A 143,059-nucleotide genomic window follows, 5' to 3' on the forward strand; every position below is an offset into this window, starting at 1 on the left:
AACCTTAGTCCATAGGACACTTAAGCTATGGCAGAAATTTGTTTATTAGAATTGAGATAAAAGTTTGTTTTATAAATTAATAATGACATTTAGACAAAAATGATGCAGGGGGTTGGGAAGAATAGGCTCAGCTGCTTCCTTTTCTCTCTGTCACATACTTCAGGAATGTAGAGAATCTAGTACTGTATTATTTCAGTAATTCATGTTCTCAAAATGTTCATACTAGTTCTAACACTTTATTTAGTATGGACAGTATGGGTTTCTCCTTTATACTGTGCTATAAGCTCAACCATATGCTCTCTTCCATTTACTGCCACTGTAACACTACAGCTTAAACGAGGAAAAGAAGAGAATATTTTGTTTTCAATGCCTGGATATAGCATGTTTATAAAATGCTGTTACCTGCTTTTTTGTTTAGGTTTCTCCAGACCTTTACAAGGATAGATTGTTTTCTGCAAGCTGTGCCTCAAGTGTAAAACTCCAAAGTTCATGAAACCTGTTCTACAATGACAATGGATGTTCCTTAAAGCTTTTGTGAGGACATTCCTGCTGTGCCTACACTGGCAGGTGACACATAATATAATGTGCATTAGATTTCAAAGGCTGCTTCAGGTGATGGATCCTGCCATTCCCTCTGGAGGTCTTGTTCCTCACAGTGTGCTGATGCTTCACCAGAGAATTGGTCCAGTGTCAAGTCAGACTGAAATCCAACCCCTCCAACCAAGGAACCTCCTCTGCTCCCCTGGACCAGCCCTGGACCTCCAGCCTGAAGAACTGCTTCAAAAGAATGTAGATCATTTCAGCCTTCTCCAGCCACTAAAGACAAGGTGTTCAAAACTTTTGGCCTATTTATTGTTCTCTGAGATGTATTAAGGTGGCATTTGCCTAAATCAGGTGAGAGAAGAGAAAGGAAAGGTAGATGGTTTATCAAAATCAGATCCATTTCTTGCAGGGGCTGAGTGACTGTTAGAACAGCAGCACAGCTGAAATACCTGGATTTTGCTTTTATGCGTGTTGCAGCTTGACCCAAAGAGCCAGTCTACAGTTAAAAAGTAGGAGAGGATGCATTCAGTGCCTGTTGTTCGCACAACTACTGGGGATAAATGGCAGTATTTGCAGGTGTGGAGCTGCTCTTGTCCAGGCTGAGGGTTGTGATGGTGTTGGGATAGACTCTCCTTTTTCTATTCTGCTCACACTGTGTGCAGAAGTTTGAAGTGAGAGCTGTGGCTACGGTGGTTTGGACTAAAGCCACGTGCCAGTTACAAGAGTTCCACAGTCCTTGTGTAGCATGTACTGGGACACCAATGGCTGCTAGAGCTGGGGGTTGTTTCTCTGCAGGAGTTTGGGTTTGCTTTCCCTTGCTGTGGGGCTGGCAGTACCCAGGGCCAAGAGCCCATTGTGCTGCTGATTTGGAAGTAAGCTGCTTCCTCAGAAACTACTCTCACTCCCAAAATGTAATTTCCAGGCATGCTCAGGCATTTTTCCCAACACAAGGGTGTATCAGTCACACACCACAGAGCATGTGTGTATACAAGGGACACATCTGTACAGCACTTTTCTAAGAGGTAATGTTTAGAACCTTGTTGTTCCAGTGTGCATGTTTCCTTGTGATTTATGATGATTGTAAATAAGGGAATGTGTTACATTTTTGGCAATTTGCCTTTATGCAGAAGAATTAAAGACTTGAACTTCAAACATCGTTGTTAGTCTGCTTTTGCAGTTGTGTTGTCAGTTTGATTATAAAAGGAATATGTGGGTTCAGTAGTCCTTTCTTGTTTGTTCTAGGGTGTTTACTTGGTTTGGGCAGTGATTTTGGATTTTCAGTCCTTGCCGAAAGTGGAAAAGAGGAGTCTTCAGAGATTAAAATCAGACTCTTGAAGGCAGTTTACAATTCTGGTTTTGTCCAGCCCCTCAGTTTTAAGGCATTGTAACTTAGTGGGAGGGAGCAGCTGAAGTCCCAGCACCATTCTGCCATGGAAAGGGGTCCTGCTGGAGAAGATGGAACTGCTAGGTGAGAGTAATGGGCTGTTGAGAAATACCTTAACTCATCTGAAGTATTTTAGGAGTATTAACAGCCCTTAAGCTTTTGCCTGTGATGGACAGGGCCTGCAGTGGATTTAGGGACACATCCATAGGATTTTGCAATTCAGCAGTCCTTAAAAGATTTTTGTATTTCTTGGTTGAAGATATTAGACTAGACATAGCATAACCAGTTAACTGCCTATGGCACTTAAATTTTGGGCAGATTTATTCCCTCACCCAGATTCTGTGTGCTTGAACAAGCTGTGGTAGCACAAGAGAAGGAATGAAACAGCAGATGAAGTCTGAGGTCTGCTAAAGTAATTTCATGCAGTACTGCCAGTGGATGTAGAATCATTCTGTGTTCTAATTAGTAACCTCATTAGTCTAAATAGAGCACTCAGAACTGGAATGCAGCCTGGCCATGCACTTGTTTACCTACCCAACGCTGTCTGACACAGAGCTTGCAGCTGAGCTAAGTGAAGCAGAAGTCTGGCACTCCACCCCCAGTTTTTCCTTTAATTTTACCCAACTTAATTAAATCTCCCCTGCATAAATCTGTGCTCAGTTTATAATTAAAGCAAAATATACCCTGAACTTCAACAGACAGGTTTCAGTTTCTTCCTAGCAGTGACAAGTATCTTCTGTTGGCATGCTTCCAGTGGGAGAATCTCCTTATAGATGATACATTATCTGTGTTTGTGGAAACCATCCTTCACTGCCAGTTCTGAAATGCCACGGGTTGTGGGTACTTTGCTTTGTATCTAAAACTCCTTTGAGGTCACAGCTGAGGATATCTCCTGCTATCTCCTCCCCTTAAATTCCCACTGCTTTTCTGAAGGATTTTTGTTGCTCACAAGGACAGAAAGATGCAGTGCAGCTGTAATGCCTGAGCTGTGTCCCAGCAGATAGTTCTGCTGGATAAACTGAATTTAATTTGTAGATTGTGTTGTGCTAAAATACAGTGTGGCTTCCAGGCTGTAGCTGTCCTCTGTCTGCCTTGCTTGGGTGTGTTCAGGTAAACGTGCTGGTCTAGCTTTTGTCAGAGCCAGGCTGAAGGGAGGGGAGTTTGTTTGTGCATGTTTTGAACCTCTGCTGTGCTTCAAGCATGACCTTGGTGCAAGAACACCGTTCTGTTTTCCATTGTAGTGTGTGGGAAAGGAGGGGTGCCAGCAGAGCAGACTTTTCTGCAGGAACGTGGACGTTCAGTGAAGATGCCCCACAGATCTGTCAGTTTGTACAAAATTTACTATAGTAAGGCCAGGCAACAGGAATGGAATTTTCAAAGTAAATATCTTCATGCATAGCAAGGCTGAAGTTTATTTAAAAAAAATCAAAATCAAAACCAAACACCACCTGTTATTGTGTGCTCAGGAAGTTTCTCCAAAACCATTGCTGCACTTTGATAGTTGCTTTAGTGTTTTAAGCTGATTAGAAAACCCACCAAACTTTTGTTTGCTGCTTCTGCCATCTGTTTTACCAGATGTGGTACTTGGGGACTTGGTTTAGCAATGGACTTAGCAGTGCCTTGTTAATAATGGTTGTACTTGGTCATCTTAGAGGGCTCTTCCAGCCTTAATGAAACTGTTACTGTAAGGCTTTTTCAGCCTTCGTAATCCTGCCATTGTAAGGCCAGAAGAAAACCATCTCTCTGAAGTGTCCCACCAGTCTTCAGGCTGCAAATGTATTATTGTGTAAAGCTGCTTGTGTTCTGCTGGAGTCCTCCAGGTTGTTTCTAAATTACTGTTCTAAAATGTGAGTGTATGCCCAAAAGCAGGACCAATGGGATCTCACTGTGCAAGTAAAAACCCCTGAAAGGTCCACGAACCAACCACCTCATGTTGTTACCCAACCTTCTTCACTATTGATAACTGAATTTGGACAATAAGGATTTAGGACAATACGAGACAGTAAAAACAAAGAGTTACAAATGGCCCAGGTACCTGTTTCTGGGCAAAATAAGCCCGAAAAAGGACCCACGTTAACAGAGGATTAACCCTTAAAAACAATAACCTGTTGCATATTCATACACCTCATACATGCTGCATAAATTTAATTCAAACAAAGGATTCTGTCTGGTCAGTGTCAGCTTCTTCCTCTTAATTAATTCCTCTTAATCCTGACGGCATCTTCAGCTGAGCGAGGCAGGAAGAAGTTTGTTTTTGCTGATTAGAGAGCAATAAATTCTTTTTCTCTGAAAGATTTAGGTGTCCTGTGGCTGCTATCTCTGTGTGACTCCTCTCTTTAAAAAAAGTATCATACATAGCATAGTTTCTATTTTAACATTATGTTATAACCTAAAACTATACTTAACACAATACTTAAGAAAATTAATACAGTATAACTTTGTAGCATCCCACATATAATATTAATTTTTATATTTGCGAAAAGCCAGTCATAAAATACGCATTTTTCACACCGCGGACCGTCATCCCTCATATTTAAATCGCGGGAATTTCTATTTTCCTTTTTGTTTGGGCTGGGTTTTTCCCTGTTGTTTCACGGGAGTCCCGCCGCCCCAGCGCGCCAAAACCGCGCCCGCCGCGCTCGATTCTCCCGCCAACACGCCCCGGGGGCGGGGCCGGGCGGAGCGGGCTGAGCCATTACCCTGGCGGGGGGGTGGGGGATGTGTATGAGCGTCTGAGGGCGCGGGTCGGCCGCTGCGCCTTCCCGCTCTGCCCCCCCCTCCGCACCTGTCCCCGTGGAGGCGCCCCGCGGGGAGGCGGAGCGGGCCTGTCGCTCAGCGCCGGCGGGAGATGCGAAGGAGCTGAGCGGGAAGGCGGCAGCGCTCCCTCGGCTCTGCCTCACCGCCCGGCTCTCCTTCCTCCTCCGGCCTCCTCAGCTCCCCGCGCCGGCTCTACCTCCAGCCCTCCCTCCCGAGGATTCCCTGCGCCATGTCCTTCCGCCACAGGAGCCCGCACGGCAGCACCAAGAGCAGGTATGGCCGCCGGGCTGAGGGGGGTGTGGCGGCGCCGGGCCTCGCTCCTCGGGCCTCCTTCCCGCCGTGCTCCCCGGCCCTCGTTCCCCCGCGCTCCTCGGCCCTCGCTCCCCCCTATGCTCCCCGGCCCTCGCTCCCGCCGTCCCCTGGCGGAGCTCTCTGAGGGGGTGGGGGGGGCAGAGCCCCCTCAGAGGGCCCGCAGAGTCCCCTCAGGGTGCCCGCAGCGAGTGGCGTCGCCTCCCTGCGTTCGGTGGGAGTGGAACGGGTGAATAAGCGCGGTGTCCGAAGGCGGTTGAAGCCCTGACGCCCAGCCGGGCTCTCGTGTTCGCTGTGTCTGTCCCCAGCCCGCAGCACCCCCCGCGCTTGGCCCAGGCGCGGAAACGCGGCGCCGATGGGAAGCGGCGGAGGCAGAACGAGCCCGAGTCCTCCGTGTTTGAGGAAAACAAGGCCAGGCCTGAGGACAGCCGGCTGGACAGGTGAGCATGGCGACAATGGCAGCGGCTTCCTGCTCTTTTGTTCGACCGGAGCTGTTACACTGACCCTTCTGCTCAGCTTTCCTAGCCCTGCCTGCTCATCAGCCACAAATAGCTGGTCCTAAGGGAGGGAAAAGGATCGAGTGCAGTGCTCTTATCTTGGAGTCAGTTCTTAAGAGTCAGTGTTTTTCATTCTTACCTCTTGAAATAATATGTCCTTGATCATTTATCGAGGACTAATATTGTACAGGCTCATTATGTTTGTAAATACAGGCTGTAGAAACAGTTGAGGTAAAATTGAAGTAAATGACAAAAATTCAGTTTTAGAAATCATCTATTTTCTGTTTCTGAAGGGAGTACAGAAAAGTTGTGTTCTATTTCAGCACATTTGTGGGGGGGATCCAGTTTTGAGATCACCCCATAACTCTGCCTTCCATGTTTGTCAGACTTGAGTATCTTATTTTATACCACATTTTCAGTCTGAGCTATTCATGCCACGGTCTCTTTAATCACTGTGATCTGTGGATGGGAGTTGTCCCCTCATCCCAGTTGATTGAATCAAGGTTTCTTGAACAGGGGTAGGTTGTGCCCACCCATTTTCCTTTGCTGACAATAAGCAGGAACACGTTGGTCAGTGGCTCAAGTCACATTATCCAGAGTAGCGTAAACTAAATCCAGGAAGCATAGTTGAACAGCAGTACCAGGATGGAATTTTACAGATAGTTTCAAGGTAAATAAGCAACACTTCTGTGTGTCTCCCAGTATTGAATTGTGCACACAAACTTCCTGGTTTCACTTTGGATTGAGCTCTGAAAAACATGGCATGTATTCTCTGCAAATCTAGAAATTGGTGTAAGCAAAAGTTAACGATCCTTGGAGCTTGAACATATCTTTGCAGAGGGACCTGTACTGTTTTCTATGGATTTTTAATTTTGCCAAGTTGGTAACTGGGTTTCATCAAAAATTAACTTCTAGTTTGAATTTAACAAACTGCTCACAGTTGTGCAAACCAATTTAGGAGCAAGGAGGGAGTTGGAGCTGGTTTTAGTGCAGATGGATCTGATTCCCTGATTCCAGGGGACATTTGCACAAAATCCTGGAAAATCTCCAGAGCATTTCCAGATCTGCTGAAAAACCTCTCCTCTGTAGGATACAGTTTTGAGTTTTACTTGGGGAAAATTGGTCATCAGGAAGACAGGCAGGGAAACACTGAATAACCTGAATGCAGGCAGCAGTAGATGGTAGGGAAGGGATATGGGCTTATTCCCTACAAGAGTCTGAAACTGCTTGTGATGCTAATGGACTGCAATACAGTTGTTAAACCACTTTGCAAAGTCACAGCAAATCTCCTTTTCCTAGCTAAAATAGGATGCTTTTGTGCCTTTGCCTTCTCTACCAAGCATATACTTACATGGAGCAACTCCTGGTGCTATCATGTAATTTTAATTAATTAGCTTTGCAACTTAATTCTGTGCTCCAGCTTTTATCTCTTATAAAGCTAATGAGTCTGCAGTCATCAAAGTATAAATAATTGCTGAGTCATTTAGTGGAGTGAAGCCAAGTGAGTAAATGAATAAAGCTGGTATTTCATGTCCCGTTTTCTGAAGAGCAAAGCTGGAAGTTACTGAAAGCATGGGCTGGGTTATCAGGCTGCAGTGATACATTTCTATAGACACCCACATCAATTTGAAGAAAACCCAACACAAACCACACAACCTCAAGGTGGAAGTCAGAACTGATGCTTAATTTTACAGTGGTAAAATTTTAATAAAGCACCAGGTTTTCACAGCCATTTTGAGTATTGTAATTAATCATGTTTAAGGGATCAAGCTGTGAGTGGTAAATACAATAACCCAAACTTTTAACACGGGGCCTTAATTTTTATTTTTTTTTTTTCTTTCTAGTTTTACAACACCAGAAGGTCCTGGACCCCTTCCCAGGTGTTTAGACTGGGGAACTGCAGTGGAAGAAGATGAAATGAGGACCAATGTTCACAAAGAAATTGCAAGGTACCCCTGGGTGTTTAAGATAAAGTGGTAAAAGGAAGAGAAATGGAAGTTATCTTGTAGAATCTGTTTCAGCTTGTATTTTTAACTTCACCATTGTGGTAAAATCAGGCCAACTTTAGCCTCTTGTCTGCTGCTTTTAGATCAGCTTTGGGTTCAGTCCTGCAGGAATGTCATGGGATACTCTTGGAGATTGGATGTGTATCCCTAAATATCTGCCTTTTGGAAGAAGCTTTTCCTGAATCTCTTAGATTAAAATACTTAAAATACCCTCTCACTAATCACTGGTCTTTTTGTATCATTGCTATAAGAAGTTGCTTTAGGGAAAAATAGTCAGGAAAAGAAAGTCCTTGTATTGTTACTGGTTTTTAAGGGAAAACTGAAATATCCATTTCATAACAGAAAGGTCTTTGCAGTGCTGCTTTTCTGAAAAGTTAATTCAACTGTGAGCTGTGACAGTGCAGCCTTCATGTTCCTTTTTGTGTATATAATTTCTTTTAAATTATTTGAATTCTTACAGACACAGAAGAAAACTCCTGATAAATGAATTTTCAAGAGAAAGGAAGTCCTCCTCAGGAAGGTAGGTTAAACTTCTGGCTTCACTGAGGAAAATCTTGAAAATAGAATTTTGATTGTACAGTGTTGTTTCTTAAAACACAGTTTAAAATAGTTCATACCAAGTCTGTTCCAAGACCATGGTTTAGTAACACTCTGAGCATTTGTTTGGGAAGTTTTAACATGTTTATTTATAGCCTTTTACAAGTGGGTTTGTTTGAGCATCACAGGTTTTCTAGCAGTCCCAAACCTGCAATGTTTTTTCCTTCAGTTCTGATTCAAAGGAGTCCACGGTGGCAGTAGAACTCGAGACAGATGAGGTGGTTTTGATGAGAAGACAAAAACAGATAAACTATGGAAAAAACACAATTGCGTATGATAGATACATTAAAGAAGTTCCTAGGTAAGCTGCTTGACTTTCTAGAAACTAAATGTCCACCTGCAAGTCATACCTGTTCTTTATAAGCACATTAATGTACTAAACTTGGCATCCAATACACATTTAAATAGAAGGCATCTACAAATTAAACTTTTAAGACATTTTTGAACTGTTGTATCACTAACAGTTAACTGAGGTGTGGCTTAAGGGTTTATTTTAATGAGTCAGTATATAAGAAATACCTCATGCTGCTGAAATGGAAATGAAAGTTCTTTTGGATGTGCTTGTCAATGAGAGGAATTGAAACTGCTTTTTTTGCAGTCAGTTTCCTCATGAGTTAACTACAAGACAAAATGGGCTACAGTTGCTGTTGAGTTTGAAATTAATTTTTCTAACCTATGAATGATAATTCTTTATTATTATTATTTCATTTGACTTGGAGTCAGAAAAACTAAGAAGCTTGCATGGAGCTGGCAAACCTTTGCTTGAGTGCTGGAATTGCACATTGGTCTTTTCTCAAAAATAATAAATCAGCTAACATACATTTAAATGTTATGTATGTGTGAATAAAACACTGATAATTTTTCATGTCTGATATCTGAATAGATGCCATCGTATCCCAGGAGTTCATCCCAGAACTCCAAACAAATTTAAGAAGTACAGCCGTAGGTCGTGGGACCAGCAGATCAAACTGTGGAAGGTTGCACTGCATTCCTGGGATCCTCCAACTGAAGGAGGATGTGATCTGCAGGAAATGTATGTACACAGAGTATTCAGGATGCTGTTATAGAAATAATGACATGAAGTCTCATGTTTAAGAAGTAAACACCACCCCCAGCATAGTTCTTTTTGAGACAAGTCAGTGAGTGCTGAATGTTTTTCCTAATTACTTATCCACACTTAATGGTGTTCAGTTCCTTCTCAGTCAAAATATCCAGCAGCTTTCTGGTCCTTGCCCAGTGCATATATACATATCTCAATTTTTAATGGTGAAAGCAGAGCCAGTTCTGTGCTGCTCTGTAAAATAATCACCACACCATCAACAGGAGCCAATTCTTTCAGAGCAGTGTTCAGATTATCTGGTAGGAGCAGTGCTGGAGAGTTCTCACTGATGGCAGGTGTGAATATTGAGCTTGGAACAATCCCGTGTACGGGAACCTGCCTCACTCTTCTCACTTGCTAGCTCAAGAAGAGTGATATAAAATGTTTCTTCTCCAGAGGGGGAGAATTGTGAACTCATCCCAAGCTCAAAGCATGGCCACAAGTGTTCACAGCCCAAGCTCTAGAAGATGCAGAGTGATGCCATAGTTATTTTCCTCTGTAGAAAGCAATACAGCTGATCTGCATCATGACATAAAACTGGCAGTAGCGAATGAAAGGGGCAAAGATGGAACTTAATTCCTCAGCAGGCAGCTTTGTGTTAATAAAGTAGTGTTTTTCCTTAATGGAATGCTGATTTTAAAGCTACTGCAGAGCAACAGCATCTAGAAGAAAAGCTTCCTTTTAGCTTCCTTTTACTTTCTATCAGTGTGAGGGGCGTTGGTCCTTCAGCCAGAACCCTGCTGTGTGCTTTGGTGTTGAAATGCTACCTTCAGATGCTGTGTATAATGGATATTAAATCTTTACAAAACTGAAAAAAAAAAAATTCGTTCCTCTCCTGTAACATTTGCATTGAGGCATTTCTTGAGCACTGGGTTTTTGTCTTTGACAAGTTGCAGTATTCAGTCCTTGGCCACTTTGGCAGTACTGAGCTGTCCTGCAGTTCTGTTTGTCTCCCCAGGTTGCCACCACTGTCCCTGTGATCTCTGTAGGTCTCTTTGCTCTCCTCTGGTCATTTTTTTTTTCAGAACTGCACAACAAAGTTCATCTTAACACTAAAAAATCAATTATGCTGTATTCTTCTAAATGATTTTACAGTTGTCCTGTTGACCTTGGTGAGATGGAGACAGAATCTGTTGGAAGCAATTCTACTGAATCTCAAACGAGCTGTCAAGATAATGATGTAAGCATATCTGTCATTTGCCTAACTATTTTTTGATAATTAGTTCATTGCTTAGAATTAAATCCAGAGCAGCCTGATACCTCACAGATCCCATCATCTGGTTTGTTTAGGGACTGTTTATAAAGCTGAGCAATTTTGAAACTCAGGTATTTTCCAGCTATAGCCATTATCTGTCTGTAGTCTTGGGTTTAGAGAATTAGAACTTAAATTATCATCTCAAATTAAAAATATCTCATTTTTTCATAGCCTTCAAAAGAAAATTAATTTGTTGAAAGCAAATCAGTTATGAACTGTAATGTGCAATTGAAATACTACTTTAGATTGCAATACCTAGTATTAAAATAGGGTGGAATTTCCTTGTCACACAGAAGTAGGCTTCTTTTATGTCCAGAAAGCACTTGGTACAGCTGAGCATTAAAGATCTAGGAATGTTTTTCTTACTGGATTTATTTTTCAAATATTAAATCTCTATAATGTTTTAATGTTTGCATGTATAGGCCCTTGGAACACTTGCAAGGTATTTTCAAATGTGGTTGGATGGGCAGAAGCCTATCCATTTCTTTAATATTAAAGACTAGCATTGAGTTTTTGTGGCCTTTATAGCATCTCTAAGCCTTTATTTTAGAGTGGTCTAAATGAATTACAGAAGCTAATTGAATTACCTGTACTAATAACCTCTACTTAACTAGTAGTTATGAATTGCCTTTCCCTTGCAGGATACCTGTTCTGGCACTCCCACCAAAGTTAGACATGTTGACTATCAAGCAGAAGGAGAATTTGACTTGGAAGTGTGTTTGAGTGAGCCACTGAAAGAATTTGATACTGTGAGTTAAATAATCCTGTGCAACCTGTTTTAGGGAAAGTTTCTTTTAAATTTGAGAGGTTAGCTTGATCCATAACCTGTTCATAGTAAGAAAGCTTAAGCAAAGTTGAAGACTGTTCTCAAAGCTGTGATTGGTCTAGGTATTCTCCAGACCAAACATATGTAAAATTGCATTTAAGTTGTGTGACTCCTTGTTAACTTTTAATTTTTGTACATCAGATTTTTTTTATAAAACTTCTCAATAGTAAAATTAGCCAATGGCAGTGCTATCCTCTAGTAATCATAAATAGCACAGCAAGATCTTACCAATTTCCCCCACTCCCTCCCCCACTGTGAAAATGATTTCAGCTGTCCACCTGCAGATCAAGAGCCAAGTTGGGGGTTTTTTTTAATGTTTCCTTGTTTTTACAAATGGCTCTTGTAACACACCTGACCTGAAGTGAGGCACGTGGTGCTGTGCATGTGGCTGATTAGTACTAGTAAGCCCATCTACTCCAGTCACTGTAAGTTTACCTTACCTTAAAAAAACACTTTTTTTGCAAAAATTTTTCAGAAACAATTGGAAGTTTAATACCATCAAGAAATTGAAAGTCAACATGGCAAAGTCTATGCAATAATGTTGGGGTTTTTTTTAGAAGTAGTAGCCTTAACTTGAAATTTGTAAATAGTCATCAGTCATTTATTAATGCAGTCAAGAAAACAATGTCTAGGGAAAGTGCTTGATTCTTTCAGTTTTCTGGTTTTAAATGTAAAACTGTTGTAAATGTTACCAACTGTACAGATTTGCTGCTGAGAGCAGTTTGTGTTTCTATTGCTTTTGCGTGGGATGTTGCTGGAAAATAAACAGAACTGCCTTTACTTTTACATCTGACTCTTCATTTCCTGCTAGCAGTGCTCTGTGCATAATGAAATGCAGGGAAATGCTGAAAGCCAAGTGTCTGATATTGGTACTGAGCCAGGGTAAATCTGTGTTAGCACCATCCTCTGACTTTGAGGAGACTTTAAAATCTATTTACATGGCCACCAGAGTGACTTGAGACAATTTGGGACAATTTGGTTTAGTAGATGTTTAGTAGTTGCCAAGTTCTGTTCTCTAGGAAAAACTGCTAGAAGAGTTGTGTGAACACTTCAATGTTCTTCTCTTAGAGAACAGCTTTTTACAGTCACCTCACCTGGTTTTATCTCTTAAAATGGAATTCCTGAGTGTTGATGTTACACCCCGTAAACTCACCAGCTCAAGGGAGTATCTTAGCTAGTAATATTGCTTACTATTATTGTCTGATTGGTTAGGCACTTTTGAAATCAGCGAAACTTCAAGAGTTTCTACTCTTGGAAGTTTCTACTCTTGCCACTATAGTGGCATTGGGATAAGGTTGGTGCTCAGCTCTGATGCCTTCCTAACATGTATTTTTTCCAGAGAAGGCAACAAAATGGCAGTTGCCTTCTACCTGCACTCTGCACCCTCTGTCCTTGCCAATTTGCTTTTCCCATGTCACATTTTCTGGCCACGCTGTTCCTGGTTGTTCTTAACTATTTCCAGTGTGTCAGTCTGTAGCTGAGTGTCAGAACTGCCAGTAGAATTGGTTTATTTACAAGAAGTTTTTCTGTCCTACTGTAGCTACCGAAACGGGTTGGATCAGTGGGATATTCAGAGTGTGTTCAGAGGCTTCTGAGGGGTAGGGTTACTTACACCTGCTTTTGAAACAAGGAAGGACATGGGTTGGGACAGTCTCTGGAGCAGAAATGCAGGCTGGAGGATGAGCAGATGGGGAGCAGCCCTGAGGGGAAGGACCTGGGGATGTTGGTGGGTGGATGAGAAGCTTGAAGTGACTCAGCCATGGGCACTTAGAGCTCAGAAAGGCGGCTGTGTCCTGGGCTGTGCCAGGAGCAGCGTGGCCACCAGGGCAAGGGAGGGGACCCTGCCCCTCTGTGAGACCCCTCCTTGAGTGCTGCATCCAGCTCTGGGCTGGAATGTGGGGAAAACCTTGTGAAGAACACCAAACCCTGGGCTGGGCTCAGTTAAACACCTGGGATGCACGTCTGTGTTATAATGGAGCACACAACAAATAATTATCCTTTGGCAAATGGCTTGAGGTGCTTTTAAATTTCTGCAGAGTAACTTCTTAGTGGTTAGTCCATAGTGTGGTGTATAATTTGAGATTAATCCAGCTAACCTGCTACTGCTCAGACAAGGTTCCCAGCACAGGCCTTGGGCAATGACCTTCCTGCACTGCCTGTGCCCTCCTGCACCTGACCCTGCCCTGCTGAGGGGGGTGCTGCCCCTCACTGTGCCCACTGTTCCATCTGTGTTCTGTCACCTTGCAGTGTGCTCTGTCACTTCTGCTTCAGACTGTAGCATTCTGTGTCACTGCTATTGGGGAGTTTTTGGCTAGTTTATCCCTTATTTTCCTATGGTGTGTTCCAGCTTGCTTACAGATATCTTTATTCTGTTGATCTCATTAGAAGCAATCTGAGGTGCTGTTCAGCTCTCAGCTCTGTGCAGCACACTCACCCAGGAACCAGGTGGGTATGATCCACACTAGAAATGTAGCTGGTCTGTGTTCGGATTTGTTACTTTGTCCTGAAGGAGCTGGCCACCCACAGCAGTATCTTCACTACAATAATTCCCTTTTGTCTCAGTTACTTAGATCTCTTAGTTCTTATGGTTGGTATTTAAAGAGAGCACTCAGTTTGGATGTTTTTCCAAAGGTCCTGAGCACCAAATTGGAGAAAACCCCAGAGTTTTTGCAGTAGAATTAAGCCCTCTAGTGGTAAAATGTGGGCTAACCCATCCATTTAGGGCAGTATCAGTATTAGAGGAATCTTATGGAAAAACAATGTCCATATGTTCAGTTGTGCATGCTGTGGAGTTTGCTTCAGATGGAGAACGAGCAAGTACTGCTGTCAAATTTTAGCCTCGTTAGGTTAAATTCCTCTAAAAATAAAACTGAGCAGGTTGTTCTGTAGGCAGCAGAACCTGTCAACCCTGCTTTTTATAAAGCTGTGCCTTCTGGTTTGTGTTTCTCTTACTCCCTCCACACCAAGGCCTGTCCCCTCTCATGGCAGCCCTGGCTGTGGCCGATTCAAGCTCCATCTGTTTGGGCTGGGCCGTTGGTGCTCGAGCGTGGCGAGGGTGGCATTGCAGAGCTGAGCTGCCCCAGCCTGTCCTTCCTTGGGCATTGGCTGGGCCTTCCCTCATCACTCAGCTCTTGTCACTAAACCATAAGGGAACATATTTACCTTTCTGCTCAGTACCTGGACAAACAGTTCAAAAACTACAAGTGACAAGACAGAGATTTTGGAAAAGACTTCCCAGTACAACAATTTAATGCTCTAAGGAAGCCAAGCTAAAACCAGCTTTCTTCCATGTATCCATTTTTTTTAAGTCCAAAATACTATTCAAACAACTTCTGTTCGTGCAGGTATTTACTGGGGTTATTTTCAGGATATCTGTTTTATGGTGTTCCTAGTGTAAATAAGAGTAACTGCATATACCTGAGGATGGATCTGTATGGAAACCAGGGGGATCAGGCACTTCATCAAAACTGGGCTAGTAAAAGACCCCTTTTAAAAGAATTTTGACCTTACTAAAAGTTCTTGCTCTTCTATTTTCTTCTATATTGTTTCTCACAATGTGAGGTTGGTTGCTAGCTGTTGAATACTAAGTTTGAGTGCTTCCTGACAACTAGGGATAAATTTGCCAAAATATTATATAAATAGTTAAGAGATTGAAGTTACTTTGTGAAGCGTCAAAAATCCATTTCACTTTCAAGGAAAACGGTGTAGTTAGAATGTAATATCCACACTTTAGTTAGATGAAGTGATAACGCTGAGCAGAATTTACTCCAGTTGTGCACCATTTAGTTTTGTGGCATTGGGGTCATACCTAAATACAAAACATGCAAGGAACCAAGATTTAGCAATGGCCACTGCTGGCCCCCACTGTATTTTTTGATTACCAGTCCTGTTCACTCTGAGCTTGTCACTTACCTCTTGGATTCTGTTCAAGCATGAGAGGAAAGTAATTTATCCAAAAAATGCTGATTCATTTCCACTTTGTGTGGAAATTTAGAACTTGTTTTTTGGCTTAGAGTGGGGCCCAGCTGTCTGTGTTGGGACCTTTCTGTCTGTCCAAGTCTATTGAGAAAGTTTCTGGGAGGTACAGGAGTGCCTCTAATTATTAGCAAAAACAACGTTCCCTTTTGTGTTTCTTTAGAAAGGGGCTGTTCCATTTCTGCTGAGAAATACTTTGTTTTCAGAAATATGAGTGCCATATAGAGATAAAGATTTGGGCCTGCTCTTTCATTCCACTTTCATGTGCTGGAATCAAAGATACTTTGGAGCACTGTAGAGGGCAGTAAAAGTGCATGTTTAATTACAGGCACACAAAAGGGAGCTCTGAGTTGCTTTACATTTGTTGTAAATGCCAGGAATCTAATTATACTTACTGATTCTGACCTCAGGAGCAACCCACAGTCCCAATAAAGCCCCTTCAAGTCTGTCATCTTTCACTGTTCTTTCCATTTCCAGTTTCACTTGATCTTAAGCCCATTATTACAAAGAATGGAAGATAATAGTAACTTAACAGCAGACAGAGGAAAAATGGACTTCAGGGGGGGAGAAAAAGTTCTCCTGACAGACAGTACGAGCCTGCTTGCATTTAAAATCCTCCGTGATCTACATTGGAACTATCTGAAAATGCTTATTTAAGTTGTTTGAGCTTCACTTTTGTGAAGAACAGAAAACCATTTTTTCCTGAGGAGTTAAGATTTCCCAGGGAAAATTAATTTCAGGATTTTATCCACAGCTGACTAGTTTCAGAATATTCCTGGATGTTGAATCCATATTCCTTGACATGTGTTACAAAGAGTTTGTCTCACACACCTACCAAGCCATCACTGCTCTGAAACTGTGGCTGTCTGAGCTAAAATTCCCCCTTGTAGTTGGAGTGTTGGATGTGAAATCATAGCAGGGAATTAGCAACAATGAAAGGAGCTGTTGGTGAGGTTACCTCATGTGTGCACAGGAAAGAACATCAGAAAAAGGAACAGAGAGAGTCAGTCCCTCCTGGAGACTGCCCATAGCTGAGCAGCTGAATGCTGAATTGCAGGGATATGGTAAAGCTGGAATTGACAGGTGTATCAGGAATAGAAAGCTAGAATTGATAGGTGTATCAGGAATAGAAAGCTTGAATTGATAGGTGTATCAGGAATAAAATGTCGTTTTGGTGGGCCCCTGCACTACAGCACTTATCTTGAAATGAAAAAGACAAAAAATTAAGCCAGCCAGGCTTATCTGGAAGCAGACTCAGGCCTCAATATGCTGCAAAAATTTCTGGAACAATGTACTCCAATGATAAGACTAGTAAGAAATGTGCAGTATTGATTAACAAAAAATGGCCTGATAGTCTGATAGTGCCTAGAAGAATTTGATACTTAGTGACCTGTCAATTTACCAAAATAATAATTTTTTTTTTTTCTGACATTTGAGAATAAAACTCCTTCCTCTCATTCTTACTGGAGAAACTAAACTGGCAGCTACAACCTTAATGCTAGACCATGTGTAAGGCACAGGGTTGAGGCTTAACCTGATCCTTAATCTATTTTTAAGGGATTCTAACCACTCCTTAGAATACTGGTAAAGAAACATTCTCATCTGGTCGTGTTGTCCTCCCAATAGTAAATTTAGATACATCAATTATTGGAATTTTAAAATATATATTTTTAAATATATCTATATATATATAGATATAGAGATAGAGATAGAGATATATATATAGATATATATATATAGATATATAATATATATAGATATATTATATTTATTTAAAATCTTCTGAATTGTTGTCAGAAGTGTTTCCTGTATGAGTGGGTCCCATTATTTCTCTGAATTATAATAATGCCATGGACCAAGTGAGACCCAGTGCAGTTTTGCTCTTGGGAACTGAGGGGCTGGATGGATGGAATTGCAAGTTCTGCAATCATAATCCAGTCTTGAAGTAGTTATGTTCAAGCAGTGGGGAACTCCTCAGAAAGTGTCTACAACTGGGCAGGGACAACCATTTCTCATGATGTAAAAAATATCTACAGACAAAACTTCTGATTTTAATGAAAAAAGCAAAACTGTTCCCAAAAAATTGGGAAGCTGAATTCAGATCCTTGATGTGCCTGCTGAGGGAAATCAGATAAGTTCTTAGCTGGGGACCAGGGTCTCCTCATGGTCAGAAAACATTCCCAAAGCCTGTAAATTACCTGCCTGTAAAAACATCACAAAGTCTATGTTTATACATCAGTTAATAAATTATTTCTGCTAAGATATTCCCTCACAAGAACTCCATAGCAAATCTGAGATAAATTTTCAAGCTCCAATTTGAGGAGGTGAAGTAGATTCGAGTAGCATGGAAGAAGATGCACTTTGTCTGCCAGCACAAATCTGTTTTACTGGATCCACAGTTAGAATTTAGGCTGTTTGCTGGAATTCAGCATAAAGTTAAACAACTTTATTTGTTTGCTTTATATTAATGCAGTATTTTAAAAAGTTATGAAAACTCGTGTCTCTAAGAACACCAAGAAAATGGGAACTTCTTTCATTGAAGAATGTGGTTTCTCTTGCTTTCATAGCCTTTCTTGGTTTGGCTGTGATGCATTCATAAGGGAACAATACCAGCAGCTTTGGAAAAATGCGTTTTACAAATTAAAATGGGTATTGATGAGGGGGAAAAAAATCCACATTCTTGCTGGTCAACTAAGTCTGTCTGACTTAATAACAAAGTAGAGCCCCTGCGTGAACTTTGCTGTAAATCAACTTATAATATATTAAAGCTGAGAACAGTGTTTTGCTTTCAGATTCTTGCTGCTGTGAGTTCTGCTTTACATGAGGATGCAGATGAAAAAGGGATGATCCCTTTAAGAGTTTGATAGGCTAAGTCACAAAATTCATATCTCACACACCAGGCAAAAAAATATGCCAGCAACTGCTGGGAAAATGACAACTGCAGTGTCTGATCGCTTGTCAAATCAATGAGGCTTTTCTCTCCTTTTGGTGAGAATTTATTTGCAGGGGTTGGTGAGCTGAGAAAATAAGATTCCTGACCTAATGGTCACCCCCATTGGTATCTCATTGTGGAAAATACTCTCTGCTGCAGTCCATTCAAGTGATTGGCAATGACAGCTTGGATGGATATTGTCAGTTGACAGGGCTTTGCACTCTCTCTGTTTTAAAAATGATGCGAAAGATCCCTTCCCCAGCACGCCGTGCCACAAGTTGGGTTTATGAATGAATGGATGAATGCATGCTTCTCTCCTGTCATCTGCAACAACAACAAAAAAATATTCCAATCCCATCCCTGAAATGATATGCTAAGTAAATTCACACACATGCATTTAACACGCAAATGGTGCCCGAAGGCAAGCTGAGCAAGCCCTTCTGAACGCTGGGGCTGTATTTTTCTTGTAGTCATTAGGAATTTCATGGAAAATGTGAAACTGCCCATTTGATATGGAAAATCTCCATGAAAAATGTGAAATTCCAGTGTTTCCAGCGAGGTTTTGCTGACAGCTCATGCATGGAGAATAGCCTGAAAGACATGCATGCAATTAAGGGATCCACACAGGCAGTGGGGGATGTGGCCTTTGCTAGGGCCAGCTGGTGTCTGCTCCTGGCTCTGCGAGGGCACCAGACCATTGAGAGAAGTGGGGCGAGAGGGGAAAAAAGAGAACACAGAGGCTTCAGAGAGAATGAACCAAGGCTGGGAGAAAATCCTGGAGCTCCTCGGTAACACTGTCCCTCCCTGCCCCCGCCTCGGGATGCTCCCAGAGTTTCTGCTTTCCACAGACATGACAGTAACCAAATAACAAAGCAAATAACAGAGGTGCTGGGCAGCTCAGCCAGGAGCTGGGCTGGGAGGGTGAGGTTCAATGGTCTGGGAGGGAGAGCATCCAGCTTGTGCTCCGTAATCATGTCAGGCCTGTCAGGCCACTGCTTGTCTGCAGCCTCTCCTTTCTTTGCTCTTTCAGAAAGGTTTAGCCCTTCTGATGCCTTTTCCTGGTCTTAAAAATTGAGAGTTAAGGGATGAGGGGTTTTTACCTTGGTATTTTAATACAGATCCTTATTGGTGCACCACTTTGCCAAGGTGGGATGTGCCACTATGCACACACACCACAGATCGCCTATACAATTTATAGACCTTACAAATTAGCTTATCTAACAAGGATGCCCCAGTGGGAGGAGGATGAATGGCATGATATTCTCCATTCAAGGAATTCCCCCCCAGATGGGCCCAATCTCTAGTTTACAGGACGTGTTCCAGAGAGGACCTTGGTTTCCCAAGATAGTGTGGGGTTTTCCAGCCTCCTACTATGAGGCCCTTAGGATGTTTGGTCTCCTGGTGTAACAAAATACTAAGTCACCAGACTTAAGGAATTACAATATGCATGCTAAGAATACTGAGGATACATAAAAGTTATATAAAAGGTATATAAAAGAAAAGGAAAAAAAAGTCTTGGCGTCACTTCCACTCATTGTTCCTATCTGGGTGCTATTCTGCTGTTCTCTCACAAAGCAAATCGGGTTCATTTGTGCTGTTCTGTTTGCACTGGTCAGGAAATGTTCCTGGTGTGCCATGTTTGGGAAAGAAGGTGGGAGATAGGGTCATAAGAAAGGGGGAAATGAAGCATCAGTTGTTGTGTGGGAATTTAGAACTGAGTTCTGCTGTGCACGCAGGAGAGATTGGCTTGAGAAGAGCCTGACCATGGAAACTTGATTTCTAATTAATAAAGGACAGGGAAACTATGCAGCTTCTGAAATATAGCAAAATCATCTCAGTTACCCTCTCACAGCTGCTCTATCAAAGGAATTACATTTAAATGTCCTGTTTGGACTCTTCCCCCTTTCTCCCTCCCCTCCCAAATTCCTGAGCTCTCACTCCCACACACACAGAATATATAAACCATGCAGCAAGGGGATGGGGGTCCTGTGCATGAGCTTTGCAGTTGCAGAGAGGAAGGTAAGAAGCTCTTGCTGTACTCCAGGTCACTGTTCTTGGAATTGGAACAAGTTGTTAACTCACTGACTTGACCAACTTCTTCCAGAGAAACTTGGGCATCCTGGCAGCAGCAGGGCTTTGTTTGCAGGGTCTGTTTGCTTTGCCTGCAGCCCAGGGGAAATGGAAGCAAAGGGGGACTCCTTGTAAGGAGCTGGCTGAGGCTGCAGCACAGCTCATAGCCTTGCTCTGCTTTCTGGGGAGTCCCCTGCTTCCACCTCCTCTGGTTCTTTCTGCCTTCTTTTAAAGGGGGTGCCTTGTGTGGCCTGAGGACAGCGAGGGGAGAGCGCGCTGCAACACGAGGACGGGAATTACAACACCGTCAGGTGTTTCTGGTAAAAGAGAATTATGTGCAGTGGAGAAGATGCTGGCTGCAGGAAGGGTCCTTGGGGAAGAAAGTAAATCCAGACATGCCCTCGTCACAGCAGTGTCCCAGCGAACACTCCTGCCCTGGGGGATGTAATGTGGCAGGTCTGGAGGATCCTGCATTGCCTAGCAGGGAGCAACGTGCCTTTATTAACGTCACATTCCTCACAGTTTGGAAGGTGAGCATTTGTTTGATCACCATGGATGTGGTGGTTTGATCACCATGCAGGGCTGTGGTTAACTGGAATTGGCTCAAATTGTAGGTACTGTCAGGGTTTTGACATAGAAAAGCTGTGGAGTGAGGTGGTGGCTTAAATAGGAGTCAGCTGAGCCTTTACCCAGGGTTTGGCTGTGGATTAGTGCATCTCATCAGCTGAGTGTTTTATATTGATAAACAACTCAGAGCTGTTTTGTACTTTTTTCTCATTTTGCTTGCAGAAGACAAACTATCTTTAAAAGGCAAAGAAACCCAGCTCCATAGTTCTTAATAATATTACTTAAATACCTGACTTTTCCTCTTCCATGCAGAAAAGGCACACTTGTACCAAGCAGGGCCAAACAATGAAAAGAAGTGAATTTCCCTTCATCACTTAATGTGCACAACTGGAATAACCCCACTCAACACCAGCCTGGTGTAAAGGTTCTTCCACTCTGTAGATAAAAATAATTGTTCACAGAATAAGTCACTTATGTTCTGTGACAGAGCCTAGATTCTTCTATAAAAAATACACTTTTGCTGTTGCTGCAATAGCAACAGCCACAAATAGATCTATCCAGAACCAGTTGCACCAGCCAAGCCTCTTCCCCTTGATTAGTGGGCAGAATGTGGGTGAAATGATAAGGAGTGCATGGCAAATTGAAATAAAAATGATGCATTGTTCTGTATTTCTGAGAATTCACTTTCTGCATATGTGCTCTTCATGCCATCATCTTTTCGGGGGAAAAATATTCTGATCCCCTCAAAATGCTGGGGGTCCCTCAACCATGGTGAATGTACTTGAATCTTAAGATTTATGATCACAATCCTGTTATCTGCCGTGTCAGGATGATTATCCCAGCAGTCCTGCAGGATCAACCTAAAAATTGTTGGACAAGAAAATTATTTGTCAGAAATTACACCAAGAAGATGGTTGGTTCTGAATTTGAAACAGACATAGTTATTGCAGCTGCTCTGGCTGCCCCCTCCCATCTTTCCCCTGCTCTCCAAACAAGATGAGATGCAGGTTCTTGTTTTGTCAGCACGTGACTGGAAGAAACATTTATATTCTCACTTATTTTCTTTATTTTACAGCTGTGAGTATGCAATAACTTCACCATATATTAAATACAAATTAAATATATTTTATCTTCTGTGTCCAAGAATTTAATCAATTGTATTGGGGTGGGCATATTTAATACATGAATGAAATACAGAGGGGTCTCTTGTGACAGGAAATCTCAGATCTTGAAGGATTTCTCCAGTATGATGAAAAATTAATGTAAACAACACAAATGTTTTTTCTAGAATATGTGTATATATATATAAATAAAACAAATCCAAAAATATTCAAGTATTGCTAAAATCTATACACCTCTTGGAAAATCATTCCTCTGCTTTTCTCTTCAGGACAATGAGGATTTTGTTCTATTTATGCTGCCTATTTTGTTCTATTTATACGTGGCCTAAGGGGTTTTGCCCATATTAACAGTGACTCTGTCTCTCTTCCTGCTGTGAGCACTCGCAGATGTGATGGAAATTCAGGAGCTGTGGCTCCGCTAGGGGTGCAGGTGCCTTGGTGGGGTGCTACAGGTGCAGCTTTGAAGTGCCAGAAGCAGCCAGCAGCCACCTGCACCCCAAGGCAGGGAAAAGCCAAATTGTGTCATCACCACCAGCAAAACTTCCAGGAACTTCCCAAGGCTAGGACCCACCCAGCAAGGAGATGGATGCTGAGAATTTCTGTAGGATTCCAGTGTCCCAGTTGCACTTTCCTGATGGAAAATCCTCTGTGTGGCCCATTGCATTGTACTGCACCAACTGCACCATTTTGCACACACACAGGTCTCTTAATATTTTCTTTCTGCCTTCTCTCTTCAGGAAAAGTGAACAACTGGGTAATGGCCAGGTGAATTTACCAGCTGTGTGATTTTGGAACATCAGGAAAGCTGGCTTCAGAAAAGAAATTTCTGCTGTATTTTACTTGAATAAATCAGGATAAGTTGACAGGGACTTAAAGCCACCAGATCAAACCTTCACCCTAGTGAGAAGACAGATAGCTTCTACATTAGATCAGGCTGTTTGGTGTCTTGTATGGTTTAGTTTTGATTACGTCCATGGATGGAGAACCAGCATCTCTCTGGCCTCCTCTGGTTTAACTGCTCTCATCATTAATTAACTTCTTAATATTGATTGGAATTGGAATATTGATGGAGATGGGATCTGCTGCCTCTCATCCTCCCCCAGGCACACGTGAGAGGAATCTGCTCCATGTTCTTTGTAGTCCTCATCATGACTGACAACAGCTGATTTAGTCCTTTCCACTCACTGAAAAGAGGGCAGAGGCATGAAACAAAAATGTTTCAGTCCCATGCCTCCCCTCTCTTCTTTTTGGGCTTGTTTTCATAGAATACTGATTTTCTGTGTGATTTTGGGCTAGTGTTCCTTGCAATTCTTTCACTTTTTGGCTCCTGCTGACGTTGCAGTTTTTTCAGGTGAGCTACACTTTACCTGGCTCCTTACATAGCCCCTGTTAACCATGAAAGCATGGCATGAAAGCACTGCTGTGGCTTTATTACCATCTGCAGGGACACTGGCCAGAAAGTGCAGTGAGAGGTGTGGAACCCCAGAACCCAGCCCAGGTCATGGCCCTGGGTGCATGTTGGAGGCTCATGATGATTTTTGTTTTTGGTGGTTCCAATCTCTGCAGAATGTCTGAGCTTGTCCCTGCAGGGAGTGAGAGCAGAGCTCTCAGTGAGAACTGCCTGGCATCATTTGCATTGCTCTGTGAAACCAGAGCAAACCTGTCCATGGGCGCTCCTGCCTTTGCTTTAGTTTCTCACCAGATTAAAGCGAACCGATAGGAGCCCTGGGTTTAGCACGGGAGCATCCCTCCCTCTGCTCCGGGGTTTGTATTAGTGTAATGAATTGGTTTAAATTAACATCTACTTGAATGGGTGCAACTCTTTCATGTAGATGAGGCCTGAGGCTGCGAGATAAACAAGAGATGAGGTGAGAAGACCTTTAAATGATTCACAGCCCGGCAGAAACCCGTATGAATGGACTGAGAGCTATTTTTGTCTTTATTCTCCTACCTTTTAAAAGACATCACAAAATGGCCGGAACAGCTCTCAGCAGACAGCCAGGGCCAGGGAGTGCGCGGGGAATGCCAGAAGGTTGTGGGTGCAAGTTTTGGAGCTCGTACCTGTGAGCGCCTCATCCCAAACAAAGCCAAGGAGCTGCCAGAGAGCCACACATGTGCAGCACATGAATGGGGAAAAAGAGGAAACAGGGAAAGGCTGCAGGGCTAAATCCCAATCCCATTTAAAGTCAGTGGCAGAGCTCCACTGACTAAGATTGGCCCTCAGCCCTGATTTCTGAGGGTTTCTTGTGCAATTGCTGCTCTGTGCTGATGAGCAATAATTGCTACAGGAAGGGAAAAGTGAGGAGGAGGCAGCACGAAAGCCGTGGAATATGTCCTAACCCTGCCTGGACTCGACATTTCACGGCAGGGCTTCACTCTGCTCATGGCCGGAGGGTTTCAGCCTGCCTTTGCCAATGCCACATCAAAGGGCAGAGTGTGCTGCAGGATTCCAGCATCCCGGGCTGGCAGACAGGAACAGCCTGGGAAATGAGCTGGGAGATGGCACTCAGCAGGACAGAGGTTCCCTCTGGAGATGGGGAAATGTAAAACCCGATCAGTCCTACAGGGGGATTCAGGAAACCCTCGCTGTAAGGAAGGCGACAGTGTGACAGCCACACCGGGTTTTCAGTACCACTGCTTCCCTAGGAAAGCTGAGATCACCCAGAGGAGTGACAGGAGCCCAGATATCATTGGAGGGGTCAGGTGCAGTCTGGTGGTGTGACAGGAGCCCAGCAGTCACTGGCAGGGGTCAGACGTAGTCTGGTGGTCGGGGACAATTCTCCTGGATGAGATTGTCCTCCCTCCATTGTGCTCCAGCTCCACCATCCAGCTGGGTTCCTGCACGGGGCTCTGTGTCCATCCCTGGCTGTGCCACAAATCCATGGCCTGGGAGGCAGCACAGGACAGAGCAGCTGCTGCCCCTCTCCAACCTCCATCCCATGTGTGGAGGAGCTGGCAGGCTCCCATCTTTTATGAATGCCTGAGACTGCATAACTTCTAATCTTGGATATCTGGTGCATGCTCTTCTCCATATCTTCCCTTTCTCCCTCCAGCCAGCCAGCCTTAACATCTGGAGTGGAGTTGGGAGGATTACCAGTGTGCAAAGTCTTGAGATTGCTCCAAACCAGACCATGAGCAAGCTGTCCTGTACTGCTGCTTCCCCTTTTCTCACAAAAACATCCCATCCAGTGCTTGCTGAAAACAGGAGGTGCCTATTTTTGGTCTCTAATGGGACTCCTCATCCAGCCTTTATTTTCAAACTGGGATTAAAATACCAGTATTGCTTTAATTTGCATGAATAATCTCAGCAGCTGAAAGATTGGGCAGAACTTCTGCAAATGTTAGTTCAAAGTGTGTTTTCATACTTTTCGTTCTTCAGATAAACACCCAGACCAGGTTTTTCTCATGTCCTCTCTCACTCTCATTTCAAGCATTGAAAACACAATAAATATGTAACAAAGAAAATAGAAAATATAATTAAAAACTGACTCTTTATTAGATCTACAACCTTCTGATTTACTCAGAAGAGATCTGCCCACTAAACCAAATTAATGTTTGCATTTTGTATCACACAGTTTAACAGCTAATACTAAACAGCTGTACAGAAGTGTGCCAGAGTTTAAAAATTTTAGTTTTTACATTGGAATTACTTAAAATCTTTACAGTCTGGTATTTATTTTCTTTGTTTCTGTGGTATTACTGTCCTACAACACTTCAGACTCCCAGGCCTGGTGTTTCAGAGCTTCTGACAGTGAGGATGCTGCTCTTGGCTTATGTGGTTTACTTGGCAGTATTAAGGATGTAGAGCAGTGGAGAAAAGACCTGCTGATGATATTTCTGGGTAAATGAGAGGGCAAAAGGGACATTTAAGGGGGTAGAAAAATGAGACAGAATGGGCTTCTAACAGCCATGGAGGGCAGAGCAAGGAGGAAGATGTCAGTCATTTGGAAAACTGCAAGCTGGAGAAACAGCGAGGGACTGAGTTCAGCTCCTGGGCATCCTTGCAGAGGCTGGCAGCTTTTCCAAAATGGGAAACATGCTTTCCTCATTGCCTGTTCTTCACTTCCACCTCCTCCTGCTCTTGTGCAATAGGAGTTGTTTTTCACTGAATGCACTGACCAAAATTAAGGACTTTTCCTGGATGGATTGTTTTAAATCTTGTGATCTGGGCCCTTCTTACTCTTCTTACTCTGAAGGTGTACAACCTAGTAAGGTTGGCCCACTCAGTTAGTGAAATTGTCCTTTTGTTATATACAACAGAGCATTTTCAGAGAAACTTCAATAATTCCTAGTAATAAGAAAAACCCCCTAAAGCCCAGTTCAAGGTGTACTTCTCCTCCATTTGTTCTGCAATGTGTTGTTTCCCTCTTTGTGCACCTCTTTCAAACCTGAGCTAATCCTTCAAAGGCTCATCCATGTCTCTGTTGCAGTGGCCAGTGTTGGTCAGATGAGATCTCATTTCCCTCTGCAGTAGCTGGAAAATGCAAATCAAAATGGGAGGACCAGAGCTCCTGCTTTGATTGAAGTCTGAGTGGTTTTGCAGCTTTTATTCCTTTACACACTTTGTTTTTCCTTGCCTGGTTACAGCTGAGGGGCAAAGAAAATGCAGTGCCCAAGTGCATGCAAAGGAGCAGGTGTGAGAGGTAAAGGTTACAATCCATTTCCAGAGCAATCCAGCCCTGGATGGATGAGGAACATCCCTCACACAGTAATCACACAAGGCATTGGTAGGCTAATGGCTCTCTGTCATTTAGTAGCAGCATTATAAAATAGTTTTTTTTTTACTTTTCCGTTCATCTAAGACTACTTTTGTGCCATCAGCCATTCCTATCCATCTTCTAACCTCCTTGTTTTCTCTGCCTCAACCAACAGAAGAAACCAAGTCTTATACTGTGATTTTTTAGTGTTTCAGATTCAGACTTAGCTCCTTGGTAAGTCCTAGGAGGTGAAAATGTTCCTTTCCAGGTGAGAGCTCTGTTAAGCCCCAAAGAAAGCCAGTCATGTACAGCCAGTCATGTACAGAAGGTCTGTGGTGCTGTGGTTTCCCATGTGTGGCCTTAAGGCCTAAGACACAAAGAGTCCAAAAATGCCTGTCTGTGCCGTGCATCCCACGCAGATGGCATTTCACAGTGTGTGTTTGGTGAGCCCCGGTGTGCAGCATGGGGAGGGACCTGACGGCCCTGAGGCTGCAAAGGCTGCTCAGGCAGGAGGAGGAGCATGGAGGGAGCAGAGCTGGCCCTGTTCTGTCCATTCTGCCTTTCAGGAATTCCTGCTGTTCCCCTTGCCAGGCATTCTCTGGGAGGGGCACAGGGCACAGCTTTATGATGAAAGGCACTGCCAGATTAGCAGGGTGCACAGTTAATAGTCCAGAGCTGAAGTTTGATTTTGTTCTAGAATTAAACACACCTGATCTATCTCAGTAGAGGTGATAGTTATTTTCTGTGATGTGATTTTGGGTTGAATTCATCACATGTAATGTTTTGTTAGTGGTACAGACTGACCCAGAGCACACAGCTCATCACAGGTATTGTGACATTTCTGTGGTCAGCCTGCAATGGAAGAGAGGTTTCATGGAGGGATTTTTTTTCAGGCTTGCTCAACACCTCCAGTTGCTCCAAAAAACAGATGAAGTTGTAGGGAATGGCAATTCTGAGGACTGGGCCTGAAGAAATGATTGTTAAGCATTTTGCTGTGGAAGGGAAGAAAAAGGGAGGGGATGGGAAAAGTGAGATAAGGTTTGTCATTCAAAAGAAACACAGAATAGCCTCACCTTAAATCTTTAAATCTGCATCAATTATAATGCCTTGTTCACTTGCAAATTTCACTTTAAGATAAAGAATCACGGCTGGTTTGTTTGCTATTCCTATAGCCAGAGCCAAGCTTCACTTACTTCCCTTTTATTTTCAATGACTAAGACTGAAAGAGCTAAATTACATTTCCTCCCGCTATGGAAACCTGATGAACCAGTGTGAACCTGCACCTGAGGAGCCCCGGAACGCCAGGCTTTGGCCACACAGATCGGACACTCGGATGCTTAATTGCGCTCCGGGCACAAAGCCTGCCTCAATGTGCGTCTTTTATCAAGTGTGTGGGAGGCCAGCACAAAAAATGAGACCCCAAAAAGATGCCAGAAGGAGGGGAGTGGTGCAAAAGCCTTGCAGTGCCTGTCTCTGCTGTGCTGGGAGCAGCACCAAGCTGGCCGTGTCAGAAGCCCTCTGAAAATTGTACAGAGTGTCAGCTGGGAGCTCATGAGAATCACACAAGGATTTGCTGCAGGTGCTGGGAGAGACCTGAATGAACAGTTATTTATGGAGCTGATAAATAAGGCTGGTGCCAGGAGCAAAAGGAGAGCCAGACCTTAGGGAAAGAGAGCCAGAATGGATGAGAGGGGACAAGGAAAGCACAGGAGGAGCTGAAGTGTGCTGGGAGCACATACGCCCTACAATGGAGGTGATCCCCCAGTAAAAGGATTCACCCAGAGATGGAGGTGAAATTCATTCTTGTGACAGAGAAGTGAAGAACAAGGACTGGCATAATCAGATGAGTTCAGGAAGTGCAAATTTTGTCAGATAAAAGGGCCATGACTTTTCAGTTTGTTCAGTTTTTCATCTACTCCAGGTCTGTGTTTGCACTTTCCCAGGCTTTGCAAAAGTAGATGGTTGAGAGCCCTTTTCTGGATGGGAGCCTCCTTAATCTGTGTGTCCTTTCAGGAATCGCTGTGGATTCCCGTAGCTGGAGCAAGAGCTGTGCCTCGCAGACAAAACCGCCCCTGTGTGTGCCCCCTCCTACCACCTTGGTGAAGACACATTACAGTGCTGGCACACAGACGCTTGTTCTTGCTTCAGTCACCAACCAGCGTAGTGTGGTATAAACAGGCACGTTAATATTTTGAGTTTCAGGACCTTTTCAATCACCTCCTCATTATATTTTGTAGTCACAACCCAGCTGAAGCACAAAAAGCCGGTATAGTTGGTGTCCAATATATCTTACGGCGCTCACTCGGGATTTGTAACTCGGGGCCGTCCTTGGACTCTAAATCAGGACATGAGCGAAGCGCACTGAATGATCCCATTAATATAAATAGCGCCCAAGTTAAAAGCGGGGCTCGGTGAAAGCGCTTTTGACACAGTGTCTGCCGCCGGCCCCGGGCCAGCAGGTGGCATTGCGGAACAATCGCGGTGCCCAAAGCGCGGCCCGCGTGAAACGCGCCCGTGCGGCGCGGCTGAGGCGCACAATGAGCGCTCCCAATTAGCGCCGGGGCCATTGTCTGCCACAGGTCAAGGGCTGGCCTCGCTCAAATCCTTCAGCATCGGCACTCCGTGCGTTTCATACGGCAGAAAACTCGCTCGGCCCTGGGCTGGGCAGAGCCAGCCTTTCCTCTGCCCTTCCCCCGAATTCCCCAGGCTGGACATACGTGCTGGGAAAGCTCAGCGAGGGAGGAACCTGGCTTTTTAATCTGCTACCGCCTCCCTCCCTGTAGGTATTGTGGAAGAACTGAGTTGTTGGCAGGGCGGTAGAAAAGGAGGTGGTTTGGCAACGCGGGCCAGGGGAGGGTGTTTGGGACTGGGTTTGTTTTACCATCTCCCAAGAGATTTTCTTTATAGCTCTGGTGGTACATGTTTTTACAGCTTACTACTTTTAGTATCTGTCACTTGAAAAGAATAGATGGTCTAGATACATGGGGAAAAAAAACCATGTGCAAGCAGCAACACGTAACCAACAAAAAGGAAACTTTCCCATGAAATACCCAAGTGATACAGATGTTGCAGGGTGCTTAAGGAACCGCGGGTTAGGGAAAGACTCAGCGCTTCTGGCTGGCTCCTGCATCCACAGGCTGCAGACGAGAGCATTCCAGCTCCCTCGGGTCGGATGCCAGATGATCCATCAGCCCAATGGCCATGCCAAGACACGGCACCTTCCAGCAGCTGGCAAGGATCTCGTCCCAGACTCTGAACCAGAAACTGGAACTCCCCGTGTGCCTTTAGCCCCAGCGCTGTAATTCACGGCTGCATGGAGGAGCATTGCCGGGGGGGATCCGGGTGACACAGGGGTTTAGGTAGGCACGGAGGCAGAGCTGAATCCCCTCCCTCAGTTCCCAGTGGAGATGAACTCCTGGTGTCACCCCTTTTGCCCCTTCATTTGGGGACAGCCCTTACTAAAGCAGATGGTGGCTTTGGCTCCCAGGCCGCAGGGATCAGTGACTGCCGTGTCCCCGCGGGCTCTGGCCTGCAGTGTCCCCTTGGGGCTGCAAGTTCAGCCTTTAAACCCTTGCACAGGAGCTGCCCTTTGTTTCCACCACTGGCACAATTAGGGTGGACTCAGGGTGGTCCTGGGGAGACCTCAGCCTCCCTGTAATTGCTGGTGACAACAACCACAGGCCAGCGTGGACGTGGCCCACATTCTTGCGTTGTCACCACCGTGCTGTGTGACTTTGTGAGGACGTTTTCCAGTGGGCATTGGCCGGGAGCCAGACCACAGCCCAAGTTACTGGTTAAACCCATGGTTTTAATGTGCTAATCCCCGAGTTTGAGCTACACGTAGTGTGTGTCTGTGTGTGTGGTCTCCAAAACTCACCAGACTACTTGCAAATTTAAAAAAACACTGTAATATTTGCCCATTTGTTGCCATGGTGATGAAGGAGTGTGGGACAAAAGAAAGATATTCCGGTTGCCCCCGGGCCTGTGAACAAGCAGAATCAGAGAGAGTGGGTGAGAATGTGCTGTTAATTGTAACCAGAAATGCAGTAGGTCAGCCACCATCACTGCAAAGTGTTCTTCAAACCTCCTTTCATGTCCCAAAACGACATCCTGTAAAAGCCGGTGAAAGCACCGACAGCGGGACTCCCATTGTACCAGGCGAGACTTGGCCCATAAATTAGGCAAACTGAAACCCTGGCCTCGCTCCCTGCAGGTATTCGTTGTCGTGCCTGTATCGATAAGCGGGCAGGAGCAGCTCTCGGGCCGAACGCTATCGGGGCGCTGCCGGGGCTGGAGGGGGAAGGCAGACAGCAGGTGGGACGCGGCAGGCGCTGCTTTGTCTGCCGTGACTTGCGCTGCGAGCCCTCGGATGCTGCCGGGCCCTTGGCTGTCCCAGCCTGCGCACCTTCCTGCCAGCCTGGACAAACGCTGGGAAAGAAATCCCAGGCATTTCACAACTGCCAGCTTCTGACAGCGCTGAAAAAATCCATAACCGCCCATAAAACCCCTTCCCCCATGCAGTTGTTGTGCTAAGGAGGTCATTGCTGCTTCTTGGGTTCAGAACATGGGCTCAGAAATTTACTGTAAGCGTTGGTTCTCGTTCTGTACGTGCACAGCATTTGGCATGAAAAGCGTCTGCATCTTCTGTAAATCCCTCTGCAATTATGTGAAGTGTTGGGTTTAATTTAAACCATGTCTGCTCCCACCAAGCTTAAAAATAAAATAACACAAAAACAGAACCACCCAAATCAGTCATAGTATCTTGGTCATGTTTTGTTATATATATATTGTTAAATTTGCTCCTGTATAAATGGAAACCTGAAGCCCACTCTCAGAGCTACCTAGTTTGTAAAGTTTCAAGAGGCTATTGGATCCATGTGCAGTTGGTTCTTTTGAGAAATTATTTCCCTGTCTCAACCTACATTCTTCTATTTGCAAGAACCCAGAAGGTAATGCAACTACAGACCAATTCCACAACCACAAAAAAGCCAGCACCCTTGGTTCATGGCCATAAGGATGTCCAGGCACAGTATTTTTAGAGGCAGAATTACAGAGCTCTTGCTAGGTAAAATGGATTTTTCAGAAGTGAAAGTGCATTAAAAATGTGCCTAAATTAAATGCAGTCTTATTGATGTAGTTTTAAAACACAAAGCTGGTCAATATAAAGATCACAGGATCTGGCTTACAGTCATCAGAGATGGAAAAATACCTATCAGACAAAGCTCTACAAGGGCAGAATCTGGTCCCTCCTAAAAGAGCCCTGGCTCTCATCTTTCACTGTTCTTTCTTCCATTAACTTGATCTTTGATCTCAGTTCCTGTTGGAAATATCCGTAAACAGTGATGAAGTCCTAGGCCATTAACCAGATGTTTAATATAGTGAGAAGATCCCTGCACCAGACCATCTGATAAAGAAGGCAGAACTATACAAGAACTATTATTATTATTTTTTTTTAATTATTATTATTATTATTATTACTACTACTACTACTACTACTACAATTACTACTCTACTACTAGTACTATTATTTTCAGGAAAGAAGACACATCATTTTCAGTTCCTGAAGGATTTGTCTGTCACCTTTGGAGCAAATCAGGCTGCTGGAAGTGTGGTTCACATTGCAGAATCATCTTTTTCAGAATCATCAGGCTCAAGGATCCAAAGCCAAGCTAGTATTTTAGTTTAACAAATATAAGAGTTCAGTTCAACTCTATTAATTTGGCACTCAATCCACCGCCAAGTTCTTGACCTAAAAGGTACTTGAATACTGAATACAGATATTACAGAAACTGACCTTGTAACGGGGCGTTGCAATTATTTCGGTTTAGCCTCGATAAAGGGTTGAAATCCCTGAAGGTTCCAGCCCCACACAGGTGACAAGCTGGGAGCTCCTGGACCATGCTGTGCGAAGATGTGTTCCCAGGAGAGCAGCCTGGAAAGCCTTCCCAGAAACCATCCACCTTAGCCCAGGCTGATGGTGCTCAGGGAAAGCTGCAAAGTGCATTTTGAAATTCACAAAGACTTCCCCTGATCAAACTGATGCATAAACCCACACTGGCAGTGCTCCTCTCTGAGGAAGGAAACAAGGAAAAAAGCCAACAGTTTTCCTTTATGTTTCTATAGCCCAGTAATTTTGTACAGCATGTAGGAAATACACAAAGGAAAGGTGTGTGGAACCATCAGGTTAGAGAATTCAATTCTATGTATTACATAGCCATGATTTATAAGCTATGGCTAAGGCATTATTTAGTCCCATTCACAGTCCTGAGCATTTAAAGGTTAAAGCCTATCACTGCAAAAATGAGGCAGAGAAGGAGATCTGCTTTAAATGTACTCCTAATTACTGCTAGAGAGCTTTTATGAAGACCAGACTGCAGCACTTCCTATTGTTTTACATTTTGTCCTGTTTTAGAGCCTCAAGAGTGATGTCATAACAGGGGGAAACTTGTCATGGACACACATTAAACCCTGGACGCAAGGAGAAGACCTTTGATAACAGATATTCAGATACAGAAATGGGTAATTCAATAAGGGGAGAAAATGCTGAATTAAAGGCATTTTTAAAGTTACTTATATGCATGTCTCAGAAATTCTACCTCTGTTCAGAGGCACATGCTGAACTGCAATCAAATTACTATGTCCAGCTCTGCAATTTCAATCATTTATCCCATTTATAGGGGTCTTTTGGTCTTGAATTAGGCAAAATGTGAGCCCAACAGGAAATTAAGCAACTAAGCAAAATCAGGAAATTCACTCAAGTGGCTTAGTCAGTGGAATGTCACTGCTATCTTCAAACTAAAACTCCAAAGAGGTTGAACTGCAGTTGGATTTATTTTCAAAGTGGCTAATGTGTTTTTAATTTGCACAAGGTTGGTAACCAGGAAAAAAATACATTGCTCTCATGAAGCTTGCCTTTAATTTTTTTCACAGAAGGCCTCAGCACACAGACATACATAATGAGTTTAAAAATATAAAAAAATCAGAACAGCTATTTTAATGACAAAGTTTGAGATGCTTATTTTAAATAAGTACCCACTGTCTTTAGAACATTAAAAAAGAACTGAAACAGAAAAAATACACTCAAAGATGATTCTTCTTCTTCAAAACACATATTTGATGATAGTTCTTGGGGTGGGGAGAGAGGAATTCTTTTAGCTGCTTACAGTGCCTCCCTGCATTTGGGATCTACAGATCTGCATGCAGAGTATTTTAAGTGATTTTTCTGAGAGGACAAACCACAGTTTTTGCTTCATAGAAAGCACTCCACGGCCCTGAACCCTCAGAACAATTTCTTGTTTGCAGGTTACCATTATTATTTACCTACCCCAAGTACCTAGGAATTCCTGTGATGGTGCAGGTCACTGTTGTGCTGGGCAGTGCACCAACACTGAATAAGTGCAGAATCCTTGCCAAGGGACACACAGAAGCCAAGAGGTGCCTTTTTGTAGTTTAAAAAGAAGACAGAGGTACCACGGCTGATCTTTATTATAATTCTGGTGGTCCTCACTCTGTTGATCTATTGCAGTTTGACATCAGACATTTTCTGGTGATTTTAAATTCTTGCTGCTTACACAGCAATGCAGTGCACTTGCCTTTGATTTAAACTAAGCCATGGGATGCTTCATTAGCTTCAAGAGGAAACCATGGAGCCTCGCCCTGTGGGTAACAGGTTTGGAGCTGGAGGGTTTCAGTGCTGCTTTCTGAGCCCAGTGCCTGTGCCTCACTCCTCCCGCTCAGTTCCCTCCTTCTGAGAGTAAGTCTTTGTGGGCAGCCTTTGCTGGACTTGTAACAACTCCTGTTCAGTATTCAGATAAAAACTATAATTGAATCTTCTAACCAACAGTATTAGAGACGAGGGAGGAAAAAAGCATAGATGTGGGGGTATCAGTTGTGGGTTTCTCTGGGTCTGGATTGAAGGCACTTGAGACAGTAGTTCATGTTCAGACTCAGGTGTTCGTTATTTGTTATCAGTGAAACAGTCTCACTGCTGTGAGTTCTGCAGCCTTTCATTAGAAGGCACAAAGTGGCCAACAATCTCTTGTTATAAGGTCTTTTAAGACTAAACTATCCAATTAAGAACTGACACCTGGATTATTTTCCCTTTTAACCCAATAACTGATCCCTGGAAGCCCACAATGCAGACTTTTCTGCCCAATTACAAAATGCCACCCAAACCCACGAAGAAGAAGAAGAAGAAGCATGAAGAAATGAGACCCTGTGCCCTCCATCTTGCTGCCATCCACAACACACTAAAAATCCCAAAACATAAATTTCTTACCAAGCGATACACCCACACTGCTCTCTATAACCTATTTCACACTTTTGTGGATTCTAGTCTATCTTGAAGTCTGGGAAACTTTCTCCATGGATGAGGGTCAGAGTCAGTGCTGCCCTGGGGGTCAGGACATCCCACAGCAGACAGAGAAATATCCCTGGAGCCCTGGGTTTCCACAAGTAGATTTATACTAGATATAAATAAGAATTTTTTGTGATGAGGCTGCTGGAGCACAGGTTACCCAGAGGGGGATGGCCCATCCCTGGACACATTCAAGACCAGGTGGGCTGGAGCTCTGAGCAATCTGAGCCAGCTGAAGACATCCCTGATCATTGCAGGGGGGGTTGAACTAGATGGCCTTTCGGGGTCCCTTCCAAGCCAAGCCATCCTGTGCCTCTGTGATAACACACAGGCACTGTTGCGTGTCATCTGTGCCTGTCTGTGCATATCTGTACACGATGTAACAGATTTAAAACCAGTTGGGCAACTTCAACTGAATTTGGTAGAGGTTTAGAGACCTTCTGGAGATTGCACAAAATTCATGGAAATACCCAACTGAATGGAAAATATCTCACGAGTGTTTCCGCCGAAGACAAGGCCTCTTAATCAGCTCCTGTGGTCTCAGACAACAGAGAACACTGAAAAGAAAACCCCAAATGTGTGAGTCTTTCTCCTACCCCAAGTGCAGAAAAAGTTTCAGCCAGGACTTGCATCTTAGTCAGTCAGCCTTGAAACACATTCAAAAGACGCCAAGTTTCACTAAAACAGATTTTAAAATGTACTAGTTGCAGTATTATCTCCTCCCTTCTTCAGGAACATCCTAGATGTCCCATAGTTCAAAACACAGAACAGTTTATGTGGGTGCTTGGAGGGGATGAGGAAACCCCTCTTGCTGCAGGACTGATGGATGTCTCTTGCTCCCTTGCACAGGGTTGATTGGGGGTCAGGAAGACATTTCCCTCCCAGTCAGGGAAGGAGGGACATGAAGATTCATTTGTCTTTTTTTATCCCTTTCCTCTACAGCCAGCTGACTGGCTGACCTCCTGAATCACTCAGGTCATCATAAAACAGCCTCAGGTCATGGTGATCACTCTTGTTTTCTGCTTGTGAAACACAGGTTACTCTCCTGAGAATGAAAATGCTTTAGTTTAATTGAAACCTTTGGGCTTAATATATGAGTACCTTTGTTAAATGGAAAGGCCTGAGGTAAGCAGAGGTCACCCTGGTGCACTTCATTGTCTGGGGGCTCGGGAGGCAGAACAGTCTTGGCTTTAGTGAAACACAGTGAAACAGGCTGTGGAGGGCTTTGAACGAAAAGATGGGGAGTTTGTGGTTGATAAAACCAAAACAGAGCACAAAACCAGAGCCACCAGAGTCAGGAGGAGGAGGAGGCCCATGTGGCTGAAGGACATGGCCAGGCAGCCACTGCAGCAGCAGGGAGTGGGTCTGGGGGACATGAGATTGTGTTGGTTGAGGGGAAAACTGAGAGAAAATGGAAAGGTCTGTTTGAGACACAGTGGGATCAATCTCCCATGTGTCAGGGACAGGATTTCTCACAGGCTGGGATTTCAGCCAGAGCAGAGCAGGCAGGTCTGGGAAATGAGAAGAAATGTGGTGTTTGAACTGCTTTTTGCATGGGAAATTATCCAGAAATATAAGATGTAAGAGAAAACCCTTCAATATTTGAATATCCCCCATGATGAGTATGCACAAATCTATGTGAAGAATTCATGGTTAAAATCTTGGGTACATTTCACTCTCCTTGGCTGAAACACAAGGAAAATTCATCCCTATGCTCCTGTCTTGATTTGAGGATTAAAATAGTCCCTGCTTTATCTAAGCACAGACAGTTTAGGAATAAGATGAAATGACACACAGATATTATTGGCTTGCAATCACTTTGTTCTCCAGTGAAGTTTCACATTTAAAAATCTTTGTTTCTGAGAAATGGTAAAAGATATTAAGGCCTGACACTGTGACACTGTGACACTGCACATCTTCTACCACTTCACAGCCAAAGTTGAGGCAGAATAAAACAAAGTAATACCCGTGCAGGTATAAACAATTCTAACATTAACCAAATATTTATCCAGTGTGTTTCCACAGCAAAATTAATTTGCTAATTGCTCTCTCAGCTTCCTGGGTAAGTAAAAGCAAAAAACTATCAGAACAGTGCTAACTAGCATCTCCTTGAAACAAAAACCAAAATGAAACAAAACAAACAAACTGCCCAACAACAACAACAGAACAGAAAAAAATCCACAAAAAACCAAAACCAACAAAAACCCTAAAAACCCAAAATTAAACAAAAACAACCAAAACCAGCCCAAACCAAACAAAAAAAAAAAAACAAACCAATCTCAACTCATAAAAACGAGAAGCAGATGAAATGGCTCATACAGTAATTCTATATTAAGGATGGTGAACCATAACTAATGTGATACCTTGTGCAGAGTGGGCTTTAAGTAACAGGGCTGATTATCCAAATTTCTTTGTTAGTTATATGCCTTCCCTATGCCTGGTATTGGAAATCACTAGAGGAGTTTGCAGGAGCTCTGCAAGCCCTGTCCTAGAGGAAAAACTGAAAACCTGAGAACTCCAGCAGCAAGATGCAGGTACCTGATGTACCTGTGCTGCACCTGGTTTTTACAAGGAAACACAAACTGGGGAAAAGTTCTGGGCTGAGATAAAGTTCAGTCAAGAGATGAACAAGCCATTTGGAAAAGCAGACAACTGTTGGAAAGTGCTGTACACAGCAAAGAACTAGGCACTTGGAAATGTTTGTAGGAAGGACTAGAAACCTGAGGAGGCAGAAGAGGCTTTGGCTGAACTCGTAGTGGTTCAGAGTTCTCAGGAGTGGGGCTGTTCCTCAGGGACTGCAGTGGAAACTGAGCAATTCTGTATTGGCTCAGCACATGGAGCCTGCTCGGCCCTTTTGGAAAGCTGGTGGCTAATTCATACCCTGAAAAAGGAAGTATATCCTGACCAGCTGGCTCAATTTAAGAAACAGGCAAGTGTGTAGCTGGAATAACAGGTAATGGAGGTGAAAGGCTGGGTGTAAGAAAAGTGTGCAGGGGGCACGGGGTGGAGTCACCCATCCATGAAATCTAATAAAAACTGATCTGGTCATCATTAACTCAACATTTTCAAAATCCTTCTAAGAGTTCACAAGGAACATAATATCTAGCTAGCTCATAGTGGTATGTGAGAGACTCCTAACTCTAATGTCCCTGGATGTCAGCCCTCTGCTTGTTTCGGATTTTGATGCTGAACACTGCTCTGCTTCTCAGTTCCAGTTTATTTATTTAGCATTCTTATTGCTTTATCTGATTTATAGCAAGTTTGTGAACGTAATTAAGGAAAACTACCTTATACAAGAACTTCATCTGTTTGAGCAGTCTGAGCAAGGTCTGCATTAAACCCACCAACTGATACATACAAGTAGTGGCAGAACTTCCGCTTGTGCCCAGAATCTGTGAAACCACTCAACAGAGAGAATGGAGAAGTGTGAAAAGCAGCTTTGATGGGGCTCAGCCATGCTCAAACCTCCCCTCAAAACAGGAAGAACATCACAGTGAGCTCAACAGCCAGGCAGTGTCTCCTGTACTTGCTCTGCGTCAGACTCCAGAATCATCCAATGTCTTTCCCCACGTTCTGTGTGGGGACTCCCTGGGCTGGAAGATGGAATCCACATTGCCCTCTGGCTCCTCAGGGGAGTGCAAAGTGACCCTGAGGGAAACAGGATCAGTGAAGGATTTTATTGGATATGGACTCTTTCTGGCAAGCCTTCATAAATGTGTCTTTTAAAACAGAGGCCCCTTTGCCACTATATATATATTTTATGGGGAAGCAGATGAATGGCCAACAGTGATTGCTGCAAGAAGAGAAATAGCATGATTTGGGGGAAATTTACCTGAGACTTGCTATCCCAACCTGCTTGTCTTGCTTTTGTAATTCACTGTTAAAAGAACACTGTATGCAGTAAATACAGTGTCCACAGCAAACACTTTGCAATCAGTTTGAAACAGTGTTGGAAATGCTCATCTGACCTTTAAGAGCAGTTGTACACGTTACAGAGTGTCTCAGCTATTTTTGCACTTCATGACCTTACATCAAATAGCTGCTGGGCTCCTTGTCTTACAAACAGTATGAAAATAATAACAAAAAAAGAACTGAGTTGCACAGTCTCCTCTGGTTCCCTTCCTGATTTTAGATGGTAATTTGCCTAGATAGGCAGCAGCTTCCTTGTGACACACACCCAGAGCATTCAGGTCTGTGTGTTGTTTTTGCCCAAGAGGCAATGTCAAAGTGTCACTCATGTCCATGTGCCATGCTCTAAGGAGGGGAAAAGGAAAACATTCACTTTCTTGAATACTTGGATCCATGACCTGGATGTGGAGACAGGAGGTTAGAGGAGCTGTTAATTCTTTATGGAACATGGGGGTCAAGATGGACCAAACTCATCCTGTAGTGAAGACTTCCATATTTTTAATGCAGCAGTTTAGGTGAATAAAACAATGCTCAGAAGGACATCTTAAAGAAGCCATGCCACCCATTGGTTCCCTAGGTGAAAACTGCCTCCTGATTGCACCTATTTCAGCTTGTGCTTTATTGTAAAGACAGCTTTGTGTCTCTCTTTAGTTTGTTTTCTTCCCCCTCTCTATTTTTTTTTTTTAATTTTTAATTTAGAAACCTGCCTACATTTGTGTCTCACTGTTTTGCTGGAAACAGATGGCCCTCGCTGAAGACACACAGTTGAGTGAACAGACATGGACCACTTTACCATGTGGTAGCATGTTTGTAATTAGATATTTAAAGTGCTAGACAATTACTATCAAACCTTGTCATGAGGGAAATTTAGGTCTGTGTTTACCAAGATCTGAATTATAAACTGGATCTCTGCCAGGGCTTTACTCTTGGGTATAAAATGAAAGAAGGCTCTGGTGGAATACTGAGTGACATTGATTAGAGCTACCACCTGCCCTGTCTCAGACATGATCACTCACTCCTCTCTCCCACCTCATCCTGTAGTTTTTGTTGCCTATTGTAACTGGTTTCCCCATCTGATAGGTTTTGGGATCATAGGAGGTACCACTTCTTGTTAAAGGCTCATCTTCCCACGTGGTTTTGGACTACAGAGAGGTAAAAGCAGCTCCATCCCACAAGAAGCCAGTACAGAGCCATTGTCACATTGGGAAAGAAGCAGATAAAGTTGGAGAGGAGAATGGAAAGTGATAAATCAGGGGAGAAATCACAGTGCAGCATTACAGAAAGAAGTTCGGGGATTGATCTAATGCATAGGACAGTTTAATTCCTGCAAAGTTTTGTCCTAGAAGGGAATATCCAGCCTGTGGAAGCTGAGAGCAGCAGTCCTGGCTGCTGGGGAAGTGCAGCTGTGCCCCTTTCACCTGCCTCCCCCAAGCTGCAGCCACGGCTGTGACTCAACAGCTGCAATCAAGAAACTTCAATTTCAGATACACAGAGTTCACTCTGGTTTTGAAACAGAAACAGAATAGGAGTCTGGAGGAAAGTATCATGGAAACACAAATGTTTGCAGACTGTGGAAATGGTTAAAGTCATAGGAAAAGGAAAACCAGGGTTACGTCAAAATCTCACACTTGAGCTGCTCTGTTCCAGTGGAATACTTATCATGGTTGTGAAAGACAAATTAGATCATGACTTCATTTAAAAACAAACAAAAAAAATTGTTAATTCTAAATTTGGATATGGATTTAGCAACTAAATGCTTCAGGGATAACTTGTTTTCAATGGGGAATTCTGAGAACAAAACTGATTACAGGATGGAGCCAAATGCCCGCCAAGGATATGAACAGGATCATGGAAGCAGATGAGCTACAATTTCCCATGCACCAGAATCCACAATTGGGCCAGGAGCAAAATGAGCACAATCACAAAGCATTTCAAGAGCCAGGACTGAGCAATGGGAGAATGCCGTGTGCTTTCTTCTGTGTACCTGTAATCACTTGCAAGATCTTTCTGAAGAGAGGTATGTGTTGATCTTACAGAGAACTAGAACACTGATTTAAATATTCATTGTACAATCAGGGGAAAGAATCTTGGAGAACTGTGTGAAAAAAGTACTGTGGGGTTGTACAGAGTGTAAAAGACGGAAGGAGAGTGATGAAGACCAGCAGTAAAACCTGGTAATGTTGTTTAAAATAAAATTTGGTTTAATTTATTGGTCTCTTAAGGTTCAAATTTGAAAGCAAGCTAGCCAAAGTAAGCATTTCCCAGAAAGACAATTTTGGTTTGAACTCTTCATTGCGACATTAACTTGGGTATCTCTTGCAGCATTGCCCTGTAATTCACCAAAATCCCTCAGGGAAATAAATTCAGGTAAATTCAGCTGAAAAACTCGTGGGTCGAAGGAAAGGTGAGAGAAACACAACTCCATGTGCAAACTCAGGAGAACAGGTTGCAGAAGGCCAAAACAACAGATGGTTGTCACAGGCACAAGAAGAGCTAGATAACATTTACCGTGGGTAAGAAATACCTGCACCGCGGTAATGTCGGGCCTGTGGGCAGCAGTAAATCAGGGTTTGGTTTCTCATGACGTTAAGGATTATGCACCCACATAAAGCAGCCTCTGCCCCGACAAGCGCACGGCGTAATTGTTGTCCAAACACATCCCACTTCCTCGCTCCGCCTGACTCACGGAGAAGCTCCCATCGGAGCGGCTCTGTGGGGCGGGCGGCAGGTGTGGGGCAGCGTTCTGTCCAGGCTCTGGGGCGGCCTTTAGTGCCCTGCTCTCTCTGGGGCGGCGATCAGGCCCCCGTTCTCTGTGGGGCGGCCTTCAGCCCCCCACTCTCTCTGGGGTGGCGTTCTGCCCCCCACTCTCTCTGGAGCAGCGATCTGTCCCCGTTCTGGGGCGGCCTGTAGCCCCCATTCTGTCTGGGGCAGCGATCTGCCCCCGCTCTCTCTGGGGCGGCGATCTACCCCCCGCTCTGGGGCAGCGTTCAGCCCCCCGTTCTCTGTGGGGCTGCGTTCTGTTCCCCGCTCTCTCTGGGGCAGCGTTCACCCCCGCTCTGGGGCAGAATTCCCGGCGGTGAGGGCGGGAGCAGGGAGCGGGCAAGCAGAGGGCAGTGTAGGCACACGGACACAGCGCCGACAGCGCCGGCCACAGCGACAGCGGGAGCAGCTTGGGTCGGGGGCTCCGGGGCTCCCGCCGCACCTCGGCCTGCTTGTGACAGGCAAATACATCGTCACGACTTCACTATTATTAAAAAAAAAAAATCAATCTAAATTTGGATAGGATTTAGCAATGAAATGCTTCAGGGGGTGAGTTGTTTTCAGTGGGGAATTCTGCGAACAAATAAGTGATAACAAGGATGGAGCCAAATCCCTGCCAAGGATACGGACAAGGATCGGTGGAAGCAGAGGAGCTACAACTTCCCATGCACCAGAGCCCACAGCTGGGCCAGAGCTAAGTGAGCACGGGCAGAAAGGATGCCAAGAGCCACAAGGAGGGGGAAGAGCAATCGGAAGAGGAGGAAGAGGAAGAGAAGGAGGAAGAGGAAGAGGAAGAGAAGTAGGAAGAGGAAAAGGAGGACGAAGAGAAGGAAGATGAGGAAAAGGAAAAGGAGGAGGAGGAGGAGGGTGCGCATCCCCCTTGCGGCTCTATCCGGGCACGCAATGACGTTATCACCCCCGCGCGCGAAGCGCGTCTTCCCCTCCGCGCGCCCCTCGCCCTTCCGCACGCGCGCTGCCCAGCGAATGACAGCGGTGCGGCGCCGCAAGGCCTCCTGGGGGCTGTAGTCCAGCGCGCGTCGCCCACCCCACCCGGCACCACAGCTGCACGTCCCTGCCGCGAACGGGGCAGCGCCCGCCCTCCGCCCCTTTGTGGGCGGGGCCAGACAGCGCCGTCGGCCAATGGCAGAGAGGGTCAAAGTTCAGCGGGCGGGCGGCGCGGCCAATGGGCGCGGGCGGGCGGTGGAGGGGGCGTGGCCGGCGGTGTTTTGTTCGGTTGCCATTGAGCAGCCCGGTCCATACGCACGGGGGAGGCGGCGGGGCCGCTCAGGTACCGGCAGCTGCCGTGGTGGGGGGAGAGCGGGGCGGGGGGGCAGCGAGCGCGGCCGGCAGGTAACAACAGTCGTGCGGGTAACAGCCGTGTGGGCAGCAGCCGGGCAGGTAATAACAGCCCTGCAGGCAGCAGCCCCGCTGTCGGCCCGCAGGCAGTGCGGGGCACAGGGGAGGCGGCCCGGCCATCCTCGCAGCCCTTGGCGGAGCACGGGAGGCCGAGCGCACCGCGCAGATCCGGGCGGGCGGGGCGGCGAGCGCGGCCCGGGGGACCCTGCGGGGCGGGGGTGTCACCCCGAGGCTGCGCTTCCCGCAGCGGCACCTCCCGCTGCCGCAGGGCTGCGGGCTGCTCATCGCGCCGCTTATCTCGGCACACAGGTAGAGCGGTGCGCGCATCGGATCGTGTGCTGTGCTGTCATTGTCCGCGCTCGGCCCGGGCCGCGCTCCCCCCGCACTGCCGGGGCCGCCGTGTTGGCCCGCCGGGAGCTGGAGCGGCCGCCCCGCCGGGAGCAGCGAGCCCGGAGCCCCCGGTGAAGTTCTCGGCGTTGCCGGCGCTGCTGGGCGCCATCCGGGCCGGCTGCGCGGCCCTGCCGTGTCCCCCGGGCCTGGCCCGGCCCGGCCGTGCGGGAAGGGAAGGGACGGTGCCCGGCCGCAGCCGGTTCGGACATTCCTTTGTGCCGCTGCCCTGGAAACGCATGTCTGCGTGCACGTACCCCGGCGATTTTGAGGCGATTCCCCCCTGTGTGCTCAAGGATAGAGTTACCTCTGTGGAGGTGCCTGTTTTTCCACAATAGCTGCCTTCCATAATGATTCCAGGGTGGAAACGGTGGCTATTTTCTTCCTTCCCCTCCCCACAGCAATAGGAAAGTTGATGTATAGTTTCTGGCCCCGAAGTTTTAAGGACCAGTTGGGCTCAATGGGAGAGTGAATGGGCTCTTTGTATTATCTCACCTTTTCTAAAGGCAGTAACATGGCTTTGTTGTGGTTATTTGGCTTATTAAATGTCTTCTGGCCTGCTGGAAGGCTGGACAGAAATGTGTGGTTGAAATTTGGGTGCTGTTTCAGGAGGTCGCTTTAGGTCCTATGAAACAGAGCAGGCGCCCGCTGTGGAGGCTTCTCAGGATTGGTGTTCTGAACTCCTGGGGGTGGGATGGACAAGTTCAGGCCTTTTCCCCTTTAGGGAAAGACATCCCCATGCCAGGATTCAGAAGATTTGGAGCAGCACCCCAGCTTTGGGGTTGCAGGATTGAGAGGGACTGGGTGATTCTGTCCCTGGCTTTCACCAAGTCCTCTGCCTGGGAATGGGTTGAGCCAGCTGGTCAAATCTATTTTCTGGTTTGCTGTGCCTATCTTAAAATTAGCTCCTGAGAACAGTTATCAGAGCCAATGCTGTTGTATTGCCTCACTGACTGATAGCAAATATTTTTGTCAGAAAAATTTGCCATTTTTGGCGAGAGCCAGTAAGTTTGTATCTCTTGTGGCAAGCTGAAATGGTTCTGGGTGTGTTTTAATTGTGAATGGTCTGCTTGCTTCTAGTGGGGCTTATGAAATGTGGAGCACAATGCTTGCTGAATAGCAAAAATTTTCCTGGTGAAGCATGTTACTTGGTCTGGTTTTATTGGTGGTGCAGTGTACTTGTTCAAGCCCGAAGAGCTTGTATCCTTACAGTTACTGAGCTTCCAAAAATGTCTGGAAGAATTGCTCTCAGACAAAAAACCCCATACATTTTAAGTAGCTCTACATAAACGGGTGGAACTCTGAACTAGAAAATGGGTTCACTACTCACTCACTTTGAATTTCCTCGCAATGCTGTTTATATGAACGTGTCTGCTATTTTTAATGAGTCCTATTTTTTTGCATCAGTAGCAAGGTGCTACTCTTCATCCTGTGGAAGTAAATGCTCCCTGTTGGACACAAACTCCAAATAGTGATCTGCAAGATCAGCCCCCTAATGATATGGTACTTTTTTGGGATGTTGCTGTGGTAATCTGGCAGTCCTCTAGTGGCCTTTACCTGCCAGTGCCTAACCCGTAGTTTATTGTCTGTCTTACTGGGGAATTAAAGTTGGTTAAATGATTGTAAAGGGTTATTTTAAGTTCAGGCTGTTTGAACTTCCCTACTTCCTTTCAAAAAGCTCTTTTTCTGCAGGGTGCTATGATTCAGAAGAATGAGGAGGCTGAAAGAAGAAATATTTATATTTGCAACCATTGTGTTAAGCTTTGGAAGTTTAGTAGAGGTGTAAAAGTATATTTGTGAAAATATGGTGGGCAGATAGACTGAAAGCCTGACTGTGCTGAGAAAACTGCAATTTATTGCATGGATTGCTTTATTTAAAACAAAACCTTGAAGGATTTATTCTTTCCTTTAGGAATTCCTTGAGAGTCTGGTAGCCATTACTGTGGCTCCCTTTTTTTAGTTCCTTCTTTTCCCTTCTCTGTGCTTTCTCCCCCTTCCTCTGTAGCCTCCCCCCAATCTACATTCCTTTGTGTTAGCAGTGATGATGGCAGTTCTAGTCACCTCCTGTGGTTTGATAGATTATTCCCTTTGGAATCATGGTGTACTTAAACCTTTCCAAACACAATTCTTTCCTTGCTCCTCCACTTTTTTGATGCTGGCTTTGAGTTTTGTTCTAAAAATTTGTCCTCTGTGGTCCTGCTTTGAGTTGTCTTAAAAACTAGTGAGAAGTCTCCTTAAGCCTTTAGTGGAAAATATTAGTATTTGTGTTATGATTTACATTTCTTTTTGTGTATGTTGATAGTCAAAATATAAACAGGAATTTTGTATTTTGGCAACAGGGAGCTTCTCTCTCCCCTGCAAGCTCACAAGTTCTGTGCTTTCTTTTCAGACAAAACTTTGCTTGCTTTAAACTGTAATTTTTATTTTTGTTAAATAAACTTCTTGGACTTTTTTATTACTACATTCTTGAGATCTGGTAGTTACCAGATGCTGCAGGTACTCTGTTTTTAACTGTGAGAGATTTCTGTCCATTGTGGGATTATCTCCAACTTTTACTTTAGATATTGTAATGTAACCTTATAGGGGGTGGAACTATTCCCAAAAACATGTGGAGGGCTTTTGAGCACTCCTGAAGGAGGGGTTCATCAGCACAGGGAAGCCCTGTTCATGAGTAGAATTCATGAAATCCATAGAAATGCAGGTTCAGTGTCTGATACTTTCTTGGTAGGTAAATTTTAATCTCCTGACTCTGCACACCTGTGAGGGAGCCCTTTACATGGACAATCTGCTTTTTGGTTGTCACAAAGTTTGTGTCCTTAAAGAGATCTTAGCACTGAAGAGCTGCAATCCTGCGAGGAATCTTAAACCACCACCTTCGCTTTGATTTCTCTTAATTATAAACACTGTTAGGGGAATCGAGGCAGTCATATTTCCAGAAAATGGTTTTCTTTAAGGCTTTTCTTCACTCAAGAGAAGGCCTGTAAAAAAGAAAGAGAGGGGTGTGGCATATTTTTACTCCTTTCCTGGCTGCTCTGCAGTTTTTTTGTGATGATCCAGCTGGATATTTTGGTACTGTTAAGTGTAGAGAAACCTGAAATCAAGGTAACTGTCAACTCTTAACATAGCCCTTTGTACATTTGGTGCTGTCTTGTCTTTTTTGGTTGTTTTGGGGAATAATATCATTAGCAAGCTGGCAAGAAGCTGCTCAGCTAACTGCTAATGCTTTGCAGTGGGTGTAAATAACTTCTGAAGGCCGTCTTGCTGCTAATTTTTAGGTTGAGGGGAGGAAGTAGGCAGGGTTGTTACTAAATACATTATCTGGGTTATGGCTCTCAGTTTACTGACAGCACTTTTTAAAGCAAGCAGTTGAATATTATGCTTTAAGGTAATAGGAAATGTTTCAATTAGGATATTTACTGAGTTAGAAAAACAAAGTTAATATAATTGGATTTCTTCTGTTTGAGCTTGAGTGTATTCTGGTAAAATGCAGCTATGTTTTGCAAGTTGGGTGTTAATGGTAAAATCAAGGGTTCTGATGAGCTGGTGTTCACATCATTGCTCTGAACCTGGTATGACAGCATTGTTTAGAGTTCCTGTGACAATTAAACTGCAGGAAGGCTCTGGCAGAGTTGTCAGGGATGTCCCCAGAGCTTGGGACACCCAGTGCCAGTGATGGCAGCTGCCCTTCAGCGTGTGGGTCTGTCTGTGCACAGAGCCAAGGCTGTGAAATCAAACTGCAGCTTTTTGTTTGGCCTGGAGCTTTCATTGCAAGTGTCATTAGCAAAACTGACTCAGTGTACCAAGACCTACACGTCATTGTATTTGAGCTGCAAGAAAGCTGTTCCTGCATTTGCTGAGCTTCAGAATTGGAGCACCCAGCTGGTACAGGAAATAGTTGAAGAAACAACTGCAGCATCACTGTCTGTACCTTTACTTTTGTGCTTTAGCCTGAGGTCTGTGGTGCTGGAAGACAGGATCTGAATTCAGTTTTCTTAAAGGAATGCCTGTTTCTCCTTAATACTCCCTTCATCCAGCCACCCTTGTCAACCAACTTGGTGTTTATTTAATTCACTCCAGTTTTCTTGAGTTATGAAAGATCACATTTTTAACTTGCCCAGTTCTGCATTAAAGTGAAGGTATTGAAAATTAAGAAAAATGTGTGCTGTCCTAATAAGACTTCATGTAACAGGGCTGTGGCTTTTCTTGTACTGTCACCTCCACTTTAGCCATTAATAGGAATAATAGAAACTTCTGTTGGTGTTATATTAACTTTAGGTCCCTAATTTGCATCTCAAATAACATTGTGAACAGCATTAATGCCTTCGAGGGGTTTGGGAGGTTTTTTAATTTGTAGGGTAAATGTGTTTTTTAACCTAATTGGGCAGTTCAGATTATTATTGCAGTGTGTTTAATTTTTGCTCTGCACAGCTTGTGTTGATGTCAGCGGCTCTAAATCATTCCTTCAGTGCTGTGCACGTCATGCTTCACCTTCTTAATTGTGGCTTTAGATTTTGTCTTGGTAAAGTATTCATCCATCTCATGCACGTACTACTAGATACCCTATGACGTTCTTTATTCTGCCCTCAAAAGTTTGTTCAGAATGAAAATTCTTCTTTTAAATATTCTTTTTCCTTTAACTCCCCATTGAAAAATGCACTTCTGTCTTCCTTCAAGGTTTCTGTTGATCTGGCCTCCTTTGGTTTTAGAGGGGTGAAAGTTTATTGTGTTTAAGGAGGGGGAAGAGTGACAAAAGCTGTTTGTCAAACCCTGTGGCATTATCAGCTGCCACTTGCCAAAAGTAGTACACAGAATATGGAAGAGGTTAAAGTTTGGAGCCTCAGGTGTTGTGCAGGTTATGAAACAGAGTTGTGGGAACACAGCTGGGACAGGATGATGGGTCTGGAGCTGGGGTTCTGCCTTCTGCAGCTCAGCATTTCTTAATCAATATGTAAATGGCCATTGAGGTTGCAGGTGGTTTTTGTACCATGTTATGTTTTTATAACGTAGCAAACTTCTGGTCTGTGGATTGTTTGAGGGTGTGTTTTATGGATTTTTTTAAGTGCTGGTCTCCATTAGATACCTGAGACCTATTTGTATGTTTGTGCAATGTCTTTAATGAACTGACAGTTAACATTACAATCCCGGTTTAAAAAAAAACCAGGGAGCCTCTTTGCCTAATTATCCCAGTGTGACAGTAGTGGCAAGTGATTCATTGCTATCAGTCAGAATGGAGGGTACTGGTGTGTGAGCATGCCTCCAGACTGCTGGTGCTAGAGTGGCATCTGATGCAGTACGTAGTGAATGAGAGGGGCGATGGAAACAGCATTCAAGAACTACTCACATGAATTGACTAAAGTACAGCATGTATTTCTTGTAGTGGGAAGGGGGAAAGGAACAAGTACCCAGCACTTCATGTTTCATTTCTTAAAAATGAAACATGAAATGAAACAACAGAGCTGAACCGTGATGCATTTGAGGCTGTGAGTAACTGGGAGGCTGAGCTGAAGTGCTGCTGCCCGTTGTCAGAGGCTCCCAAAGGTGCAGAGACAGCAGCAGGGGTGGTGCTGGCACTGGGATGTGAGCCCGCATGTTCCTGTGCCAGCCTGGTGCTTGGCCTGTTCCCTTCTCAGGATGCAGCAGGCTGCTTGAGCTTGGCTGCAAATGTGCCTGCTGACTTCATCCTTCTCTGCCATTAGCACCCCATCCTCATCAGATTTTTCTGCTTCAATATTTGGGTAAGAAATTGCTGAACTGTGGGGGGACAAGGTATACTGCTGCTGCTCTTCTGCTTTCGTGCTTCACAAGTCAGAAGAATGTCCTTTAATAAAGCAGGAAAGTACCTGGAACTATTACAGAGGATGAAAAAGGATAGTGCTTTGTTTTGTTTCATGCTTTTTAGGTGGCCTATTTATTCTCAAACTCTTAAGAGTTAATTCCTCTGTGCTTTAGTGACTTTGGATTTTGCAGTTTAAATGTGACCTCTGGCTGTAACTAATGCTCTTTGCTCCAACTCCCCATCTGTAAAATGCTGCATATCTTAGTTTTTGTTTTGGGGTGTTTGGCTGCTGTGTGCAGCGTTTTCCATCCTCAGGAAGTCCTAAGGCAGCCTGAGGCAGTGCAGTAAAAGGTGCTCACACATGTTTGTGTGACAGTGCCTTGCCACCACATCAGTGAGAGCCATTGCATCACCCTGCTGGGCTGTTGGAAGGCAAAGCACGCCTGCCTTTCTGAAGAAATGGGCTTCTGGCTTCTCTTGGTCACAAGAAAGGTGCAGCAGGATACTGCAATATTGCTGAAACTGGCATGCTGCCACAGGATGGGGTTGATTTCTGTGTGGAGAAAGTCACGCCTGCCCCACGCTTTCTTTGGTAATAATACAATAACCTGATTGTGCAAATCCTGAAGTTTTAATTTGAAAAATCAGAAAAGTAACTTTTAGTTCATTGAGACTCAAAAAACATTGTGGGAGCATAAGCAAAAACATTATAGGGGCTTGAAACTGAGCTTGTCATTAAAAAATGAAGTAGGGCTGTGAAAGGTGTAGGCTGGTAGTGAGTCTCCTGCCCCATACTGGTATTGGACATTTAATGTGATTGATAACAGAAGCCTGAGCAGCCCTTCTTTCTCTTAAGTCCAGTGCTTTGCTGTCCTCAGTATTAAAACTTGTTCTGAATATGAAACCAGACATCTTCCTTACTGCAGGTCAAACTTATTGCCTAATTCCCTGGACCTAAGGGACAGCTATTCCTTGCCCTGTAGTAAGTCATCTTTAAAAATATTTGAACTGTTATTTGCAGTATTCCTGTTTCCTTCTGTCTTGCCCTCCACCCTCGTGATACTTTTGTCCTAAATAAAACTAATGTATTTTACTGAATAGACCTTCCTGAGACATCATGATTTTTCAGCTCAAGTTAGTTCACATTGGGCTTCAAGTGTGGTGCTCAAAACCCAAGTTTGTGCTGCAGCTGAGACTTTCTGTGCTGAGTGGAGTGAAAAAATGGCTCCATGTGCCCTGGAGCTGGTATTCCTGTTTATGCATCCCCATACACTGGAGTTTTTTACACCAGCTTAACGCTCCTTTCAAGGTCAGCCTGCTGATCCCACCTAGCTCACAGCCTTCTTCTGAAGAACTTGCCTTCCTGTTTGTTCATTTAATCCTGCCTGAGAGTGCCTCTCAGAACTGACTTGTATCCTATTATTACTTGAAGAACAGTTTTCAAACTTGTCAGAGTTGTGCAGGGTTTTAAGGCTGCCTTGCAGTCCTTGCTGCTGTTCTCCCATGTAGAGCAGGCTCCTGTGCCAGCAGCACAGCAATGGAGCTGAGCTGGGTTCCTGCTCTGGGCGCTCCCACACACCGCAGGCAGCTGCTCTCTGGCTGTGGCTGTTGCCCAAGGATGCCTTTGCACAAGGCTGTGCAATGGGGGTGTGTGGGCTTGCAGGTTCCTCCCTGCCCCTGACCCTGCTGCACTGCTGTCCCAGTGAGCCAGGTGGGTGCTGCACACCTGCAGTGCTCACAGGAGCTTCCCAGAGGTTCTGCTTAAATGTGGGACAATTAAAGACTCATTGCATCAATTTTGACCTTTTCCTTAATGCAGACATAGAATGAAGACAGGCCTAACCTCAAACTGATGTCCAAACCCTCGTTTGTTTTAAGAAAGCCCCAACCATGTCCTGTTTCTGTCTGTATTTAAATATATTACGGCCTGAATCTAGTACCTTGCAAATAATTCCAGGTGTTGCAGAGTGACTGAAGTCATCTGTAGTTAGAGTTCTTTGAAGCTGTCCATTCTTGAGATGAAATTGCTCTTTCATTGCAAGCTGTGTGTCAAAGGATAAGCTCCACTATTTGGAAGAGCTTTTCTTTAAAGTATTTTTCTTGGATTGTATTTGTAAGTATTTCTTGATGTCTCTATAGGTGCAATTTTCTCTGTTTGAAATCTTAGTTCTCATATTATCTCCCCTGTCAGACTTGATGCACATAATAAATCTTGTGCTGCATAGAAATGGATTTTTCTGAGCCCTGTCTCTGTTGGAGTTGTTTGACACAGTTCTCTAAGTGCTGTTTGTTGGTTTTTCTCCAGCACCTCCTTCTCTAAACTTTCTTTACATCACTGCCATTCAAGAATTGCTCTTATCATTGCCTTATTTATAGTCCCTGCATGTATAGCAGCTTATTCTCATCACACATGTATTTGAGTGTAGTTAGAGTTTTATTGTGCCTGGCTACAGGCTGGAATAATGAGTCTTCCACTCATCCTTTCCACTGGATGCTCTAAGGAGATGGACAGATGGACACTTTGAAACCATGCTGCAGTGTTAAATTGAGCAGGGGTTTAGGAAGTCTGATAGTCCTTTGTTAAGGATATTGAATGTTTGTTAGATGGGATTACCTCAGTGACCACTCTGAGCCTACCAAGTCTTACCAGAGCAGTAACCAGGCAGCATCAGCTGGTGTTGGGAAGTTAAAGGCAATGTGCATGGTGAAATTTGTGCAGAGGGTACTTTAGGTTAATAGTTGTTTGTAAGTGTTAGACCTTAAACAGGATTATGGGGAAGCTGTGTTCAGAAAAACTCTTTTTCAGGTGTGTTCATGGCTGTGGCAGGTTTTTCTGTATAAAGTGTGATACTCCCACTTTACTAACATAGCTGGCTGCAAAATTCCATGTGTTCTTGAGATTTAACTTTATAGTCCTGTTAAATATACAGTTTTAAACTTTGGAACTAGGCTGGGGGGACTTTCCCTATTTTTCTCACTGGAGCACAAGCTGATCAAATAATACCAAACCTGTTTCTGAGTTCTGACCTGGCTGTTGAGCTGAGCCAAACTGCCATGAAATGAATGAATGCCTGTTGCACCTGCAGAAAAGGCTGCAGCTGTCAGAGCCGTGTTTATCACTTCAGTTCTTCTTGAGCCCAGGTGCTCAGCCGGTGACTTCCCCTAACACAGTTGTTTGTTTCAGATCTTCAGCAGAAAAGATGTCACTGCTTTGTGCAGATGATAGTGTGCTTAACCTTTGCATGTGTGGAGATACCAGGAACCCAGGTGTCATTTCAGAGGTTTATTTTAAAGGAAGCTTAGATGGGTACCCTTTTTGCCAGCTTTGAAAGATCATTTGAAAGAAAGACCACATCTCTCTTACTGTTGACTCCATCAGCTAAGTCTTTACTGTTTTGTGCTTCAGCTTGGCTACCAGAGTCGATGTGGTCAGAATGCTGTCACCTGTAAAGGTACCTGCCCAAGTGGGGGTTCCATTTCTCCTCCAGCCCTCTTGGTCCTGTCCTGCTTTGCTCAGTTGCTGTCTGTGGATGTTGAGTGCTGGACTTGGCAGGTGACCTAACTTCTGCCCTTCAAAGCTGCTACATTTGTGTCCCACTCAGGAAAGATTAAAAGTGAAGGCCTTCCTCAACTCTCATTTTTCTGCTGGCATTTTTGTGCTCAAATGAAATAGCTATTTTGGTTTATACTGACCGAAGTGTGGTCTATAGTATTTGTGTACTAATTGGCACTTTGTGCCTGTTTGCTTCCTGTACCAGGGACGTGGTTTTACATTTAGGCTTTGTAGCCCATCCTCTGTGAGTGAACTTTGTAATTTGGAGTTTTGGTGACTTCTGTGAACCTCCTTTGACAAGTAATTTTTTCCATTGGATTTGCTGCTAGAAGTAATGAGCTATTCATTGAACATCAGGTAGTGTTGAGGTAGCACACAGAAAATACTGAGCTGTTCCATCAAGCAAAGGTGTTTAAAGAAAAAACAATCATAATAATGTAGCTAAAATAGTTCACTTTCTTTTCCTTCTCTGACATGGTGTAACTTTGTCTCATGAAATTTCACTAGTTGATGTAATTGTTACAAATGCTTTTTCTAAATACCTACTGCAGTGTGTAGCCCTTGGTTTGTGTCTTGACCTCTACTGTAGCATTTCCTGGGTCCTGCTGTTCAGAGTGCTGCTCAAGGCTGACTGCATTGAGACAAAGTAGTTATCTGCTTTTCAAATATTCTAGTGAGCTAGTAAGAGTTGCACAGCTCAACTGAACTAATTTTTACTGAGGTACCTTTAATAGGTCTGGCAAGAGGGATGTCCCTGGTGACCCTTGAAGTAATGTCTGAATTGAATGCTGAAAGCACACACAGTATTGATGTGTACTCCCTTTGTGTTCATATTTCATTCCATTATTTTAATGAGCTTTAATTTGTGGTCTGCTCATACTTGGGTCATTTGTGGACTGAGAGGTCACATGTAGAGCATATTGCATGTAGTGCAGATCCCTTCAGAGACTTCCCCATTCAGAAGCTTGTGGTATGTGCAAAACACAAGTTGGAAACCAGCTACTAAGTTGATAGGACTTATAGTTTAGCAAAGGAACAAGAAATTCTTTAAACTACCACGCAGTTTGTCTCTTTGTAGTGTGATACCAATACCTCTTTATTTAAAAGAAAATTTTTGCTATTTGAAAGCTGTGTGGTACTTGGGTTCTATTTTCTGAATTCTAATGGACCTGGTGAGTAGATGGGTGTTGTAGAGCTTGGATCTTTGTGTGCCACCTCTTGAGGTGGTATCTCCTGCCACATGACCTGGGGTTTCTTCAGTGACAGATTGCAGATGGTGAGCCCTGATAAGAGAGCAAATTTGGGCCATGAGGTAGAACTTGGTTGTCAGCTGCACACCATATTTCATATCTGTTCAATGCATTTCCCTGCTCTTTCCACACAGATAATGTAGCAGCAAGCTTTAATTATTTGTATGCAAGCCTCCATAGACTTTACTGTTGTGCAAACCCTTCCTGTAATTTGCTTTCTTTAGGCTTTTATATGAAAATATGTAAACAGCGAACTGCTAAAATAAGGGTACACACATCCATATGCTCATTCAGTATAGTTGCACAGTGATCTTCTGGAGAGTTCCAATTTTGAGACAAAGACACGCTTTTCTTAAGCTGCTAAATTGGGCACGATCCTTTGTCATGAGAAGGAAATATTACTTATAGTATGAAAAATAAGTACAGTGAGGCTTGGAGAAATGTGCTTCACGTTGCTGTAAGCATTGAGATGTATGGATATTTACAGAATACTGCTCAGAACTTGAGTTCTAAATTTAGTGCTATCTGCAGTTCACCAGCTGTACTACTTACTGAAGAATATTTGGACTACCATAGGTTCTTCATTTTGAAATTCCATAGTTGTATGCTAGCTAATGAAGGGAGACTTCCCTGTGTGCAGATTATATAGCTCATTAGATCCCTGAAATGCCATGAAGTAGCATCTTAACGTAAGTGTTTTTCACCTGGCCTGAGGCCTCCAGCAAGAACATTTCACGCTTGGGATCATAAAAACAAACTTACTAGTTGGGCTTTTTATTTTAAACAAGCCAACCAGATGTCTGAAACTCCTCAGAATGAACCTGAAGGCAAACAGGAGGAGGTTTATTAGCTGTGTGTGTTTTGGGAGCAGGATGTATGGAAGAGATTTGTGTAATCCCTCAGCTCCAAACCCATAGGCTTTGGTAATAGAGCTGTACTTCAGTGCTGTTGTTATTCCATATTGTCACAGGGAAGCAGGGTGTGTGTGGGGTAAGCATTGTCACTGCCATACAAGTGAAGGGTCAGTGCTTTGTTTTATTCAGCCCTGGGTATCTTTGAAGTATGCATATGTGTCTGTTTTACTTCTCAGTTTTAAGGGCAAACACTAAGCAAAAGTAGGTGATACTACTCATTATTTTTTTTTTCCTCTCTGGCTTTCTAACTGGTGAAGTGAAGCAACTGTCTTGCTTCACTTGTCTTGGTAGTAGGGCCAGTTGATCTATTTTTTCATTCTTGAAGCCTTAGAAAAAAAATCTTACGGGTCTTGTACAGTCTGGATCACTTGCTTTAGTGAATGTCTGGTAGATTTCTCCAAACACTAATATTATCAGTATAAATTACTCTTTGAGTCTGAATTTTGTATCTTATTGGAGGCTTAATATATGAAGTAAATACTTCCATTGGTTTTAAACAGCATATTTGTAGAAGCAGGATGTGGAGGTGAAAGTAATTTGTGTAGGACTTGAGCTTTTAGTAGTATTCACTGAACATTACAGTAAAAAGGTGGAGATTGCCCACTAGGTTCTGTTCTGAATTGCTTAAACAGGCAGCTCTTGGTTTGAGTAGTGCAGTCTTGAAATAATGACTGTTGGCTTTTGCGGTAATTATGAACTAAATGAGCTAAGGGCTTGGTGCTCATGTGTTCAAGCCCCAGTAGATCAGATTCTGTTCCTCAACATTGCATTGTAGCCTTGGGCTTTCTGCAGTAGGGGAGAGGAGAGAGTCCAAATCTCACATTGCAGGGAGGTGACTGGTCATGGGCCACAGCTGATGGCTCATTCAGATGGAACTCCAAACAGAGTAGATGTAAATACTCTTCAGCAAAACTAATGAAATCCTTGCCTTGTCATTGTGGTGGATTATTTTAGGAAAGAGCGTAAGTAACATAAGCATCTTGGAACAGCATCTTTGTACAGCATCAGGCACAAGACACAGCTCATCTGTTGTCCTGTCTGACAAAGATACTTTAAAAGATGCAGGATGACTTGACTGTGATAGGAGTATTTGGTCTTCATCAGGTCTGAAAGATAGGTTTAAACCTGAGAGACTGACTTCTTACTGATTTGAGTTTGCAGTGAGAAATGCTTTCACCTCTGGCTGAGTTGAGTTCTTAGGCCTAGTTTTCTGTAGTGATATATTCCCTGCTTTAATTAGGTATGACCTGGAAAAAGTCTCTTGAGCTTCCTTCACCACTTCTGTTGCTTTGAGAAGTGTACTTTTAAAACTGTGACAAAGGTTTAACTTTGCCCATCTCCACTCTTTTTTTTCCTTTCTGGAAGGTGACTCTCATCTTGCTTTAAAGCCAAACCCAAACTACTGACAGTAACTTGAGAAGTAAAAGGGGTGTATTTATTACAGACAACAGTTCATCATGTAAAATATTTTGGTTCTAATTCAAAATGTAATAAATTATTTTAGGTCTTTGTTTTGTACGTGTTTCTCAGCCAAGCTGGGTGAATTGTACAGCTAAGGATGGCAAACCAGACCATCAAAGGTAATACCAAAGTAAGGTAATGCCTTTAACTTCTTTCCAGCATATCACCTGTCTTTTTGAAGTAAAGTGGAATCCAGAGACTGTGGGTGATGGTTGAGGCTTCCCTTCCTTCTCATTGGAGCTCTTGGATCTGAAGTGTGGGAGATGGAGTAGAAGTGAGTGTGTAGGATGCAGCTTTATTTTAGTAGCAGTTTATATTTTGTCTCAACTGCCTCAGTGTCCAGTTGGTCTTAGTGATGCTTTAAAAACAATGAAATTCTGGGCTCAGCAGTGATTTTTCTGCATTTGAGGTAAGTGGACCCTAATATTTAGTCTCATCTGTCTCTGGAGGCATTAACAGCCCAAACCCTAATTTTAACCTCAGAGTGTTGGTCTGTAGTCCTGCCTTGCACATTAATGGTGTACATTCTTCAGCAGACAGTTTTGAGCTCTTGATATTCCTTGTGTTTCTAGAGCCTGTGGAATATCTGAAATTTGTCTCCAGTGGCCGTAAGTTGATGTAAAGGATGTCTTCTATCCTATTTTTCTTGTCCCTTCTTGGTGTTCTGTGCTGGAGTTGTGTCAACCTGAATCCAGGCTTGAACACTTCAATATTGTGAAGTTTCCTTCTAGTAAAAACTGGTTTATTAAAGTACTGCATGGAGAAAGAGAAGAGGTTCTGTAACTCATGAAATCTGTCTTCAGTCCTTTTAGAGAAACTCTAAATTGCAAACTGGTTCTTTGGTTTGTTTGTTCAGAGTTCTAGAATGTGTAGAGTGGGGTGTTAAGGCTTTATTTTGTCATATCTGGGCCCTTCAGGGAGAAGAACTACAATTTAAACAGAATTTTTTAGAGACTGTGAAACAGTTTCTACAGAACACAAACTAGGACGATAAACTCCCTTCTCTTTGTCCCTTTTGATCAGAAACTCTTATTTTAATGCACTGTTAAAAACCTCTTTGTAAAGAACCTCAGAAAATAAAGGGGTGCTAGTTCATGGCATTGAGAGGATTCCTGAAGTATAATAGGTTGGAAATGGAGGTGTCTCCTTTTAGTACCAATCCCCCAAAATGTTGATTGATAACTTTATAGCTGTAGGAAGCTTTCTAATTAAAACTGTGGTTTTTTTTTTTTTTTTTTTTACTTGATGTGGAATTTTGGAAGGTTTGCGGAATAACCACACTGCAGATTAATGCTGGAAAGGATAGAATCCAAATAATTCTCTTTTAAGTGCCTGCTCTCAGCAACTTTTCTGGGCTAAAAGTTATTAATAATAGACTTTTGTAAGGAATGCTTAGCCTCTCTATGAACTTCTTAGCACTGTAGTAAATATGTATTTCTAAAAATAGAATATTCTCTTCCCCTTTGGAAGTTGGAATTTTGCATTGCAGGAAACTTAGACATTTTGTAGCTTTTTGTCAGATGGCATAAAGTATTAGCTTAGCAGTTTCTGAAAAGCTGGTCTTCCAGCTTAGTGTTGCTTCCAGCATAAGTGGGATGGGACAGATGATGCTCTGTTAAAACTTGATCAGTTTTATCTGGTGTTTCAGTTCTGAAGTGTTTCTAGGATGCCGCAGAAAGTGCCAGGAGGCAAAAAATCACATCCCCTTTCATCTAGAGTCTAGTAGCAAGATCACCTAGATCTGGAGTTAGTAGTGCTGCAGTGATTAGCTCCTTTGGCTTGCTGAAGCAGAGATAATATTGTAAAGGACCTGCTTATCCGAGTTGGAATTTTGACTCCAGCTAATCCTTTTCTTCTGCTGGGAGCAAGCTAAGTGCATGTATGGGATTGTTGGTAATAAAGGTTCCATGCAGCACTCAGCACAAAGAGTGGGAAATAATGTGAAGTCCCAGAGGGAGCAGCCCTGTGTTCTCACAGGTCATTTTAATGCCATGGGCAGAAAAAGAATGGAACAGTGATCACCAAGAAACACCTACATTTGTGTTATGGGGAAATCATCTAAAAATCTTGTGATCGCTTCTTCTTTATCCAAGATAGAACTTCCAGATACAGAGAAGAAATTGTTAGAAGTGTTTCAAACAAATGTAAATTTTCCCATTGAGATGAGCTGTTGCTGGAACATTTTGTCCTGCAGGATGCAGAGGAGGAGGAGGAGTGGGTTGGAAATGAGTCTGGCTGCCTTACTTTCTTAGAGCCAAGGGGAGATTTTTTTTTTGTGTTGGCTTTGTGTTCTTCATCAGGACTCTTCATCTCTTTGAAAGTAGCTTGTCAAACTGAATGAGCTTCTGACATGCTTTAATTGACTGGGAGGTTGGATAATCTGTATTTTTAGTAGTCTTCCCCAAAAAAGACACTAGTGATGTCACTGAGAAGATACAGAATTTGTGACATGAGCACTTCTGTTCTATCTCCACTGTTAATTTTGGCAGAGATTTTACAAGTTATTACGACTTTAAAGAAATAAACCCTCTCTCCTTTAGTAGTACTATAGAGATATAATAATGAATCTTCACCTTTCTCAGCCTTCAGAATGAATAGAAGAGAACTTAAAATCAGAGACAGTGGTGATACTGCTTCCATCACATCTCATTCTCCAGCGTTGAGGAATGTTAGTTTTGGCTTACATTTGGAGTTTGATTTTTATATTCCATTTATTCCTTTTGATTAGTCTGCCTTTCAACAGCAACAAAAAACTCTTCCCTTCCTCCCCAGCTTCAAGGAGATTGTAGGAAGATTAAGGCTCTGCCAGGATAGAGACTGAGTAACATCTTTTGTTGTGTGTGTTTATCTTGGAGGTCTCAGCTTGCTCACTATCCTACCTAATGAGGCTCCACAAAGGATGGAGTGCTCAGGGAAAGATGGCCACAGTTCTGTAGGACTCCATCCAGATTGGAGCTCTGAGGCCTATTGTTGCCAGCTCAAGGCTTGGAGGATGTTCCTGTTTGAGCTGGCAGCCGTGTGTCACCTGTGGGCTGTGCTTCCAGGCTCTCTGGATTGTGCCAACATCTCTGCCGTGAGGCAGCTGAGAACATGTAAACCCAGCAGCATCCTCATTGCCCGAACAGGGATGGCCAAGTGGTTCGTGTTACTGAGAATCCAATTAGTGCGAGGTGCTGAGCAGTTTGAGAGGGATTCAGCCTGATAAGTATAAAGAGTATGATAAGGAGAGAGTGAAAAATAAAGTTGGCTGCCTCTAAGCAGCTCTAGAAAAATAGCATGGTGGAAAAAGTGCATAAAGTAAACATCTTGCTCTACTCACTCTGTGGATCCATTAAACACATACCATAGCAGAGAGTCTTGAAATAAATAAACTAAACCCTCAAAAATAGGAAAATTAAGTGAGGAACTTCCCTCTAGGAGGTACTGAGGGACAAAAAGCTTATAAATACATTAAAACAAAGATTTAAAATGACCACAGATAAGTCATTCTGATGAATCTCTTGTCTCCTGGCAGCCAATATTAATTAGCAAAGATGAGGGAAACCATTCCTTGTAGAGAATACATAGCTCAACCAGAGTGAGCCAGGAGTTTGGTCACTGAGTGAAGGTGCTGAGGCTGCAGGGAGGATTTCAGACCCCTTTGAGCTGGAAAGTTTGACCAGTCAAAGGAGTACAAATTGGGAAAGGAAGATGGGAGCCAAACACGTTCAAACCACGCTTCAGGAGGAGGTATCTAATTTCTAATTAAAGAAGAATCTGTGTGCCTCAGTGTAGGAAATGCTGATGTCAACTGGCTTTGTTTTGTGGGGCATTTCTTTTCTTTCTGACACTGTGATTGGGCAGGTACTTGGACAGGCAGTGTCAGCATCCCACAGTGCTCCCGCACAAACGTTTGTGTCCAGTTCATGGCAAACCACGCTGGAGAGCTGATCCAGCTGGAAAACATTTCCCAGTAACAAAAGGAAGTGTTTTGGTTTCATCCAGCTATAAAAATTCCTTGATCTAGTTCTCTGTGATGAGCAGAAACACTTGTGCTGGCGCTCTGCTGTGGGCCACAAATAGCCAGGGAAGAGAATGTGTTGGCAGTTGTGATGGCAGCTGAGGCACATCCAACTGCAACCTAGAATGGCTTTCAGTGGTAGGAGTGTGATGGTGACATTTTGACCACTTGAAACATTTGTTATGTCACACTTAACAAGGAGTGCCCAGTAAGAACAGATTTCTGGTGTGAAACAGTTTATACCAATGTGCTGCTCAAGCACGTTTAAGAAGGGTGAGAAGGGAATTCACTTGTGAAGTGTGCTTCTGATGTGAACTACAAGCCCTGCTGTCAGAGTTGTGCTTCATATTGAGAAATGGAATTTACTTGTGATGGGGAGCAGGAGAAAGTGGGAGCAGATAGATGAAAGCTTTTCAGGCTATTAGCACCTTTTTGTCCCTGCCCCATGCTTAAAAATAAAACTTTGTCAGTGGAGCATGTCTCCATTTGAAAAATTTTTGTGTGAGCTGCTAAACTGAAACCTTTTTGGGGGGGGTTTCCACATTGCCTGTGTTTCAGAGCTGATTGGGTCCCATGGTGTCAGAAAGGGCCTGAATGGTTGCAGTGCCCAAATATTAATTTCAGTGGCTGATAGGATTTATGAATGTGGCTAATACCGTTCAGCATGATTCTGAAAGTGCTGTACTTCTGTGATTTCGTTTGCTTTCCCTTTATCCTTGGATTCAATTGGTTCATTAACTAAAGTCTAATGTCATTCTGTCTAGTCTCTCCTTATTTTAGCTTGTATTAAACTGACTGAAAATTGCACTGAAACATTTAAAGATGTGAAGTACTAAGCAAAATATGATTAACTGATTACAGATTAGTTTTTCTCCCATCTTTAGTAGCTTTACTGGATTTTGATTTTTTTGCTTGAGGGAAATAAAAACCCACAAATTCTATGGCCCTTCTTAATAGAAGTAACTAAACATGTGCTGAACTTCTCAGCTGGTTCTTAATAGTAGCCTCTCACTAATGGAGACATTGATCCTGAACATGGATCTGGAAGTCTTTGCACCAGTTATGAAGCTCTTCAGTATGTTTTCAACCTGTAAAGGAACAACATCTGACCTCCAGGCAGCTTTTCTTGTGACTTGTGTTCTGGATTTCCAGATTTACTTTAAACTCCACCAGGTTTAAAAGGGGCACAGCAATGTTTGATTGTGCTGCTCTAGATACTGCTGTGTTCACATGCTTGCCCTCAAACTTGGCTTCAGTATTTCATGAGCCACACTTTGCATTGACTGCTCACATTGAACAGTGTAAGTGCCACCTTTACCAGTGAGTGTGTGAGCTTGAGGGTTTTAAGATATTTTACCTGTAATTTCAGAACAAGATGTAAATATTTCATGTTGTGTGCCTTTCTGAAAGATAGGGCACATGAAGTAAAAACAGACCAGCTGAATTTCAAGCTATCTGGGTAGCATTTGTGGTTGAAGAGCATTTCTAAGCATTCTATCTTACAGAAAAAAAAAAAAGATGTAGATAGATATAGTAACAAGGCCAAAAGTTGGGCAGAAGTTACATTTATGGGATAACTTTTAGGCTGAGGGAGGCTGGTGTGTAGCAGACTGCTGTGAAGGTGAAACAGTGCATGGTTAGCATATAAAAGCATATTTGAGGATGTACTTAAAGGCAACAGGTTTAAAAGATAGTCTAGCATCACCATTACTAATGTTAATATCCTAGATTTAAGTTGGTTTAACTTGACTCACAGCCTCAAGTTGCTTTTTTTGCTTGCTACTACTGGTTATTTAAACAGCTAATTAGTAGTGTAGAAGAGGCAATATTTTGTGGAAATGTTATTTGAAAATAATTTATTGCCTTTTTTTAAACTGTAGATATTAAAACTAGGAAATGTAAGTAAACTTACAGTCCTGGTAGCATCAATGTTCCTTCCCAAAGCCTCATGCTTAAATTTGGAAATACCTCTATGAAGATCTCGTCCCACTTCATATCCCATAAGTGGTCCCTGAACATGCTTGGCCAGCTTAAATCATCAAGAATGGTTAATGCAGGCTACTAGAGAGAGGAAATATGTAGAGGGTATTTAAGATAAAAAGAGAGAGCTGATGAACCCAGTGCTTTTGATTGAGATGACTGCTCAGAGAATAAAGATATCAAAGCTGTTGTCTGCGATACTTTTGTGTGTTATGGGAATCTGTCCTGGTTACCAGATCTGGTGTTTGCTGACAGGTAACAAAATGAACCTTTAAAGAAAAAGCTGAGAAAAACACAGGGCAAGATATTAAAAGTAGCTGAGGGTTTGGGATGTGTGTATGGTGTTTGTTACCCACTGCTTCACTTTTCTTTTTAAGAGGGGATTAGTGGTGAAAGAATACAGTAGAATGCTTTAACATGCCAAATAGTGTTAAACATGCAGAACGGTTGGGTGGGTAAGTGCGTGCCTGTGTCATGTGCTGTTCCAATATACCTGGCTTAGGCTTCGGTAGTTTGCATGAGGGAAAGCTTTCCCTCTGCCTTGGATTAAACTCCTAGGTAGAAGCAGGAAACAGCCAAACAGTATACTCTGATCTGCATCATTAATGACTCTCATCTCATTTCTGAAATTTTAATCAGTGAAATCTCAAATAGGAGTATTTTCATGAGTAGAGATGTGTAATCTGCAATGCCAGGCCATCAGCACTGGTCACAAAGTGATATATTTGCATGAGGGAACAGTCCAAATAAGAGTTGTGTTATTACAATACTAAATATATATGCCAGAATTTTTCTGACCTTTTCCTTTTTTTCTAATCTAATTTTACAGGAAAGCAGACATGATACACTGACAGCATTTGGAAATAAACTTTGGCAGTAAGATGGAAGCATAAATCTCAAGATTCTAGACCAAAACAGAAATGGCTCATGAGTATTGAAAGAAGAGACTGAAGAGCCTCCAACACTTGAGTGAGCAGTGGAAAAGGAACAACTACCATGGTAACACTAATAACAGAAAAGCTGCAGAACCAGAGCTTGGATGATCTGACCTGTAAAACATACAATATTAATCTGGTAAGGATCTACCAAAACAACATGAAATAAATGTGAAATGCTGAGTAACTCACAACTGCATAACCTATTCAACAATGCAGATCAGCCAGAATTCATCTATTTGAGTTAGAACTGGTTTGCAAGGTTGGGTGAGAGTTGTAATAGGAAGGAAAAGTGGATCTTTAGTGTTTAGTCCATTTTTGAAGTGCTGCTTTTTTAGTTTACGATCTTTTTAACCTTGCTACTTCATTTTAAATAGTAAAAGCCATTTCTCTTCATGAAATAGTGTTCTCATCTAATGACTGAAAAGGATTATCCAAGCTTCTCAGGATTCCTTTTTTGCTAGCAAAATGAAAACTTCAACCCATAGAAATGTGTGTAAACCCATAAAAATGTGTGCTTCACTCCATACTGACCAGGTATGATAGCTTTATATCTGACAAGAGTATTTACTTATAACAATCCTTGACTGCCATGTAGGTAGCTATCACCACTGGGCAGAAGGAAAACAGATCATCAAGTAAATACAGTTAAACCAAAAGTCAGGTTGCTACCAGAATGTTGTTCCTGGTAGAGTGGATCCTGGCTTTTTCAGTGTCTCAGATGCCTGGTGCACTGAAAAACTTTGTAGTTTATAGTGTTATTCTTGCTGGTTTAATCTCTGGTTGCATTGTGTGACTCAGACATGCAATTTAGGCATGAAGGAATCTATTCTCTTCATATCTCCCTTGTGAATGAAATAGCTACTCCAGAGTGAGTAATGCAGAAAAGTCTTGTCAGTTCTAGGTGCCTACCTGAGAACCCTGAAACCATGTTCTGTATGGAATGTACTAATTTTGTTTTACTGACTTTGGTTACAGTGGCACCCTTCTGTAAGTCAAACTTCAATGTTCCAGCGGGACACAAGAGAACTTAACTAAATGTCAAGGTGTTGCTCAACTCAAGTCTTGATACTTTTTAAAATAGTCAAATATTGGACCTGAAGTATGTCAGTTACTTTTAGATTTTGTGTTGTAACTTGTTTAAACAACTGAACTGCTTCCTTATTGATTTCAAGAGCCCAAAGCAGGTGGAGTATACCTTGCATGTGGTGGAATTTGTGCACAAGCACCTGCTGTTCTCATCTATGCAGTTCCTTGTCCAGTAAGGATATGTAACAGTAGACATTAATCAAGCAGCTTTATTTTCAAAACTGTAGCAGGTCCATTTAGAGTTCTTCCAGTAATTTATTTTACTTTAATTTCACCTTCCCCTTAAATATGTGCTATTCTTGAAAGGCAGATTGAAGGTGTTGAAGTTATGTTCACTCTCAGAAGTGCATGCTTAGCTCGCATTTATTTTGTCTGGTTTGATGAAGCATTTGGGCCATGCGGTTTGTAGGAGAATCTGCTGTGTCTGTGAACTGGCAAAGTCATCATTTGTAACTAAACTCTGGGGCCTGATTGTGAGCCAATAATGACTTAGAGCCAGTAGCAGTGTTTAGTGACAAACATGGTGCAGCACCTTGCAATGTCCAGTCTTTTTACCAGAAGTCACTGAAAGTTTTGGACCACAGACCTCTAATAGTAGAGAAGGCCATATTACTGCTTTTACACTGTGTGGAGTCTGCGCAGGAGTGTGTTGGCTGTAATGTGTTGTAGGTTGGTTGTTTTTTATTCCTCTCCTTATCTGGACTTAAAATAAAGCATGAAAAAGAACAAGTAGAGCGGAAAATGGCACATGATGCCTCATCAGTTGTTTCGTCCTCAGCCTTTTCCTGTTCCTCTCCTCCTTTTATCTGTCAAGTAATTGGTTTTGTAAGTGCTTTAGTTCTACAGAAAATAGGTTCTGAGGACAGGAACAGGTTCGGTTTGTACACAATTGCACCCTGAAAAAGTGTGGAAATTGCAGAGTGAGGTGTGGAAGTAGAGAAGCAAGCGTGAATAAAAGTGTGCAGGTAGGTTGCTCCCTACTAAAGAGGATTCATGGAAGCAAATAATGGCTTCCTGACTAAAATGAGAGCCTGAGATGATAAAAAAAGTGTGCTTTTTCCACTGGCGAAGGCAATTGCTAAATGTCACTAAGAGAAAAAGACTGCTGGTGATAGTCTGGTATCACTGCTGGCACATTTAGGCTTTTTGGCAAGAAGTTCAGGTTAATGCTGTAATTTCTTCTAATCGCAGCAGTTTGGAGCAATTCTGAAGTGATCTTGGCTGCACCTTTTGTTAGTTGTGCTGGCACAAAGTTCTGTGACACCATGTGGTGAACCTCATTGTGAGCTGATTGAGGATTAAGACCAACTTTTCTTGCCTGGGTTAATGTAGTTAAACCTTATCAGTTTTGTGATACCTTTTACTGTGCATCTGCACAAGTGTCTGGGCACAAGTAGATAAAATAGCTGGGGAAAAGCTGTTCTGTTATACAGCTCATGAATGAGGGTTATAAAAGAAGAAAGAATGGCTCTTTCAAAGCCATGTACTGTGCAGCCGAACTGGGCACAAAGACAACATGCATAGGACAGAGTACACTTTTTCATTTGTGTAAGCTGTGTGGTGACCAAGTACCTCTCTTTTATGTTGTAAAATACTGGCTGCAGCTTTTTACTGCTCTCTCAAATGGCATGCTAATTTTCCAAGCTGGTGTAATTCAGCCCGTGCATGCTCAGTGATGTTGTACAGCCTTGTCCTGCACCTGCCTTCAGGAAAATGACTGAGTGACTTGCTGTAGAAGCAGGGAGCCTGTCCCAAGCTTTTTTCCTCATTTTGGATATTGTAGCTCACAAAGTAGTGTCCCTGGTTGCTCTACTCTACCTCACAAAGGAGAAGTTCTGTGAGCACATTGTGACTTCCATGAGTTGACAGCAGCCCTAAATCAGATAGTTGGTCTCTAGTCCCTTGAACTCTCAGAACTTTCATAGAATTCAAAAGTCTTGGATTTGTCTGTATTCTGACTAAACTTGTGTATTTTTCATATTGCTGTATAGAATCTCATGTTGGTTTGTGAAGTGACAGCTGTAAGACTTCAAGGTGTGGTAGTAAGGAAGCATTAGCACTGCCAGTCAAGGATTTGTGGAAGGAACAAGTTTTACAGTAAAACCCCTTGCAGGCATGTAGGGTTTTGTTATTTTTAATTTTTGAGTCTTATTTATGTTAAAAGATGCAGAATTAGACTCTGTTCCTCAGAGGAAAGGCCACTGGTCAGACGACTTGACTTAATCACTTCTTTGCATCCTGAGAAAAGGTCAAAGTGTTCCTCCTCACTGTTCCATATCCAGTCATATTTGGAGGGTATTTGGTAGAGAAACAGAGGTCTGGCATGGCTTATTCAGACTGAGTCACGTCTGTATGGTGGTGGTTAAATTAGTATTTGAATGATAAACAATGGCTTCCCTGTGGTTTGGAAAGGATGCTGATAAATTGGAGGAACTCAAATGTACTTGGAAACTGGGGAAAAAAAAGCCTTGAAATTAAAGCCATTAATTTTAAAAGTATGAAGATGAAGTTGTCATTCTGAGTGTAATGAGGAGGGATAGCACAGGCTGTGAAGTCCTTAATGCAGTACACTGGAGTGTAGAAGAATAGCAAGAATTATTTTTGTTGCAGTTGGCTTCTGCTAGCAAAGAACATTTAAAATTAGTGATGTAAATTATAATTCATTGTCATCTTCATTTGCACAGCTCTTGCACTTACTCAGTTCAGACTAGGTGTCTTTTTGAGTGAGTATTTTAATGAAAGAACAGCTGTTAAGATTCAGAAAACCAACTGAAACTTGCAGCACTGTCCTAAATGTTGTACCACACCTTTCCTTTCCTTTTGGACACAGTCTGTCCAGCTGCACAAAAGAGATTCTATTTATGAACAGGCATTTCAAAGTAGATCCACTTCTTGGCATGAAGCAAACAATTCTAACCTCAGGTGAAACTTGTAGCTTCATTGTTTCATGTGTTTATCTTAGAATATGCCATTATTTCCCTAATAAATTCTCCAGAGGCATGAGATCTCTGTGGATGTTTTAACATCTATTCAAAACGCAGTAGTTGCAAGATGGATGTGTTTCCTCTTCAGGAAAGTGACCTTGTTGAATAATTTGGCCTTATTCTAAGGAAAATTTCCTTCACACAGAGGGTAGCAGACTTCCCTGTCAAGGTTCTCAGCAATTGCAAGCACTTTTCAGGCATAATCAGAATAAAGTATTAATTGAGGAAGCTTCAGGTAGCTCCTAGCACAAAGGGAATGACTGGGGGAGGGTAGAGTGTGGCCAGCCCAGGAGAGCTGATAAACTGGTTCAGTGCCCTGTTACAGTAATATCTAGTGGGACTTGTGCCATGTGCTGTATAGATTAAAAAAAAATCCTCCCTCCTATAAAAATTTACAGCCTGACAAGGTCTTCTCAAGTTTAGGCTTCCAGAGGTAGTTAAAATACACCAGCAGACACTGTTTACAAGTATTTTTGTTTCAGTTATAGAGAGCCAAGCATATATTGTAAAGGAGATTTGTTACTTACTGTCCTTTTAGTCACTCAACCCTTATTTCAGTGCCTTGAGCTTTTGCTGGAAATAGTGCAGCCTACTTTCCCTTTCAGCATGTGATGTCACATGTCATGTTCTTAGAGTTTTTGGTCTGAATCTCCAAAGAATTGGCAAAGAATTTTTTTTGCGACTTAGGAGGAGTCTGTGTAAGAGATGCCAAGTGGCAGAGGAGATGTGTCTGCTTTGCCATGGAACTGAGCACTGACTTCTCCAGAGCCTGGTCAGAAAGAGCTGGCAGGACAGGGTTGCTCTCTCCGAGTTAGAGAACACTGCAGTTCTTTGGAGGACACATGGTCTGTGTGTATGTGATCCTGCTTTTTCCATGGGCCCCCTGGCAGATGGTTTCAGTGCTCTGCAGTTGTCAGAGATAAAGGAGTTCAGTCTCTAACTGATGGACAAGGCTTTTTAAGGTGGTAAAAGTACAGGTAATCAAATAACTTGGACATTCATGGAGAGAACCTTTTTAAAGATGCATTTGGCTGAAAACTGTAAAAACTAAGTATCAACTGCCATGTGAGATTGTCCTTGAGGCGCTTTTCCTTATGGGTATTGAATATCTTGGCCTGTGTGAATAAGTAGTCTTTTAAACAGCCCCAACTATTATGCCCATATTAACTCATCTTACTCTTTTCATCTGGCTCAGGATAAATCAACTCTAAGACTTTTTGACGCAGAATTTTGTTATGAAAACGTTTTCTGTAGCTACTGTCTGATAGTTGCATAGGTTGGTATTGCCTTTTATTAGGGAAATGATGGAAAGGAAGAATTTGGTGGAAGACCTTATCTTTAAGTCTCTAATTTGTCCATTTTTCCCTTAGAGACGGCGGAAATGTAACCACTGTTACCTTAATGTGCTCTTGTGTTTCACATGAAGCTGGTACCTGATTAAAGTAAACGATGGGTACTGGCTTTTAAAATGTGAATTCCATGGAACTGGGAAGTTGCAGACTTCAAATGGTTTGAATTGGAGTTTGAATTGAATTGAATTTAATAAAAATTAAATTGTTAATTAACAGCAGATCCAATGGAGATTTAAACTTGGGGTTCTGCTGTTTACTCAGAGTAGCTTCTTTAAAAAGAGGTTATAAATGCATCTGTAGATGTATTTACAAAGTAAAAATGAAATGCTTTGTCTCATATGTAGATGCTGATTAAAAAAATAAGATGAAAAATCTCATTGCTCTGGTATCCTTTAATCTATTCTGTTATTTCCTACCTGTGAAACAGTAACACCAAGGGAATATTACCACAGCTCAGTGTTTGTCTCTGTGGGACTCAAGGATATAAAGTTGTCACTAGTGCTATGTGCTGCTCTACAGAAAAACACAAAGAAAAGGCTTTGTAGCCCAAGGATGTTTGTTTAAAAATTGACTTTGTATCTGGAAAGGAAGTGTATGTACAATGCTGTCTTCTCTGGCTATACACAAAGAACAATGTTCACATAAAGTGTGTTGCTGTTTTTTAAAGCAATCTTCCTCTCCATCCTGAGGTGGTGGTGGGGGAGTGACTAAGGAGCCTTGGCTTGATGGAGCTATGAGCCACTTATTTATAGCTCCTTTTATAGGATGCTGGATTTGCAGGCTCTGTGCTTTGTCTGAGAAATCTAGACCATTAAGAATGCCTTTGTAGTAATATTTTTTTTGGTAAATTAGCTACAAACTTGTCTGTGTAGATGCTACTGATGAGGCTTAATTGAAGGCCTTTACACACAGAGCTTGTTTTAAGCATGCCTGTTATGTTATTTTCCACCAATAAACTGAGATTTAAAAAGCAGTCAGTCTGCCAAAGATGTTTTGATGATAGGAAAAATATTTTTCAATGGCTTTTCTACTTTGAAGAAATAAAAAATAATAAATTCGCTGCATTGATTATAAGAAAATGTAAAATACTAATAAAGCGTGATTGGAACAGTGTTCATGGTGGTGAACTTCAAGACCTTGTATATTTAATTTAGGTAAAGCTATTCCTGTCCCTTAGTTGAAGTGTTTTGCCTTCTAGCCTTAAGATTGAAAATGGAAACCCAGCTGCCAGATTGTAATTTCCTCACTGCTGAAATGAGAATTGGATCAAAGCTCTTTCATTAAGGATGAATTACCACTCTTAATTTTCCAGTTTATTTGCATGGGCTAATGTTGTAACTCTTGAAACAGTTTGATACTTAGCAATATATCAGAAAACATTACAAATGATTAAGTGCCAGAGGCTTGTTTATAAAGATCAGCTGTTCAGGAATTTCTTCAAGTTACATTGGAAAACCCCATCTTTTAAAGGCATTGTTAACTGCACATATAGGAAAACTAAAATCTGCATGCAGTTTCCTTGAAGTGAATGCTGACTCTTTCCACAGTTAAAACTTATTTTTTCTGATTGATTTCAGTACTCATCTGAGAAGCTGAACAAAAGTGGCAGCTTGTTCCCTTTCGAAATAAATGGTAAGTTCTTCAGGAACCTTAGCTGTGTTTTACTGAGGTAATTGGTATAGCAAGCAGCCTTTCTTTTGTAAATAAGGTGAGGGGGATGGAGCATGCTGCTGTAGAGCCTGCTGGTTTAAGCTGGTCTTTGAACAATACTGGGAATAGCTGGTTGTTAGTTTTGTACTTGTGATCTGCTTTGCATAGTAAAAAGCCCGTGTAACACTTTTTTTTTTTTTTATTCAATATCTGCCTTGGTGTGCAGAAGCACACTAATGCTGTTTTTCATGTTAAACATCTTCAGATTGCTCAGCTAGAAATCTTTGCACACCTTATTATATTCTTTGCCACACAGATCATCCAGCATGATGCAAACCTGAAGCTGAAGTCCAGTGCCCTCATAGAAGTGTTATTTGCCTTCATTCCCCCTTGGTCCTGTTAGAATAAGCTTCATCTAGCAAAAAGAAGAGTTCCAGTTATTGATATGTGAACTTTGTACTGCCTTATTAAGGCATGGAGTTGAAATTTTGCATGTTATGTTTTCTCTGAGCAAGGAGGACCTTTATTTGCTCAGTGGGATTCCTCATAAAATGGGAATCTTGGTTTGTGAGAAGTTTCAAATGGTGCTTTGTCCAAACAGCATTACCAACTAGGCAGATATCCTGGTGGGAGTCTGCCATAGACCACCCAACCAGGATGAAGAGAGGCAGACAGAGTACTCTGTAAGCAGCTGGGAGAAGCCTCCCAATTACTGGCCCTGTCATGGGGACCTCAAGGTACCAGATGTCCGCTGGAAACACAATACAGCAGGGGGGAAGCAGTCCAGGAGGCTCCTGGACTTTGTGGAAGGAAACTCCCTGGTGCAGCTGATGAGCGAGCTCAGCCAGGGGAGAGACCTTGCTGGATTTAAACAGGGAAGGACTGGTGGTGATCAGGGGCTGCCTGGGCTTGGATCCTTGGAGAAAGGAGGAGGCAGGGATGAGCAGAACCGCCACCTGGCACTTGTGGAGGGCAGGAGTAGGAGGCTGGTGGGCAGAGTCCCTTGGGAGGCAGTCCTGAATGGCAGAGGAGTCCAGGAAGGCTGAATGTGCTTTCAGAAGGAAATGTTAAAGGTGCAGGAGCAGGCTGTTGAAAGATGAGCCAGTGGGGAAGATGGTTGTCCTGTTTGAACAGACAGCTTTGGCTGGAGCTCAAGGCTAAGGAAAAAAGCCAGGAGAGGTGACCTTTGGAGGGAGAGGAAGGCAGCTCAGGAGGACTGTGAGGATGTTGTCAGGTTATGCAGGGAGACCATGAGAAGGGCCCGAGTTCAACAAGAAGCTGATCTGGCTACTGCCATAAAACACAATTTAAAATGTTTCTGTAAATGCTTCAGCAACAGAAGGAGGGCTAAGGAAAATGTCCATCCTTTACTGGATGCAAGGAGGATATAGGGACAAGGGATGATGTAAGCTGAGGTATTTAGTGCCTTCTTTGCCTCAGTCCTTAACAGTAAGACCAGTTGTTCTCTGGGTGCTCAGCCCCTTGACGTGGAAGACAGGGATGGGGAGCAGAATGAAGACCCCATAATCCCAGGGGAGATGGTCAGAGATCTGCTGCATCACTTCAGACCCACCCAGGGCTGTGGGGCTGCATGGGACCCACCCAGGAGGACTGAGGGAGCCATGGATGGGGCTCACTGAGCCACTCTGGCATTAACCAGCACTCCTGGCTCTCTGGGGAGGTACCAGGGACTGGAGGGCACCTGATGTGACGCTCACCTGCCAGCAGGGCCTGGAGGAGGATCTGGGAGCTGCAGGCCTGTCAGTCTGGGCTTTGTGTGAGGCAGGTCCTGCTGGACCAACTCAATATTCTTTAACAAGGTGACCTGTCTTGTGCATGAGGGAAGGGCTTCTCCTGAATAGCAGGTAACAGGACAAGAGGTAACAGCCTCAAATTGCACCAGGGGAGGCCTAGATTGCATGTTAGGAGAAATTTCTTCACTGGAAGGGTTTTCAAGTATGGAAACTGGGTATCCAGGGCAGTGGTGGAGTCACCATCCCTGCAGGTATTTAAAATACTTGTAGATGAGGCACTTGGAACATGGTTTAATGGTGGACTTGGTGGATTTAAGTTAATGATTGGACTCTGATCTTAGACCTGTTTTCCAGACTAAATTATTAGGTGCTTCTGCCATGTAAACAATTAAAACACAGATTCTTGACTTTTTATTTTTACATTAAACTTTTAAATAAGTCTCCTAGCCTGGAAGAAAGCTTCCTAAGGATTAAAAAAAAAAAAAAAAAATCAGGTGAGTTCCAGCTAGGAAATTCTCCTGCAGTAGATGCTAGGAGTTTCATACATTAGCTGGACCCCATTGTGTTGGCTCTTTTACTTGCATTGAATTATGGATGGTCCCTGCGTTGAAGAGCTTGCATGCTTAAGGCAAAGCACAGTATGTGGTTGTACCCATCTGAAAGAATGGAGGAGGAAGGACAGAGGAATTCTAATAAAACATGTTTGAATAGGCCAGCTGTCTGCACAGTTAAATGATTTTGAGACAATAGGGTGTTCTTTAAATAAGATCCAAATAAACAGGATAATCCATGACATACTTTGGGCATGGAACATGTACAACTATTTGGGTTTGCAACTTTTAAAGCTACTCAGCAAGTCTTTTAGCTGTTTATTACTCTAAAACTTAGTTTAGAAAATCAAGCATAAGAATATACTAGTATTCAGTGTTTAGGCTCTATCTAGGTTCTTAAAGTAGATGTATGGGAAAAAATGGGTATTTTAAATGCTCTTTCTTTAAAGCCAGGATAAGTGAAACTTATTTGGCTAATTGGTTTAAATTAGCAAATTTTCTAACCAAGCATGAAGCACTGTTAGCTGGCCAACAGTTTTGCTGCTTTTCAATTTGCAAATCCAAAGTCTGCTGTAGTTCTTCTTACACTTCATTGTATAATGTGGAGGAACAGCTGTAAAATGTGCAGAATGTTCTCAAAGAAACGCTTCACAAAAGAGCGAGAGGCTGCACTGGCAGACTGCTTTTAACCCAGCCTCGCCACTTCAGATGAGAAGTTGTGCACTGTGTCTGCATTCTCATCAAGACTTGCAGGGGGTTCTTAAGGGATACTTTATTTTATGCATTGCATTAAATTAAGATTTGAAGTTTTTTCTTATAGTCAGAATGTAAGGGGGGGAGCAACAGTCTTCGGTCTGATTTAACGTTATACTGTTTTAATTTAAAGTAAAGCTTTTCAGAGCAGTGAATGTGAACATCCTTTGGAACTTTTCTTTAATAAGGTGTTTTTGATAGAAAAGCATAAGAGCTAAATGAAGAACAGCAGTTTGAAGTGATTATCCAGCTCTTGCATAAAAAAATAAAAAGTTCCCTGATGGCTTCTTGCAAGAATCTGTGTTCTCAACAGCGTCTTATGTTGTTAATCTGTTTTGTTTGTACCTGAGCTTGTTCACTAGTCTGATTTAATTGTAGTGTGTACTGTGCAGTAGGAAACTGTCGTGTTGCTCACTGAAAAAAAACCATTGTAGTTATTTGGTGTAAAGGAAGATGTATTAGCAAGGTACATATATATTGGAATGCCTCATTGGTTCCTGATTAAATACTTTGGTCTTTGTGTTTTTGAATTTTCTACTTATTTTTATAGTGTGAAATTTTGATTAGGAACTGAGTGTTTATGGCTCATCCTTCTAAAGATGGTTTCGATGGCTTTACATTAGACTAGGCTTAACACGAATTGTTCTTTCTGCTGTCACCTCTGACCTGTATCTTGTGTTGCTTTCAGAAGACAGTCCTTGGAAAGCTCTAAATGGCGGTTACCCGGTGCAGGCGGACAGCAGCCGGAGCTCAGCGTACCCGTTCGCAGCGTGCCCGTTCAGCGCCGGCGCCGCCGGCCATGGCAGCCTGCCGTGGCAGCAGGAGGCGTCGAGCGCGTCCATGGTGTCGGGCTGGATCAGCGAGCTGAACCTCACCGAGAACGCGGGCCAGCCGCTGGCGCCGCCCACCAAGCGCCACTGCCGCTCGCTGTCGGAGCCCGACGAGCTGGCGCGCTGCCGCTCCCCCTGGAAGCCCGGCGGCTCCAAGGTGTGGACTCCTGTGTCCAAGAGACGCTGTAACAGCGGCGGCAGCGCGACCTTGCAGCGCTGCAACAGCCACGGAAGTGCCACCTTGCAGAGAAGCACAAGCATCAGCCTGCCACAGAACATCCTGTCCCTAAACAACGTCTTCACCGTCACCAGCTTCAACACCTCTCCGGTACCCAGACCTTCCTCTGCCAGCAGCGGGTTTGTGGACAGCAGCGAGGGCAGCACGAGCTCCAGCACCCGCTGGAATTCCGGCGGCCCTTGTGACTTTAACCCGAGGCGCCGCCTGTCCCTCTCGCAGGAGCACATCACGGAGACGGGGACCCTCTTGCCTTCAGCCAGCAGCACTCCCACCTCCACGCCCGAGCTCAGCCGGCGGCAGGGCCTGCTCAGGTGCCGCTCGCAGCCCTGCGTGCTGAACGAGAAGAAAAGCCGGCTGAAGCGCAGGCGGGAGGAGGATGTACGATGGAACAGGCCATCCTTAGACTTTTTTAAAATGACACGGGTGAGATTTTGCTTTGCTCACTGTGGGATGGGAGCTCTTGCAGAAAGGGTGTTCCTAGATCAGCGGTGCTAATTTGTAGTTGTTGTAGGTGTGCTTGTGCCCTGGGTCTGTCACCTTTGGCAGGAGAGCAGGATGCTTGTGCTGTACCCTAATGCCACTTAGGTTCTGCCTGTGAAACCCAGTTCTTCAAGATCTGAAGCATATAGAATATATTCTGATGTTCTGAAGCATACAGAATATATTTGGAAGCATATAGAATGCTGGGAGCTCTGGAAAGATGTTTAAAAGTAGTGACCACAGAAAAATGGCTTGCTTTTTGAAAAGCAAGGACGCCATGAGGAATGGAGTAGACATGGTAGGAAAAAGTTGATACCACTGTCTTCCCCCTTGCAATAATTTCGGAGTAATCTTACTTCCCTTGGTTTGAGTAATTCTATGAAGCTAAGTAAGAGCAAGCAGACCCCTGTATAAATGGATTGACTAAAGAAACTTCAAATAAGCAGTTGGAAAGAGGTAGTATTCTAATAAGGCAACTACAGGTGCTCTAGCTCAATGGAGAGGTGTTTTACTCCAGAATTTTCTTTAGAGTTGTACTTCCCTCCTCATCAGAGGTGCTGATTCAAGAGCTAGAAAACTTCAGTTCATGCCTATACTTTGTATGTAATACAAATGCATGTAGCAGAACTCACTTCTTTGGAGTTTCTTGATCAACAGAGTTGAGTGCTACAGTTAAAAATGTAAAACTGAATCTGACATTATGGTCAGAGAACACTTTGTGCTTGTGAATATAACCCTACTGCCTTCAGTAGATAGCAGGCTTGGAAGGTTTGTGTGATAGTTCTGTTATGGCCAGTGGTGAGGAGGCAGTTTGCAAAAGCAGCAGTAAAATTGTAAGGAAGGAACATAGTTGTGCACCAGCGTCCCTTATGTGATGCACTGTGCAAAAGAAAAGCTGAATAGGATACAGTGTTGGCTAAAACATGCAGTGTGTGGTACCCAGTATTAGTAGGCTTTATATCAAAATACCAGTCAGATAGATACTGGAACTGTCTGATGCTAACTGATTTATATCCACTTGGGTAAAAGTCTCTATGATGACAACTGTCCTTCCCTTGTACTTTTGTGAAACAACTTCCTTATGTCTTAAAGGATTTTCCTCTTTAAAAATATAACATTTTTGGTGGAGCTGTGGGGGTAAAGCAATCTGTGTAGTTACTGATAAGGTTGATAATCAGTTCTGTTCTAGGTATGACTAGACAGTGTTCTGAGTTTTGGCTAAGATGCAAGTTTGCTAGTTAGCTAATCAGATCTTACCTGTTTCTCTGTGTTAATCACTGCTGGGATTAGTTTGCTAATCTAGACCAGAAGTATTATTGGATTTGCCTTTCAACTGCCTGTGTGGTCTGGTGCAGGTTTCTTTATGTAAAATTGAAAACCTGCCCCTTTTTTTGCTAGGCTCAGTGCTTGCATTCTTCAAGCTCTGGAGGGGAGATGCAATATTTCAGGCCACTGAATAGCTTCAGTTGCTCAGATCTTACACCTTTTAAATAATCCATACAGCAGTGTGTATGGAGGAAACCTGTTACAGCCCATGTCTATAGGAAGTTTTTTGGCTGTTTAGAATTGCTGCAGAATTGTATATGCACTAATATTTAGCCAGTCTTGACTGTTTTTTCCTGTAAGACTCTTTTGAAGTGATGATTTCATGATGAGTAGTTTATTCTGCAGTGTCAAGACCTGATGCTTTCTTTCCAGTTATTTCAGTAGAATCTTCCTATTAAGATACTACTGTGTGGTTTAATCCAAGGCACAAACTATAGCTTGGAAATACATCAATTTCCAAACATGCTAAACCTTAATGAAAGCATCTGTTGAAAAATGAGGCAAGTACTGGAAACATTTGAAGCAAAAATTGAATTAAGTTTCCAAGGAATATCAGGGTTTTTAGAATGTCAGCTTGCTTACCCATTTTATTGTAGAAGTCTTCTTATCTTACCTTCTCTGCATGCCCCAAATCCTAGCAGATGTATATGCTTTGAAATTTACATTGTGGTCTTAAGCAAAATGACTGCTGTGCACCATGTCCTGAGCTAATAGTACAGAGAGCTTGTGTGGAAGTGTCACACAAGATGGGCTGCATCTGCATAGAGCTCAGTGAAGATCGGGGCTTCCATTAGGGGAAGTTCAGTCAGACCTTCCTTTCATGTATCTTGATGGCTCCTTATTGTTTCCAAAAATACTTTTTCTGTGATTCAAATTCACTTCCAAGTCAGTTTGTGAAAGACCTCTGTTGAAAACAAGTGCTTTTAAGGATTTTTGTTTTAAGCTTTACTGCAAATATTTTGATGTTCTCAAATCTTCCTAAAAAGCTCAACTTACCAAGTGGTTGCTCAAAACCAGGTCAGCAGTTAGATAATAGTGCTTTTGGAGAAGTTAACATGGGGCAGATATGATTTATGATAGATCTGAAGGTGGTATATTGGAGCTACAGCTGCTTGAAGATGAAAGTTTTGGGGCTGCAGACATTTCTGCCAATGCTCTGGTGTCCTGAGAGGTTTGCACAAACACTTGCTGAAGTTACACAAGGCTTCTCACAAGGAATTCTCTCAAATCAGTATTTTTCAGCACTAAAGGATTTGTTTACTTCAGCTTGAAGCAAGGGTTCTTACATTTGAATGAAGATCTTGAATAGCTGTGGTTGGGTGAAGCTTTAGAGGCAGAAGGGAATGAAAGGTGTGTTTTATTTTCTTGTTTTTGTTTTGCTGTTGGTTTTTTGTTTTGGGCTTATTTCCATTACTGAACTGGTTTTTTTGCTAGTTGAGTTTTGAAAATGTACTTGTTGGTTGTTGCTTCAGTCCCTATTAATTTGATAAATATTAGTGCTAGAAAATCAAAAGTGTAATTCTGACAGTAAAGTTTCCATTGTCATTGCTTTTAAAGTTCAGAATTCATTGATGAGAAAATTCAGATAATTAATTTATCCATGCCTCAATTTTTGTCCTTGTTCCTGGCTTGCTCCTTCCACTGTTGCATCCTTAATATTCTGATTTCCACCTTTATTTAGAAGAGGTAAAGAAGTTGGGCAGGCAGCTCTGAATACCATAAACTGTTTATTTCTGTGTACTTTGACTTTGTTTTATTCTTCCACAGACCTTCACACTTCACTCCCCCTCTGGTTTAGGTTTTCATGCCCTCTTGGGAAGGAATATGCCATACCTTCAATTCTGGTGGAAAATGCTACATTAATATCCAGTAAAGTGAGTGATTCATGTATGCAGAAAGAGATGGAAGCGTTCAGGCAGATTGCTGTACAGGCCTGCTTAGCTCTCACGTAGTGCTAAATTCGGGAAGGATCTTTTTCTGCACTAGAAGCTGAAAATCCAAACTTGTGAAACATCAGACCTTCTAGGACATGAAGACAGCTGTAAAAACAAGTGGAAAAGACTGTAGGACAAGATAACAAAAGCATTAGCTGTTTGCAGCCCCCGAAGGCACACAGTTGCTTTGTCCGTTCAGTGCTGTGTGCAGGGAGAGCCGTAGGAGCGGAGCTGCAGCGCGGCAGAAGGCAGGCGGTGTCTGTGCCCCGTGAGCGGTGTCTGTGCCCCGTGAGCGTTTGCTCACAGGCAGATCAGAGAGGAGTGAGGCGAGGCGCTGGCTGCAGCGGGCAGTGCCAGCCCTCCCTGGCAGCGGGCACTGTCACTGTCACCGTGCTGTGTGGAGATGCTGAGCGTGGCCAGCAGCCTCTCCTGCAGCAAACCCGCTCTGTCTGAGGCTGCCCGCAGTGACCCAGGGTGATGTTCAGACTGCTAACTGCAGCTGGAGCAGAGAAATGTTTCTTTGCTCAAGTGGGAACTGCTGAGCTTTTTCCAGCGTTCTGCTTGGTGAGTTATGTCAGTTGATCCTGAGGTGCGACAAGGCAAGAGCAGCCAAGAGGTTGCACGTGTTTTTTGGTGTGTAAGCAAGTTTTACTGTGACAGTGAGATTTAATTCTGTTTTAGATCAAACACCACACTGTAGTTTGAAGTCTTTCTGATGTTCAACATTCTTGTGTTACTCCTCCCCCAGTGTGGTGGCATGAGGTTCCAGAAAGTAATAATCCTGGTAGCATACTTTAAAATCCCAAACTGTTTGTGTTTTCTGTGAAGTGGTGCTTGGTCTGGTTAAGTAGTTAACACCAAATACCTGGCTTTATCCACATCAGTAATAGTTTCAGCTATTGAATCCTGGGGCATCTCATGCATTAGTTAACATTAGACTGATAAGACAACACAATAAAGAGTTTTAAGGGTCTTTAAACAGTCAAATAACTCAGGGACTGAAGCTGTACTTTCCTAGTACAGGGCGCTTCTTTTCTTAGAAATGCTTGAAAGTCATCTGGATTTTCTACTGCTGGGTTTTCTTGGTACTGAGAGCTCCTAAATGCCACACCAGGTCAGGTCAGAGCTGCAGCTGGCACCCTGCCCAGCCAGAGCAGCTGCTTTAGGGCTGCAGGAGCAATGAGTGTGCAATGTGATACTTCCTCCAGCATGGCCTGGCTCCTGCCAGTGTGCATCAGTGGTTCGAGCTCTGACAACTACTGATAGCTATTTTCTATTGATAATCAGTTTTTTCAATCCTATGTCTTGGACCTCCGTGGTGTTAGGCAACAATTTAATTTTTGTAAGCAGTTCTTCATCACCTGCAACACCTGAATGCTTGATTTAGTCTTTCTTGAAGTTTCAGCTCGTCAGCAGGCAAAACATTTGGATAACTTTGATCCTTAAAGTAAATTGAGTTAAAATTGCGTTATGACTACTGCCTTTATGCTGCAGATAGTAGTGTAATGGCTCTGTATAGGAATGAGGGTTTCTCACAGGGTGAGTGTGAACAAATGAGTCAAATACATCAACTTTGACCAAAACAGCCAAATTAGTATCACTTACATGTGAGAATGAGCAGCAGGACCAGTTGGGAGTGATTTCAACCAACAGCAGTTGGTTAAAACAGCAGTTTAAAAACATATACAAAAGCAGAGGTGAATTTTGGGGGTGGGTATGTGAAGGGTGGGAGAAGGCAGTACTTAATAAAGGGCAGAGCACATCAGCAGTGTTGCAAGTGAACTTGGGTCAGATTGCTGCTGCTTTTATTAGAGACTTTCCTGGTAACTCCTGATCTCTGTTGTGCAATCTCTACATCCACTTACTTGTTTCACTTTGTGTGGGCCAGTTTGTAGAAGCCGTTGTGAATAGCTATGAGGGTGAGCTGTAATACTAATTATTTTATTTAGTTATGTAAGCCAGGGTAACAAAATGTGCTCTTGCAGTCTGAGAACTGCCAGGCAATGGCTGGGTTTTGACCTTTGAGGTTACTGTAATGGTTAGTGTGGGGACAGGTTTATGTATTAGCCATACTGTGACCTCACTAAGTTTAAGTAAATGTAGAAGCATTCTTCTTAATTCTCTGAATTCTTGTTGTGATTAGTGTAGGGAAGGAGCTGCTCCCTTTGTTAAGCTCTCTCCCAGGTTGCTGTTTTAGCATGTACAAGATAAAGAAGTGATATCAAGTCCCTCACTAAGCTCACAGGGTGCCTGCCCTGTGAGTCAGGGCTGCACTGGCTAAAGTAGGTTAAGTGCTGGCTCATGAAGTTCATTCAGATTGTGTTCTGGAAATAGTAAACATCTTGCTTTAAATAGCTTGAGATGCTTATGTAAAGCTTGTCTCTCGTAGCCTCCTGTCTGAATGGGAACAAACAGGTTATTTGGGGTAGATGTCATTCTGCTTGTGGAGTCAGCAAAGGCTGCTCTGTGCCTTGCACACGAGTGCAGTGTGATTGGGGAGGGTCTTTCATTACAACTGCAGCACATCATCACTTCAGCCCTTGAGATTCACTGCAAGATGGCCTCATGGTCAGCATGGGGGTCTGGCTTTTCTGTGTGTGACACGTTGCACTGCAGTGGTGCAGGGATGGTGCAGCCCTGCTCAGATGCAATAGGTGCTGCGTGTCCTTGCACTACGCGTGGGTCTCTTGTGCTGCAGGGCACCCTCAGTGCCCTTGGGTTTTGGAATATGCTTTGTGGAAAATGCACTACAGATGAGTAATATGTACAGAAGGATTGGGCTGGGCTTGATTGGGATCAATAAAATGGTGGCAAATATAGATGTACAACAGTAGTAGTTTCCCCTTGTATAAGATTGAGACCAAAAAGAGCAGCTATGAATGAAGTAATTGAGCCAGGAACAGAATTCTAGTTCTTTTTAAAATTAAATGCCTATTACCAGGGGAGCCTTTAACTTCACATTTGAAAAATAGAACTAATCCTGGCCTACCTTTGCTTTGAAAAACACTTTGGGGACTTGTTGGGTTTTTTTTTCCTTCCTGTGGTGGTAATTTCTGTAAGTGATCATAAACCAAGAAAGCAAAAGATAACATGATTTGTATTTCAAGCATCAACATTGCATCAAAATTGCCCAGCTAAGTAAAACAGTGTTTCAAATCCATTTTGTGTAATTCTAGGCATAAGCATAATTTATAGCTGGAAATAAATTGTAAGCAGTGAACCTCAAGGAGAGTTTTCTACTCTTTGCCCATGCAGCATCCCCCTATGTGCAAGAGGCTAAAGACTTCAATATTTCAGTGTGGTTTTTGTTTTAGAGTAATCTAGTCTTGGAGGACAAATGTCTGAATGAAAATGAGCACAGTAAGGCACTTGCAGTTCCTCTAAGCTTCAGTAGAGCTCAGATCAACTCCTGCTATGCCTGCAGGAGTTTGGACAATGAAGTGCAAGTTGGCTTCAGTCTGCTAGAGGTCGGTCAAGCTATATTTGTTTGACATAAATGAGTGAAGAGGCCAGAGAATTGCCAGGATCAAGAAGCAGTTCTCCTTGGAGAGCAGGGTGGGGGCAGTTTGTTGAGGTGCCTCCTCCTGTGGCATTTACTTCTCGAGCAAACTTCACTGATGGCCGGGGGCAGTTGCAGCACCAGTGGCTGCTGGAAGAGCACAGGTGTTCCTGAGCTCTGCACCTCCCTGCACAACACATGTCTAACAAATTTCCAAGTATTTTTGACTTAGACTGTGTTAAATTTGCCTCTCTGAAGTTAAGCAATATGCATCTGCTATGTACTGTGATGAAACCTCCCATAATGTCAAATTAAATAAAAAATTGTGTACAGCAGTTTAAATCAAATTCTGTGTGAGTAGCTATTGACATTTGGCTATCAATCTGTGAAAAACGATTGTGGAAATCATGGCTGAGGAAAGATGTCCTAGATCATCTTGTCCCATTCTCTGTTGATGCATGCTTACTTCCCACAATATATATTTTTCCAGTATTTGGTCCTCTGTAGCCTTTTAAATGCTTCCAGGGATGTGGTTTCCTTAGCAGATAAAAGAGTCTTTTGTGGGAAGCAGGGGCAGTATTGCCTAAGCTGTAAAAGTTATTCAGACTCACTTAAGATAGTGTCATGTATTTTTGGATCTCTTTCCTACTGTCATGATAATATTTCATGGAAATAGAGCTTTAATCTTCCTGATCGTCTAGTTAATAAAAACATGTGAGATGTCTCAGTCTCCATTTGAAAACAACTTCTGCAGGAACAAGAGGAGGAATAGCAGATATTAACTGTGCTACCTAGAGCCTGGGAGCCTGTATCCAGCTACACTTCTCTGCTTTGTGAAAAATTTATGAATGACTCTGATTTTTTGGCCTGGAATATTTTTTTTTCAAGAGTTAGAGAATTACACATGAGCAAGAGTTTTTGCTATGAGAAATAATAGCCAGGGATGAGAACTTCTCGCAGAGCTTCAAGGACTTGAGTAGGGCCAGGTGAGGTTCAGCTAGATCTCCATTTCCAGTCAAACATTTACACTATTCCTTTCCCTAATAGTTAGGTCTCTTGGTTTAAACCCCTTCAAAGTACTCCAGTAAAATAGGTCAATGAAGTGAATATTGTGTAGAAACTGATGAACCTTTTTCAGCTTTATTTACCCTACTTATAGAAGGTGTTATACAGGTGCTGCTTCCTATGTTGGAGTACTTATGTTAGGAATGCTCAACTGCTGTTTTCAAAAACTAAAAAGAAGTTCTTTAACATGTATTGCATCACAGTAAAAAGCCTGTAAGTGGGCTTAAGCTCCAAATATTTAAAAGAAACCCCAAACAACCAAAACAACACCCCCCACCACAACTATATTTTATGCCATTATAAATCAGTATAGCATTCTTCTAAACTTCTTAATCATATGTAGCAGCTAGTACTTGTTTCTTTGCTGTGTCCATTGTTTGAGCAGGAACTTGCTTAAATAACAGTAGTATTTTCAGGGGGGTATGAGAACTATTTTTAGAGTATGCATTTGTGGCATAAATAGTTGACTTAAGCTTAAAGACAGCTTTTTAACCTTGTCAAAAATCTGTATTTTCCACTGGGCGTTATGTTACTATCTGACAATCAGTTTTGAGTTGGATTTTGTCATTTCTGGCATAGTTGTATGGCTCTTTCTTCCTTCTAATCCTAAATAGATGAACTGCACATCTGTTGTGTGAAAGTAACGTAGGAGGTCTCTAAATTTTTCTGTTTCAAGAGTGACTTTGTTAACATCAGTTAAAAGGCTTATCTATAATTACACAGTTCCTATTAACACTGTGGTGTTGCAAAACTGATGTTCATTTTCCATCCTTTCTCAGATGATTTTTAATGTGAAGTGTGTTAAAATCTTTATTTTTAAAACTGGGTATTATGCTTAATAGTCAGCAAAGCAACACAGCAAAATTAAGCTTTAATTTTTTAAATAAGTTCAGGCAGTGTACCAGGTGAAAACAGAAGAACTCTTGTACAAAGAGCTGAGAATTTCCACCAAAATGTGTCTGGCAGCAGTGCCTAAGGACAACACTTGTGCCATGACTGACTTTAAAGGGCCTTTAGGGGAGCAAACATTAGGAACTTTCTCTGCTACTGGGTAGGTGCAGAGATTTAAGTGTGATTTTTAGCTCTTTAATGTGTTGTGATGAATTTTTGTACAAATGAGAACAGTTTGCTAATGGAGAATAGTATCTAATCTAATAGATTTTTTTTCCCAGAAGGAGGCAAACGTTGTATAAACCTTGCACTATCTGCCTATAAGAAAGGCAGAGCAGGTCATAACTTAATTTAACAGTGAATGTTGTAGGACTTTAGATCCCAGATGGTGTCAATGGTGTGTAGCTGCTGAACTGACGTGTGTGAGCTTTTCATGTAGAACTTGTGGGCTCCATCCAAGGACATGTAGCTCAGCTCAAAGTGGATTTCCTTGTCAGAGACACTGCCTGTGGAATTCCCTTTGCTTTTGCACAGTCTGTGTGCACCTCTATGGGTGCAGTAGCTGTGCAGAGGGTGTAAGCCTGAGCAGGGCTGCCTTTAGAGTGTAGTCATTGCAGGAAGGAGATGTTTGGGTGCCCTAAGCATCAAAGCTGAGAGGGATGCTTGAATTTCAAGGTTTTCAGTATTTTTGATTTTTCTTAAAAAAATACAACTTTTTAACTCAAGTAGAAGCATCTCTGATAGGAATTAATGTTTGCTCTAGTAATTTCTTGAACTTAACAGTTTAGATAATTTACAATTGAATGAAGCTAGAGAGAAGGGTCTTTGTAATTAAATATGAAATGAGATGTTGAAGCTACTGCTCCTCAATTTCCTCCCAGTTCTTTTTGACTCTGGGGTGTAATTGAGACTGCCCCTGCCCCATCCAATAAAGCGTTTACTGGGAACTTGAATGAATTTTTTCAGGTAAGTTCTGTATATGGAATAAAAAGTAACTTAAACTGTATCCTTTTTTGTTCTGTATTAGAGACCTTCATCACTTGCTGCTTTAGTTTTCTTGTGTTTTATTTTATGTAGATGAAGATATGTTAACTGTGAAACACTTCTTTTCACAACATCTATTGTGTAATTTTAAGTCTGGGCTCTCCGACCACTTGAGCTTTTGTTGTTTGAGGATGTCCTTAAGCAGATGGCAGCGTGCAAGGCGCTGGCGTAAGGCATTATCTTCCCTGGAGCTGTGCTTTCCTGTGGTCACTCTGCAGCATGTTCATGTCGTACATGCTTTGAAATCATGGAGGGTTTGGTTATGGAAACCACTTCAGCATTTGTTTTTCCCTTCCTCACTCCCCTCCCCTTGCCACCCCTGTGGTTTGGGTTTTGTATGAGGAGGACTCAGAGGAAGGGAAGCTGAATTCCTTTTCCTTGTTTTCCTCTTTCAAATACAATGGTGATTACAGTGTCTGTATGAAACAGGCATTATATTTTGGTAATAATGTTTTGTCTCAAAGTGAGTGAGTCATCTTCTGGACTGCCAGGCTTCAGACTATGACAGTCCTTGAGAACTTTCCATATGAGGAAGCAGTAACAGATTTGTGGGATGGCTAATGAATCATGGATAATTAGTGTCCTGGTCCTGCTAAGCTTTAGCACCTGACAGGTATTTTTACTTTCACTGGGGTGGTTTAGAGAAACATTCTCTATCCAGTTTATGATTTGATCTGATATGTGAAACCTTTAAATGCTAGCTTTTTATATCATGGTACCAAACCAGTATGAATTGATATCACAGGGTTACCTTCTGGGGGTTTTATTTGCCTAGTTTTTGTGGGTATATTTTAGGGCCTCATAGATTAAGCTATAATCTATTAAAAATGAAACTGTAGTCTTTTAAAAAGTAATTATTGTTGTAGTGAGGGGGACAAGTGATATATTTTGTATTGGTGTGCGTGTAGTGCTAGCTTCATACTGATTTAGTTGAGAAGAAGGATCCTTGATATATCAAAGACTATGTATTTTTAGCTTAGTTCAAAGTACTACAAATAATTACTTCAGTGAGCTAGAAGTTTCCAGTTGTCAGTATTTGGCTGCTTCTGAGAGTAGCCTGGGGCACTTGATCATCAGAGCTCTCACTTGTGGGAGAGTCCTGCCCGTAGCATTTGGTATCTGCTGAGCATCAGTGGTCTCCAGATCCCTGCTATTGCGCTGCATCTGATGGTGTTCATCTATAGCTCTGTGCCTGGTGCAGAACTAGCAAAGTTCCTTTGGTTATTGGTGGTTTTTGACACAGAGCTGTTAGTCTTTGTACCTTGTCCAAGGAACAGCCATTTTTGAGGAGGAAAGCCTTTCAAAACAGGTTTTGTAGAACAGGAAACTTGTCCTAAGAGCTCCAGGGCACATCTGAGGCTTCTTGTATAGTCTCACATTTATTGGGAGGAACTGTTCATATTGATGACAGATCCTTCAGGCAGGACCAGCAGGTCCTGTCCCAATACCTTCAGCTTCTACAAGGCTTGAATTTAAACATACTTTTAATTTTTCCAGTCCTATTTTAGTAAATAGGCCCAGTTAACTGAGACTTGATGTACTCTGGTATCAGTGTAAGCACCTGAGGATTAATCTGCAGTTTGCCAAGTTGTTTGAGATAATGTCAGAGTTAAATTTGATGCTTTTACCTCTTCCTGCCATGAACAAGATGAATATCTAGGTAGCTTAAATAAGGGGAGGGAAGGGGGTCAGGAATTTCTGTCCATCTAGGTCTCCATTTCAGATGCATCTGAGCTTGGCTAATCCAGATCTTGGGTAATTCTCCCCCTCATTATGATGAGAAAGATCCTTTATTTACAGCTGTAATTTCTAATTAATGGAGTCCTTAATTTGTTTGCTCAAACTAAAGCAGTTTTTTCTGTCTTAGAGGGGGACCATCTTTTTTCCAGTCTTGCTCCTTAAAATGATCTTGCTGTCACAAACAGATTTAAGTTTCCTGTGCTGAAACATAACTGATAACTACATTCCAAACTGGAGTTACATGGGTCATGAAGTTTGTCAAGAAATGGCCTTGTGGGTTTTTTCCTAGCCACAGCAGAGTGTTTTCTTGACCTAGTTATTTTTCAAAGACAGATGAGTGTTTTTCTTACCTTAACATTGTTGCCTGAAGGGGTTAGTCTGTTTTGACACAGTTTGGAGAACCTCTAGTCTCTGCCTCTGATACTGTTGAATTTGGATGCTATTCTGCCCAGCTGTGTTCTTGAAAAAAGTAAGGTTCTTGAACTTGAAAAGCTCCTTCAGTAACAGGCGTTGAAAAAGGAAACCTTTATCTGCACATCAGGCTTTTTCCTCTAGGATGAATCTTACATGGTACAAACCTAAAGTGTGGAACTGTTCTACCAGGAGTCTGTTTTTTTCAGATGGCATTTAAGCATCTTTACAAAATGCATGTTTGTGTTTACTGGGAATTGGCAACCCAGCGAGATGTCTGCTGGCTAATTTCACATGGTCTAAAAACTTTTTTCTCCTAAATGTTGCCAGCTTTTTCCCCTGTTACTGTGTCTGTGTGTTCCTGCATGTGCTTGTTTTATAAGGATGTTAGGGACTATTACTTGCTGCTGTAAGCTCTCTTTCTTTTGGAGGAAGGACAGCAGAACTGAATGTTGGAAGTGACAGCGATTCTTTGTCTATTGCTGTGTGAGAACAGGACATGTGCAGAATTAAATAGTTTACACAGCTTGCCATCCCTCAGGTTCTGCTTCATGTACATTGCTGTTCTGTGCGTCCCTTTGGCTTTGTTCTGAGTTATTTTTGCAGCTCTGCTCTGCTGCTTTCTGTTTAGGGATTTTTTTTTTCCAGAGTTCTTTGGTCTGGTGTCAAAATCCTGTTTAGATCCTTGTGGAGAATAACTGTCCAGAAAACCAGCTGTCCTTCTTGGTGCTGAGCATCCCTAAGTCCTGCTCCACTTTCCTTATGGCAGTGAGGAATATTCTGTGACTTGTAGCAGAAAGATCCAGTGGAACTGAGTTGTGCTGATCCTCTTGTGTGGTGGCATGACCCACAGTCCTCCATAAGTACACTGAGCTATTCTCAGGCTGCTGTCTTATACAAAACATTCCCTGACTAGGTAGGCTTGGGATCTGGTGACCCTGATGTGTGCTGGATGGCAAATGTGAGAGTACCCAGCATCTGTGAAGCCCTGTGAGCTCACTCAAACCTGTCCCTGTCCCCTCTTTGCTCTCAGACACACAGGACATCCTTCTGCTAATGTGATCAACTCTTTTTATGGCTTGCACTTGTATTTTTTTTTTAGTGAATCTGCTTCTGCAATCAATGACTGTGGTTTTGAATCTTTAACATCACCATATTAAATTGAAATACTCTTAGCCTAGTTCTGGCTTTTTCTGTCTTAATACATACTCTGAAAAATATGAAGACCTCTGGGGAACCATGAGACAAGTTGAATGTGTGGCAATCAGCAGTGAGAGGATGGTGGCAAAAGGGTGAAACTGCCCAAAAGGTCTGTTCCCAAGCAGAATTTGGGGAATATCTTTCTTTTTTTCATTGCCACTGTCAGCAGTTTGATAGTCTGGAAGTTGGTGCCTTAAAGCTATGGGTTAAAAAAAGCATGCTAGTGTACTTGAGGAGGGGATGCCAGATTTGAGGGGGAAGGAAGGAGTGTCCTCTGCAACCTTTTTAGGTCTATGAATAGCTCTCAATGCCTGTCTCTTCCAATTATTAATTCCCTGAGCAGCACTGCTTGTAAAGCTGGTGTTCTTGAGATGGCCTTTGGCTTCAAATGTCTGTTTAGGCATAAATGCTGTTTTTTTCTTCAGGTATGAGTCTACTGACACATGCTGGATCTTCCACTTAAGGAGTTTCTCATGCACCTGTGAAATAACTTCAGTTATGATTCCTGTTCTCCTGAGTAGTGATGAAACCAAGTGCCAGTTACACAAAGCAAAAATCAATATACTGCCACGTTCTCTGCAAGTAATAGCAGCAATATGAGGTGTTTCTCTGTCCTACAGTGTAACTTGTGGGAGTAGCAGGAGCTGTGACCTAAATAGAAAGGAGATTCAAGCTAGTGCTACAACATATTGTCTGCAGAGTGTAACAAGTGACAGGTTTGGGACACTTTGAGTTTCTCCTCTGTTTATCTAAAAACAAAACAACCTTTTTTTGCTTTGATATCTTACAGGAGACGTTGCAAGCAGTACTGCTTGGCTGATTTAGCTGCTGTCATACTGGGGTGGGTTTTCTTCTGTTGTGGTGAAGCCTTTCCCTTGCTGTGAAACAGACTTTGTGTCTTCCATGGGGGATCATTTGATCTATATTCATTCACACTGAGGGTCAAGTCCAGTTTTGTAATGGTAATATGGTTTGTAATGCATCTTAGTGGTTTTACCTTTGGGTTACTGCAGAAATAACTTCATCCTTGAAGTTCATGTTTGGAAACTGTAAACCAAAGGATTGCAGAGAGGAAATGAAGGAGGGGCAGGATGTTGAAATGCATTTTTAGTGAACTGTCGTACTTGTAATAACCTCTAATCTGTAAGAGCAAACCTCAGTGGAACTGTTAGTGAACTATGAGTGCTGCTGCTAACTCCCTCTGCTTTCAACCTCCTTCCCCTTCTACATGTCAATTCCAAAGCAGTCATATTTAAATTCTTTAATGTGACTCATACCTACTTCGCGTTTTTTCTTCTCTCCATCTGAAAAGGTTTTGTGTACACAGAATAATGCTAGTTTCACACTTCACTGGCCAGCTTGTGGTCAAAATATTTTTCTGTGATCTATTTAAATATGTCCTGAGATTTATGATAAATTTGTTCTTGTGTAACACTCCCCACCCTGCTAGTTTCTCTTCCTTAACCTTCTTCGTTAGGCTTATATACTGTGGGAGCATTGATTTCCAAGAAATACCAACTGTCAGATGTATGGCCAAGCTGAAATCTCTTGTTGAAAGAGATTGCACAGGTTCCTGGGCTTCAATATCCTGTAAAAATCAAGTGAATATTGCAGAAGTTTCTGGGGTTTGTTTCATTTTACTTTAGGATTAGCACATGAGCACCATCTAAGATGGATTTTAATTGGAGCTGGATTTTACTGTTGATTCCCAACATGGTTGGTTTGTGTTAGAAAACTGCCATGAAGAAGAAGGTTGTGACTGATTTCTTTAACTTGCTTATGGCTGATGATATCACATGTCCTTATCAAGTGTGTTGGTGCCCTGGAGCTGGTTCTCAAGCTCTTCCTTCCAGCTGATCCCTCTGCACGGTGCCTGCTTAGAGAAAGTTATTGCTGATTGTCTCTTTTGCCATGCGGAGTGTTAGACCAGGCTCTGCTGGAGCAGGCTGTGAACCTTGCCTACCTCTGACTAGTATTTTTTTCTGTTTGCTTTTATTCTCTCTCCTTTTAGAGCTCTTTTGTGTTGGTGGCTGCAGTCACTTGTTTTTCTTGTCCTGCTCTGACCCTTCCGACTGATTAATTCCTCATGATGCAGTTTGATGGTGTGACCTTGTGCTTTTCTATAAATGTGCCCATGATATCATTTCAGTCAAGTTCATGAATATTCCAGCCTTCCCTTATGTGGCTGATGTCACTCAGCTTGAGCTCCTGAAGTATGTTAATATAATGTGCTCTTTGGGGCGTATTATTTCCCTCTTTCTAAGCAGTCTTCAGTTGCATTGTCACCAAGCTGTATTGCCACCTCCATCTTTGAGCAGTTGTTCTGTTTGTTGATTAGATTTCTGCTCTGTGTGAGGGTCTCAGTATTGCTGCTCTGTCTTGCAGAACTCACAAATGATGATTTAGCTGGTCATGGAGGACACCATTAGAGTTGGGAGCAGGTTTGTGTGCCACGCTTGAGATAAATATACCTGTGCTCTCAAGTACATAAAGCTGGAAGAGAGAAAGTTCTTAGAAAACTGTCTGGTCATGAAGAAGAAGTAACAATTATTCTCTTCTGGGCTTGTCTTTCTGTGTACTTTGCTGGAGTAAGCAATTGAGGTTCAGTGTTAGTTTATTTTTTTTGTAGGCAGTGCAGGTTTGCTGCTCTTAGGACCTTTAGTACAGACTGTAACTTGACTTTTTATTCCAAGGGCTGTGTCATAGCATGGTTTTGAATAACTCAACCGTCTCCTTTTGGGACAAGGTGTAACTTCCAAGAGTAGTTGTGTCATGCTGCTGTTCTTGGACTGCTCCCTTGGACTGGATTCTGGTCACTCAGCTCCCTTACTTGTCTCATTTGTGGAAAAGTCTTTTAACCTGCTTTGATTATGTCAGTAAGAGCAAGTGGAATACGGCATTGATTGCTCTGCTGAGTGGGGTGTGTGATCTCAGCTCTAAGGGCATGAAGATATGCCAGGGCAGAGGTTTTTCTCTGGAACTATATTCTGGTTTAAGGTCTGTTTGGATGGTAGAAAGCGGGCATGTGGAATAAAACCAGACTAGTAATTCAGATACAGTTCAGAGGCTTTTGGAAACTTTCTCAAGTCTCCACCCAAGAAACTTCCTGTGAGATCAGTGCACACAAGAAGATAAGAAAGTACTAGGTTTAAACTGAATTACTGCAGAAGACTCATCTTCTGTGGGGTTTTTGATGTTCAAAAAGACTTCTTAAATTCAGTGTGGTATATAAACATATTAAGGAAAATAACTTGCTTCAAACTTGTATCTGTAAGATTACTTGAGTGTAATGACTGCTGGGGATTTTCAGTGAAGGAAGAAAATTGGCTTCCAACAAATGCAGCTGCAATCCTGATGTGAAATGAGCTTTTTTTGCAAAAATTACAAGGCTGAGAACTTGTGTGCATGTGTGTAGGAGAGAATTTCCATTTTGAAATGAGAATGGTTTTAAGTTTGCAAAAAGCAAGAGGAACCTTGTCTGTTTTAGAAGAATTACCCAGGAATACACAGTGCCCAGAAGCCTCTAAAATCTGGGGACTTTTTTGGTATGGCTGAAGGGAGGGAGCCACAGGAAGGTCACTCAGGGCTGGTGGGCACTGCTCTGGTGTGGATTTGGAGTGGTTTTGCAATCTCTGTGGGGATTTACCAGCATTCAAGTGGTCAGGTGTAGAAGGTTTTTACTGTGCATTTTGAAGCCAGAGATTAAAGAATTTTTTCTTGAATGACAAAAATTATTTATGGCAGAAGTTAGTACAGTTACTTTCAGGTGAGTCTAAAGAAAATCAAGACTAAAGGAGACTAATTTTCTTTCAAATCTTGCTAGTTTCATTGTATCCAGATGTTTGGAGTTGTCCAACTTTCCATGCAAGCAAAGATGAAAAAATGAGTTATTTTAACATGGTTTTCTTTGATTTTGAATAACTCTCTAAATTGATTCACTTTTATTTATATAAATTACTCATTTATGTGTAGCAGAAGGAGCTGGTTTCACATTTGCTCCCGAGATCAAGATTGAAAGTGTCAGTTTGGAGTGAAGAACACTGCCTGTATGTGGGCAATGCAGGATGAAGTTAGGACTCGTGTTGTTTTGGTATCAGGAGGTGTTGCAGCCTTTTCCTGTAGGTGATTTGCTGTTGTCATGGTTATATTTTCTCTGCGCTGTTCCCAGTGTTGCAGATCCCCCCACAGATTTTGAGGTTGCTTTGCCACGTGAACACATCTGCTGTGTTGTGTATCCGACTTTCAGGAAAATACTTTGATCAGACATCACCTGTCTGCTTTAAAAATGCAATTAAATAGTTCAAGTAAATATTTGCATTAGCTGGGAAATGAGGTGGTACCTTGGAGATTAGGTCTGTTGTAATAATGAAACTATAGAGAACAAAATGAAGCTCCTGAACAGGAGTTCTTAACTCTGACATGCAGTAGAAGGTGAAAAGGTATAATAAAAATTCTAGTGTAAGTCATCAATTGGATAAGTATAGGTCCCTTTGTGTTAAACTTAATTTTGCTATGTCAACAGATGTATCTTGCTGACAGGGTGTTTTTAAAAACGTGGAGTGGCTAAAATGCTCTGACTTGAACAATAAAATGGTAGAAATGCGAAGAGCTTGTCTTACTCCAAACCTTTGGAGTGTGAGGTGCAGCAGCCTGTGTGGAACAGGAGCCTGGGTAGTTTTCCATTGGTTGTTCTTGTTGCAATACTGCTGTGACACACTTCATCCGCCCAACTGCCTTTTTTAAGAATCTTGAACTTGCAGTAGTTAAAAAATAACTTGGTTCATTGAGTGCTCTGTGAAATGACTGTTCCATCGATCCGGATGTTTGCTTAACAGCATTTCCATTTTAACTGTCTTCCTTTGCTTTTGAGAAAACAGCGAATGCATCCTCACTTCTTAAATGCAACTGTTTCTGCTTGCTTCCAGTTCTGCTGAGCCTGGGTGGCCAGCAGGGTGCTGATAACTCTGTTATTCATGTGGCAACCTCTCAAACTTCAACCAAGTGACTAAGTACTCAAGTACTCAAATTAGATATAGAAACTGATCAACTGATGTAAACTAAAACAATTTCAACAACTACTTTGTCAAGTGTAACTGAAACATTTTGCAGCTAGTCTTGGCAGGTGTTTTTTTTTTTTTTTTTGTCCAAAAGAATATTCTTTCTTATAGGCATTATAAAGAAGAAGGATGCTTGGGGAAACAAAAATGCAGAGTACTTTGGAAACTGGGAAAGGAGAGAGGATGAACTCATTGAACTTGTTTTGCAGATGTTTGTACAAATTTGTCTTTCTCTGACCAAATACCATTGCTTCCAGCTGCATGAAATGCACTGTACTCATCTGAACTGTACTTCTGTTTAATTCAACTGTGCTTTATGAATGCCAGGTATACAGGGTGATTTGACAAGGGTTATTTTCATTCTGTCAAATATGCTTCTCCTGTAGTAGGGAAACACACTCTGGTTTTAATTTGAAAACAGCACTAACGGTTTTTCACATTAATTATTTTGCAGTATTACCAAAGGAAGCCTGGACTTAATTTTTTTTCGTAATCGTAGCACCAATTTGACAACTCGTTACTTTGAGAGGACGTGTTGTAGGAAGGCCCCATGTATGAGCTGAGGCTTGCCTGTGTAGCAGTTACCAAGTGAGAAGGGTGTGAGGTGTGAAGGACAGTGACAATTGCAGAATAGCTGAATGCAGACACTCTTCTCTTAGTGTAGTGCCTGTTCCCTGTTCATTCTTTGCAAATGCCAACCCTTCCTAGTTTGTTTTCCCCTAAAAAAGAAGAGGCATATCTTGGTATTTTGGGGGTTGCAAAAGCAGGCCCTCTTAGTCCGTAGAATTTTTTGAACAAGTATCTCCAGCACAAAAACGTGTTTTCATGATGTGTTTCAGAGGGATAGAATATTGAGCTATATTTTGGAGGCCTGTTGAAAATTAACATTCACTATTTGCAGTACTCTAGTGTTCTAGGCATCACTGCACAGTGTGCCTTGATCAGAAATATCAAAGTGTTGAAATTCTACTTGCAGGTTTTTTTTTTTTAATGTAACTACTTCATTTTCAAAAGGACACAGTGTTCTCATGCAACAGGAGAACAACATCCTGTGCCTGTCAGGGGAAGGAGCAGTGGCAGCTCTCACTCTGGGTAGGCCTTTAGGCCTGCCTTAGACCAGGCCTGGCGCAGTGTGTCCCGTCTGCGGTCACTGTGCCTGCTGTGGGTCGGGTTCTGCTCCTTGGCCTTACCCAGGAGGGATGCACGAGCAGGGGCTGCAGTACCACCCTCAGGAACCTTTCTGGCTTCTGCCTGCCCTCAGCCAAGCCTGAATAGTAACACCCAAAGGAGTGTAGCTATGGGTCCTTTCTCTCAGGCAAGAGGTGCACTAGTTTGTCACAACTCAAATAGTCTGTATATGATTGCTTGGGCCTCCACAGGTTTTACAAATGCAGAGTTTAAAAGGGCCTTTAAGACCAGAGGTTGAGCAATTTAAGCTCTGCAAAGATACTGTCCTTCTGGGAAAGGGTTTTGCATATTCCCAGTGTTCTTCAGGTGTGGCTTTTGATACTGTATGAGACTTTTTTCATTTGTCTAGTTATATTTTAACTATCTCAGTTTTCAGTTCTGTTTTACGTTGATCAGTGTGTGCTTTGCTTGTCTTCTAGACTAATTCACATGACCAGTAAAGAGCAGGAGGACTTTGTGGTCTTGGCAGTGTTGGAACAGGAGTAATGTGATCTAAATTGCTTAGCAGGACTGAAAGTTTTCTGAACTTCAGCTAATGCTGGGTAACTCCATCCCAGCCAGTGTGTTGAAAACTGTCCCTTTAAAAAGGGTATTTAAGTTTGAACCGGTAGGTTAAAATAAGTGATTGAAGTAGTGTTATGAAGTACAAATAGTATGAAAGATCTCAAAACACATATGACAGGTGCTTGTGGCTTAACTGTCATGTCCTATCTTGTAGAGCTTCAAGGTTACTTGTAACTACTGTAGTGTGTGCTGAGAGTGGCAGAAATCAGATGTGCTTGAAGCATAATCAACGCAGAGCCTCACTGAAATTCTTCATTAGTGCACAAAACCAGAATTGATCCAGAGGCTCAGACTCCTGATGTGCTCCAAACCCCTCAAATATAAACTTAGTGTGGGAGGTTTTTTCCACTTCTTTCCTTTCAGCATTTACTTCAAACTTTACTTTTGCATAATAGCTTGCCTAGCAGGTTTTTGTTTTTGCGAATCTTATTCTTCATTTAAGGATCCTGTTTTAAGAATACTTTCCTGATTAAAAATATGGACCTGAAGGTTCCAAGGATTTCAGAGTGTACAGTCCTGAAGTACAATGCACAGGCCATTGTGCTAAACACTTAATATTATTTTGCTTGTGTAACTCTTGTAACTTGAGCCTGTGTTACTATAGAACCAAAAACTTTTTTAGTTGAATTTCCAAGGCTTGTTAAAATTGCATGTCCCAGAGCAATAAGCTTGCTTTTTTCAATTTTGAAAACTCACACAGTTGGCACAGTAAGGTGTGTTTTCAGGGCATGCAAGTGTGCAGTTGGGTTGGTAAATGGCCCTTAAGCTTGTTAAATAGAAATACTTTGTCAGGTGAGTAGGAGTGTAATAATAGAATTTATTATGAACAGAAATACTTTGCAGTGGAGTGTGTTTCACTTCCAGACTCACCTCAGACTTATAACTAAAGTGTATATGTGCTCCATGTTAAAAAATACTATTCTCTGGTATTGATATTCTAAAAGAACTGAACTCTTTCTGCTCTCCTGGAGAGAGGACACCACGTGGAGAGTTTGGATAACCGTAAGAAGAAATGAGAATTTTCTGTATTTTCTGTTACTGAGCCTAAGGTCCTTTAATAGAAGGCATGAGTATGTTAGGTGGTAATTAATAATCTGAGTAGTTAGGTGGTAATTAATAATCTTGAATGGCTTCAGTATACTGAAAGAACATAATTGATTCCCATCTTTTGAGGCACCAATAAACTCTTGGACATCCAAACTGTCTGCTTGTTTTCATATCCTTTGGACAGAACCCTGGTTAAATTCAGCTTATTTCACCTCTGTGCTGTGGTGGTCGAGCTCTGCAGGAGGTGTCCTCTCCCTGCAAGAGTGGACAGCAGAAAGAATTCACTTTTTAGAGAAATCGGTCCTCTAGTCTGTGGGGTGCCTGCATGTCAAGCATAGTGCTTTTGTTGCATCTTGCAGTGATACAGTCTGATTCAAAAACAGATTAAACTTTAGGCTGTGGTTAATCTGGTAAATATGTTATTATCTGTTTGATGGGGGAAGGAGGAGTCCCTTGTAATGCATACTTGCAATACCTGGAGTGTGTACCCACTTCTTAAATCTTAGCAGCTAAAGAGTTGGATTCCCACCTTTGGCTTGAGGGAAGTGTAGCGCACCCTGGTTCAGGTGCCCTGCACACATTGGTGGGGGACACCAGCCAGCGTGTGCTTGTGTAAGTACAGCCATTGTAGAAAATGGTGACCTCTTGGGTATTGTCAGGGAATTCTGTGTACCTGTCAGGATAAAATGTTTCTACTGCGAGGAACAGGAGGAGTTAACACTGAATAAGTTGATGTTGGTGACCTTGCAGGCTGGTATTCATGTGTTTATTCTGACTAGTGTCAGGAGACAAAGATCTGTTTGTGGCTGCTTACAGGGCACATACACAATTCATTTATGTATTAAAAGGTCTTTCTGTACTTTTTTCACTGTGCTCTGCCATTGGAGACCTTGACATGGAAACATGTTGCTGAATAATGATCATCATGGGGACTGAAGTAATACTGTCCAAAATGCTAAGTAGTGGTAAAAAACTTATTGAGGTTTAAAAAAATACATGTACTGTATGACTTTTTAAAAAAGTCACATTTTGTTCAAACTACCTCAGTGCTTTCAGAGCATTATTTTAAAATTAGAAGCTCAAGACTTGTAAGATCAGACTTTGCTTATAGTAGGGTAAAATATGAATCTCCTGTTGGTTCCTGGTTTTTGCCAATATATAACTTGATATAGTTAGAACCAGCTGCAGATCGATTTCACATAGGCTGGATATGCAAGAATATTGGCTGAGGGAGGGTTTCAGTGTTGGAGCTGTGGATCCCAGTTGCTCAGATCCCTTAGTCACTGGGGCGGAGGGGAGAGATCCCTGAATGGACCAGGGTGCAAATGGAGTTTGTACAGATTCTTCTGGCCTGCCAGAGTTCTTTCACTGGCACACAGCCACCCCTCAGATGGGTATGGACTTGAGAGTTAATCACCAAGCCCTTTCTTTGTGATCACTGATTTTTAAGGACAGATAACTGTTGCCTTTCCAGAGCCATCTGGTGTGTAAGAGAAGGGTGGATGGGCAGATCCTGGTGAGCCTGATCCTGGATCTTTTTGCCATCATCTTCTGCAGCTGCTTTCTGAGACTGTGATTCATCTGTCCCTGTAATACTGTCTGAATGCAGAATCATACTAAATGTGCATATGTACTGGCTAATAAGGCCTCAGCTTGGTGAAAGGAATCAGGGAGGTTACAAATCTTCCAAATCTTCACAAAAGTGTCTGTTTATGTGCAAGCAAGCATCCTTGCCCCCATGAAATTCGGATGCTTTGCTGTAAGGCATGCAACAAGCTGCATTTTTGAAGATTTCCAGATCCTCTGATTATATTCCTGGTTAATCACCAGTATTAGTTTGCTCTCATGTTGTAATGCATTTGCAGGTTATGCAACAGCCTTAGGGAATTGAACTACAAGTTGTAATCTTAGTTTTTACTCTTAAACATACTTGGCAATAAATCTTAAATTTATTGCGGCAGTTACTGTATGTGCTGGCTTTTGTCCACGTGCTTTGTGTGGCCACTCCAAGCGCTGCAGCCTGACTCTGTCCTTGGCATGGCTTTCATGGAGCCCTCCCAGCTGAGGCAGGCTGTCCTGTGGGAGGTGTCCTCTGCAGATGGGACACAGTGGCCGCTGCTGGGGCGTGTGGAGCAGCCTTCATTCACCACGCTGCCGCTGATCCTGGCAATGGGCTGTCCGTGTGCTCTGCTGCCCAGGAGCCTGTCCATGCACCTGGCAGCGTGCTGTCCTTGCTGCTGGGAGTGCTGTGTCCTCTTTCCTCCACTGGGGGAGAAGAAAGGCAGTGAGGTGGAAGGAAACATCCCAGCAGCACTGCGGTGTTTCCTCCACACTGAAATTATTGTTGCATAACGCCAGTGCCAAGTGAATGTTCTATTAATAATACTGATTGCTTGAAGTTTCAAAGCCCTCAAGACTTTGTTGGAACCCCTTATAGTGGCTGCATGTTTCTGTTGTGCATTTGTAGAATTTAATTTTGACCTGTGTGCTACATGCTGGGAATGTTTTTAGTTTTTCTGCTGCACACAGTCTGCTTCCTAGGAATGCCTGACCTGTGCTGCAAGGCCTAGGAAACCAGCTTGCGACCCTTATGGCTGCTGCCCTTTGGAACAAATAAGAAACCTATGAGCTCATATTTTACATGAGTTTTCTGCCTTGCTCTACAGGAAAATTTCTTAATCTGACACAACAGCAAAACTTTTGAATATTTGTGCTGCTGTTTGGGTAAAAACTTTTATGAGCTAAGAGATTAAGATGAATATATTGCTGTTATCAAGTGCATTTTTGAGAATTTAATCTGCATGAAGTACCCAAAGCCTTGCTTCTCTCTGAGTTCAAGGAACCAGCAATGCCTTTATTCTGTCCCTTGTCATGCTGCAGAGGCCACCAGTGTTGTGTCACATGCTAAAAGCAGAATATCAATGTAAACTCAAAGAGGTAATTTGAGGTTTGGGGGAGTTTTTGAGTGGGTAACAGCTGCAGCTTGAAACTCATCTCTGAAACAAGGTGCTTGCAGCAGCTGCTTATGATTTCTCTCTCTCTCTAACAGCAGCCTGGCCTGGCAGAATGTACTTGTGACCAAAAAGAAAAATCTGTGTGTTTAATGAGGGGGAAACTTGGCAACCACGTCCCAGAAAAGCACTGCCAGGAGTTGTGAGCCACTTTTCAGATGGCTTAATGCAGTTAATGATCAGTTGTTTCTTTCCAGATAGTAACCTCCTTTGTGTGAAACACATTGCCCCTTACATTAAAACAATCTGCTCTCTTCTGTGAAGACAACATATAAAGTGTTACATCAGCCCAAGACTGTCCTTAGTCAGCAGGTTTGATTTCCAGAACATGATTAGGAGGATTGCTGCACAGTAAATATTCTGAGTGATCCTAACTCATGATTCAGTTTAGACTCTGTGGATTCTTTTAAATGGACAAGGAAGAGGGAGCTGGATAAAAGAATGCTCTTGCCTAAGCAAGGGAACAAGCTAGAAAAACAGATGCTGCTAAAAATAGTTTATTACCAAGGTCTAAATATGGCTCTGTGATTCCCCCCTTATAAATAATGCAGCTATAAATCCTACTAGGTATCAATAAGTATTGAATTAACTCCAAACTGCTGAGTGTTACAGAACCTTTTGGCAGCTTTCCAAGCTTGGTGTTGCCCTTCATTCTGAGGATCAACATTTAATTCCTTAACAGGGGAAACCTGAAGAATTGATCCTCTTTGAATGGAAACATAGACACAGGGAGCTTGAATGAGTGGCTCCAGGTTCAGGCATCCCATTGCAATGGAAGGGGAGCTGTGCTTGATGAGTTTCTGCTAGGTCACAGCCAGGATGAATCTCCTCCTTTCTTTTCTGCAACGCATGAACAATCAAAGGCTCCTTTTTTATCTATTGTTGCCAGGGAGGGCGTCCATTTAAAGTTCAAATTCCAGCAGGCTTGGGAAGAAGGAAAGGAGATAGGAGTAGGCTGGGCTGGGAGATGATAGGCAAGCATCAAAAGTGAGCTGAAGACAAGCCAGCACTTTGTGCTGTGACAGGACAGAGCAGGCTGGGGTGCCTGGTTCTGAATGGATGCCTGGAAGTGTTTTGGAGCAGTGAATGAAACGCTGCTGAGGTGGCAGGCACAGAGAGCAGCTGGCGTTTTGCTTTCTTTGCCTCGGCACAGTGGCTCTCAATGTGAAATTAGGCCCAAAATGGCATTTAATGAAGTGAGCCCTTGTGCTGGAGGTTCCCTGTGCTCTGACAGTGAGGGAGTATAAGCCCTGAGGAGAGTGAAGAAAGGAAATCTCATTAAGGATGGAGGCTTTCCCCCTCTTTTGTGAGTGGATTCTGTAACAAATGTCTTGCAGATCCCCAGAGCTGCTCATCACGGAGCTGCTTTGCCATACCTGCAGTCAGCTCTGCGTGGATGTTTATGGTACTTTCCTGTAAGCAGCGTGCTGAGAAGAAGAGCAGGCAGCTCAGTATCTGCTGCAGAGTTGCTTTTCCTTCTTTGCAAGTTCCTGTGTGTACAATAAGTATTTGTTGCTGAAAGAGCTAATGAGTACCAGACCAGCTGCATTTGACATTATGAGAAAAGAAAGGGGCCGTCTATTCGCTCCCATGCCAGGTTTCAGCCAGCTGTGGATATTTCATTTTTAATTATTACTTATCCCATCAGAAAATTGGATTATGCTAAAATTATTGGTGATGTTGTTTGGAAAACAATGCAATACTGAGTTAAGAGCTATGGTTCAGTGTTAAATATAGGGTACTTATAGTTAATGTGCCTAAGCTGCACCAGAGGGTTTAAAGAGAGGTGAGAGCACTTTTCTCAGGTTTTACCATCTGGGTTTTGGCAGGTGGCAGAGGATTAAGTTATTTTTTTTCCCCCATGCTGTAAATTGCAAGAGATGATGGCTAGCAGAAGTGTTGAGTAGTGTTTCATCATTGATATGGGAACTTTTTCGAGATTTTTTGGCAACAAATGAAATGCCAGTGCAATTTCTAAAATGTATTATAAAAAAAAGTTGTACATCTTGGAATTTAAGTCAGGGTAATTCAGGGAGAGGGCTCTTTAAATATTCAGTATTTTTATCATAACATGTTAATCAAATTAATAGATTAGTACATTTTTGTGGTACTTGAATGTAAGGACTTAACTCTGAAACTAGAATGTTCTTCCATACTCTGTTACCTGTTGTGAAGCTTCCCTTGCTTTTTGACAGTCACTTCCTGACTCGATGCATCATCATCTAAAAGAGACCTTAAACCAAGTTGATTCATCTGAGGCTTTTCTCTGCAGAGGAGTTTCTTAAAATCACTTGGAAGAGTCTCAAACCCAGCTGTCACTTGGTCTTTTGCTGGACTTGCATTGCACTGATCAGTTCCTGCTGCATGTATGCACTGGTGCACAGGTGTGATAAAGGCAGAACAGATATCTCAAACCTGTGAAAATGAACTGATGGGCATTTCTCTGCATCACTTAGTGATGTCAGCTTTTCCATGAGCATGGGAAATATTGACTTGTTTACATGTTTTTTCAACTACATAAAAATTGAAGGGAAGTTTGTTCTGTTCTGAAGTAGCTGTTAGATGCAGCTTCTAATGGCATATAGTTAATAAGGAGATGTTTTCTGCATAAGTGATCTGGGAGGTGATGGTTTAGTGTTGAGGTGAGCTGCAGATGATCTAATAGCTCATCTGTTTCTATATTTGAAAGTACTCATTTATTTTTATTCTGATGACATGTGCTTTGCAATAAAGCTTAAGTATTAGCAGAAAAGGAATTTTAAACAGATGAGACTTGTGATGAGTTTCCTGATTTCAGTTTTCATTGTATTAGTAGCCCTGTGACTAACACTCAAAGGGAATGCTAGGAAGTTTGCAAGCTGGGATAGCATAGACAGATCCTCATCTCTAAAACAAGGCACATGTGGTAATTATTTGAATGTACAGGTTTTTTGAATGTTGCAGCTTTTTCATGCAAACTCTGGGTTTACTACACAACAGAGGAAAACTGAAGCCATGCAGTGAGAGGTTGAGCTCAGTTTTAGTGTTACCTCAGTGTTTTGGGAATGTGAGTGTTGACTCTGCCTTACACAAGTTGTGTATACTTTGCTTCTCCTCTGACTTGGCATGATGTGTTTTAAAACAACTATTGCACTGAAGGATAAAGGACCACATATATGGTTTCCTGACTTAAAAAAAAACATACTGAGCGTCGACTGCTGACATGCTGTCAGCTTTGGTATTTGAGCCAATAAACAACTTGTCTGAATTTTATTTAGCAAATAGAAGTTTTGGTACAAGTTGCCTAAGTATTAAAAATATATAACAGTCTTGTCACTTAATATCAGGATCACTTCCTGAACCATATTATTTCAAAAAAGTTCAAAAATCAGATACTGAGCTAGAAAAATGCGGTCCTTGCACCATTCACATTCAATCTCTGGTACTAATTCTTAAGCAAACTCATTGTGTTCAATTTAACTTGTCCCTGGAAATAATTAGTGGTCAAGGTCCACCTACAGTTTGAATTAATGCTCCTGGAAGAATTTATTGTTAAATTGTGGGTTTTGCATTGAGCTGAGCAAGAGCTTGATAGCAGCACTTGTGCTTTGTCTGTGTGTCCCTCTGTGCACTTGCACAGCAAGATCTTATGGCTTTGTTTTGGAAAATTGTTTTGAGGAAGGGGGAACTGTTCCCAAGCTGATGGGGTAGTTTTCCCTTTTTTTCTCCATGCCCCTCCCCTGGCAGACGTGAACTTTATGGCCCAATTATGGAATCCCTTAAAATGGTGGTTATGATGGAGCTCCAGCATAACGCAATAACATAGGTGAGCGTGACATCTGTCAGTAACTAATGAGGGCAGCATTGCAATCAGGATTTGGGGCTTACGTCTCTAATTTCTCCTAAGTTTGACCCATCACATCAACTTCATATTGGACCTGAGGAGAAAAATGAAATGAAAAGAGAGCATGCAGGAATTTGAAGAGAAGTTGGTGTGTGGATGTACACTGCAGCAATTGGTGCATGCGTGATTCAGTTGTTAAAGTAATTGTTTGCAGCTCATAGCAGAGTCATGAAGGAATAAGACCTTGGCTAAACTTCTCAGGAATAGAACTTCTCTGTAAAAATAGATGACACATAAATGGCAGGAAATGAAGCCAATATGGTCATGTTTTGAAGCCACAAGGGTCAAATCCTGTCCTGTGTTACTCCAGTGCATAATCAGTCAACTTAAACCTTGTTACTTGAGAGCAGAGTTTGGCGTGGCAAAGCAAACTTGGAAATGTCTCTTTTTATTTGGAGTTTTGTGGAAGCACAGGTAGAGCTCTTTCTCTTCTTGTCTAAACGTGCCTAGTTAGAAACTGAGAAACTTACTAAAACTCCTGGGGTTAGAGGTAACTTTTTTGTTTTTGTTGTTTCAGAGCTGATTGTAGTCTGTTAATTCTTCTGTCAGAGGAATAATACATCAGAAGGCTTTGACTACCCAGGGTGGTCTTTGTTTTTGGGTCCTGAATGCTGAACACTGAGAGATGGTGCTGCAAGCAATCATAGTCTTGTTAAGCAGTTTTCTTGTGCTGCTCCTTTTGTGCCTGTGTTTCTGTTTGGGGATGTGTGTGTAGCTCATGTTAATGATGTGTGTGTGTGCCTTCTTATTTCCCAGTCTGAAATGTGGAAAAATAGATGCATCTTTTATCTGCATTAATTAGATTTGGCTTAACTGAGTATTCATAAAATTATTTTATCATATTGCTACAGAAGATGGTAACACACAGTTTAAGTTGTTTCTTGCTTCTGCAGCCTGTTTTCTTTCTGAAAGGAAAGGTAATAGGTCTTGAATAGGAAACAAGGGAACAACTCTGGCAAAGCATGAATCACTTCTGCTGGGAGAGCATGTGCTTGCATTGTTTCCCTCTGTGTCCTTCTCCTGCAAAACCAGATGTGTTTATCACCCCTGTGTGCACACAAGTGGTGCAGCTGTTTGTTCATCACACCATTGCTCATTAGTGCTGTTGGCTGATTGGATTTGCCAGACCAAAGCCTCTTGAGCTTATGCAGCTCAAGCACAGTAAGGCCCAATTCCACGTTGTCCAGCTCTCCAGTCTGTCCATAAGGTAAATAAATTCACTATCCATGATAGAGATGTGCTTAGGGGTCAAGCAGTGAGTAGTAAAAGTCTGGGTAAAGGTGTGCAGAGACAGTGGTTTACCTTAGGGCAGAAGAGTTTCTGTGGTGCTGCAGAGACTCCTGACTGCAGCTGTTGCTGAAGCAAGACCAGAGCAAGAACCCATCATCCAGGCCCTTTCCCTGCTCTTCCAGTGCCCTTTGGAATAACTTTTCCTGTGGTGGTGCTTTGCCTCTGAAGAAAGCTCTGTTTTAATGCATGGGTGCGTTTCAGATGAGCACTGCTGCTGTATCCAGGAATTGTCCTGTTTGGGTTAAACCTGCTCCTCCCTGGCCAAGCCTTGTGCTGTACTGTGCACTGAACAAAGCAGTGCCCCTGTGTTCCACTTTGGCACTGTATTTGTTATTGGTCACTTCAGAGGAGTTAAATCCTCTCTGTGTGAGCCCCTCTGTTGTAGCTAATGGCATAATTCATAGCATCTGTCGGTGCCTGCTGGACTGCTCCTAAGAATAGCTGAAACTTTCTCTGCTTAATTACATGCAGGTGAAATAGGTAGGCCTGATGTTTGTAGAGTGCAATTCCACATTCTTACAATAAAAGCTTGCATGATTTATACTCAGACAGGGAAGGTAAAAGGTTGCAGTTCACAAATCCACTGAATTAGAAAACCTAACATCTTGATTAAAACTCCATACTGTAATGTTTTAAAAATGTGGTTTAATGTTGGTTTGGGCTTTATAAAAGGGAAAATTGCTATATATGTTCACCCTCTCCATGTTAACACTAGTGTTGAATCATATTCTTGACTGTATTACATTAAGTACTGCATTAACTTGCTTAGCTTTCAATTTGTCTTTAAAAGCAAACAAAAGTTAACCCCTGAGATGAATGGTCCTGAACTTGTAGAAGCTGCTAAACCCCAGCACAAACTTTCCTGCACTAAATTGCCCCATCTGACCAAAATTTAATTTTTAAAGTTGCAGTAGTAGTTTGGCTGCTTAAATTCAGTTTTTAAACAATTTTAGGCTGCCAAACTTTTCTTTAATCTGCTTAAATTCCTTAGCTTCTTATGTTGCTTGATGTTAAGACTTCCCTGAGTGCAGGTAATCCATGGGAGGGGTGAGCTGGTAGCTCTGAGGGGGCTGGGGATGCTCTCAGTTTTCAGAACATCTTTGCAAGCCACTGAAAGGAAAAGATGCTTTGTTGGAGGGGATACTTAGAGTGTGACATTTACTGTTGTATGTGCAGTGCCCATGGTGGATGATTTTCAGGTCTGAGTTTGGGGCAGGGGGCAGTAGTGCATTTTGTCATTTTGCACTTGGAGACTTTAACTCTCCCAGTGGTTTCTCTCAGTTTACACAATGAGCAGCCTTGTATTCTGGCACATCTGAGCATAATTAGGTAATTCACCATTTCACTTAAATATTTATTCACTTAAATATTTCTTTAAGACATACTATTTTTTTTCAACCAATAGCACTGAATAGAAAGCCAAATTACAAGTTCTTGCAGCTTATAAACAAAACTTATAAGGACACTGTGGCACAATTTAGAATATGAGCATAAATATCTAGGCCAATAAATAGATCAACTTTCATGGTAGACTACACCAGAAAACTGCACACTTAAATCTAGAACAGTCTGGCTAGTGGGAGATGAAAGCCTGTTACATCATGATGCTGTTCAGCATCTGATGTGAAAGGAGTTGGTGGCAGTTTCCTTCCCTCCCTGGGCACCTACATCTAAAAAAACTGAAATCATCTTTGAAGATACAGCGGAGACAAAGCACTGAGCAGTTGTCATTTCAAGTCAGAGCCATATTGCTGTGTGCTGCTGTCAGCTTGTACTGAGTTTTAACTGGGTCTTTGGCATTGCAAATAGAGTTTTACCTTATTTGACTACAAGAATTGCAGCAGTAAATCTTTCTGTGCTGGGAGGAATGGTTATTATAGTTCAGTGTCTATTTACATGGCAGAATGTTAGAGGCTGTTTGCTCTTTCTCATTCATATCCACTATTCCAGTTCTTTTCTGATTACTAGATGCAGATGATGACATAAACATTGCCTTTTGAATATATAAAGTAAATGTCAGATTTCCAGGAAAATGAGGGATAACTGCAGAGCTAAAAAAAAGGAATAGCATCTTTGGTTCCCAAATCAGTTTGAACAGAGACTTGATTTTGCCCATGAAGGTGTCAGGAATTTTCTTGGGATTTGATGGTTTCCATATAATACATAAATAAAAATGGTTTTCTTCACTACTTGTTTTTTTAACCTGGTGCAAGAAAATTAATTATGGGTCTTTTGATTTACTTCAAATGCATAACTTAAAAATCTGCAGTGGTTTTGGTTCTGAAGTCTTTTCCTAGACACTTGAATTATAAGATCTAATTTATTTCTACACCTTTTAATTTCTTGTTTGAACAGGGGGAGATTCTTTCCCACTTAGGGGTTTAACTTCTAGTGCATTAGCAAGCCTCAGGCACATAACATCATGGAGAATACTATATTGTTTTCCTCCTGTCAGCACCACTTTGTACCAGTGAAGCAGCATTTCTACTCAGCTGCAAGTTTCTTGAAAGCAAAGGTTATCTGCACAAAATGCTCAGTGCAATTCAAGACAGAAAAGTCAGAGTCAAATGTCAAGAGATTTCTTCTACAGAAAGATTATTAGTTTGTTACATAAACACAGCATTTTTATTACTGTTTTTCACTTCATTCATAGTAGAAGATGCAGGGATTAGGAGTGTGATGGGATATTTTTTAATCTGTACAACAAGCTGACATTTCTAATTGTTTACAGTAGACACTGTAGATGTCTCCAACTTGAATTGTCACAGGTGAAGGTGCTAATGTGCCTGAAGTGAAAATTGAGTTTTCAGGAGGGAGGGACAGCCTGCACATCAGTGTGTGGTGGGTGTGATGTCAGCCAGGTGATGATTTGTTGTGTGTGATTGAGCCCTGCTCAGCACCAGGCTTTTGTGTCAGTTCTGACAAAGTCCTCCCTTAAGCCTCCCCCTTAGCTTCACTTAATGGAATCTCTTAAAAAAAAGAAATTGTTCCCTGGTTGTGTTTTGTTGCTGCTGAGACTCAGCTGTGACCTCCTTGGGGACAGGTGTGAGACACAAATGCATTGTGCTGTTTGTGGTGCTTCTGATCTGAGCTTTAGCTATGAGTTACCATCAGTAAAGGCATTTTTGGAGCCAGTCTCACTAATCTACAGCAAACTAATTCAAGGAAGTGAAGTAAGGACCCATGAAGCTCTAAAGGGAGAAGTGCAGCCCATCTGACTTGCCCCATCTCCATCAAGTGGCTAGATAGAGGGAAGGAACAAAAAAGCCACATGTTGCTCCATGCTTGGCTTCTGCTACTTCAGTGTTTTGCTCTTGGATTAGATGCTGATACTCTGGGAAATTCCAGAATCTCCTCCTCATGAGCACCACTGCACCATCCATGTATTTCATATTGCTGGTAGAGAGACCTCAGCAGTGGAGAAACGCTGTGTGCCAGTGTTAAAGCAGCATCTCCTGTGGCACTGCAGGCAGAGGTCTCAGGATGGGACAGGAGGCAAACCCAGTCACCAGTGTGATGGATCCCCTCTGTGCCCAGGCCTGTGCCCCCGGGGGTAGCTGGTGCTGAGGGCTCGGGTCCCTCAGGCCTGCTCTGCTCCTCAGGGAGCGCCGGCTGCTGCGGCTGCCCCTGCTCAGAGCCAAGGGTGCGCTGGGGAGAAGCATGAGAACTGCTGCTCCCATTACACACTAGGTTTTCATGCTCATAAATGTCTTATTTTTTCCCTTGACTACTGTAGCAAATGCTCTAGTTTTGTTAGTAAAACAAAAACAACCTTTTTATTGCTTTTTATATTTGGAAAGTGATGTATTATGGGTTTCTGAAGTGAAGGTTTAATAAAGAGTACAGACATTAGCTTCCTTTCAGGCTGCTCTGGGCCTTTCTTGTTTGCTTTGTATGGCAAGGGTCTAGAGAGATTTCTTTTATTTCCTTCTCCACCATTGTTTTTGGTACAAAGTTGGGGTTTTTTCCTTAATATTCAGACATTTTATCGCCTCACTTCTTTTAAAACTCTGAGGGTTTTTTTCCCCTTTTTTTCCATCACACAAAAGAATGCTTCTAGCTGATTGAGTTCTATCCATTGCCAACTGTGGATTCTTTTGTCTTGCTAGTCCAGCATCCTTTATGAAACGAGGACCATTGAGCAAGTACTCGCAGGCTCCCCACTGAGCACAATTGTTCTTGAAAGGTGTGGTACTGTACCAGTGCAGCATGGAAAGCTGCAGTTCAGAGGGCTGAATGCATTGCAATTCCTACCTTTAGCTTTGTGAAAGGAGCTGGATTGTGCTGTGAGATAATAAATCCACCTATTTTTAGTTTGGTGAGGTTGTGACAAGTGGGTGAACAAAGAACCAGTTGAATGCACTTGCTGTTGTGTTGAAACCAGCTAAAAGTTCCCATTCAAGTGGTTTCAGCACAGTACAGCTAACAGGCAATTTTCCATTTATGTACACAAATCTTCTAGAAGGACAGCTGTGTGGTTGGATTAATTTCTTGCAGTAAATTGAATAAAAGATATTTTGAAGGGGGACTGAGGATTCCTTTCTAAGACAGTGAAAGCAGAACTTTCAAAGCTTCTCTTTATTTGGTTCCTTTTCTTCCCAGTTCCTACTATAAGTTTAAAGAACTGAAAATATTGTCCCTGTATGGAGATAGAACACATCTTTTGTTTTTCAAAGCAGTAAGATAGACTTAAGATTAAAATATACTTTAATGTTTTTTACTTTAAAAATGTACTGGTTTGCTTTTAAATAAATAGGAGAGAAATTTGTACCTGTTAGTATAGAGAGACACTCAAATGTTTCTACTTGAATAAAATGTAAGTGAGCTATATGGAAGCATTTTGAAAGCAGGAATGGATATTATACTGAAGCTGTTTTCACAGGGGGTAAAATTTGAAAATATAAATATTTTTGATGATGCAAAGTTATTTATCTTATTGGTGTTAGTCACATGCAAAACTGGATATGGGCTTTAACCATGGCTAACAAAGACTTTGAATTCCTCCTGGCAGAACTATGACTAGCAGTATTTTTTTTCTGAGGGCTCATCTTCAGTTGCAGGCCTTGGAGTTACATAAATCAGCTGCTAGATGAGGTCTTGTTTGTCAGTTGAAACAAATTAGGTTATCCCTTATTGCTCTTTCTGCCTGGAAATGTATCACTTGTTAACTAACCATCTAATGTGTGTTGTGAGATATGGAAGCTGAGTAGGGGAAGAGCAAAACAAACCTCTGATCCGCGGAAAAATGTGTTGCACTGGTGTGTTTAATGTGCAGGCTCAGGGAATGCTGCTGCAGTGCCTTTGCTGTGGAGGGGCGCCAGGGATGGGGCCACCATCCCATCCCATCCCAGTGCTGCCCATCCCGTTATCCCATCCCATCCCGTTATCCCATCCCATCCCGTTATCCCATCCCATCCCATCCCAGTGCTGCCCATCCCGTTATCCCATCCCATCCCGTTATCCCATCCCATCCCGTTATCCCCATCCGTTATCCCATCCCATCCCGTATCATCCACCTTATCCATCCCAGTCCCATCCCGTTATCCCATCCATCCCGTTATCCCATCCATCCCGTTATCCCATCCATCCCGTTATCCCATCCATCCCGTTATCCCATCCCGTTATCCCATCCCGTTATCCCATCCCATCCCGTTATCCCATCCCACCTGTGCTGTGACTGAGCTCCAGCCCTCAAGTGCTCTGCTTTGCACCTTGACCTGAGCTTTCCCTCCATGAGCTTTCCCTGCAGATTGGGTGTAGGGATGTCCAAGGAACGCTGTGACCTTGCAGCATGGCAGTGGGATTGTCTGCAAGGCGTTCCACATGTTACATCAGCCTAAGGGATCAGGCTGATCCTGTCCCCCTGGTGAGCTTTCTGTGTCTAACCAGCTGTTTACAGACAAGGCTAATTCAAACTTCTTCTGAATTTGTCAAGTTTTGTTTAAAAATACCCAAAGGTGCTGGTAAGCCCCCTTATGTGGGTGCTGGTGTGCATTGGTGGAGCAGGAACCATTACACTCATGTCTGGAAGAGCATCTGGAATACAGCATACTAGGAATGTTGCAATGTTCCCATTTCAAATAAACAAATATGAAATACTTAAGAAATGACAAATTGGGGGAGGAAGCTGGAAATGGGTGTGAAAGTTGGTCCTGTTCCGTGTGGATCTCCTTGTAATACAATGATTGCTGTCTGTGAGGCTGGAGTCACTTAACCAGTGAGAGACTGAAAATGAATGTGACATTATTCTGTCTTGCACCACTTCTCAGAGGAGCCCTGGCTGTTTCACCCTCCCCTCACTGGGTGCTTGCATGCGGCACAGTTTGGAAGGTTTTCACTTGTTAAAGTTCTGCTCTCTGTATATTTGGCTTTTTCTTAAATGCTCTCCCTGGATTCTAGCCAAGGATCCCTTTCTGCTCCATGAGGAGCTTGGGTATTTTCCTTTATCTCTGGTACAGAGGTAGCACATTTACTGAGTGTTTCTTTTCTTTTGCCATTGTACAAATACAGATGAGTGCCCCTCTAGTTTTAATGTCCTTTGAATTGAAACAGAATTGCTCCTGAGCTCCTGTTCAGGCCGTACCCAGCTGAAAGACTAACCCAGCAAGATGCTCCCAGCAGAGGCTTGGGTTTCTTCTGTTTGAGATTACCCAAACGTGCCAGTTGTCCTGGCAGTCTCTGAGGGGACGCCTGAGGGCTCATTGTCTGCAGGGGACATTAATTGTTGACCAGGCTGCAAGGCAGCTGTCTGACCTAAATGCTGCTGTCACCAAATGCTCTGCTCTGGACTTGCCAGAAACCCAATACAGCAAACTGGGTGGGTGTCTCTCTTTCCTCATGTAGTTGAACCAAGGGTAGGTTTTTGGCTCTTCCTGCATAAAAAAGGGGACTGTTTTTCTCACAGAAGGGAATCTAGGCAAAATATCCATGCAAAGCCTGACTGTGAAGTAAGTAAATACCATTCTTCCTCTTCCTTCATGCCTCTCATTTCGAGGATTACTTTAAACACGTGGCACTCTTGAGTACATACACTCAAACCATTCAAGAATGTCAAGAATTTATTCTGTTCCTCCTGTCCAGTCATGTTCAGTATAGTCATGGTTTCTCTGTTTTTTTTTTTTTTTTTAATTGCAGACTTTAAAAAATTCCAAAAGTCTTTGCTCCCTTGACTATGAAGATGACGACGATGACACGCAGATGAAGACGATCGTGTCATCGCCCTGTGACTCAAACGACCTCATGAGCATCGTCACGCCCGGCTGCAGCCCGGTGCAGGAGCAGCTGGGCGAGGGGCGGCCGTGCCAGGGCAGGCAGTGCCAGCGGGCGGGCGACAGCGACGAGGACACGAGCGACTGCGAGAGCCACGAGGAGGGAATCTTCCCTCTGGACTGCGGGGACTTGGACCTGGAGCAGATTGAGAACAACTGAGGCTCCTCCAGGCCGGGTGCTAGAATCAGAATTGTTCTAAATTAAAGTGATAGAGGATTACCTTTGCCATGCATAATCCATGTCCCTGAATCTCTGTATTGCCTATCTTTGGGGCTGTGTTAGAAGAAATGTTTCAGGTGGGGGAAAAACGTGAACCATTGTTACCTGTTTAGTCTCTATTGGTCAATATGTGGATGACAACAACAACAACAAAAAATGTAGGAGGTTAAATGTTATTTTGAACATTAAGGAATAATTTTGATTAAAAATTTCCTAACAAATATTTTGCATTTTTATGGCTTTTACAGTTCTGGAGAAAAAGCATCTCTATTTTGAAATGAATTTTCAGAAGGGCATTCTATAAAACTAAATCTGTCTACAGTGATTCTGGTGCGGGTCTATGTTGCTTTTGTTAAAGAGCTTAATGTGAAAAGTGAATTGCATAATGAAATTGGTAATAAACCTTCAGATAGAACTCTTAAATATCTGGTTGACAACTGGTCCAAAATATTTAACTGCCATCTTTGACAGTGTCTGGTTAAAAAACAACTTCATAACATGTACAAATGTTCTTTTCATACATTCAGGACTTTTTTGATCAAAATATGGTAGTAACCTTAAAGGTTAACATTTTTCATTATTTTACTACTTGAATTGTTTTCTAGCCTGAAGCAATGCTAATTTAGGTGGGCCAAAACTGCAAGTAGCTGCCCACCTACTTGGTCATTATGTTTTCTGTGTTTCAAAAGAATGTACAACAAGAGCACTTGAACTTTTAGACAGGGACTTTGTAATGATCAATTCCCCAGGAGGTGATCCCTTCAGCAATACTAGAAGGAAAATAGTCCTTGAATTAAATAAAATGACATTTTGCTTTGCACTTGTGTGTCTGTTCATGGATTTTACTGGTGAAAAATGTGGTAAATTCTGTAATGGGGTATTTATGCGTGGAATTTGGTGGAGGGGAAGGGCAGATTTCTGGTCATCTGAAACAAAAGTGATGTCAGGTTTGTCTGGAGCTCTGTGAAATAACTCATGCTGGATCCCACAAGTGTCTTAATGATTACATACACTGGAATAATCTCAAATGTCATACTGCACTCATTGCAGACTATTGCAACACATACTTTTTAATTCAGCTATAATAAGGAACTTCCTCAGTAAGGGGGAGATTAATCTCCAAATGGTTTAATGGGGTAGGAAACTCAGATAATGTCTTTTGAGTTTATCATGTTATTGTGCCTAAATGAGCCAGCTCCTACTGGAACTTATGCCATAAAACCAAAATACAGCAACCAGCCAGCTAATGGAATATGATTAAAATATGAAGAAATTTCTTGAGGGATGTGTTAAAGTGTGTGGCAAGGTATGACACAGGATCCAGCCATGTGGTTAGGGTCAGCCTTTGATCATAAAGGGATTGGCCCTTAATTACTGAACAAGGGCACATAACTCAGAATCTTAGTAAAATTTTAAGATTCAGTGAGGTGCCCTAAACTTTTTCTTTTACAGCTCCCACTGAAGTGGCAGTGGTCTGTGCTGTTGATGCTGGCATGTGTGCATAGTGAGGTGCAGGAACACTGCAGAGCCTTGCCAGGTTCTTGGTGTGTTCCTGCAAATTGTGTGGGAGCAGTGAGGCCTCTCTCCGGTGATGAAAATCATTCTCCTTTTTCTACATGAGCAGATAAAGGAGTTGCTGTTGGAGCCAAGACTTGAGTTCCTTCAGGAGCTCCTGTTGGGAATGTCTCACCCTGCAGATGCTTGCAGCCTTTGGAATAATCCTGTGTGATGGAGGATCACCATTCTTGGTGCTTTTCCTCCAGAAACAGCGAGTGAGGTGCAGCCAGAACCTCCCTGAAGATGGGAAATGCTGCAGTGTGGTGGTGAGACACTGGGTAAGGGAACAGCCCAGCTCACTCCTGGGCTGCAGAGCTGCTTTTCCTCTCTCAGTGCTCTTAATTGAGCAATAGAGGTAAGTAAAAGTGAATCAGCTTTAATGCATGATTGTAGCAAAGGCCAATGGTACAACTGGGATCACTTAAAAGCTAATTTACCTATTTGAAAGCGCTAGTTAAAAGTGTAATGGCATGGAATGAGAAAGCTAATATGGCAATCCTTTTAGTTCTTCCTCCCCCAAGGAAGACAAGCTTCTGGAAGAAGTAAAAGAAGAAAATCCCTCAGAGGACACAGACAGAAGGAGGTTAAGATGTGCACTGTCAATGCAAAATAACAAAAGCTGAAGCTATCAATAAGATGGTGATAAAGCCAAGGCAAGGGTAGACAACCAGATAATATTTGTTCTAGCTTTGAAATACAGCCTGCCTGTGGTGTTGATGAATTGATTTTGTAGGTGTGCTGTTTTCAGTCCACACAAAGCCACATTCCTGCCCTGTCCTTGGAGTAGGAAGGGGTTTCCCAAGGGAAGTTACAGATCCGTTTGCTCATGGTAACACAGGACTCAGTCCCCTGCTAAGCCAGCTGTTAAAACTGTAAATAGCCTTTTCATGGGAGCAAACAGAAAGGAGTGGATTTGGATACTGAAGAATGAATTTCATGACAGTAGGAAGTAGTAATTATCTAGTTTAGGCTTGTGTTAGTCGGTGACAGGAAAATAAGCAGTTGAACAGCTGTGCAGTGGCACTGGCAAATGAAGAAATCTGCTGGGAGGAATCTGCACTTTGCAGATTCCAGTGTAATCCCCCATGAGAACCAGCAGCAACAGGAATTGTTGGTTGAAACTTCCTTCAGATGGGGCAGAAGGTCCATGAGATCAGAAGCCCCTCTCTAAAACAAAACCACAGATGATGAACATGGCCCCTTTGCTCTTGCTTATAGGATGGTGTGGAGGCTGTTGGGCAAACAGGATGGTTTGCAAGAAGGAAAAGTGGTTTCAGAGGCTGAGTTGTGCTTGGAGCAGCTGAGGGGGCTGTAAGCAGCTCTGCTCTGGGAGTGGTTTCCTTCCATCTTGCACCAGGGTCAGAACGGAAGGCTGTGTTGCGTGGGGCTCAGGGAGTAGCTCCAGGTCACTTATCTTTCATTTTTATTACAACCTGGATAACAAAGTAGCATGCACGTTAAACCTACAGTCAACAGGAAACTGGACAGATGTGAAAGATAAGATAGCATTAGAATTCAAAATAATCTTGTAGGAATGGTTGCAGCAGGGAGGAGATGGTGGGGAAAGACAAGATCCTTTTTAGCAAGGCACTAAATTTAGGTAGGGTAAAACAGCTGCACAAATTCGGAGTTGTGACAGCTTGCAAGCACTGTTTCAGATAAAGCTGGTCCTACTGGTGCTGGAAAAGCTTCAGGCTGGGGTTCACAAATGGTAGTGCATTTGAGGAGACCCAAGATAATTCTGTACTTTAGAGGTGCAACTTGAGATACTGCACACAGGGCAGGAAATGGCAGTGGAGAGTGGTGTGACTGATACCTTGAATATGTGGGAAAAGGCACTTGTGAGGACACAGTGGAAGGACTGGGCTTGGAATCATATGGTAGATGGGGCTTGAATTGTAGCTAGGATGAGTGGTAGCTCCTTCTAAGGCCAAGTATAAAAAAAAGGGTAGGGAGTCACTGAACAGACTGAAGAGATGTGTGGGGAGCCAGCAGGAGCTGTTCCACAAATGGAGACCTGTTGAGAGCAAGCATCTGCCCTCAGCAATGGCTGTGCTACAGCTTGCTTTGGGGCAGGGCACATGGCTGGCTGACTTTCCACGGTCCTTTTCCTCTGGATCCTGTCCCATTTTCCTCTGGACTTGTGCAGTTTGCATCTCCAAGCAAGCCTTGATGTTTCAAGGTAAATAACTGCTGGAGGAAGAGCACCTGAAAATAAGGTGGGCAAGGAGAGCACTGGAGCAAAAAGGAAGGAGCTGCCATGAATGGAGTGGGATCTGTGGATCCTGCTCAGTGCTGACACTGTTAGAATATAGGCCCCTGTGGTGTAAAGTTGGGCTAAATCATCTCAGAAACACATAAATACGTAATTTTGTGTGCGCAGGTCCATTCTGAGGGGTGGTGCCTAGTGAATTTGCCTTTGCTTTCAAATCACAGGTGAGGTTGCTGCTTACCTGTCAGTGTAGAGATGGCCTCTGCCATTCCTCTGGAAACCCACAGGTTTGTTGGAAAGCCCTTAGTGGAGGTTGGCAGATGCCAGAATAATTTTTCTCAATCTGTTCACTGTGTTTATTTTGCATTGTTTGTTTTCAAAAGTACCCACGATCTGTGTGCTTGCAATTGGGCTGTCACAGCAGGGCTCATCCTTTCATTAGGAATCGTCCAGTGCTGCTCAGCAGATCACCTGGGATGTTTCCTCATTAGAAGAGGTGGCACAGCTGTGCTGGTGGCATGAGTGACACGTGCTCCTCTTACCTGGACCTGGTCCAGGAGCTGCAGGCTGGCACTTCCACCACATCTCTGCACCTTTTCATCACCATTATAAAGGGATGAGCATCAAATAGTTGGGATCTGGGGCCCTGCTTGCTGGTCCTTGGACCCCTTGGTGGAGCTTGTTAGTTGTTTAAAGGCCACAAAATGCAGTTCCAGTGGAGCGTTGCTGCCATATGCTGAGCAGCCCAATCAGGTGTGTTTTCAAAATGAGTTTGGACATCAGTTGTTTTGGAGTTTGTGTATAGCTAACATCATCCAACTTACTGCTCCCACCACCATCTGGCCATCACAACAGTCACTGGCATGCTGAAAGGCTGGGTATTTACCAGGAGAAAATGAGGCTGCTTTCACTCTCTGCAGCTTCTTGGACCCATCAGCAGCACTGGGTGATTCCATGCTCTTATGGATTTTTGCTGCTGTAAAATGCCTTTGAGATCTACTCTGTGAATGCTTTGAGCTGGGGAAGCACGGCATGAACTCCATGGAAACAAGTCTAAAACTTCCTTAGAGCAGTGTTTCATTTCTTAAACTCTTTAAAACCCAAACCATAAGTTTAAAAGTTTCATGATGCCTCAGTTTGGATGAAGAGCTGTGGTCTCCTCATTCAGGTAAGCTGTGTGATGTGAGCAGTGATGTGAATTGGAAGTGAGGGCTATCCTGCAGAGGACTCAAAAACTTGTGTCCCACTTTCCCAAAGAGACTTGGCTGAACTCCGTGCAGCAGCATGGAGTGAGGCTGTATCCCAGGGCACTCAGGGATGGCCTGGAATGGTGTTCAGCTGCCCCAGCTCCACATTTTTTGGTTAGGTTTGGCTTTTAAAATTTTTTTCCTCTTTTTTTTCTCTTCCGTGCTTCATCTCACAGCTACTCTCCATCAGGTGAGGCTTTGGGACACTGAACAGGCTTCTGGAAGTCTCAGAGCTCATGGTGAGGAGGGAACACCAAGGGAATGGTCACTGCTGCAGTCCTTGCCTGTGATTTTGCTGCATGACTCTGCTCTGCTCTCCCAAAGCTCTTTCCATGCACTGAGATGTGTTCCCATGGAAAATGGAGCACGTTGCTACAGGAATGGACAATCTTGCATAATGCAGAAAGGTGAATGAGAGCAAACTGTGGCTCTGTAGGCAGCCTTGACTCTGCTGTTTGCTAATTCTGGGTGACTTTTCAATGTTCATCCACCTCTAGCACATTTTTGAAAACATTATGTGATACAAGTCCTCCACTGAAACAAGACAGGAAGATATGCTACTTGTGCAGATTTGGTCATCAGCATCGTCATGACCTTTGTAGGTCCTATGAGGAGCAGCTGAGGGAGCTGGAGAGAAAAAGCCTGGAGACAAAGAGGCTGCAGAGAGACCTGGTCACTCTCCAACTCCCTGTGAGGAGCTCAGAGCCAGGTGGGGACCACGCTCTTCTCCCAGCCAACCGTGAGAGGATGACAGGACAGAGCCTCAAGCTGCTCCAGGGGAGGTTCAGCTTAGACATCAGGGAAAAATTATTCATAAAAGGAGTTGTTAAGGCTTGGAACAGACAGCCCAGGGAGGCGGGGGAGTCACTGTCCTGGAGGTGCCCAAGAAATGACTGCCCAGGGCAGGCAGTGCTGTGTCCAGCTGACAAGGGAGGGGGTGCTTGGTCAGAGCGTTGGACTCAGTGGCCGTGGAGATTTTCTCCAGCCCAAATGACCCTGTGTCATTCTGTGTCACATCAGAGTCAGTCCCTGTGCAAGCATACAGCCCAAGATTACTGAGTTTATTGTCAGACAGAATGGATCCTCCAGAGAGGAAATAAGAGACATGTTTTGCAGATGTCTTCATAGCTTTTTACTTGCCAAGAGAGCAATGTCCATGCCTAGGGAGCTCAGGATTTACTCTGGAATTCAGCCTGGCTATTACAAGATGATCTAGTTCTGGTTTTCCCCTCTGACTCACAAGCATCCCTAGTGCCTCCCCATCCCCATCACTCTGTTCTATCCTCTGGACTGCTCAGTTACATCCATTATCCTCTCTCAGTCTGGAAAATTGTGTCCAGAGCTGGTTTGTTGGGTGGATTTGGGTGGTGTGTGGGCTCCCTGGGCAGTGAGAGAGCTGGGACAGCAGGTGTGTGCCCATCCCATGGGAAAGGTTTAGAGAGCTGAGATGATGAAATTTCCAGTCTCAAATAAGAGTTTACAAACTGCTGTGTTTCTATACCTTAAAGGAAAGGTCAGAATTGGATGAAACTTTATAGGAATCACAAATGCTGATTTGTGACGAGTGTTGTGATGATCACAGGAATGTGGGTCCCTATAGATTCCAAGGCTTCTCATCTCAGTGGTTGGTGGTTTGTTTTGGTTTTGGTGAACCAAACTGAACCAGTTTAGCTTTTTTCCAAAAAATGGAAGGAATTAATCCAAAGCAAATACCTGTCATGGAAGAACTTCAGCCTGAACATTCTTAAGTCATTGGAAACAACTCTAAAATCAGGATCTTGTAATAAAAATGTTGTTGGTCTGGGAGCTCCTCTCCATCATTTAGGGCACGGTGAGTGTGTGACATGCCTGTCTGATGTGGATGTTCTGCTTTCAAATGTCATTACACTGGAATCTGTCTAGGCAGATGAGAAAATGGTGACAGAAACAAAGGGGGAAAACACACAAAATTCAACAGAAATAGTAAAATTTGAATAGGAAAAAAAGTCTAATATAGGCAATCATAATTTAAACCAAAAGGGTTGTGGCACAATGTTTGAACTGCAACAAATGCAAGTTTTTCTACCCAGCATATTTTTGGTCTGAAACACACATTCATTCTAAAGGAAGGAATTTGTTTAAGTCAGCCTTACTCAGGGCTAGTGGGAATGGCTGGGACAGTCTTCAGGCACCAATTTCTTTGAGTTCTTGCCAAGAGAAGTTTCCTAAAACTATTGCCCTTGAGAAAAAGAATGTGAATTCAGCCCATAGGCAGGAAAGCACTGGGACTGTTCATTTTCTTTGTGCATACACAAAGCTGTTGAGACCTTGAACTCCTGAAGACACCTGTATCTTGCACAGCTCGAGCTGTTCAGAGTGGTAGCAGTGACTCTCAGGAAAAGAGCAACTTCAAAATGTACCTTTTTGTCTAATTAGTGTAGTGCTGTGTTTTCAGAGACTCCAGTATTCAGAGTTACACCTGTTCCCAAATCCACGTGCAAAGGGATGCATCCAAGCTCATTTCAAGCTCCCAGCTCCCAGCGAGGGCTCTGTCCCAGGGGATGTCTCCACCCTCCTCACTGGGGTGTTTGTATTCCCGAACAAATGAATTGCTGCAGAGCCGGGAGCACTCGGAGTTCCCGGCACAGGAGATGCTGGGGTAGGGGAAAAAGCCTGAATATGCAAACGGGGAGAGCCAGACACGGGGACAAAAGGGCGAAATAATCCATTTTGCCAATGGCCAGCTGTTGGGCTGCGGGCCGCCCGCTCCTCCCGTGGATGGTCATGCAGATGGAGTGGGTCAGGAGGCAGCTGGACCAGGCTGGGGCTGGAGCTGGGATTTGTATCCTGAGCCTCTCCTCAGCCAGGCCGTTCCTGTGCTTTGGGATGAGCTTTGCCGTTTGCCTGCTCAGAGTTTCCTTCCAGCATGCCCCAAACTCGGGGAGGAATGCTGGATTCCCTAGGCTGGATTCCCTGCTTTGGCAGAGCACTGGGTGACTCCCCCTGCTCCTCCCTCCCACCCTCATCTCTTCCATGCAAAAAGGTTTTTTTTCTTTCATGAGAAAAGTTTTGTTTGAAACTGGGCACAGGGCTGTGAAAAATTGTGATGTTTCAGCAAACATCCACAGCGAGTTGGCTTGTCCTGTGTTGTTATTACCTGTGAGAAACAACTGCTCACTTTGAAAACTTAAAGAGGTTTATTAAACCTTAACAAAAATACAACAAAGGACTACATAAGGAAAAAGCTGCAGTGCTGGGAACTGCCCTTGTGGGTACCATGCAGCTGGTTCATCTTCAAGCTGGATGCTCAGTGTTTTATACCCCTGGGGTTGCCTCAGCCAGCCCTGACCCTCCCAAAGTCTGTCAGGCAGCCCTTCTGTGCCATTTATCAGTGCAAACTGCTTTCTTGTACCTGGATTGGAGCTCAGGGGTCACCAGGCCTCACCCCCTGAGCACCCCCAAGCTTTTCCATTCCCACTGCCCCATGCCAGGGACACCTGTGCAGCCTCTTTGTACCTGTCCTGGACAGCCCCGGCTGTGTGATGGCAACAGTACGGGGGGAAAGGGAACTGTGGGGAGAGCAGAGGACATCTAAACTACAATAACACAGCTATACATCACTAAAGCTTTTATTCATATTCACAAAATAGTTATCTCTTAATTGCGAGAGCCAATCATCTCATTACCCGTCCATAACATTGCCCCTGTTTTAATCCCTCTGACCATGTGCTGAGGTTCCTGGGGTGCTGTTCCCACCTCTCCTCCTTGCCCTGGTGTCAGATTTGCTCTGCTGTGAGGTGGGAAGCTCCAGGTTCGGGAGACAGCAGGGTGGGTGGGTTGTGCCATCTGAGCCCAGCTGCCGTGGGGTGTGTGGGGTTCCAGCATGGGGGCAGCTGCATCCCCCTGCTGGGCTGGGGAGTGGGGCCAGGCTGGACAGCAGTGCTGAGGACAAGGGCTGGGTGAGCCCAGCCAGGGAGCCACAGCACACCAGCCTGCACGGCTGTCCTGCTCCATGTCCCTGGTGAGGAGCTGTGCTCTGGCACCCTGCAGCATCACTGGGACAGGCATTGGTGCCCTTGGGCTGGGCTGAAGCAGGGCCAGGATCCCTCACAGACCCTTTACAAAGGGCTGGGCCCTTCCCTCCTCCCTGCCCTGTGGCTCCCTGTCAGTCACTGTGTTTCTCATCCCTTGGCAAATACACATCAGTGCCTGGGATCTCTCCCCACTGAAGCCATAAACAGAATCTCCCCAGAGCTGCAGCAGCGCCTCTCCCTTTGTCATTGCGCATGAGTGGTTGCACAACACACACCCCTGCAGAATTGTTCCTGGAAAGCCCTCCATGTGTCCAACAGTGACATCAAAACCCCCATCAGGGTTCAGTGGATGGCAGGGGCAGGGATGCTCTGCCCTCAGTGCAGCCAGGGCAGCGGGCACATGGGTGCAGGGAATTCAGCACCCTCCTTCTGGGCAGAGAAAATAGGATCAACAATTCACCTGGCTGAAGGCCAAGCACTGTTTCAGGTGTTGAAATCCACCCCTGCAAACTCTTAACTGCAATTTGGCCTGTAAGTTGTTGGGTTCTTGAATGGCAAATGGCATTGCTTGGAGAGGGGGAATCAGGAGGGACAGACAGACAGACAGACAGACAGGGGGGGCTCATGGAGGGCTGGGGCAAAGCTGCTCATCGTGGTGAGATGTCTGTGGGGAAGGAAGGTTGTCTTGCATGGGTCAGTATGTGGGTTTCCAAAGCCACAGGAAAAGGGTGAATCATGAAAGCATGGAAGAGTTCCACCTCTAAAGACATTGAGCCAGGTTTGAGCAGTGCAAGCCACAGAGAATTTACTGGATTTGGCAGCAATATCAGCTGCATGTATCAACACTTTCAGATGTGCAGTGAACCTTGTTCTCCCACAGTCTTCCTATCCTAAATATTAACTGCATGCATCTTTCAGATCCTTGCTCTACCATGCTAAGGAGAAATCCAATGAGGTGATGGAAAAGAATGACGAAAAATCTCACTGTCATCTGTAAAGGGTAGGTGCTTTCCCCAGAAACACCCTTTTTGACTTGTCAAAACCTTGTTTGAAACTAGACTCATTCTCCATGTGTCACTTTCTCACCAGAAAGTTGGTGCTTCTACCAGTGATAATCCTTACAAATACTTTTTACAGTCTAATTTTAATGCATTTTGTGAGTAGTCCATCTGAAAACACAACAGATTACTATGGAGATCATCCAGACTACTGGGAAAATTTTGTGTCTTTACTGCCTGGTAGATTGCTGAAAGTAAGTTTTTAGTAAAAGGTCTTTTTAGATTTTTGTAAAAGTTTTTAGTAAAAGGTCTTTCAGAATCACAATTAGTTCCCTTTTTTAGTCTTTCCTTTGCAAGTGAAATGGAAGGTCTGATTAGTGGAGAAATCAGTCATTTCCCTAATGAGGTTAAGTGATTAGATGAAGGAAATTCATGACCACAGAATGTCCTGGCCTACAAGCTCCATGCAGCAGTCTGTGCTTTCCAGGCTGGGAGCAATTCAGCCTCCTGGCCATCATTTGTGCTTTTGCAGCTGGGATAGAAATATGCTTATTTCACTGACCACAGGACTGTCAGGATGATTCTTGGCTGTGGACACAAGGGAAGATCTCCTCCAGGAGGCTGTGCTTTCCTGGTTGTGCCTGCTTAGACACTGCAATGCCGGTGCGCACAATTCTCAGTATTTTCTTGCACACTCTGGGGCTGTGCACTGCTGACAGAGCCTGCAGCAGAGCTGGGGGCAGACTCCAGGAGAGCTGGTGCTCAGGGCTTTGAACATCTGACATCTTCTCTGCCCTGGTTCTGCCAGCAGGCCCCGCCGCACCCTCGGCACCCTGGCTGCAGCCACTTTCTCTAACTGTAACTCAAGGCTTCCCTGATGCATTTTTGGCCCCGTTTTGCAGCCTGACTATTTTATTTTTTGATTTTCCCGCTCTGGCTGGAGGCTGGCAGGGTCTGTCTCCTTCCTGCCCGCTCAGCCCCAGCGGATTTCAGTTGGAGCAGTTTAACGAACGCCAGCCCTGGCCTCATTGTGCCGCATTGTTTTTGTGGGTGTCTGCACCTTTCAAACCGGCCCCAATTAGAAGAGCGGGGGCGAGAAGAGGGAGGGAAAAGAAAGGAAGCAAATAGAGGCAAAATGATTCGGTTTTCAGCAAATGTGCGGGCTGTTTGTCAGACAGATGGAGCCCCGCCGTGGAGGGCTGTGCTGAGCCCGGCCCGAGCAGGTGGGGATTTTGGAAACCAGGAGCGGCTTGTCCCGCTAATTCGCGGCCACGCGGCTCACACAGGACATATGTTGATTACAGCTCGCCTCAGCTCCTGCTGCTGCAGGCATCAGAACGTGTCCACCCCTCCCCACCGGGCTTTCAAGAGAAATTGCTGGAATAAAAACAAAGAGAAAAGTTACAGACACTTGTTGCGTTGGAGCGGGCAGGACAAATGAGGGTTCAGAGCCACCCAGGCACGATTTCACTGAAGTACTAATTGCCAAGTGCCTTTCATTAAGAGACCATCGTGGCTGTCCCAGCAGCATTTTGAACATATATTCAGATGGGCAGATGGCCCTTTGCTGTGGTAAGGCAGACACATCTAGTGTTACAGATGGATTATTATGTTGATTCATCACAAAAAAGAAAAACTTATCTCACAACAGGGCGCTCGTTGGAGCACAGTTCCTCCTTGAGCTTATGTTTCTTCTCAGAATTGCCAGCTTTTACTGCTTGAAACACAGTTTTCAATCAGCAAGGCTAGTGTTTTTCCCTTCTGTGCAGCATAAAAGAGAAAGTTCAAGGGCTTGTCTAAGAGTCAAAGGGTCCTTTGGGAAACCTAGAAGGTGTTGTGTAACTTTAACTGCTGCTGGGCAGGGAGGGCACCTTTCCTAAGTGGTGCCAACTCTTCATCTTTCTTACTTGCGCTGAGCTGTGGTCATTCCTAGGTCATTGTCATCAGAGCATCATGTTGTCCTTATGGGAGAGGAAACAGTTTAACAGAAATATCATGTTGTCCTTATGAGAGAGGAATCAGTTTAAAGCTGAAGTTAACTTGCCCAAAAGATTATGGTTTAGCCATCTATGGGGTTGGTAGATATGGTAGATACAAACCAAGCTATTGGGTTGGTAGATATGGGTTCAAATGCCTGATCCACCACTATGGTGGGATGAAAATGGAATTTCCACAATGAATGCTGCGAAGATGCAAAGGCTGCAGGGTGTCTTGCCTGGTTATTTTGAGTGATAAAATAACTTTGTGCAGTGTAGGAGCAGAGGAAATGTGAGGGTTGCTTGCCCCAGGTCCAAAGGGAACAAGACAATGAAAGAAATGGGTGGGTGAGTTTTGTCAGACCACAGCTCTCCTTGGGAAATCATTCTTTTTGCTGCTCCCATGGGGATCTTCCTGGGCTGCATATTTTGTCAGAGTTCTCTAAGGTAGTTCTTTTCCTGTGGACTTCCTCCATGGGACACTGGAGAGTCAAGTACAGCCTCTCATCACCAGCTACATTGCAGTTGTGACAAGAATATCACTCTTGTTTCACCCTGTTTAAAAAAAGTGGAGGGGGGAAAAATCTCATTTTCTGCTTGACCTTGATATCTGGATGTTGAATTTTGCATCCATTAGAGAAACTCATTTCCTGCTCCTTATCTACCCAGCTTTTGTAACTGGGTGCTGTCACCCTGAGCAGAGCTCTACCAGAAGTTTGGCCAACAAGAGAAAAGCAAACAAAAGATGAACTTGGAGATATGAAATCTGGAGCTGCACCTGTTGCAAACAAGGTTATTCTGAAGCTGGCTGTCATTGCACACTTCAATAATGAAGCAGCAGAAGGTCCCAATAATACAAGCAGAAATTGCCCCACAACTGAGGTATGCATCCCTGTGATTGTGTCACTCTGCAGTAGCTGTCTGTCCTGAGACCACAACTTCTCCCTTTATGAGGTGTGGTTTAGCACACCCACCACCCTAGGGAGGTCTGGGCAGTTGAAAATTCTCTGATCACTCTGGCATTTCTCCAAATAAAGGGGGAATTTGTGTGCCAAACCCTGAAAATTAGCCTCCAGAGACAGCTTAAATTTGCCAGTTGTTACTTGGGCAGATGTGCCTCCCACCCAGGCTGGATGCAGGATTTCAGATTTCCAGATGTGTCCAGACAGCCATTAGCTGTTTGAGTGTCTGGTTCACAGGCTGCCTCAATGAGATCTGTCAGGGTTTGGGTCCAGAGAGCCCCCCTGGGTTCCTGCCCATGGGGCTGGGAGCTGCTGGGGACTCCAACATGTGATGAAAGCCTGCAGATAAGGGATATCTTCAATAAATAAGCACAACACTTATCTGTGGTTGCAGAACAGACAATCATGGAAGGCAGCAGAATTTAGAATAGACACACATGTAAAATACCAGGAAAAAGTGGTTATATAACATGAAGAAATATTGCACAATGCAGGGAAAGGGATATAGTCCTTAAAACAGAAGATGACCTTTTGGTTTTAGTTTCTGAATGACATCAGCTGAGATTATGCAACGGTCGACCTGTCTGTAAAACAGGGCAGTTGATGTTTACCTGCATCCCCAGCACAGGAGTCCACAATGAATGTTTGCAAGGCAGTTGGAGGACTTTGGATGAGTGACTGTGCAGTACACAGATAGGCTCTAGAGCCTCCTCAGCAAGGAGCAGCAGCAGCCAGGGCCTCCACGTGTCTGTGCACAGCCCCACGTGCCCACCAACAGCTTTCCCAAAGGAATGTTGTGGTTCCAAACGTGCACCAAACACAGCCCACTGCTAAATATTGAACCTCACCCTACAGTGCCCACCCTACAGAGGTGTTTGGCGTATGAAAAGAAGGAAATGGTTTTTGCACTGGGCATACAAATCCAGGCTAGACACCTGCTGTGGGTCTTCCTGGCCTTGGTTTCATCCTATCAGAGCATGAAAATATATCTGCTCAAATGTGTCACCTGTACCTAACAACATTAACTTCAGAGGTCCCTGCCCCTGCAGCTGTCTGATGCTGCCAGTGTGACATTATTTCCCAAGCTCCATGGGAGGCAGGAAAGTGAAGTGACTGTAGGCACAGGAAGCTGTTTAGGGCAAGGTTTGGTAGAAGGTCTTTGCCTTCAGCTGCTCCCACTCTCACTTTTATGACCTGATTTCTCAAAGAGCCTCTTGGATCTAGGGAAAAATCCAGGCTGTTTATTTGCTGTGCCTACCTGGGATTTGAAATACACTTTGAAAATATGGCCCAAATATCTATTCCATAACTAAAAAGAGGAAAAAATGTATTTCTTGGAGTTATAATTGTCAAGGAAATGCTGGTGTCTTTGTTATCTGAGGCAGAGCCCTTGAGACTTCTCACGTCTATATTTTGCTGAGAGGCACTATCCTCCCATATGGCTCAGGAAAACAAGGCAGTCAAAGCAAAGACTGAGGGAATCGTAGGGTAGCAGTGATAACATCTTCTGTGGGGCTTATAGTGACCTCATTGCTTTGCACTGTGATTTGGTTGGCTGTTTTGAAAAAGATAGAGTGAATAAACCAGGGGGAAACAAGCAGCCCATCCGTTTGAGGAAAACGACAAGAGAAATTCTTTCTAGGAGCTTGTTTCTGTAAAAATGAGAACCTTTAGCTGTCTGCAAAGGATGGGCTTGAGCTGGCAACAAGCTTTGAAGGTGGAAGACAGCATGAGCGTTGGGGTTCTGCTGCCTTTGAAGCCATCTTTGTGCCAGAGAGAGCTGGAGCTTCTCTGGAAAAAAAACCCAAAAAATTCAGGCTGGTGTTTCACAGAGAGAGCTGATAAGAGCAAGTGGAGATAAACAGGTGTCTTAAAATGCCTTCTGTATATCCAGGCCAGGATGAAAAAATGGGAGCTCTTTTCTCTGCTGACTGTAAAATCAGGAAGCAACATCTGCAAAGTAGAAGTTATGTTAATGTTTGGTAGGGTCCCATCCACTCTGGCTGAGGTCTCCTTTTTTCTAGGTGATTCACATTATCCACAGCCTCCACCCTCCTCTCCTGCTTGAAGAATTCCAGTTTCCAAGCTGTCAGCCCCACTGCATAAAGGAAGAGGCTGGCTCAATTTGTTAAGACCACGCTGAACATTTATAGCATAGAATGAAAAAGTAAAGGTGAAATGTGCAGCCCAGGGCTCCCAGTTCTTTCTTGTGTGCTCCTGGGAATGGAATTTTTGTCCATTGGACTTGAGCTGCTCTAAAAAGCATAGAACAAAAGCTGATCTTAAAAGTGATCTGCAAAGGAATAAATGGCAGGCTCACTCTTTGTTATTCATGTATGGTGCTCAAAGAGCACTTGAAATGGTTGAGATTTTCTGCTGAACATTTTCTTTATTTTAAATTCTGCTTGGGTTTTGTAGGGTTTGGGTATTTGTTTTAGCAGTGGTTCAAGCATATGCCCTCCTGAAAAACGTTATGGCTGGCTGGGAAACCCATACATTAATAACATGAGGGGACACATGAGAGTGAAATGGGCAGAAATGGGAAAAGCTGGGTGCTTGGAGGGGTGATATGCTCCAAGAGGCAGCCTGGCTTTTGTCTCTTTCTTAATTTTATTCCTGCCTGCCCTGTGCTCTGTGCCACACGATTTACTCACTGAATCATGCTCAGCAGCTGTATTCACAAGCTGGCATAAATTTATTTTCATCTGCTGGCCAATTACACCAACTGCCTCAAGTGTTGTTTATTTTCTTCTGTTGCATCCTCTTGAGTTACTGTTAACAGTGTCCCTTTTGAGTAGAGATGGGCTTTTTGGCACGGGGGCCTGTCGGCCTGCCAAACTAATGGACCATATCTGTTATTTAACTTGTTGTAAAGGCTCCAGTTTCAGGACAGCTTGCAGTTGCTGTGGCCACCTGTAGCACATTGGCAGGGCTGGAGGCCACTGCCCATGTGGGACGTGTCAGCCCAGCTCAAGAGGGTCCCTTGGCACCGACCTGCCCACAGGGGACACCTTTGGGCTTTGCCTTTTTGGGGAACAAGGACACCCTGCCCTTCTGGGGCTGTGTCACCTCCCTGGGCTGTGCCAGGGGAGCCTCACTGCCCACGAGGTGCCAGCCCACAGCTGCTCTGGAGGCTCCTCTGGCCAGAGAGGGACCTGACCATGGGAGGCAAGAGCCCCACAAGGCAACAGCCCCTGAATGCCCAGGACTGGGGAAGAGGTTCAGTTAAAGGAGGAATTAGCCTGAAAAGCTGATTAGGGAAAGGACACCTTTCATGCAGTGCAGCTGTAACTCTGCCCCATTTTGAGAGGAATCTGTGTGTGCTAGTGAGACCAGCAGGGATGAGCTCCTACCTTTGCAGGATGCTTTGGGCACACAGCACTTGCACCCTGCAGGGTCTCCTCTGATTATTGCTCTTATCTTTGTAGGATCTGCACTTGTGCTCCTAAGCTAGGCCTCATAACCACATTTGCCTGTTTCAAGGGAAAAGTGGCCCTTGTGTTTGCAAACTGAGGTTTGGCTCCTATTTAAAAAGAAATCATCCTAAACAAGAGCCCTGCAAGCGTTACTGCAGGAACAATGGCTCTGCAAGTGCCACAGCAAATGCTGCCTCTCCTTGCCAATGCAATCTGGACAGGACAACGTCTTTCCATAACTATTTGGCCACATGCCTGAGGTTTGTAGGCTAAAAGTGTTCACAGATGAGCATGACAAGCAAACTCAGCAGCCTTGAGGGGTGAGATCTTCATTCCCTTTGAGTCACTTTCATGAGAAACCCCGTGTGATCCCATGGCAGAGGGGCCTCATTTCTAGACGTGCTTTTGGCTCCTTGACAGCCATGACTCTGCTGGACGCAGGAGCTGCCTGCATCCTTTTAAGAGCCACAGTTTCACTGGGTGTTTGCCTTTGCTTGGAGGCCTGTGGCAAAAAACTGTGCCCTGAAAGCATCCTCTGAGGCGTTTGCCTTTTTCTGTGCCCCAGAGAGGGGCAGGACACTGCAGCAAACCTGGGCCTTGTGCTGCCAAGTTCGGAGTCATTTTCTTCTCCCGAGTGCTCGAGGCACTCTGGAGCAGAAGTTGCACTGGAGGCTCACCCACAGCCCTCAGAAATAAACAATAGACAGGAAAGACCCTAAGAGACTCCTGTCTCCCCTTTGTCAGCTGGAGTCCCACTGAAACCACGAAGGGAGCTTCCTTCCAAGACCCCTTCTTTTCCTCCTGCTCAAGACTGCAAAAGAGTGTGTGAGGGTTTGGGTCCATTACACATCTGCAAGACACTTGGCTGCAGAGAGCCAAGGCTGTTTTACTCAGTGGGGGTGAGGTGGTTAATGACTAACTTGTAAAACCGCTCGCTGCATGGGTGAACCTGAGTAGGTGTTTTCAGAAACAGCTGAGCCAGTTTCCCCTGTCAGGATGGGCTTGGGTGCCAGCCAACTTTCCTGTCACACTCTCTGCTTGCAAAACTTTGTGGGGTTGAGTTTTGGTTTCTGAAACCTGTCAGGCACAACTAAAACGCAGAAGTGGCATTGCTTGGGTTTGCAGGACTCCGTAACAACATTCTGTAAGAAGTACAAGTCAAAATACCACTGCCAAAAATACTACTGCATCCATGATTACACACTGGTTATACTAGGAGCAGAAGCCCAAATCCATCTGGAAGATGGTTGTCATACCAAGGGCTCAAGGGTCTGTACAAAGTGTCTGGAAATCCAGATTTGAGAATGGGTGGGAGCTCTAGGATGTCATTTTGACATCCTAGCTCTTAATAACCTACATTGTAAAACTTCCAGTATATTTAAGCATTTTGTATGAAAATCTTTCTGTAAAGGGTTGTCCCTCAGACACAAATTTGCTCAGAAAAACACTTGGCAGTTCAGGTCTCTGCCTCTTAGGACAACATGTGGCCCAGAGATGGAGAAAGTTCTTCATGATCCATGAGGCAGACAGCTTCACAGCTTTTCTTTCACTGGACTCATTACCTGGGAACAGTTACAGGTGAGTCAGATTTCGTGCACAGGCCTGATTTGGCCCATGGAATACAGTGTGCCCAGGCCTTGTCCTCCAGGCTGTTGAACCTGCCACAGCCCCTGACACTGTTTTTCCTGCACAGAGCAGAGATTTCTAGAGCAATTGGTTCTCTTATAAAACTGGAAATAGGAGTTTCCACCCACTGATACTATTAATAAGTAGATAGTAGTGGCCTTGAACTGGAATCCCTGCTGTTCTTGATGCCACTGGAAGACTACATGGTTGTTACAGTCCCATCATGGAGCCTGTGGGTGTGAAAGATGTTGAGCCACTTATGTTGGGCCATTTCTCTTTCATTCTTATCACACTTGAGCACTTGTGAGTCAGAGGTCTGTCTCTTGCTTTCTTCCCTTCTCTCACTCTCCCTCTGCAGGCTGAAATTGGGGGGTTTCTGGTGGACCTTGTCACATTTGAAATTTGGCCATGCAGAATGAAATATTTAAGTGGTGTCAGGCTGCTAGTTGTCCTGTCTCCTGCCCATGTTCTGGGTGGCAGGTGGGTATGAATTGTGCATAGTTATGCTTTTTGCAAGGAACCTGTGCCATGGCCAGGGGAAAGCCAACCCACAGATGGAGCAGCCAGCTTCTGGTGTCACTGCACGTGGGGACACACCCCACCATCAGCTCTTTGCAGCCTGCAGGGCTCATGCAGTCACTTGGCACACAAATGCCACTCCAGGTCTCTGATCAGCATTTCTCTCCACAAAATTTGAGGGTGTGCAATGGACTTTTAATTTTGTTCTCTGCCCTCTCCTGATAAATGATATCACTCTTTGTTTCAAAGCCTCTGGCCTGGAATTTTCAGACAATTATTCACAATTATTCAATTCTTTTTCTGTGTATGGCTAGGATGATTTCTCCCACATAAATTAATCTGTGTTTATTGATACTGACTTTTAACTGTGGCTTCATTGCCTGGCTATTCATTGTCATCTTTCCACCATAACTCACATTTAGGCTTAGATCAGAAAATCTTGAATAACTTTTAATACTTGATCATTGGTCATTTCCCCCCTCACTCATTCTCTTTCCAGATGACTGTGATTGCACTAATCACCTGAAATTCCAGCACAGGTTACAAGGTGTTGGGGGACTTTCCAAGAACTCTTCTTCTGTTATATATGTCAGAATGTACAAATAGATGCAAAAATATGGAGCCATATGTGGATGTGTGCATTCATACCATCCTTTATTCTTCTTTTAAATTACTATGTTTTACAGTAAGAGTTTTTTATAGCCCATGACAATAAATTATTTGGAGACTTTACCAATAATCAATGTTTTTCAGAACCCAGGTGCAGTGAATCAACCCAGCTGCTCTGTCCCTCATGGTTGGCAATCCCTCCAAAATATCTGATAGAATTTTGAGGTACAACTTTGCAAAAACTATGCTTCCATTGATTGATTGATTTTTCCATTGAACAATCTGTTGGCAGAATCACAGACACACTGGTTGGGAGGGACCTCTGGTGATCCCTAATCCAGCCTCCATCCAAAGCAGGCCACAAGAGCTGAGGCCAGCGCTGCCTTTGTGCCACCTGCTCTGGAAAACCTCCAGGGGTGGATTTCACACCCCATCTCCAGCTGCAGGTCCCAAAGCTGCCAGGCTGAGCCTTGAGCTGCAGCTGGGAACTTCCTGTGCTCCCCTTTATTGCTGCCTCTTGCTCTACCCTCTACCACTGGCAAGAAGAGTTTGTTTCCATTACTTATGGCTTTTCTTTCAGTAGTTTCAGTTTTTGGATTCTCCATCCTTGAAGAGACTTAAAAGTGGAGCAAGCAGCTCTGAAGGTGACCCTATTTCAAACAAGGGTTGGCATAGGGATCTCCAGAGGTGCCTTGCATCCTAAATTATTTCATGATTTTGCAATTAGGCTGAACTCTAATAGGTTCCTCCACAAGAGACATCAGTCCAAGGTGACATACTGGGAGGTGTCATCTACTAAAGCACAGTTCTGGCATCCCAGGTACTGTTGGAAATCTTCCAGGCATGTAGACTTGAGGATCCCTGGCACGGTGGAGCAATGCAAACAGGCAGCCTGTCCATGTGTCCTGTTCGTGTTTCTGGGACGTGCCTGTCTTGAGCAAGAAGCTGTAAATTGATATTTTGCCACTCTCTTATCTTGGATTGCCAGTCCATTTCTGGATCTGGTAGTTTTTATAATAACATGGTGTCTGGAAGACAAGGCTCATGTCAGCCCTTACCAACAGGGCATTCTCCTGGAGATAAAGAGCTGGGAAGCAGCATGGAGGAGCACAGAATCCTATCAGAGCCAGCAGCAAAACACTTAAATGCTGAAATAATTCAACATCTGCTTGGAGCAAGAGCTGCCCATATGAAAGACACTGATCTGTCACAGACTTTCAGGTTGCAAGGGACTGTGATGTTCTTTCAGTCTGACCTCCCCCATGTTCAACCACACAACATCATTTTCTATCAAGCTCAGGGATTCCAAATGAATTTGTGTTAAAACTCTTAAATGAAGGACTGAAGGACCTAATTTCTGGGAGATCCTCACAGCTGGGAAAAATACTCTGTATTTCAGTGCTTTAATTGGGCTTCCACCCTCTGGGTTTGTGTTGGGGGCTTGTTTTCATTTGCTGGGTTTTGTTTTGTTTTATTTCTTTCTGGATTAAGCATTCTTCTACTGCCAGGGTAAGTTTGGTTTCCAAGAAATATTTTGACTAACTTTCTCACCTTTCTAATATCCTCAATAGAACCCAGAATAACTATTTGTGGCTGGGCTGTAGACATTGCAGATAACCTTGACCTTTGCTTGTTTCTGCTAATGGTGATCCTCTGTAAAACAGATAATTCCCCTTCCCTCCCTCTCACAGGTGTTGGCTGTTCAAAAAAAGAGACCATTAACATTTCTCAAATTCTACAGAGGGAAGCCAATATTAAAGCAGTCAAAGATCAGAGGCTGGATATTGCATTCCCAAACATGGTTTAGTGCAGCAATCTTATCTATAGAAACTAAATTCTCTGATAGCACTGGAAGATATGAGCTCTATTTTCATATATGGATATTGTTGTTCTGCATGAAAAGGGGTCATCTAAAAATGGTTGTGTACATCAATAACTGCATACACTTGAAAAAGAGAAGGTATTTGGTGAGAGTAGGGGTTAATTGTTTCACTTGTAAGGGACCTTGGGATAGGCACTGCAGACCTTGTTAAGAGTACTTCTCATAGGAAAAGGCTTTTAAAAATGTAAAAACAGAAGCTGGTCTGTTTGAGTCAGTTCATCTGTTTACTCTAGATGGGTCTTTTACTTGTAATGGAGCCAGTCATCTCAGCTATCAGCCACACCATTTACAGTCAAAGGCTAGACCAAAATAGCTCCTAGGTCCTCCTGATTTTCTATTTCTGTCAATGATCTGCTTAAATGCTGACTGTCCCACTGAGGACTCTCGGATCAATCTAACTGGCTGAGCATCACTGAGCTGCACGGTGGAGAGGATCACCTCTCTGTATTTGAAATAAACGTGTGTGAGGTGTCCTTGGTGGCAGGCCTGGCCCTGCAGGCCGTGGCTGGGGCCTGGTCTGGGCTCCACCTCAGACAGGGCTGGGGTCCCCACACTGCTGCTCTGGGGTGCCAAGGGCTGTGCAGGGATGGGTCAGGGTTAGGGGATGCTCCCCCTGTGCCTCCTGCCATGCTGGAGGCACCAGGGTGGATTCCCTGTCCTGCAATGACTCCGTGCTGTGGGAGCGCTCTCAGCCACGGGTCAGGGAGCAGCCCCTGCCCTCAGCTCAGCTGAGGCCATTGCCTGAAGGCCTGAGCAGGCGCTCCCTGCTCTCCACCGTTTCTGGCTATTCATAAGTGATGTAGGTGGCTTTATTTATCTGCTGCTCCACACACAGTGCAGAGCTGGTATTTGGGCTTGAGCAGCAGCCCAGAAATCCATCCACATTTCCATACACAGGGGCTGAAAGGCTAATGCCTTTGCCTTTCTGCTGCCCTGTTGACAAGTTATCATCAGCAGAGCTGTCTCCAAGTCTGTATTGCAGAAATAATTTATCCTCTGTGGCAAAAACAGATATTGAATCAGAAATATGAGCCCTCTTCCAGATTATTCCAGGGTGAAGGCTTTGGTCATGTGTCTTGTGTATCTCCTGTAGATCATTTGTAGGTTGACAGAGAGTGGTTCAGCATTAACCAGCATTAATCAGTAATTATTTAGCTGATTAGTTTCAGGTAAGTAGAAATGCAGAAGAGGTTGGGTCCAGCTATCAGAGTGATTCTCTGCACACCTACCTGTGTAGTGTCAAGGAGTCTCACTTCTGACTTCCAAAGCAGGAGAAGATTTTTTAAAATCTTCCCAGAGCCCACCATTGCTGTTTATGAGATTCTGTAGACTCTAAAAGGAACTTATGAAAAACAAATATCTTCTTTATTTTTAAATGTAACCACCTAAAACTGATGAGTCCTCATGTCATCTCTGGGGAAGGGATTGGGCCAGGTGTGTGTTTGGGAGCTGTTGGGCACATCAGGGGGATTGTGCTCAGTGGCACTGAGTGCTCACAGCCTTGGTTTTGTATGGAGAGCACATGCACACTGTGCAGTTACTTAATAAAAACCAAATCCCAGCACCTTGGGACCAGACACAAGAAAGTCCTGGTAGTCTGGTCACAGGTCCCGTGTAAGGTCATAACTGACCATGGCAAAACAAACAAGTTCTTTAATGTTGTTATGTATTACTTTAATTAATTACACACTGAGAAATCCCACTGATAACCTAGGTCTCTCCTGGGTTAGTAATTACAAAAACTGCTTTGGCAAGATCATAAGGAATTTTTGTTCTTCCTTTCCTTCTTCCTTTTTCCTTCCCTTCCCTTCCCTTCCCTTCCCTTCCCTTCCCTTCCCTTCCCTTCCTTTTTCCCTTCCCTTCCCTTCCCTTCCCTTCCCTTCCTTTCCCTTCCCTTCCCTTCCCTTCCCTTCCCTTCCCTTCCCTTCCCTTCCTTTCCCTTCCTTTCCCTTCCCTTATTTTAGAAGAAAAAATAACAGGTTCTGGCATTTTCCCACCCACCCATCTTGGATTGCATTCAAAAGTGCTGTGTTCAGGACAGTATTTTATTTTTGCCAAAAGGGAAAAATTTGGATAGCATTGTGGAATATGGGTGTGTTTTGTCTCTTCCTTCTGCTGAGGACATGCCCTATGTTTTTGTTAATGGTGTTCTTCCTGTTTTGGGCTTTTCTGGTATCCTATCAACAATATACCACACAATATATTAATTAGCAGTGTTAGTTATAGGCAGTGTGTAAACAGATTTTTTTCTCAAAAGTTCTGCCTCTGATACATGACAAAAGAGATTTATTAAATGGGTAACAACCCCCAGCCCACGCAGTGTGCAAATTAAAACCTTAATTACTTTGCACCAGTAACTTTCCCGGTGTTATCCTACATATCATTCCAGTGGCATCAGTGCAGGATGGAAAAGGAATGGGAATATCAGTTTTATTTGATTATATGATATGGAGAAAACTTGTGTGGCATCACTGGTCTGAATTTAATAGCATGGGCTCATCTGATGGGCTGCTTCATTGCTCTTCACTGACCTATCCTGCAGCTGAGGACACAGGAGGTCTGAGCAGACTTTTCCTCTGTCTCTCTCAGAAAAAGGAAAAGCATTTGCCAAGGATATCTGCACTCAGAAAAAAAAAAAAAAAAAACCAAAAACAAAAACCAAACCACATTTGTGAAGTTATCCTCTCTCTGGGAACAGCTTTGGTTTAAGGTGTTTGGTTTTTGTAAGCCCTACTTTTAGTGGAGAAAGTACCCCATGGTTGCCCAAGGTACCTGAGAACTGGGCAACCTGCAGGCCCTTAACAATGTCTGGAGACTGTGAGTGCACCTCATCAGCAAATTTATTGCATTTTTCTGTCCTTTCCCATGCAGGGGTGGTTGGGTGCCCCTGGCACACTGCCTGCTCCAGAGGTCATGGGGCGTTCTGGAGGGATGGGTGGTCACCAGGTGAACAGGTTGAAGATAAATAAATAAATAAGTGCCTGGGGGGGTGTATCAAATTCAGGTCTCTGTGTGTGGGACAGGGGAGAGCACGGCAGGCAGAACGGACGGGAACAGATTTTGTTTAAATTTAGCTGCAGTGTTGTGGTTGGAAAAGGCTGATGAGAACTTGGCACTTAACTCCTCACCTCGCAGGGCTGTCAGCCTCCAAACACAGCACTGCTGCTGCACAGCCTGGGCAAACACCCTCTAAATAACCTCTTCCCTCCTGCAGGCTGTTTTGCTGAGCTGTTCTGTTTCTTAGCATCCACAACAGTGGCCAACAATTTAGCACGTGGAGGGGGGAAGTCCCACACCAGAAGCAGGTGGATCATGGGCTGCTGTGAACGTCCCTGTCAGGCAACCACCCTCTGCAATTCTGGGTATGTTCCATGACTCCCCTCCCACCCTGTGGTCCAGGCAGGAGATACACCAGGTAAGACAGGCCCATCTCCCATCTCTTGAAGCCAACTGCACCGTGAGGCCACTCTGGAATGCACAGGAGCTGATCCCAGCTGCCCCTTCTCCTTGCTCTGTCCCAGCCCTCTCGCTGCCCAGGGCAGGTGGGCTCTGGGCTTGTTGTTGACAGCTGTTTATCTCCTCAGCTCCACTTCCATGCCAAGCCCCTCTGCTTGTCTTCTGGGATATGATGCCTCCAGTGCAACCTCAGGTCAGGGAAAGCTGGCACGAGATTTTGGCATCTGACGACTCCAGGTCCCCCATGACTACACCCCTGTGCAGGTCTGTGAACTTTCCAACTCACAGCAAGTAAGAGGGGCACTGGAAACTGTGCTGCCATCAGCTTCCTGTCTGCAGGGAAATTGTGGATTCCCCAAACTGGTATTTTGCCAGAAAGTTACAGGGAAAACATTACCTTCCCCAAAACTAGGAGAATGCTGTGCTCATCTGCACCCCAGGGAGAAGGGAAGCAAGCAAAGAGAAAAACCTTGTTCTCTATCCATCCTTCCCACCCCAAAGGAAACAGTCTTCTGAGTTTCCCTATGCTGGCACATCACAAACACCAGTAATGTAATTTTTTCCTAGCTACATCCTGAGCCTCTGACTTTCACAATGAAAATGCCAGTGCTGTCCCTGTCACCATCTGCAAACCTGCTAACCATGGCTGCTGTCCCCACTCATGGGATGGGGACAGGGCTGTCTATTTTGTGTGGTCCTACAGAAAGCACATCAACTCCAGTGGAAACAAGCAATGGATTTCACTGGAGAGGAGTGCTGCAGACTGCCATCTCATCATGGCTGTTTGCCATGCTGCTACATTTGTTTTATTTTTGGTGACAGAATTAATGACCCCTCAAATGAGCATTTAAAGCTTTCTTTATTTTTGAGTTTAATTGGAAAAAATAAAGGTCTTTTCAAAAAGTTGTGTGCCCCTGTTTTGTGAAGTAACAACGTGGTTTTCATCCCCTGTCCTTCCAGGTTACATCCACCATGCCCAGTGTTTGTTTTCTGCCCCAGGTATTCAATTGCAGAGTGTGTTAAGCACCCTGAAGAAAGAATCCTCACTTGTGTCTGTGCTGCTCAGCTCAGGTCAGCAGGGCTTGCAATAGAGCTGGACCTTGAAATGGACCTTGGGTGTGTTGCTGGTATCTTTAGACCTTCTTCCAGGAAAGGAAGGAGAACGCTTGGTCTCTCCTCTCTGTGCCAAGATGAAACCAAAATGGTGCACTGCAAAATGAATAATTGCTTCTGGTCTGAAGTTTTTGGAAGCCTAATGCTGAAAATATGAAGGTTTAGGACAGTGTTTTTGTTCACACTGTAATGGCCAGGACTTGTGTTCTCACTGAGGCTGCAGGGCTAAATTCCAGTGCATTGAGGGAGCTGGGTTGTTACTGCACTCCCAGTTTTTAAGTCCCTTTTCCCTCTCTTCCTCCCTGCACAAGAGACGAGCCCAGCTGCCTGCCTGGGGAGCAGACCTCTGTCAAAGCAGCTCACTGATAAATGAAAGCCCCTGTGCTGGGATGATGAGGAACTCTGCGGCCGTGGGAACCTTCAGACAAGGACACTTGAGCCTCCCCCTGCTCCAGTCCCCGTCCTGCAGCGTGACCACAACTGGGGCAGCTCGTGACTGCTCTTGGCCACGGCCCCCAGGGCCCCGAAGGTGAAATGTGAGGACAGAGCTGAGACATGATCTCACCTGACGGACACGAGGTGGGAAAAGCTGCTGGAGCATCCTTGCACCGTGACCTTTGAGGGGCAGCATCCCCGAGCAGTGCCATGGCATGGTGGGGAATGGCACTGAGAGCTGCTGGCCATCAGGAAGGGGTCTAAGGAAAGGTGACCACCTTTCCAAAACAGAGCATCTTGCAGCTGCCTGTGGCACTGCCTTGAAAAAGTGATGGGTTATGTGTGTGGGGAGAAAAAAACTATTGATAATAATAGCATAATTGGCTGTCTGGCAGGCTCAAACTTCAGCAGAAGCTGTGATTATACTTGTCACTATCTGTTAACCTTCAAAACAGGTGTTGTGCGTTTGAGGTGCCAAAAGGGTGCTCAGGCTGCAATCTGTGTGTGTGACAGGAGCATGGGCTGGAGGAAGGGCTGGGGCCCTGCCAAACGGGCACAGGGGCAGAAAGGGGATGGTCCTGGGCAGGCAGAGCATGTGACACAAATGGATTTGGCTGGCTTTGAAAGGAGAGCACATCCCAGCAGGGCTGGGACCCAGCAGGACCTGTCCGCAGCTGATGGCAGACGTGCTTCAGTGGGGACCCTGGCAAAGGGCTTCTCTTTTGTAGGCTCATTTAACAGCTGAAGGGTTTGGGCTAGGTTCATTACAGTTCCCAGATTACTGAAATCTGTAATAATCAGCTGGAGGAACCTTGACTCCTGCCACAACATTGAATTTTTACTTGGTTTTAGGAATTAGGACTATAATGCTTTGTTGCACTCTTGGTCCAGCTCAGTCTTGCTTTAATATGTTTATTCTTGTAAAAGCCATAAAAACTGTTAACATTTTGTGTTTAATACTTTTTAAAATAAACAAATTAAAATGCAGTATTTCAGCAAAATGAAAGAAAAAAGAAATACAAGTGTTTTCTTTTTTCTTCCATGGAGCATTTTCACTCTAAACCTCGTTATGACAAGTGTGTTGGGGTCTTGCAAGGCTGCATTGCTAAGTAAGTCAACAAGCATTGTAATGCTTGGCATGTATGGAAGGTGAGTGAACAACACTATATGGGAAGATTAGGTAGGGCTCTGTAGAATACCTAAAGAATTTGAAATACAAGACTTTGAAGAAAAATGTTGGGAATGAAGACGAGAAGATTGTAAGGTGCTAGTCACTGGCATTTGGCATGGCTTGCAAAGCAAAAAGGCTGTCAGCACACTTCAAAATCTCCTCATCTTGTCTAACTTAATGTAATTAACTTTAAAATTCAAACTCAATCAGGGATGAAAATATGCTGATACCACATGTATGAGCAAGATAACTTTGTGTCTGAGTTCCACCATGAGAGCTCTTTTAAAGCAATCCATGTCAGGTTTTCTGAGTGCTTTTAAAATGACACCTTTATCATGCCCTTGTCCCAAATAAGAACAACTCAGAAGCATTCTCATGTGTGACAGTCCTCAAGCAGAAATAGCTGATTGTGGACATAACAACAAGTTTACTCTAATTGTTGATGAAACTCCAGAGCTGGTATTTTTTATTCCTGCTACTGTTTATTAAACAGATGTGGGTTTGGGTGTGAAGCTAGCAGGTGTGGAAAATCTGTTTCTACCATCAGAGTTGGTGCTGTGGGGCATTGTCTCAGTTTGGGCTCTTCTGTTGTACGGTATTTTGGAATATTGCAAATGACAATGCGATAACCGAGCACCCATAAACAGCCCCCTGGCAGCTTATCTTGCTGATCAGAGATGTGGTGCGAATGCGCTCCCTCCCTCGGGCGTTCCCATGCAGCTCCCGCCCTGCTCCCGGCACTGGAGGCTGTGCTGGCCCAGGCTGGGACTGAGCCCAGCCTGCCGTGGTTTCCGGGCTCTGCTGCAGGACGGGGCGCTGTGCTTGCTCCGGCTGAGGAAGGGAGCAAATCCCTCTGGGTGCAGGGGATCTGCAGCCCCTGCAAGCCTGCCTCCGATGCTGTTATCTCCCAGCTGTGCACACTCCGCATCTGGGAGGAGGCTGTCCTTTGCCTTCCTGCAAGAGAGGCAATGGGCACATCTACAATTAAGGAGGAGTGAGTTCTCATAGAGAGCCAAAACCGGGCTGATATCAGTGCAAAGCTTTGTTTTTACTAATTCTTGAATGGTGCTTGCAAAAATCTTGGTGTAGCTGCACCTCTGAGACATCAAGATTTGAGAGGACAGAGCTGTGAAGCAGAGGAGTTTATAAAAGCTGAGGAACTATGGGGTCTTTAAAAGAATATTTCCTTTAAAGAAGCAAGCAATGCCTTCCCTATGATCCTAGGGAGAAATTTTATTAAAGAGAAACATAGATTGAAGTATTGCCCTGGAAAAGAGGGCTCTGTTGTCCTGCTGCAAAACATTGGATCAATTTATCTGAAAAAAACCTGGATGTTAAAGGGACTTGTGTGGAATTTAACCTGCTGATAAGAGTGAGTGCCTTCTACAGGAAAATAGCTCTCAGACTGCGTCGAGTCCATTTCCACTGACCACAATGGAAATTTAGGCACTCTCCTGTGGTCCCGTGTCCTAATCTTGGATCTCAATCCCACCCCTCAAGCCACAGACAGCTTCAAAGCAGGTGTGAGGGTTCAGAGATTGAAAGTGAGTTTCCTCTCCATATGGCAAAAGGGCTGTTGGGAAAGGCAGAAATGGTGAAGCGCTCGGCAGCTCGAGCCACAGAATCCCCTGAACTCCACAACCTGCCTTGCACACTCCATCTGGGAGAGGGGACTATTTCAGAAAGTTCAGGACGAAAAGGGAATTTATCTCTTCACCTCTAGGAATTGATATGCCTTGTTTCAGCAAGGAAATGACAGATTTCAAAGGGAAAAAAAAAAAAGAGGAAGCATTTCAGTTATTTTTGGAGACCATGCTTCATGCCTGTTTCTGTCTTGGGTGGAAATTAGATGGAATTGACTGTTTCTCTTGCACTTCTTTCACAAATTCTTTATTTCTTTATATCAGAGGTTAGTTACTGAAGCCTATGTAACAATAGAGAGAAGAGTATTTTGTATCAGCTGTGGAGATGTACAGGTGTTTTGGATTCCACTGCCTTAAAGCCTTAAACCATTCTTAAAACAGTATACTGACAAAAAACCATTACTTCATCACCACATCTAAATAAAAATTTTACAGATTACAGTGGTAATTTTAAATTAAAAATTAGGACAAATTGTACAAGCACTAATTAGGACATCCTTCATCCTTCTGAGATTGATAACAAATATTTTTCAAAGAAAGTAAGTCTGTATTTTGTGTCACATTTTTCTAAGCCCCAAATATTTCTTACTTGGTGAATATGCAGAATATTTCCCATCTTTTCTGGAGATGAGAACAAGTGAAGTCAACAGGTCTTATCTGTCTCTGTCTTTGGCAGTGATTATAACAGCAAATTTTAGAATCTCTGTTTTCCATAAATTGCAAAATATTTAGAATACCTACTTGAAATCTTTAGTAGTCAAGTCTTGTAAAAATTTTCTGTTATTGCAACCCTTAGCGAGTGCCAGGATGACAGATTTATACTTATTTGATCATTTCCTTCACCCTGTCCAAACATTGCAATAGTATTTGCTTTCTCTCATGTTTCTGCCGCTGCTGGGCCTGAGTTACTAAAATCAGCATTCAGAGGAACTTGCTAACCTGCACTTTTAGTAGTCCTGGTGCCACATAGCTGGTTGTTAAAAAGTTACTTTAGTAGTGACTGTTTTCCTTCCATTTTTATTATGGCCTGAGTAGAAAATATTCATTCTTTTCTTACGATATGAACATGTCCTGGTTTATTCCTGGGAAGAGAAGGAATACATTTGTTAAACACGTCTGATTTTCTGCATTATTAATGACTATTCTGGTGCTCTTACTAGTCATGGGTTTCAGTATTAGTAGGGTTAGTCTTGGTCCCAATGGACTCAAACATCTGCTACTTACTGTCTTTTTTTTGTCCATATATATTTCCTTGCATCCCTTTGCTTCCTTATTAATTTTGTATAGCTCCAGGATATATTTTCAGTGTTTGTAACATCTGTTTTATAAACATCCATCCATTACTATTGCTTATTTTGCATCCTTTTCTATTCTAGATTTTTGGAACCATGCTTGCTTCCTTACAGTTTTAATCTCATTTTGTTGTTGTTATTTTTTAATCTAGCCAAATCATTTTAAACTATTCATTGCATGCATCACATATCACATTTAGTCTCCAGTCCTTCCTTACAACTGGCTTGTACTTGTTTCAGCTTTGTGAACCTGGTTGTGCTCAATACCACGTGTTTTTAAATGGCTCAGACAGGGATCCAACATAATCATTTCCACCTTAGTTACCGTTAGCTTTTATTTCTTGGTTAGAAAATTGTCATCCATGATTTGTAGAAATTCCAGAGGAGTTACTACTGCCAGCAGGAGATTTTGATATATATCATCCTGAGTCAATTTTCCCATGACAGTCCTGCACCCATGGTAGATAAATGGCTTTGGAGCTGCCCCACCTAATTTTGAGGGTGGTTTAGCATTGAGGCAGGCAGCTATTATAACCTCATTTTGTGCTTTACCCATCTGGACGTGATCAACAAGCAGTCAAAATCATTTGCTCCTGAGCTATCACTGCTACAGAAGAAATTAATGCCAGCCTCGGTCTCTTTTGCACACCTGATGCTGCTCTGGAAGGCTGCAGTCACTGCCTCCACCTCACTCTCAAAAGTAGATAATTTCACTGGCTCTCATTAGCAGGAATTAAAAACAACAGTTTGATAAAGAATTTTGAGAAACAAATCACAAATGTTGATGGGCATTTTAAATTGTTCTTCCAAGGTTATACTTTTGCACATGAAAGCTGTGCTTCCCCACTCTCTCACTAACTTTAGCTATAACACCTATAAAATGCTTTAGCTTTTAATAAAAGTTTTGTTTGAGAAGCTGTGAATGAGGGAGATACAAGCCAATTGCTTTCACAAGGCTTCTTTCTGAACTGTGCTATCAAAACACGGTAAGGATGGGAGCAGTGACAACTTCAGGGGCTGCGTTCCAGTTGGTGTGATGATTGTGTTCTTCAGCAAAGGCAAGAAGAAACTCTGTAATCAGAAAAAACGGAAGGAATTACAGTGACCCAGAGCAGGACCCTCTTGCGCTCTGTGCCTGCTCATTGCTAAGGCCAGGCTCTCAGCACCTCTGGGTTCAGCAGAGCACGCGTGGCAGAATTCACAGCGTTCGGTGTCGGCTGTCAGCATTTGAAGCTGCTGGTCCGGGAGGGGGGCGCAGGACAGGGCTGACACCTCTGGAGCAGGAGCCCCCAGGGAGACACTGCTGTCCCCGTGGTGACTCTCAAGCCCCATGCCCAGGGG

At 43.4% G+C, this 143,059-nt stretch overlaps 3 protein-coding genes across 12 annotated transcripts in view; all 3 read left to right on the forward strand.

Annotated features, from left to right (window-relative positions):
* Window positions 1-1,795, forward strand: part of LOC135447125 (uncharacterized) — a 17,649-nt gene extending 15,854 nt beyond the window's left edge. For 3 of the 10 annotated variants that reach the window (XM_064711947.1, XM_064711946.1, XM_064711951.1), the window contains one exon: window positions 419-1,793. The gene's annotated coding sequence lies outside the window, so the exon portion shown is untranslated. Of the gene's footprint in view, window positions 1-418 lie in introns of all 10 variants that reach the window. The other 7 variants (XM_064711945.1, XM_064711954.1, XM_064711955.1 and 4 more) reach the window with 4 other exon arrangements.
* A 2,845-nt stretch (window positions 1,796-4,640) lies between these two features.
* On the forward strand, window positions 4,641-12,059 carry LOC135447503 (histone RNA hairpin-binding protein-like). The gene is made up of 8 exons (XM_064712429.1): window positions 4,641-4,957; window positions 5,302-5,433; window positions 7,335-7,439; window positions 7,957-8,016; window positions 8,263-8,394; window positions 8,977-9,126; window positions 10,288-10,372; window positions 11,089-12,059. The coding sequence occupies exons 1-8, from the start codon at window positions 4,914-4,916 to the stop codon at window positions 11,203-11,205; spliced, it is 825 nt and encodes a 274-aa protein (XP_064568499.1). The 5' UTR covers window positions 4,641-4,913; the 3' UTR covers window positions 11,206-12,059.
* Window positions 12,060-42,867: 30,808 nt separating this feature from the next.
* Window positions 42,868-112,411, forward strand: FAM53A (family with sequence similarity 53 member A). Its single transcript, XM_064711956.1, has 5 exons — window positions 42,868-42,948; window positions 63,167-63,411; window positions 70,275-70,329; window positions 74,094-74,896; window positions 111,238-112,411. The coding sequence occupies exons 2-5, from the start codon at window positions 63,334-63,336 to the stop codon at window positions 111,529-111,531; spliced, it is 1,230 nt and encodes a 409-aa protein (XP_064568026.1). The 5' UTR covers window positions 42,868-42,948; window positions 63,167-63,333; the 3' UTR covers window positions 111,532-112,411.
* The last annotated feature ends 30,648 nt before the right edge of the window (window positions 112,412-143,059 follow it).

Source organism: Zonotrichia leucophrys, chromosome 4 (assembly GCF_028769735.1).
Source record: "Zonotrichia leucophrys gambelii isolate GWCS_2022_RI chromosome 4, RI_Zleu_2.0, whole genome shotgun sequence".
In the NCBI taxonomy this organism is placed as follows: domain Eukaryota; kingdom Metazoa; phylum Chordata; class Aves; order Passeriformes; family Passerellidae; genus Zonotrichia; species Zonotrichia leucophrys.

What these genes read in the sequence shown, in the direction of transcription:
- LOC135447503 (XM_064712429.1), top strand. Translation starts at nt 4,914, where the DNA reads ATGTCCTTCCGCCACAGGAGCCCGCACGGCAGCACCAAGAGCAG. An exon ending in GTTCACAAAGAAATTGCAAG is followed by an intron (nt 7,440 to 7,956) that starts GTACCCCTGGGT and finishes GAATTCTTACAG; the next exon opens with ACACAGAAGAAAACTCCTGA. An exon ending in TACATTAAAGAAGTTCCTAG is followed by an intron (nt 8,395 to 8,976) that starts GTAAGCTGCTTG and finishes ATATCTGAATAG; the next exon opens with ATGCCATCGTATCCCAGGAG.
- FAM53A (XM_064711956.1), top strand. Translation starts at nt 63,334, where the DNA reads ATGGTAACACTAATAACAGAAAAGCTGCAGAACCAGAGCTTGGATGAT. An exon ending in AAACATACAATATTAATCTG is followed by an intron (nt 63,412 to 70,274) that starts GTAAGGATCTAC and finishes GATTGATTTCAG; the next exon opens with TACTCATCTGAGAAGCTGAA. An exon ending in ACTTTTTTAAAATGACACGG is followed by an intron (nt 74,897 to 111,237) that starts GTGAGATTTTGC and finishes TTTTAATTGCAG; the next exon opens with ACTTTAAAAAATTCCAAAAG.